Below are 128,101 nucleotides of genomic sequence, written 5' to 3' on the forward strand. Positions count from 1 at the left end.
GACTTAATGCTGAGCGCTCGTCTTTGCCGGTCGATATTATTGTCATCTGACAGCTTACTATTGATGATGTGGCCTAGATACAAATGCCGTTCAGGAAAGCTGGTGAAATTTCGGACCCTGTTATGGTTGTACTGCATGTTGGTTTCTAGTGCAAACTCTTCACAGATTTTTAATAGTATTCGTAGACCCTCATCGTTCGCGTCATCAACACCATGTCGTCTCCATCGTCATTAGCACAGTATCCTCCAATGTAACAGCCTACCCCAGCACTATTTAGTCTGTGAGTGAGATCATCCATATATGCGTTAAATAGTACAGGAGACGTGAGAATGGTTCAGACAGGTCGTCTTTTCATTTTACAATGTTTTCTTGCTGCCGGTGCCAAGTGTCTAGAATGTGTACGAGCTTTGACGGAATTCTCCTTTTCTTCAGTTCAACGTGTAATGAGGGTTGAGAAACTCTGTCGAAGGCCTTGCTGAGGTACAGGAAACAGGCGTACATTGTAGTTCTTCTCTTTTATAGTACTCCAGCGTTCCCTTTTAAATCCCATTTGGTTGCAACTAGTTGTTAGGTGGGGTCCAACCTAATTTATTAACTATTAAAGAAAGAATTTCAATAATTCAAAAACGGATCAATTTCAAATGAAGAAAGGGACAATTGACATTACTTAAAAAGCACCAGATATTCCCATATTTCTGTCAGCTACTTAAATATATGTTATTCGATCGACAAATGAGTAGTACTACATTTAAAACACTCTCAATTGTCACATGCGCGCCATCTGAAAAAAACTTTAATTATCCTGTCACCCAGGGCCGGCTCTATGCTGACGCAATTGGAGCAGTCCGCTCCGGGCGCCGAATTTTCAAGGCGCTAAGGTGCTGATAATACCTAACACATCGCCCTTGAGATTATTTTTCTCAAAAATATCGCTACATGAAAATAGCAAACATCTGAATATAATTGATTACAGCGATCACCTACCTATTACAGAGGGCCGAGGCGTCTACTGGTTTTGACAAGGGGTGTCAAATTTTACTTGCGCCAGGCGCTGTTTTTTTAATATCAGAGTTTGCTGCCATTACTGTCACTGCACCTTATAAGGAAACATTGTATTATTTTAATTTTATTGTGAAGGGCACTTATTTAACTTCATGAATTATAAAAATTATACTATATTATAAGTATTAATATTACAGTAAAACTATAAAATATTTTTGTATTTTTTTTAAACTGTTTTTTGTACAATGAGGGAGAAAAAATCATTTCTCTGAATATAAGTAGATATATTTAAATTTTAAAAACAGCGCCATCTGTTGGCAAAAGCAACATGCGCTATTGTTTCTCTATCTGCAAAAACAGACTGAGTCACAGCAACGTGTGGCGGGGTACAGCTATTTTAATATAATATGTGTAGAATATTTATTGACAAATAATATAGACGGCCGAAGGGTAAGGCTGTCGACTAGCAAGCCGGAGGTTGGGGGTTCAAATCCCGACGTGCTCAAGTAAATTTAAAATAGATTAATTCATAATGTACTCATTTAAATTAATTTAGAGAACATTTAATAATATAAGTACAAAAAGATAACAATATATGTAGATTCTAACGCAGCATCACGTTCATAAGTCAAATGCATTGTACAGTTTTGTATTAGTGATCGACGAACCAGTGAATGCATTCTGTTAGCCATAAGTTGATAATAGTTTGTCTAATCTATAGTTAGTAATAAGATGGCATTGTAGAAATAAATAATATACAGGGTTTTCCAATAAGAGGTGTTATTTTGAATAGCCCGCTATTTCGGTAGATGTTACTTTTGAAGCTGTCATTTTTTGACATTTGACAAGTAGAAACTACGCCATTAATAAAAATGGAACGATACACACTTCAATAACGCATTGAAATTATTAAAATTCACTTGATTGAATCAAATGCAAATCATCTTGAGTGATGAGGCCCATTTCCACCTCGGTGGCTTCGTCAACAAGCAAAATTGTCGCATCTGGGGCTTGGAAAACCAAAGAGTTATTGTTGAAAGCCTCTCTATCCTCAACGTGAATGTTTGGTGCGTTTTATGGTCCGGCGGAGTCATTGGACCTTACTTTTCGAAAATGAGGCTGGAGCAACAGTTATGGTGAATGGATCGCTATCGAGAGATGATTAATGATTTTTTATAGCCGGAATTGGATGGTATTGATCTAGACAATGTTTACTTTAAACAAGACGGCACTACGTGCCACACAAGCAACGAAACCATTGATCTTTTACAATTGAATATCAAAATAACACCTCTTATTGGAAAACCCATTTGTACAGCCCCCTTGAGGTGATTTTTCACAAAAACAGCGCCATACTAATCATCCAAAAATGATTATTATTATTTGTGACACATTCCGGGGTGGAAGGTACTATAAGTATTGCCCTGGTGTCCACTATTCAGAATTAAAACTTTGCCTGAATTGTCTTTGACTGTGTTTGATGATCAGATCTGAATAGCCAGGTATTTCTCCTCCTTCTTCTTCCTTTCCCCCATCCTCTCCCCCTCCCCGCCTTCGTCTACTATCTTCAGCCTCAAAACATACCCCGATTGGGGATTCCTTAGTCTCATTGGGTCCAGACTAAAAAGTTGACTACTTAAGTAGGATAAGGGGAATATAAGCCATATATACTCCAAATTATTTTTATATGTTATACCAGCTACTCCATAGAGTATAATGTAAAAATATGAGGAAAAATTACAATATTTTTAGAAAATTAGAAAAAAATGTTATTTGGTAAATAAAATGATATAGTTATGTTGAGAAATATATATTTATTATCATATAAGATTGTTAATAAAAAATTGCATTTTCTAATCTTTATATTTTTTTAACGTTTGGTATTTTAGAAAGCAGTCGCCTAAATGGATAGGTGGCTTGGACAAGTGTCACAGTCACTGATTTCCCGTCTGCCACCTTTTAATGCCCTTTTCGAGCAGACCACACAATCCTGCTTGAGAGCTTTTCTTAAAATATGGAGTTTTACATTGGACCTTGTCTCTGGTGGAGTGAGAATATTAATTGCCCTGTAAAAAATATTCAAATAAAATGAATGTGTCGTTATTGTTATGTATGAAAAACAGGGCAAAAAGCACAACCGATCGTAAGTGGGTACTGTATACAACTGAATGGAATCGTGTGTATATGTGTGTATCGGAGTTGTTTAAATGTTTCCTATGTCGCTGTGGCGGCGACAACAGAGTACCTCCCTAAAACAAAGAAATTCTACAAAAAAAGGTCTACAACTACTGCGCAAGTGTAATTTTTTTAACAATATACCGCAAGTATATTATTTTAACAATATAGCGCAAGAATGGAAATAATTCAGAAGAGAGGCATGATGTCTATATTGTGCTGTAGCAGTTATACTACGATAATACGAATTTATTTGAGTTTTTAGCATTGAATAGAGAGTTTATTTATTCATTGTTTTTATAGTTATAAATTATAAGCCATTAGAATTCGATTTTAAAAATTTCTTTGTAACTGACAATTATTATTTGAGAGTTTGTACTATGTCATTTGATCATTTTTGGAATAGGGCAACACTGGCTACAGCTGTTGTCAGTTGTCAGTGAGGTATATTTATGTCAGTGAGCATCAGTGAGGATGCAGTGAGGTTATGAACTAAAGCTAATTTTGACATTGTTTTGCTTTTGACGCTCCTAGTTTCGAGATTTCGCGACGTGAATACAGACCCGGCATTACAAATTTCTACCGAACTTTAACACATTTTAATGAACAATTTAAATGTTTATTTCTAAATAATCTAATTATGTTATTTTTGATACAAAAATCTCTGTACATTTGCGACCTAAAAAATAGTTATATGAAATTCCCTCGATAGAATAAAACACATATTGTTCTGTTATTTGAGATATTATAGGAATGAAAAAAATATCACAGTGTTTCTTTAAGTGCTACTTAAGACATTGTAGAGAGATTTTTGCTCTGTTTTAAATAATTCGCGTTTGATTTAATATTTTCACAACAGTCGCTTACGCAAATTGACTATTAGCGCGCTCCCTCTAGCTTTCGGATGTACATATCTGCCTCTCAAACCACGTTCATTGTTCGTGTTGACTTTTCAGTAGTGTAGCCGCAGAGACGTATACCTTCAATTACGTGATTTCTTGTAAAGAATTGAATTATCGTTAAATATCGGTTAAATAGTATTATTTATTAGAACATGGGTAATAAACAAAAAGAAATTCTCGTATTTCTACGACAAAATTAAATGTTCAAAGGTGTGAACGCATTTTAGAAGCTAGACGGTAAGAAAAAAAATACAATTTTGCTTATGGACAGATTATAAAAATTGAATAATTAATACTTTTTATTACGTACTAGTGGGCCCCGCTATACTTCGCCATTGCTAATGTATTTCTCGGTCGTCTCCGACTTTTTCCACCATTCACTACTGTGTCTCATTCCGGTGCAGAGATATTGTGTTAGATACTCCTCGGGCGTCCTCGACTTCTAGCACCATTCAAGATACCTACTCTAAACCAGAGGTTCCCAAACTTTTTTGCCCTGTAGATCACTTGCCAATTTTTTTTAGGTACACTGAATGCCCCTGCCTGCCGAATATTGAATAATCCTAAACCAATTCGATTTGAAACAAGTTTCTCTATAACACTAGGAAGTTTTTAAGTTCCAAAAAAATATATTTTATTTTTTAAGCTAACATCTATAATTTTGTTATGCCGAAACGTTAATTATATGAAATTCCCTCTATAGAAAAAAATCGCAAAGTAAGCTCCGAAAATTATTAAAAACACGTTTTGTTCTGTTATTTAATATGTTATAGGCATGAATCAATTCACAGTGTATCTTTAAATGCAACTAAAGCATTTGTCGAGAGATTTTTTATATATTTCAAACGAGTCGTGTTTTATTAAATATTTTCACCATTTTCGCTTAGCTGTTTTTTAAAATTAGCGCGTTTCCTCTAACATTCGTATTTACATATCTCCCTTTCAAACTATCATTGAACGCTTTCTACGGGGCTTTAAGGTCCGGAATTCCGATTTTCTACTATAACATTTCCATTTATAACATATTTCCCTTGAAAACTTTAAGTTAATAAGTTTAAAAAAAAATATATGTTATTTTTCAAGATAATATCCGAAGATTTGCAAGGCCGAAACGTTAATTACATAAAATTCCCTCGATAGAAAAAAATTGCAAAGTATGCTCCAAAAATTATTATTTACACGTTTGTTTCTGTTATATTACAAGTTACATGTATGAAAAAAATCACATTGCTTCTTTAAATGCTACTTAAGGTGTTTGAAAAAAAAATTTTGCTCTTTTGTAAATAAGTCATGTTTAATTAAATATTTTCACAACTGTCGCTTACGCCTATTGTTTTTAATTCATATTAATCATAGCGCGCTCGCTCCCACTTGAAAATTTACCTATCTTTCTTTGAAAAACTTCATTCGCCAACTCGAGAGCTTCGTGAGCAGACGTGTCGTTCAACGTTCTACGATTTATAGACGTGCGATTACGTGCAAATATTTGAATTTATAAAGATAATTTTACACGTGTCAAGTATACAGTTAATAAATATTATTTTTTCAAAGATGGGGAATAAACGAAAGGCATTACGTATTTCAATGAAAACAATATATCTCCAAAGGGTTAGACGCATGATGCAAGCTAATAGGTGAGAAGAAAAAAAATCATATTTGACTTATAAGCGTATATTTATTATTAAAATAAGTAATTCATCTTTTTATTTATGTAGTAAAAATTAAAGTTATTATTTTATTTTTTCAGAATACGTTCTTTGGGAAATGAAACTAATTCCAATGCCTTAGAAATGACGGGGTAAGTTTTCATTTATTTAGTTTTTCTTGTTAAGGAATACCTATATGATCGTGATTTTTTTTTAATTAACCTGGTGATAATCATGTATTTTTTCGTAAGAAGGTTCCCTTCCCTTGCCTGCCCAACAACGGGGTGGCGGTATAGTTTATCTGTCTTTACATTGTGCAGACAGGGCCGCCCTTGTGAGGTATTACATCAAATGAAATTGAAATAGCACAAGCAACGAGAATTTCTTTATATAGCTCGAACTGCCCCTTAAGTTCTTTGTTAGTTCATATTCTGATCAGTTCTTCTTGTTATATGGTATCCGATTCTTCAACGTTCCATTTCCATAGTCAAAATGTCCTCAAACTTAGTGAAGTCTGTGTGAAGTACATTTAAGGCGATGCACTACGTAGTAATTTAAAATCATATGTTTTTGGTTTGAAAATTTGGTCGCCTAGAAATGTTTCCGATGCTTTTATTAAATACTGCTAGTAGAGTACATCCCGGCCTTTGAAATAATCGAGTATTTTTTAGATAAGTCTTTTTATAAGCCCAGAAAAAAATAGTGAATAGGCCTTTAAAAACAGCTTTAATGTTCAAAATCTCCTACTTACGAACCCATTTTCGGTTATGGTTTTATTGTATAATGTGGCAAATTAAGTTATTTATAAAATGATCGAAAAACATTTAAATATTTGTGCCTGAACATCCACAAAATGAAATAAAATGCACTTTTTGGCCATGCTTTTTTTCTTGCATAAATCAAAACAGGTGGATGGTGTGAAGCGGGAATTTAAGCCTTATCGCCATCTACGTAAGGTGTGTTATTGATAGCGGCTCGATTCAAAATATTACACGACGTAGTGCATCGCCTTAAATGTTGAACGTAGACCAAATAGTTTTTCAAAAACAAGCTGGGGAACTAGGAAAATCCGCGGCTTCCAATGTGCAATGTTTTACTTCCGTATATTAATTCCAATAAGAAAAGGAACTTACACTCTATTTATATACCTCAATAAACAATTTTACGAAATATAAAATTATAAATATCAAGTAAGTAATTTCTCAGTCTATTATTAGTATTACGTTATCCGTGTTATTTTTGTTAGGTGTATTGTGTCATTTACAGAACTCCTGAACGTTGATGACTTGATGTAAACGGGGGTTCGCTCGTATTTACCCCCATTTGAATCTTGTGAACCACCAAATCTTTTGTCGCTGAAACGGACCCCCAGCTATCGACCCCTGGGGGTCCATATAGACCACTTTGGGAACCTCTGCTCTAAAATTAAGAACTTGGATGAATTAAAAGGAAAGATAAGTTTGTTAGGTTCAGGGGTTGAGGGCCCCCAGCGAGGCGGGAGTGTACAGTTGCCGGCAACTAACTCTTTGGGTCGGCAAGGTGGACTACCCTAGTTCAGGCGTGGATCGTCAATTGGACTTATGTTTCTGGACCTACCTTTTGCTAGAAAGGGTTCATGTGGCATTCAGTTACCAAATGAAAGAAGTATTGCGATACACCGGGTTTAATACATCGAGCAGTACATGGCGTCATAATATGGGACAGATTTTAGTAGTATTAAACAACACAAAACATAGGTGATAAACATCTTAGCATTATCCTTTCTAATTCTCTCTAGGCTCCGGGGTACTGAAGTTAATATTACGGCAAGCTGTCACCGGCTGCCACGAACACGTCGCTCTAGCTCGTTTTTTGTAAAATACTTTTACTGTGATTTGGAGATGTGGACAAAACATTCTCGAGTGTACTGGACATCTACGCCAGTGACATCGACTGTAAATGCCGGTTTCCTCTCGGGGGTACGTACCTTGGGTAAGGATTTGCAAAGAAACACAACTTGCGAATGTCGTCGGGCAACTGACTGGTTGTGCCAGTTGTTTGCATATTTATTGAGTTCAAATTCAACACGTGTTAATGTAATTCTTATCTCTAAACAGAATGCATGAGAGCATTAAGGAACCAAGAAAAATAACCAAATTTTAATTACTACGGTTAAATCCCATTTGACACATGATACGTGTCCGGTGATAAGCTTCAAAAAGGGATTCGGCGTCGTAAAATGTATGATAACAGTAAATATTCATTTCCTTGATTATTTTAATAATCATTTATGTACATCCACCTGCTGTTCGGTACATCGAGCTAAAACAAAATCTGATGGAGTTTCTTTCCATTCGCATGTACTCAAATATGACTTATTATTTCCGTAAATACAATTATTCATAATGCTTTTCGAATAAACTAAAGTGAGACAGCGAACGCAGAAACACAAGATTATCAAGGACAACCTAGTGACTGTACGTCGTATTCTACTACTCTGCTCGCTCGTTTGTTCTTCCAGAATTATGGTATAAGCGGCACGTTGACGGACGAGCATGTGCGCGGCGAGCAGTCTGAGCATGACGTAGATACAAAAATGCTCGTCGCTCGCCTGTGACGTCATAAGGTCTATTCACATCTACAGCAGGGTACTCACCTAACCGTGTAACCTGTAACGTATCTGATACTGTATCAAGTGAGTACGTAGGCGCGAGCCTACTGCGAGCCGCTCGCGCGTGGAGCGTAAAGGCGGATCGTAGCTGGCTACGCGGTTACCGTGGACGAGCCGTACCCACTTGCAGATTGATACAGTATCAGATACATTACATGCTACACTCTAGGTGAGTACCCTGCTTACCGGCACGTAATGTGCCAGACACTCAGCGTACCACACGGCTCAATTAGTTTTAAACATTGTGTATGAAGACGTTCACATCATAGCGTAGCGTACCGGCACAGACACGGGCCGGTACCGACATGCTATTTTGATTTTCATGCAGGATATTTTGTCTGCACCGTCGCATATCCGTTCAGTACAAAATGGCGCCACATCCGCAGCTAATCGCGACACTGCATGGGCGAAGCCATGCGAATTCGATTTAAGTTATCCTTAAAGTCATTTAGCGGCACCTCTCTGTCAAGCTATGCTCGGCCAGCACGTCCGTTCTGCCATATGGAATACATAGCAGGTCGTAGAATCGACTAGTTAGCAAATTTATAGCATTTCAGGAGGTATGGGGTGTCAACAAAATAGTTTTTTTAATGCCATTAGTGAAAGGAACCCATTCCTCCTAGATTGGAAACATTCTTAATGCGTCGCAGAGAACCAATCCGTGTGACGCATGATAGCGGGAACTTCTAGTTTAGCGGGTAGTTAATATGGTGCACTCGAATAATTTTCGGAGCTCACTTTGCGATTTTTTTTTCTGTCGTGGGAATTTCATATAATTAAAGTTTCGGCATAACAAATGTATAGATATGCTCTATTTTAAATAAGTCGTGTTTAATTAAATATTTTCACGGCAGTCGCTTACGTCTGATTATTTCAATCGTTTTTAATAATAGCGCAATCTCTCTAACATTCGGATTTACTTAAGTCTCTTTCAAACAATTTCTCCTGTGGGACGGTTTGCTTTGGACCTACGCTCGCGCTTTCGGCACCTAAAATTTCGTGATTTATTGTAAATAATATTTTATTGCAAATATTTGAATGTATTATTTTACTTATATATGGCAATACATCAGTTAAATAAAATTGTTGACAAAAATGGGAAATAAAACAAAAAAATGTCGGAACTCTTTAAAAAAACTTTATCTCCAAAAATCTCGTCACATGTTGAAATCAAAACGGTAAGAAGAAAAAAAAAACATCATACTATTATTATGAAAATAAGTAGTCAATATATTTATTATTATATTATATACTTAAAATGACAGTTATTTTTATTATTTCAGAATACATATTTCTGGAGATATATCTCATTCAAATGTACCTGAAACTGTAATTGCCGGGTAAGTTTTTTTTAATTTCTTTTTTGTTGTTGAGGAATGTTATACAAGCCAAAGTATTTATTTTTTATCGCGTTTTCTTTTTGGGGTAACTTTCTAAATTCAAAAACACACACTTAACCATAATCTATACATCTGCTCTGACGATGGATAGTGTAAAGCTGTTCGAAAGGTTGTCTTAAGCGCAACATGGCACAATACCCCAAAAATATATCCGGTGATATACGCCCTCATAGTAGTAACGGGTCGCAAAATTCTAGCATTTACATAATTTTATGATTAAATTAATACATATATTAAATAGTAATATCATATTATTATGTTTAAATTATGTTACTATACGTTTTTACTCCAAATGAATACTTAAATTTAAAAAATAAACAAAATGAAAGTTTTACTTGCAAACTTTCGGTGTCCGATTGCCAGCACGATGATATGGAATAACCAGCATTTGCATAAGTTTCACTAGATTACATTATGGGACGTTCTACTGTTCTATATCCTGAAAGAGTACCTACCACAAATACGTATTATATGTTGGGATGACACTACACTATAATCTTCCTCAGAAGAGGGGGTCAGATCAATCGATTGACTGCCGCGGAATCTCATTTCTTTGTATGGGATCTGTCACTTTGACAGATGACAGTCGCGTAATTATTGCGCCCCGTAATTACGGCGACCTCCTCTCTTGGCGTAGGTAGTAGAGGGGGTCGCATAATTTTCAAATATTGTCTGGTTAGCAGATCACAGCGCATATCGTCGCAACGCCAACACTTATAACCAGTGGCGGTTCTTCACAAGGGGACCGTGGGGACAGTCCCCACTACAGATATTCCAGAAATCTACCAAGAAAAAAATGATAATTCTTTCAGTTCGCAAAAAATAATGAATGCATTCTTTACATGAAAGTAATTAACAGTTGCAGAAATTTCAACTAAAAATTCATTAGGGTAATTTTTAAGCTCGAAATTTGAAAAGTTTCTTCCGACGAACGTGCGACTAGCCTCCTCCGTTCCTTGCAGCATACTAAATACCAACGGGAGTAACGGGACCGACGAGCCCGAACTAGCTAGCGTCCAGTTATGCGCAGAACGTTCTGCGCAGTTGGGGGACAACCCCAGGGATTTATTCCCACTAAAGTGATTATTCTACTTGGACAGAATACTCTTGTATGAAATGTTATGAATTTGCGCATGCGTATTTGAATCTTCTAACGAAATCTCAGGGGACAGACTTGAAAATCCCCTTGTGATGGTTTGTTTTAGTTCTAATAATTGAAGTAGGTCAGTTATGCACGGGTCAGAATATGCGTTAGTCGTGTTATAATCGTTTGTGACGTTTAAGTAAAATAATAGTATTGATATCGATTGATCGGATCATTTCTTATTTCTATAGCGCCGTTCTCGTGGTAAAAGCGCTTTAAACTGAAGTATCTACGATTAACTTGTGTTATTTTTTATTAAACGTAATATTTATGAATATTTGGTGTTTCTGGTTAGGTGCGTGACTTATCTTCTTATCTAATAATAATTTTTGTTAGAAATTATTCGAAAAAATGAATGAAGTCGACTTTTTACTGAAAAATAAATTCAGTACGTTAACATTTGACGAAAAAGTAGAAGTGAAACGCCTAGGTGCTCACCAACCTAGAGACATTGTAATCGAGTTTCATGTTGTTAAAACTCGTAAAAAGTTAAATTTTAATCCAGAGTGGTTTTCTAAAAAATCTTGGTTATGTGCTAGTGTTTTTGTTGCAGTAAAAAACCTATTCGTGTATATATTTATATTGGATCTCGTACTCCCATTTTCTGGCAGTGAAATGTCAGTATCTACACATAAAAAATGACGGTCCCCACCACCGAAAATGTGCTCGAGCCGCCACTGCTTATAACAGTTAGGCTAAGGTGAAGCTATAAGTGAAATCACTATTTAAATTAATCCTTACTACGAATTGGTATAAGTTATAAATACCGAAAATATGCTATGGATACATTAAAGCTTGTTCTATCGTTTCCCTTGATCAGAATTAAAATGAAATTGTTAATAACGTCATGAAAAATATAAGTGTAAACTACTAAATAGTTTTCTTTTTCACCAGTTTACTGTGAACTCGTATAAGAAACAACTTAAATGAATAAGAAAGGTATTTATAAAACACCTTGTGGGGCATGTGAAAAGGTGTATATTGGACGGTGTAATTGAAAAATATCATGTATAATTGCAGAATGTAAGGTGGATGTCGCTAATAAACGCTTAACTTCATCCATATTTCAACACGTCCTTAATTAAGGTCATAATATAGACTTTAATAATACCACAACAATAGCTCAGTGGCGGCCGGTGGTCAAAATATGTGGGGGTTCACCGGATTACAACATTAAGTCATAAAATAAATTAAATAAAGGTACATACCTATTTATAAAGAAGTTCTATTCTCTGCTCCTTTTGTTTAGCGAAGACCTCCATCAATGCTTAACACTGATAGTGCGTTCAGTCTGTCCTGGCTCAACGTGTTTAAAAAAGATTTTATTCCTTTTAAAGTTATGAATGGTACACAAAAGTTTAAGTAATTTCACTCGGGAAAGTCTTCTAATAAACAAGTACTATAAAAAAGTTGTAAAATTGATAAAGCGCCGTTAGCTTTTGAAAAATCGTCGCGGGCGTAAATTGCACAGAGTTCACCTTTTACTGAACTTTATTTAGGAAGTCATACGTTTTAAGCGTCACATTGAAATCATGTTCTGGGAAATTTGACCATCACTCATCTCTTAAGGACCTACTATTCGAATTTCATCCAATTTCCGACATATTTTCCTTAAAAGTTTGAAGTTTTTAAGCTCTTAAAAAAATATATGTTATTCTTTAAGATAGTATCTATTTGTTCCAAAAGCCGAAACGGTAATTATTTGAAATTCCCTCGATAGAAATAAATCGCAAAGTATGCTCCGAAAAATATTATTAACACGTTTATTTCTGTTATTTTACAAGTTATATGTATGAAAAAAATCACAATGCTTCTTTTAATGCTACTCAATAGACCCCAAAAGTGATTTTTGCTATTTTTGAAATACGCCGTGATTTATTAAACATTTTCACAACAGTCGCTTACGTCTTATGATTCTAAGCATGATTATTGCAGCCCCTCTCACTTCCTCACGCGCGTACGCTATCTGCCTTTCAGTCACTGCTTAGAGAGCTTCGCGGACGGTCGTGTTGTTCTCCGTTTCGTGATTTCTCCTAAATAATAATATTGTATTCCGAAAATGGGAAATAAGCGAAAAAGTGCTCGTATTTCTAAGAAAAGACTATTTCGTTCGAAACAAAAACGCATGGTGGACATTGTAAGGTAAGAAGAAAAATATAAATTTTGATTTGATGAATATATTATTATTTACTATTACGTAGGTAATATTTATTATAAAAATAAATTATTTATATATTGTGTAACAAAGGTGACAGGTATTGTTTTATTTTTCAGAATGCGTACTTTGGGAGATAAATCTATTGCCAAGGCCTCTGAAACTGAAATTGCCGGGTAAGTTTTTTTTAAAAATTTACATTTTTTTTTCAAAAATGACCCTTGAATGTAAAACTATATATTTTAGTTAGTAGGTAGGGAATGTACCCATACTACGTGACCCACTCCTCCCCCCTCAGTGACCACGTGTAGTATATAAACCTAACCCATTGTGACCAAGCGCGTGGTATGTTGAAGATCCCCTCCCCCTCTCTGAACGGGTCACGTAGTATGGGTACTGTATATATTGCGCGAAGAAATTCTAAAATCAAGCCGCACTTAATTTACAACGTTCTAACAGCATTACGTTTGTTTTTTTTTGTCCTATTGTATTTGTCTGTTTCTGAGGCGTTTTGTAGTTGTTCATTTTGATTGGATATAGTTTTAACTTCGCTTTTCCATGTTCTGAGGAGAGAAAGTTTGCAAAGACAAGTTTTCGTAATCCATTTAACAATTTTTGAATTTGAGGTTCAATCTTGTGCAAATTATTTTAGTTCGTCATATTTTAATGAAAAATATTTATAAAGTACGTTGCCAGAGCACAGAATTGCATTCGTTAGAATCTTGTACAATAAATAATTATGCCCTAGCTAATTGCATAATATTCCATATGCATATTTAGGTATGTTCTAAAATGGTAATTATATGTCCTATTTAAATATTTTTCATTTTAAAAATATTAAACTAAAAAACTTTACAAAAAACTCAAATCAGAAATTGGTAAATATATAAATCGTCTTTGCAAACTTTGACATCTCATATCATAGAACTGTATATCTGGTGTTAGAACGCGTTCCAACTAAGGCTTGATACAAATTCTAAGCTTTCTGGATCGAGGCAAGTAATATGTATAATAACACTGTAGGTACCTGGAATATGTAGAAAGCGACCCGGTCAGATTTGCATCTCTGCCAATGATTTCGTACAATAATAAGACACTTTTACGGTGGAAGCAAACTACCGGCATTTTGGATAATGTATCCAAGAGCATAAAGATCTTCATACTAGTTCTCAAACTTTAGGGAATTTAATTTGAGGAAGTTTTTTTTTTTTTTTTTTTTAATTATTGTACGACAGACAGGTAAGTCCAATTATGGTACAATTTTATTAAAACTAACAATACATGTACATATATTTTTTAAAACATGGTATAGTGATATTAAACACATCTATATCCGCTGGTAGGGCATTTAGTAAGGTCATACCTCTTGTCATGCTATGTCGGGCAATGACATCTGTCCGACCCTGCGGTATACAGAATAGGTCGTGGCTACGATTTCGACAGTATTTATCAGGAACGAATAATCCACAGCATGACAGGAGATATGGGCAATCGATAAGGTTTTTTAGTAACTTTAATTCAAATACCATGAGTCCGGCATTACGCCTAGTCTCCAGGCTTTGGTAATTTGTCTCCTTTAGCAGTTCCACGTGATGCATGAATTTCGGATATATTCCGTATGATCGCATGTAAACATACCTTAGGAATTTTTTTTTGAATTTGTTCAATCATATTTATGTATTTAAGTTGATAAGGTATCCAGACAGTACTGGCGTACTCCAGCTTGCTTCTGACCACTCCGTTGAACATGGAGGTCATTGCTTCTTTGTAGTTAATTATTGATTGGATATATAATAAATAATTATTTTGTTTTTCTTCCAATAAAAATTAGGTTTTCTATTATTTTATAGTTACATACTTATTTATTCCAGAATTCGTCCATTTGAAGATACGTCTAATTTTTTAGGCGATCTGTTTTAAATAACTAACTAACTAACCATCAGGCCGTTTTATCCTGTACGCTTGTATCGAAGAAGCGGAACATTCGCTGAAAAATAGCAGATGGTAAATTGAAACCACGATATCGACAATAATATCAAACATACGCGTTTTAGTTTAACTTTCTACTGAATAAACCGTTCCTTCTGATGTGGTGGTAAAACCCCGAACGCCGTCCTTGATATGGTATTATTTGCAAAGAATAGTATGAACTGGTATGTACCCACCATTGATGTATAATACTAGATTAGCCCTGTCTAGTTAAATTCATTTAAAAAATAACCCCTCGTAGCAGTAATTTCACAATTAAACTCTCCATCGAATTCCGCCGCCTCGCTTAGAAAGCCTAGATAATATAAACAAGTGTTCCATACAATATAAAACACAGCATAACGTTATTCCTAAAATCTCATCATGTAGTTTGTTCATTTGTCAGCCAATAGAGACAGCGTACGTCACAAATATGGAGATGAACTTAACAACCCAACTCTGTTTAAACTCCTTGTACAAGCGTTCAAACTCGTAAACAAAACCACGGAGAATTTGTTCTCAGAGGTGTTGTAATATGGACATAAAGCCAAAAAGAAACTAATACTTCAGCAAATTTTATGTGCTGAATAAGGGCTGAATCAGGAAAATAATTAATAAAATATACAAAATGGTTTTAATTTATTTTATTTGTGTTTTTGAATTCTGTACAGGTCCTATAGAACCAAAAACGTTTACATTTATAATATTGTGCATAGGATTTTTTTCTAATTTTTAATTTTATTTATATATTATGAATGGTATATAATTATTGAAGAAACCAATCACTTCGTGACATGACATCATTTTATTTTATTTGGTTTTATCCCCAGCCGGGATTTTGCATGCATTTTAAAACAGAATATATCTAGTAAGCCAAAGAAAATTATTCAAAAAAAATTGAGAGTAATGCCTATTCGGTTTATTTTTGTAGTGCCGTTTATGTGAAATATATAGATGGTGTTTAATCAAAGCTAGACAATAACGACCAGTAATTAAAATAACCTTTCTCAGATTAAGCAGCAAAACCTAATTTGTGGGTATATTACATTATCTCCTCCACACAGCATGCTCAAAGATAATAAAGGACCTGAAGGAAATTGCAGTCTAAGCGTTTGGGATGAAAATGATTTGAGCACACATGGTTTCCTGATGATGGTACGGTCAACGTGTTCCGATATCGTGATAATTAATGTATTCGAAATATACTAACAATTTAACAGGAAACCTTTTAATTCATTCGTTAAGGGCCTGCAATCCCTTTTTTAAATAAAATAGAAAAACTCTGTTCCGACATCGTGATAATTAATGTATTCGAAATTGACTAAAATTTCAACCAGAAACCTGTTAATTCGTTCGTTAAAGGCCTGCAATCCGCTTTTTAAAAATAAATTCAAATACTCTTTTTTTCCGTATTTTTAAATAGATAATAAATATTACCCAGTTATTTACACAAAATTGAATCCGGATTGCTTATATCCATTTCTCAATTTTTTCTCGGTTTGTGGGGAAACCTAAGCGAAAATAAGACATTTTAAGAATAATTATCGGAAAGTATACAGAAAATATTTATTCCTGTACCTAAGATTTTAAGCCTACATGAACGTTCCTTTTCATGTAACATATCTTCCACCACCTTCATCACCTCTACAGCAATAGTTATAATAAAAAAGGTAAATTAATAAATAAAAGGTAAAAAAATATAAATACTTTGTAATATATATTTTTTTCAATGAAAAGAAAAATGTAATTAAAATAGTAAACACAAAATAAATTACTCAACGACGCGATTTTTTCATATAATTTAAGATGCAAATAATTGTGGACTTAATACAACCCTGAATAGAGACAAGACTAAAAAATAACCCATACTTCTGAAGTTTTTTGCGCGTATCAAGTAAAAACGCTTGATTTTAACCAACACATCAATAATTATCATGTGGCATGCTCGTGCCATGTAGTATTGTTTATATGTATTCGTTAAAAGCGTATAACACACTGCATGACGTCATGATAGTGACTAGTTTGAAAGATGACGTCAGAAAATTTACTTGTCGTTGGTGAAATTCTATTAATTTCTGATATTTGTTAATGCGCTGCCTTCAATCTATCGGTAAGGTATTTATATTTTTTTGTATTCAGATAGCTGATTACATTTTCTAAAATAAAGTCCGTGATAGGTACAATCTAAAATATTTGGAACTGGGTTATTTTTGTGATTGAAAAAATGAACTTGCCCAGCATAGCTGACAAGCAAAATAGCTTAACTCTAGACCAACAAAAGGTAAAACGCAATGCACAGTTGCAATTTCGCATTGCGACACCATGCGTGCGCCTTTTCATAAATGTGCACGTGAACTAAAACAAAATTGTGTTGGGGTTATTTTTCAATGGTTACGGCTAGTCTAGTTGTATTTAGTCTATGGTACCCACGCTTTCGACTGTTCCACAGAATATGCGACAAAGCAGTTAAATTTTGGATCGCAATCGAAAACGAACTGCTACGAACATAGGCACAAGTCAAAGTCGGTCTGCAAGTTAAGCGCGCTTAATAAGTAGGTACCTTTTGTATGAGATATTATAACCGAACTGAGTTTTGAATTGTGATTAGCCATGTCGGAAATCTTGTTGGTTGTTCGGCGCACGGGAGCACATATTAGCTGGCCGCCACTGCAATAGCTAGCATATACAATGAATCAAAAATGGTTTGAAAGCTATCTTACGGGAAGACAACAAATCGAATAAAATCCTCCCTGTCGGAAAAAAATTATGCAACAAGTGGAGTTCCACAGGGTTCACACCTTGGCCCAATCTTATTTATAAATGATATTACAAAAATATTTCATGATGTATCTATCTTACTTTTTGCTGATGACCTCAAAATTTATAGAACTATTCAAAATAGGCTAACCTATTAGGGAAAATGTTTGCGGAAAACTCGACCCTCGACGACGGAGGTGCTGTTCCGCCGTCGGTTCCTCACTGCGGCTTCTATATGAAAAAGCTGAGGATCCGGCATCGAGATGTACTCCACGTCATACGGGGGCTCGATGTTAACAAAGCTAGTGGACCTGATGGAATACCTGCCCTGGTATTGCAGAGGTGTGCTGCGGAAATAGTTCCAGTTTTGACAAAGCTCTTCAAAATGTCCCTGAAATGTGGCACTGTGCCCTCTGGTTGGAAAAAAGCGGTCATTCACCTTATTCCCAAGAAAGGTGACCGCTCCAACCCGGCCAACTACCGCCCTATAGCGATCACATCAGTTCTGTCCAAAGTGATGGAACGTGTGATCAACGACAAACTGCTCATATACCTCGAGAAGAACAAAATTATCAACGACCGTCAATACGGATTCCGGCGGAACCGCTCGTGCGGTGATCTTCTCGCGTATGTGTCGCATGTTTGGGGGCGGTGCCTGGAACGTCACGGTGAGACCCAAACGGTCGAACTAGACATATCCAAGGCCTTTGACCGGGTCTGGCACCGAGGACTTGTCAACAAATTGCCTTCTTACGGACTTCCCGCATCCCTGTGTACGTGGATTGCTGACTTTTTAAGGGATAGGTCGATTCAGGCGGTTGCTGACGGTTTCACCTCTTCCTCACACTCCATAAATGCTGGCGTCCCACAGGGATCGGTTCTGTCTCCGACTTTGTTTTTGTTGCACATCAATGACCTTTTGACATGTGCACCGATTCATTGTTACGTGGATGACAGTACAGTTCATGACAGCTTTTTGTTTGACAAGCCCCCAAAGGGCACACAAACTCCAACGTCTCGGAGGGCTTTGAAGCAGAGAATGGACGGTTATCTCGAGAGTATTTCCTCCTGGGGTAAAAATAATCTCGTCAAATTTAATGTTTCAAAGACCCAATCCTGTCTGATTACGTCCAAAAGGGATCCAAATGATAATCTAGTCTCCTTCAACGGAAGCAATCTTCCGAACAGGCCTTCCATTGATATGCTTGGTATAACTATAAGTGACCAGCTCAGGTACGGGGGCTCCATCGAAGCCAGAGTAAAGTTGGCCTCTCAGAAGCTGGGCGTACTGTACATGGCCCGCAGATACTTTAATAATACACAACTGCTGACCCTGTACAAATCGCAAGTGCGCCCTATTGTCGAATTTGGCAGCCATCTCTGGTCCGGAGCCCCTAAATACCTGAAAAAACCCTTGACTCTGTGCAAAAACGGGCGGTCCGTTTGATAGATTCCCCAATCTTAACAAACGGACTGCAATCCTTAGAGCACAGGCGTCTGGTAGGTATGCTGTCCTTGTTCTATCGGTATTACAATGGAAGATGCTCTGAGGAACTAGCGTCATTGATCCCTTCGGCACCGGTGCGTAGTCGGGAAACACGCCAAACGCGCGCCCAACATTTGTAGACGGTTGACATTTGTCACATGAGAACGGGTCGCGTCTACGATTCGTTCTTAAGTTCAACAGCTCGGCTGTGGAACGAACTGCCGGCCTCTGTGTTTCCTCCCTCCTACAACATGGGACTCTTCAAGACCCATGTTCACTCCTTTCTCTCCACAAAAAGACCCTCCACACAGCATCCCCAAAGATGACATAGGCCCTGCGGGAAATTATTTTCTTCAGGTCCTCCTGTGTGGAGTTAATATAAAAATAATAAAAAAATTACCATTGCAACATTCTTCAAGACAATATCAACAAATTATTAATTTGGTGTAATGAAAATAGACTTAAATATCTCAAAATGTCAAATAGTTACATTTTATCGAATAAATAATCTAGTGAATTTTGATTAGAACGTTGATAACAATGCTCTTGAGACATAAACACAAATCAAAGACTTAGGCATCACTTTTCAATCAAATCTTTCATTTGTAACCTCATAACAAAAATCTCTAATAAGAGCTTAAAAATGTTAGGATTTATAACTAGACTAACCAGAAGTTTTTACAATGTAAAGTGTATTAAATTGTTATATTTTGCCTATGTAAGAAGTCCACTTGAGTTCAATTCTCCTGTTTTTAACCCACATTATAATACACATGTACAAACTGTTGAAAGAAAACAAAACAAATTCTTACGTTTTATAAATTTTAAAATGGATTAAAATGCCAGCAATTATGTTGAACTACAACACTCTGTTAAATTATATGAATATGCTCAAATTTTCATACAGAAGAATTTTCACTGACTTGGTATTTCTATATAAAATTATTACAAAGTGTCTTAACTAACTAACTAACCCTTACGCCGTTTCCCCGCAGGGGAGGCAGAGAGGACGGACCGCCAAACAACTCGGTCTTGGCACACACTCCTTGCCTCATTCACATTCATACATCGTCTATTGTTCTGACTCTTGATATGGCCCGACTCAAGTATCTGATTCACTTGGTCGTGCCATGTCTTCCTCGGGCGTCCCTGGCTTCTGCTACCATTCACATTTGCATCGTATATTCTCCTTACACTCCTTTCTTCGCTCATTCGCTCTACATGCCCAAACCATCGAAGCGTCCCTTTCTTGATCTTACTCATTACGCTTACATCAGCCTTGCACTCTTTGCGGATCTCCACATTCCTCACACGATCATACATGGTTTTACCACACATACGCCCCAGGGATCTCATTTCAACAGCATTCAATCAACTTTCACCCTTTCTTTGCCAGTTCCATGCCATACATCAGGGTAGGTACCAGCACTCCATTGTGGACTGCCAACTTCCCTTCTTTGGACCATTTTTATGTTATATTTCTATTTAATCTCTCGTAAACATGCTTCCTAAATACATAAACTCATCCACCTGCTCCAAGTATTCCTCATTCACAGCTATATTGCACACTGTTTTCGTATTCTCTCTTTCAAACACCATTACTTTAGACTTACTTACATTCATCATTAACTCATTATTCATGCATACTTCGTTCATCCTGGACACGAGAGACTGCAGATCATCCATACTATTAGCAATCAGCACCGCATCATCAGCATACAACAGGCAACATGCTTTCAGATTACTCAATTTCGCGCCCAATCCCACCTCTTTCAATTCTTGCATACAATTATCCATGTATAGATTGAATAACCACGGTGACATTACGCAGCCTTGTTTAACACCTTTTGTGATATCAAACCACCCCATTGTGTCATATTATACATTATTAATATATACACATACATTATTGGCACGTACCCGACAAACTCTAACCAGCTATTCCTTAGCACATTTGTAGTAAAAAATGTTAACGACACTTTGCTGTCCGGTAACATTTTTTTCAATAAAAAAACAATCCGTCCGTGTCCACAGTTTAGTGGTGAAATAAGCGACATCGCCGCGCTACACCCTCCCTACTGTCATCTCTTTCACACATATTCTGTCTCGAGTCCCATGTCGATCCAGCATGCCCCTCAATTATCAATCTGCCGACCATGCAGTATTGTGTTTGTTTAAGGTCTTCTCTTTCCTACACACTAAATAATAATATTTAAAAATGAAACAAATGCTGCCATACCAATTCGCCAAAGTAGGTACGTACGTTCATTATTCAACGAAAGTCGAATAAAATATTGCCAGATGGGTTTTTTAATCGCTTTAATCTGACTTCAAACAATAATTAATTAAGTTAAAATATTTATGGCGATGAACTACGTGGCAATTCAAAATCATGTGTTTTTGGTTTGAAAATTTGGTCGCCTAGAAATGTTTCAGATGCTTTAAATAAATGCAGCGAGTAGAATATATCTTGGCCTTTGAAATAATCGAGTATTTTTTACATACGTCTTTTTATAAAGCCAATAAAAAAATAATTTATAAGGCCTATGAAACTGCTTTAAAGTTCAAAATATCCTACTTACGAACCCATTTTCGGTTATGGTTTTATTGTATAATGTGGCAAATTAAGTTATTTAAAAAATGATCGGAAAAAATTTAAATATTTATGCCTGAAAATCCACAAAATAAAATAAAAGGCACTTTTTACGCGTAAATCAAAACAGCTGGATGGTGTTAAGCGGGAATTTAAGCCTTATCGCCATCTACGTAACGAGTGGTATTGATATTAGTGCATCGCCTTAAATATTATTGAATATAATATTACAGTACAGTACTTTGAACCTTCGCAAAAAAAATATTTTTATATTGATTTTAAGTTTAGTTTGTAGAACTCCATTTCGATTTTTAGAAATTTATTATTTAACAGTATTATTATTAAATTTATAAAAACAGTTAATTTATAAACAAGTTCTGCTATTGCACTTCGATTATAAAGTCAGGAAACCTACTAATTAGTTTCTTAGTTTCAAAATTAGACTATTTAATACTATGCAAAACGCGGAAGGAAAATGACCGGTCGTCCATTCTTTTGCATTCCAGAGGTGAAACCATTCAATACAAAAATAAAATTGATGGGTAAAATATAAGAATGCGTGATTCGCATACGAAAATTGTAAATAATTATTATTGTTAAATAAAATATTTATTATCTGGTACTGGATTGTGTAAGATGGGCTTCGTTCGCAGCGATGTACGTTAGGAATCGGTATTTTTAATAGAAATGTGCGTTGAGTTGCGACATTGCTTTCAAACTTTGACAAATGATAAAACAGTGGTGAAAATATGAATAGTATTTTTTTTTATTAAAAAAAACGTTACCGGACAGCAAAGTAGTTCAAAGATTGGTAATCAAAGTAATTTTGAAAAAACCGTCAAAATTTTCTACCGAAATTCTTTTTACAATTTTCAAAGTACCTACAGTAGACAAAATGTATAAAAAATATTCAATACTTCAAATTTATAAAGAAATACAGTCAAATACTCATAACTTGCAATTCAATACATCAACAAGATACCAGAAAACTATTAAAATCCCATAATTTAACACTAAGCTCATTCAAAATACCTATCTAGGCATAATTTATTTTAATAACCTTCCATTAAATTTAAAAAATATCGAAAACATTCAGGAATTTCACCTTAAATTAAAAAATTACCTTATATAACTATTATATATATTGTTTATATGCGTGAGGATGCGTCATATGGGTGTATGTATACATGTGCTGTTATATGTATATAGGTATGTCTGCTGCTATATACACATGTGTGCTTGCATGCACACATATTAAAAATTATATATATAATTATGTACATTTTTACAATCTAATGCTAATTTACTTATTTCTCCTTTCTAATTTCTATCTTCTACTTTTTATTACAATTTTTCCAAAATTTTAGCTTCATCTATAGTTACTAATTTCATATGTTTACACTAGATTTCATATTTCATACAAATTAATTACACTCAATTGGTCACCATGAAACAGGCAGCCGCCTAGTATGGTGATTCATTATATCTACTTTATGTAAATTTCATAATAATGTAACATGTATTAAATAAATAAATAAGTCCAAAATACGTTCACTACTTACATCTAGAAGTAATATTGTTTAAATCTTGTGTTGTTTCTTAATAATTTATTTACTATAACTAACATGTACATAATTGAACTAGCATTCCCTCACCAAACACAAGAGCATTGTCTCTTTATGGTGAGGAAAGGCTACTTTAATTTCTATTGTTTTATATCTTGTTAATATCCTGTATTTATCTATATAAAAAAATATATTTTTTCAAATATTAAATAAAAAAAATAAAAAAGTGCCCATAACATTTTTTACTCCAAATGTGCTAAGGAATAGCTGGTTAGAGTTTGTCGGGTACGTGCCGATACTGTATGTTTATATATTAATAATTTATAATAAAACACTATGTAATAATTTTACATAAAACGTAACATAATAATCAAGAGTTGCTTGATTATTATTTTATTTATTATTATTATTACACGCCCTAATGGGCTTTTACACACTACAAAGTTTAATAGTAGAGTATCACAGTTATTATAGATTCTACAAAATTAAAACAATAAAGGAAACATAATGCAACGAAAAAAGAAAAAAATATTAAATGTTACAACAAAAGCATATAATAAAATAAGATACATTAGTAAAAATGATAAGAAGTCTCACATAAATAGATATTAAAAATAAAAATAAAAATATATATATTGCGGAAATTATAGATGCCTATTTGTGTCTCGATCTATAAAAGAATTGAAATAAACAATATTTATATTGATTATTTTTATATTTAGGAAGTTGTAAGAATAATTATTTTTTGCCTTCATATTCCTCTAAAGCAAGGCTGCCCAACCCCAGGCCCGCGGGCCACAATGTGGCCCGCGAACGAATTATAAGTGGCCCGCGTGAAACATTTTCAAAAAACCCGCCAATCCGCCAATTTGAAAAAGTGTCGCGGGCCCGCGGTAAAACAAACAATGCAGCTTGCGCGCGGTCACCAGTGTTGCCAACGACGGCGATTTATCGCTATTTAGGCTACTCAGAACGAGAATCAGCGACGAAAAAATCTAACCTGTTGAACTTACTTTTGAAACAAAATACACCGGTTTTCGACATAATATTTTTTGCGTCGAAATGGAATCCTGTAGCCACCCCCCCCCCCCCCCATGGAATTCGAAAAATTGCTGTGGGGTATCACATATGATGTTCGGGTGTGCGGAATTTTTTCTCAGCGAAGTTCCGTAACAACCCCCCCCCCCATGGATTTCAAATATTTTGCGCGGAGCACTTTTATAGATTTCTTTTTTGTGGGGAACTATGTTTTATAGAAATTCTCTAACAACCCCCCCCCCCCATGGAAATAGGAACCGTAAGGTATTCAGTGGCCCGCCAGTGATTCAAAATCGTCAATTTCGCCCAACTGCTAAAAAGGTTGGGCAGCCTTGCTCTAAAGCACGGTACTCATCTAGCCGTGTATAGCAGGGTACTCACCAAGAGTGTAGCACCGTGTAACGTGTAACCAAAGAGTATGGATACTAGAGAGACAGCATGTGAAGTGTGCCCGCGCGCTCCAAGTGTGAATTTTGTGGAATTTTACGGAGACGGCTGACATTAGCTTTTACACCTCGGTCGCGTATTGAGCTCCTAGTAAAACGTTGATAAAACATAGAAAAATGGTCAACTGCGCCGTAAAATTGTGTAAAAGCAATTCTGTGAAGAAAATTAAGAAGAAAGACGGCCTTACCTTTCACATATAAGTATTTAAACACCGCTCAATTAGACATTTTATAGTTAATTTTTTGACGAGTTCATTTCAACCGCCATCAGCCAGCATGGCCATCCCGGAATCACGCGGCGGACGAATGTCAATGGGCCGAATCAGTCAACTTATTTTATAATAATTAAAAATTACCAACAAACCTTTATTTTTTATTAATTATAACACACGTTTATAATGATTTGTCTTGTATGGTGACCTGATAAATCAACATATCGACGATTCAACACGAATTTTAAAAGTGGTATAAAGTCATGGAAAGTGATGAAACAAAAACTTTATTAATTGGGTTAAGTATGTTAGGTTAGGTTTTTTTTCCTTCGTTTTTAATGACTTTATAATGTACTTTTAAAATGTGTGTTGAATTGTCGATGTGTTGATCAGGGAACCGTCTGTATATATATATACCTGGGTCGTACTTTAAATCCTAGTTTTGTGAACAATCGCGCATGTGCGCGCGTCGGTACGACGAGATGTGTGTCACTATTTTAGGTTTTCGATAAATAACTCTTAAAAGTTCACTTGTATCACATTTTATTTTTTTCCGGTGTAGATAAATATTCTAAGATATTCCGTGTTTTTTATCGTATTTTTGGAACCATGGCTTGATGTTTATATTTATTCATTTTGTATCATGCCTATAAATTGTGTTTATAACATAATGTTTTATTAATTATTTAAAATTGTTATTCATGTCTCCTGTACTTATCTTTAATTTGATTTTTTTTCTTCTTTTTTTTGTTATCACTGTAAAACTGTAGAGTTTTTTTCTTATATTATTTACGACCACTCCTTTTCTTAAAGTCAAGCACCAGCTTCCATAGGGAAATAATAATGCACAAAATTGTACTATGCAAATCTGTTGATTAAATAAAATAATACTACCTAACTCTATATTATCAAGTTATTCGTAATCCGGAAATTTTTGTCTTTCTTTGAAAATAAATCTTTATATATGTATATATAAGAAATCTCGTGTCATGGTGTTTGTGGTCGCACTCCTCCGAAACGGCTCGACCGATTTTTATGAAATTTTGTATGTATATTTTTTAGGTATGAGAATAGGTCGTAAAGTATATTTCTTACCAATAGGTGATTATGTGTCCCTCCGGGTCAGCTAGTATATATATAGTTGATACACTGTAACACTGTAAAGTTATTTAATTTGACTTTTATGTCGTTTTTAGTGTTTTTATTAGAGTTTTTTCATCGAACTCTTTCAGCCAGATTTTTATTTTTGATTTGTATTCATGAAACTTTTCCAATATTTTTTTTTATCTGGAGGAAGGATGTTGTCAATTTTTGTTACAAAATAAATTAAGTTTCTTCATCGCAATATGGGTTTATAACTTGCAATGTTTTCTGTCTTTTTGATTCGTCTAGTGTGATGGATAAGTTTTAAGTTTTTTCCTATATTATTAACGACAACTCCTTTCCTAAAAGTCAAGCACCAGTTTACATTAGAAAAGAATATAATAATGCACAAAATTGTACTCTGCAAATCTGTTGATTATTTAAAATAATTCTACCTAATACAAAAAAAAATCTATTCAAACTGATGAATTGCGCAATATTAGCACCAAGGAATGGCGCTGCGAGTTTCAGCAAGTTCATAACATTAGTTTTTCACCCAATTGCACTTGCTAAACATTCCCTGGAGATTGATACCGATTTATTTGGACGCGCACTACACGATTCGATCATAATCTTGATTTAGCAAAAAAAGAGTTACGTGAAATCAGATTTAGGTAATTAACAATAAAATGTATGGTACAATAAATAAATAAACAATCTGTATATCTTTTTTTACTTCCCTTTCTGCACTAGTTAATTTTATATTTTTACCACCATTCTTTGTTTGGCAAATAATGCGTAATGCGCTGTATGCCCAAAATGTGATAAAAAATTAAGGATGTTTTTTTAATAAAAAATAAATAAAATAATCTGCAGCCCGTTCACAGTTCGGCCCTTAACTCTGACCCACGGCCCCCTCCGCGCTCGCTTACCGCTCTTCCCCGTCTCTATCCCCCCCCCACAAGGGCGTTGACAATTATGGGAGCTTCATTGGTTTTGCGTATTATTTAATACATCTCGACAAATTATGCCGCTTCCATTGATCCTAGTTCCATGCGTGTAACGTAACTGATACTGTATCAATCTGCAAGTGGGTACGGCTCGTACACGGTAACCGCGTATCCAGCTACGACCTCCCGGATCCGCCTTTAGTGCTCGCAGTATGGCTCGCAGTGTGATCGCAGTGAATCCGCCGTCGGCGGCTCGCTGCGATCACACTGCGCTCCACCCGCGAGCGGCTCGCAGTAGGCTCGCGCCAACGTACTCACTTGATACATTATCAGTTACGTTACACGTTACACGGCTAGATGAGTACCCTGCTTAACGTGTAACGTAACTGATACTGTATCAAGTGAGTACGTAGGCGCGAGCCTACTGCGAGCCGCTCGCGGGTGGAGCGCAGTGTGATCGCAGCGAGCCGCCAACGGCGGATTCACTGCGATCACACTGCGAGCACTAAAGGCGGATCCGGGAGGTCGTAGCTGGATACGCGGTTACCGTGTACGAGCCGTACCCACTTGCAGATTGATACAGTATCAGTTACGTTACACGTTACACGGTGCTACACTCTTGGTGAGTACCCTGCTTAAGAGGAACGGCTGCGCGGACCTTTCCATATAAATTTTAATTTGAATTTACAATAGAATTTACTAAAATACCAAACTAAACAGATTTATCTTTTTTTAATCAAAAAGTTTAGCATGTAGCAAGTTCGGATTAGAGTCCAATGTTCGATTTTTGCTATTATAAAATATAGCCCCGAAAAGATGACGATTTTTTCATGATTTTTGGAGTCTACTTTGATAATTTTTTGTGACTAAATGGAAGCCACTTTTGAAAAAAATCTTACACATCCTGTCTCAAGAATATGATGAATTATTTAAAAATAATAATTTTTCTTCAAAAAAGATTTTTTTTAACATAGAAACCCAAGTTTAGTCCGACGAAAAATTACATTCAATTTTGTCTTATTCGCACTACGCGGGCATGAGGTAAGCCGTAGCGGGCGGGGGAATGGTCGCTAGCCGACCAAATAAATATTTTCACGCTTTAAGAGGAACGGCTGCGGTGCCTGTTTCATACAAAATTTTAATTTGGATTTACGGCTAAAATACTAGAGTAAACTGTTTTTTTTTTTTAGTTAAAAGTCATGGTATATATAAAGTACGGATATGGATCAGATTTTCGATTTTTGCCTTAAATTATAGAATATAGGCCCCAGAAGATGACGATTTTACATGATTTTACGAGGCATCTTTGGCAATTTTTTGTGACCAAATGAAAGATATTTTTTGAAAAAATCTCACATATCCCGTCTCAGGCATATAATGAACTGTACAATAAAATTTGAATCTTCACTGAAAAAAGTTTTATTTGCTTCAAAAGCCGAATTTGGTGGCCACAAATTCAACGTATATTTAACTAGCTTTTTTGTTATTGTCTCATTCGCACTTTCTTGAGTCGGGCTGGCTAGGGTAGGTAAGGGGGGCCGGGGGGCAGGGGCTCGAGTGAGATCGCCCGCCTAACAAATACATGCATACGTCAATCGTCCTTCATTTTTTTATTATTATTGCTAGTGTATGTATATGTGTTAGTCGGACATTCGCAGTCAGCCCGCGCGGACATATAATTGACGAATTTGTTACTTTGTTTACGAATAATATTATTTTTAAACTCCACAGTTTTTAACCGAAGCATCTCCAAATAATTTATTTCATTCAACATGGGTAAGTAATCATTATTTGAGCATTTTTAACAATGATAATTAGGTTATGAATTAGGGTACTTACGTTATTGATTTTTATAAAATGTTATTTGTGTTTTAGGTCGAAAGTGGATACGTGGTAAGCCACCCAGTATGCACCGGAAAAAGAGAAAGTGCAATGTCAAAAAGACAGAAAGAACTCGGAACAGGTGAAAATTAAATGCAATATTTAAATCAAAATTTATTATAAGTATTTATTTTTTACGGTAAAAATGTAATGTTTTTTTGTTGTTTTCAGTTCCGTAAATGATGTTGAAGATTGTCAGGCTAAATTTGCCAACAAGGATTTTTTCGATGCTAACATCGATGTGAAATGTGGGATTTTGAGCAAACGGTAAGCAAATAATTTTATTTTCACAAGAACAAACTCTCGAGAATGTACACAATAACATCAAGATACCATCTTTTGGTTAGTAGTGAGAGTTTCATTTTATTGCCGTTCAGCTTTTAGTTTTGATGACAGTGTTTTTACACATTGGTACAATTCAATATTATGTAATTATTTATTTGCTTATTTATATTGGAGTCTGTTCTTACTATACAACTACTACCTGTCCGACTTTTTTTTATTTTTCACCTTGTGCACATGTATTGTGTAGATTATAAAATAGGATTTTTTTCAGTATAAAAAATCTGGGACTAACTACCATAAATATATTCCTCACTGCCTAGAATGGGCGGAAATAATTATACCGATTCATTGAACATTTTTAATAAAATATGCTTGTTGCTATTATTCTTGCTGTTATTGTTTTATTATTGTGCTGCTATTTTTATGGTTAATTTTATTTATAGTTGTATTACTTAATTTTGTTGTTCATATAATATTCTTCTTACACAACACTTAAAAATAATCTCGACCAAAATCCCAGTGATAAAGTCAGTGCGTGTTCGGAATTATATACACAGCGACACGACTTTATAACATTCTTCCAGATAAAATAAAAAAATGTGATTCACAAAAAAATTTCAAAGGTAATGTAAAAATTAAAAGATTATGTCAACAGTAACGGTAAGGCCTTTACCGGTGCACTTACACAAATTTTAAGTAAGTGTATATTTCTATTCTCTACAATTATATTACTTACTGTTCATATATTATTTACTGCTGTTAATTCTATGTACCTACTTATCTAATTTATAAACTTATACACCTATTATTACTATTATTATAATTTCGTCTGTGGCCAGCTGCTACATGTACAATGCACGTGTACAATTTCCGTATCTCCTACAATAATACACGTATCTGCTAATTTAAATGAACTAAACAAAAGGGTGATTCCCCGTTTTGATGCAAATATATTCACGCACAACAGAAAAAAAGCATTTCTCTTTTACTGGCCTTCAGTGCGTGATATTGTCAGTGCCTAACGTGTACATGCGCATAATATACCAATACTATTAAAGAATAGGTCGGAAGCCCTTGTATGTCTGTGTCTGATAATGGAATGAACTAAACGAAAGGGTTCAAGCATTGAACTTAATTTCTTTTTTATTTAATATCATATTATCTAACTTTTTTTGATCGCTTGCAACGTCAGCCGTACTAAAAGCCAGGTACTCCCTCTCCGTTCCCCGCTGCACGCTCCGTTAGAGAGGGACACAGGACAATAATTATTTTTGCGGGAGTCGAAATTTCGTCCGCGAAAACAACGCTCTTATAAACAATGATAATTAATAATATTATGAATTAATCAAACGTTTATTAGGGTACAAACGTTAATGATTGTTATAAAATGTCAATTGTGTTTTAGGTCGAAAGTGGACACATGGTAAGCCACCCAGCATGCACCGAAAAAAGAAGAGGTTCAATTTCAAAAAGTCAAAAATAACACAGGATAGGTCATATAAAATACATTACTATACAACGAAATTAAATTATACCTGATTGTATTTGTATCATACGTATCCAGAATATCCAGAATTTTTCAATGAAATTCATATTTACCTAAAAACTATTTTTTTTGTTGATTTTATGGATTCTTTCGTAATTCTCTTACTAGCTAGGACTTATAACAATACCCTTTCATATTTCTAACTAACTAGTACTGCGGCTGATTAGCCTTATTACTATCACCATCTGATGGTTGTATTTAATTGACTGATTTTATGTTACATTAATAAGTTTTATGAGAAAAAATTCTTAACTGGATAAAAAACCTCATACAAATGACATGGAAAAGAAAAAACCTTTGTGATTGACTGAATTTAAGTATTTCATTTTTTCATAATTCCTGGACTTTCAGAGAGCTTTTGAAACGATAGATAGAGATATAATTATTAAAAAACTATCTAAAATGGAATAAAAGGAAAGGCATTGAAATGGTTCAAGGATTATTTAAGTAATAGATATCAAACCACAATTATGTGATTAATCAAGAGAATTACATAGTGATATAGCAGCAGAACCTGAAACACATCTGAAAATAACCATCCCCCACCTCACTCGGAGCCACCAGTCAACGAAATGACCACCGCTAAGGAACCGAATCAGTATTTATGTTAATCCCCCTCCACTTTTCACCAGAAGGAATTCCATGATGGACACCGCCTCCAACCAATCACAGCACAGCATATTCCATTGAGATTTTAATCAAACAATGATTACAAATTCAAAAGTGACTATTTGTGATAACATCAGACTCAATTTACGGGAAAATGATCAAAAATATAACCACGGAATAAATATCAACATCAAGAAATGATTATATGCTAACATAATAACATGAAAAATCACACCTAAATATATTTGTTACTCTTTGGGAAATGTTCAAACCGGTAACCGGATAAATCATCATATCTTTAAAAAGTTATATAAAGTCATGGAAAGTGATGAAACAAAAACTTTATTAACTGGGTTATGTAGGTTAGGTTAGGTTTGGTTAAAAAAAAAATTAATCGTTTCTAATGACTTTATATCACTTTTTAAAATTGTGTTGAATTGTCACTGTGTTGAGTTATCATGGAACCGTTCAAACCAAAGATATCTAACTTTACACCCAATATGAAAATTTGTATATTTTATTATAAAATAAATAAACGAGACTTGGGGTGATGGTTTTGGTAAATTGAACTGACTTGGTTAAAGGTATCACATCAAAATATTACTTTAATCTCAGCAAACTAACTACGGAGAGGAAAAATACCTAACCAATTTACTCCTCACTAAAGAGGAAAATCTCCTCCGAGAGGGTCAGATTTGATTTTTTTCTATAAATAGAGAACCGAATTCCATACAAAGTCAGTTCAACAACTACCTCTGAAAGAGAATCCTCTCTCCTGAAGAACCATCACCAAGTCTCCAAGAAATATTTTCAAGCGTTTTACTCAGTAGGTACTAAATTCAGTTTTGCCAGTAATAAATTCTTAACGTCAACTCAGATTTGGAAATAAATTCCTTTCTGAACTTGGCTTTAAGCTTCACTAAAGCCTTCACCACACTCACCAAGACTGAAACGTTGACAAGTGTACCCAGCCTCCTACAGTAATTGTACGGACGGTTAATTGTCTCGTACGGTATTTATTTTTTTACAGTAGAAATATAATATTATTTTTTACTTTCAGTTCCTCCGTAAACGATGTTGAAGATAGGCACGTTAAATTTCTCAAAAAGGATTTATTCACTGACGACATCGATGTGGATGAAGAGATTTTAAGCAAACGGTAAGCAAATAATTTAATTTTGACAAGAACAAACTCTCGAGAATTTACCTCATAACGTCAAGATGCCTTGTGTTTAGTAGTAAAAGTTACATTTTATTGCAGTTCAGCCTTTATTTCTGATGACTGTGTTTTCACACATTGGTGACGCCGGCGGCGAAAAATGGCAATAAACGTACGTTCCGTATCACAATAATGCGTCATCTCTTTCTTATACATAATGGTGAGCCAAAGGATGAGACACTCAATCAACGTATATGTCGGTTATTACTTGTGTAAGAAAGAGATGCAGGATTATTGTGATATGGAACGTACGTTTTTCGCCGCCGCCATCGCCGTAATCCAGCAATAATAAAAGCGACCATTGGTACAGTTCAATATCGAAAGTGACGAGATGCAGACATTTTACAATGATTTCTTCAATTTAAAGCGGTTATATTTGAGAATAAGAACCGTCCATTTTCGCCTACAATTTCTAGACAGACTTGTAGGTACTATTTTGTTGAATTTGTATGTGTAGTCACTATATGACTAGGTATACCCATTGGACCCTTACATCATAATCCGGTCTTTTGTTTTACAGGCATAGTTTTGTTTAGCTCAGTCATTCCCAAAGTGGTCTATGAGATGTAATGTAAATGGGGGTCCACGAGAGTTTCTGGGAAAATTTTGAGGGGGATCATTCTCCTCCAAATTCTCTAGCCACTTTCCAAAATGTTGTGATCCATGGGGGGTCAAAATTGTCTAGGGTTCTACTGGACAAAAAGTGAGGGGACCTCTGGGTTAGATATTAGCAACATATACACAACTACTAACTGTCCTACTGTTTTTATAGTTTTAAACATGTGAGGCCCCTAGAAACAAAAACGGAAGTGTCCACCAAACGTCAAAAATGAGTTGAATATGCAGTTTTATAGAGAAAGGTTCATTCTATCTCGAGAATATATCTGTTTTTAATATAATTGTCATTAAACCATAGTATTTTGGCTTTAAAGTTTTGTTGTTGTAACAAATACGGCAGTGTCCACCTCCTTCCGAAACAAAAGCGGCAGTTTTTCAAATAGCCAATCAGGAGCCTTTATTCATAATGGCGGCCGTACTTGAATTCATACAAACTCGTGCGGAAGCGTCAGTGAATCGTGTAGTGAAAAGTTGTTATTTTTTGTGGAAATAACCATTTATTGTTAGTGGACGTCAAATATTCCAAGAATGGAAACTTTCCCCGATATATTGCCATCGGAATCAGTGAGAAAACGTGTCAAACAACCGCATAAATGGAAGGAAAACATCGCCAAGAAAAAAAGGTAAACCGCCATCATGTTGTAGGCAAATGTCAAAATATGACATTTTTAGATTTATCTGAATTTGTTCACAATTTTTTTTGCAAGGAACTGGATCGAATCGGCTAGGCCAGGGGTTCCCAATCTTTTTCAGCCCGCGGCGCACTTACATATTAAGTATTTTGTCACGGCGCCCTACTTTAGTAAGCTATTTGAAATAGATACAGTGACTATATATATATTATAGTCGAAAGAAATAGGTACCTACAATAATAGTAGTTAGGTAGACAGGCACAAAAATTAAAACATCCACAATTTGAAATTTACTTTAGTTATATTTATACGAATTCAGAATTGGAATAGAGAACAACAAAAAAGACTTATGAAAAAAATAAAATTCGATAGTCAAAATCAATGTGACGATTTCCGCACAGTTTTTCAAAGCGGGGAATAAGACTTGAGACTGCTAAGATCATTCTTTTGCTCCACATTGATCTTTGAGCGATATTTGTTCTTTATTACAGCTACAGCTGAAAATACAGCTTCATCTTAATATGATGTGGTAAACAGAATGAAAATTTTGAAAGCTTTCGAAGTTAAATTTGGATATTCATTTTGAATCGATAACCAAAAGTCCACCAAATCGAAACTAGTGAATATAGTTTTGAGACTGTTGTAGCAAGAGAGTTCAATGAGATTCTCTTGCTCTTGTGTTGTGAATCCTGGCCGGACTTGTGCGGATCGACTCACGGTTTCTCACCTCTTCACTTTCTACGGCGCACACTTTGGGAACCCCTGGGCTAGGCCATGTATTTTGACAACTAGACCTAAATAAATAATTTAACAATAATTAATATAATATTTTAAATTAAAAACTACTGATTATATTTTAAATTTTATTTGGTAGAGATTCATTTCAAATTTAAATTATGTTTTATAATAATAAATGCTGTCACATAACTTTTGCATATTAGACACAACTTATCACTATAAGATCTTAACATATTATAGCGATAAATTTTATTAAAATAAATTGTTTTTTTTAATTACAATATTATGTTATTATTTCCTTATTATATATTTTTAATTTTAAAATTTTTATGTTACGTAAAATATTACCTGGTGTATCTTTTTGGTGTGAGAAATACAAAATTTAATGTTGATTTTTTTTCTTATACCATTAGTAATCACTAAACATGATCCCCTTACTTATAATCATATCGTCACTAATACGCGTCGTATTATGTCGTAACAGTGAAAAACTTGACTTATTATCACTGCGTGTGTATGGATAAAACGGCTTTAAACTTTACGAAACGAAGGATGAGTCGGCGAATACCGCAATTATAAGTAAGGGGAGATGTCTACTAAATAATAGTAACTAATCGTTTTAATATTATTCACAGATATTCTCCAACGTGTTTACCATCTGCTCCCGCTTGCAACCACAAAACTTCTAAAAGTTTTCAATGCAGTAGCATTAAAATGACAGATTTGATACGTTTTCACAAGATTTTTTACTCACGTAAGGACAAAAAATATCAAGATGCACTAATTTTAAAATTTTGTAAGCCAGTATCCATTAAACGTCAGCGACCTAGGAAAGGCACTTACAAAACAAAACAATTTCAAACAAAATTTTCATTTAGATTGTCCGACGGCTCCATAATTCCAGTGTGTCAACAAACATTTCTAAAGAGCATAAATATTTCAAAACAAAGGGTGCAACACATAATGGAATGTTTTTATAAAACTGGCAAAATTGCTACGGAAAATCGTGGTGGCGATCATCGGAGTCGTCATTTCGTGGAAAGGTTAGAATTCACCATGAATTAGTTAATTTAATTTTTGTATTATTTTATAATTTAGTTAACTTTTCTTTAAATCTATTTTTACCTTTTATTAAATCTATTTTACCTTTTTTTAAATCTATTTTCTGTTATCCAGAATTTATGAAAATTTCTAAGATAGAAGTGACCTATCAACTTTCAATAATATCTTCAAGAGGAACTCAACTGCAACTTTTTCAATAAAAAAAATCTTCCTAAAAATATTGTTTTCTTACATTGACTGCAACATCTTTGAAATTGTCATTTACATCAAAACCGTCAGTTTCCAACTGTTTGTGAAACAAAACAGCAAGTGTCCAAGCAAGATGGTCAAAATGATTGAAACAAAAACAAGTGTCCATCAAAAAAAATCATTTTTTAAAGAAACTGTGGCATTCAGATACATTGATGATTTAAAATAGTATTCTTAAACCGGTTTACTATCATATTATTAAAATTTCCTTGCATATTGATGAATAACGGACTGATTAAACGTTTTTTTTAGATTGCCAACAATTTAACAAAGTGGACACTTCCGTCTTTGTTTCTAGGGGCCTCATGTGTACGTACATTCGGATTACATAGATTATAATATAATATGCTTGTAGCTATATATTTTTTATCTTTCCGATTTTATGTCCGGGTTAAATCTTCCCCATAGGAAAAACTAAACCCTTCCACACACTTTTCCACAAATGATCATCTAGTCAATCAACATTATGCAAGTGCATTATATAAGTAAAATAAATACAAAACAATACAAAAACAACACGTCAACTCACCAGAGATCAAATGGGAAAATAATTCACCGACTCCAGATATTTTCATATCAGAGGGTTCGGCTCGGTAGAACTTCTAACAGGGCCTATAAATTCTACTGATCCCTCAATATAAATATTTAAAAAATCTTTCGTTATCCTACATGTATTTAAAATGACTGATTTTTGCATTTTTAAATATAAATTTTGTCAATCTCGTAATAAAACTATGGATTTGTATAAAAATCAAATCCACTCCGCACGCTCGCATAAAAACCACATCATAATATCGACTTTAAGGCCAAGTTTAATGCCAAATCACTATTTTGATTAATCTTTATAACGATTTGGTGAACATTATGAAAACCAAAAGACATGCTTTAGATAAATTGAAAGTTTTCCTATCGCTTCGCTTGAGTAGAATTCAAATAAAAAATAAATTACTCTATAAAAAATATAAATGCAAACTACAAAAAAAAAATTTTTTTCAATAGAAATGTGTGAACGCATAAAGGAAACAACCTTAAAAAAATACAGTATTATAGGTAAGATTATCTGTAACAGTTTCACTTAAGGCGATGCCATACGTAGTAATGCAAAATCATGTGTTTTTGGTTTGAAAATTTGGTCGCCTAGAAATGCTTTAATTAAATACTGCGAGTAGAATACATCTTGGCCTTTAAAACAATCGAGTATTTTTTAGATAAGTCTTTTTATAAGCCCAGAAAAAAATAATGTATAAGGCCTATGAAAACTGCTTTAAAGTTGAAAATCTCCTACTTAGGAACCCATTTTCGGTTATGATTTTATTGTATAATGTGTCAAATTAAGTTATTTATAAAATGATCGAAAAAAAATTAAATATTTATGCCTGAACATCCACAAAATAAAATAAAAGGCACTTTTTGGCCATGTTTTTTTCTTGCATAAATCAAAACAGGCGGATGGTGTTAAGCGGGAATTTAAACCTTATCGCCATCTACATAAGGGTTGTTATTGATAGCGACTCAATTAAAAATACTACACGACGTAGTGCATCGCCTTAATTAACTTTTTTGCTTTCTTATAAAATTATTTACAAAATAAATAAAAACCAGTTTTTTGCTTGAAATCAAACGTTTCTAGACTCCGTTTTTCAAGCGATTTTAATGCCTATTACCTACGATATAAGTTATACCAAGAATATACACACTTTTGGCTTGTAGCTTCCTCTTAATTCGACTCCGTATCTATTTCCAGTGCAGAGTTACCCATATTTCTTGTCCTCTCTCGGATTTACGTAATATCTCCCTTTCAAATCATATGTCTTCAGAATTTATTTTACTTGTCTTACAGGTTAAATAATATATTTTTTGAATCATGGGAAATAACCGAACAAATTCTCGTATTTCTAAAAGAAGGATACATACATATATCAATATATAAAAATTATAAAAGGATGATGGAAAACAAACCGAACGAAAAAAATATCATGTAAATTGCATATAAATAATTAATATTTTTTATTTATTTATTTGGTAAAAATTATAGTTATTTATTTCAGAATGCTCACTTTGGGAGACACAATATCATTGGATGCGTCTAATTCCAGTGCGTTGAAAACTGAAATTGCCGAGTAAGTTTTTTCATCTTTGTTTTTAATGTGGAGGAATAATTATACTAACAATATTATTTTGGCTAGATGAGCAATGGGAATAATACTGAATAGATTTTCAAAAGTTACAAAAATATTAAAAGCACTAAATATGTTGACGGTGAAACAGGTGCTGACCTTTAAATCGATGATATTTATACATAAAATAATAAATAATAAGTCGATACACAAAACGGTTAACTGTATAAATTAATGCAAAAATATAATGCGCTGCCCGAAAATACAAGTCTGGAGCTATATTAATAAAATATAATAAAAGTGTAATAAATTAGACATTATGAACTTGGATGTACATATGGTTGGAATAAAAATAATAAATGAAAATGCTTACGAGAGCGCAGACGGTGGAACTGCAGGTAGTAAAATCTTCAATCTGAATACGTAATTATAAATAATTATATAATTTACATATTTTTTAAAGATCCATCTCTATAAAAATCATAAAAGTATATTATACAGGGTGTATCGGCACGTTCCCGACAAACTTTAACCAGCTATTCCTTAGCACATTTGGAGTAAAAATAATTATGGGCTCTTTGCTGTCCGGTAACATATTTTTCCAATTAAAAACAAAAAAGTAAAAAATCCACAGTCCGTCACTGTCATTGGCATTGTTTCTCGTGTTCAACAGCTCTTATTAGCAAGTGTGTCAAAAAGCCTCCTCGCTCTTTCATACACACTAAATAATAATAATAGTTAAAAATGAGACGAATGGTGCCATGCCATTTCGTTGTGATCGTAAAAGCGCGCTAATGTAGGTACGTACGTATATTATTCAACGAAACTCGAATAAAATATTGCCAGGTGGGTTTTCAAACTTTGACAAAGGATAAAACAGTGGTGACATGCGGTCAAAATATGAATGGTAATTTTTTTATTAAAAAAAATGTTACCGGACAGCAAAGTGCCCATAACATTTTTTACTCTAAATGTGCTAAGGAATAAATAGCTGGTTAAAGTTTGTCGGGTACGTGCCGATACACCCTGTATAATTAATATTTTTTTATTTATGTATTTGGTACAAATTATAGTTATTTATTTCAGAATGCCTACTTCGGGAGACATAATATCATTGGATGCATCTAATTCCAGTGTACTGGAAACTGAAATTGCCGGGTAAGTTTTTTCATCTTTGTTTTTAATGTGGAGGAATAATAATTATACTAACAATATTATTTTGGCAAGATAAGCAATGAAAATAAAACTGAATATATTTTCAAAAGTTACAAAAATATTGAAACCTTGAAAGCGATGATATTTATACATTAAATAATAAAAAATCTATTAAGTCGATACACAAAACAGTTAGCTGCATAAAGGAATGCAAAATTATAATGCGCCGCCCGAAAATATAAGTCTGGAGCAATATCAATTAAAAGAAAATATAATAAAAGTGTAATAAATTAGTCATTCAACCTTGGTACAAGTGGCTAAAATAAAAACAATAAACGAAACTGTTCCTAATACTTACCTTTGTTCCTAATACTTGATCTTCATTGTTGTTATTATTTAAATTTAAATTTGCGAATCTTTTGCGCGGTTTTATTTCGATTACTGTATAATAATGACTAGCCATTTAATAAATAAAGATTCGAAATTCATATGTCATACGGCATATATTCTGGTCTAGTAATGTGTAATTTCTATCACCTAAGAAATTCTAAAAATATAGTACTATAGGATTCATATGTCTTATACTGATTTATAAATGTGGAAATTCTAACTATACAATTGTAAATGTTCTCCAAAATGCCCTGGAAAGAATCTCAGACTTGTGATGTCCCGAAAGAAACCATTCATCTGTTCTGAATGCAATTACTAATGTTATCCAAATTGACCCTGGTAATAAATTACATCTTTGCGATTCTTTCAAGGATAAAGAAACCATCCTGTCACTTCGAATGCAATCAACAATGTTCTCAAAATTTGTTTTGACAGCATCGCCATTCCATTGTAAGAATATTATGTACTAAATACACAATTTGGCTGTCCTGAAACGGGAATCCTTCCCAGTTGGACAGACAAAGGTTCACTTTGTTTTGTATTGTTTGTAATTTATATATATATATATATATAAAATAAAACCCTCACGAAAGCGTGTGAAATGCCGATAGTAAAATCTCAAATCTATGGAAATATTATTGATTTCATAAATAACGCCATTAATATCAATAATATTATGTCATATTAAAATAATACTTTTACGTAATACTCGTACATATTAATAATAATTTCATATTATGTAATTATAATCAATTATGTAATTTACATATTTTTTAAAGATACATCTGTATAAAATTAAAAAAAGCATATTATTCAGGGTGTATCGGTACGTACCCGACAAACTTTAACCAGCTTTTCCTTAGCACATTTGGAGTAAAAAATGTTATGGGCACTTTGCTGTCCGGTAACATTTTTTTTTCAAATAAAAACAAAAAAGTAATAAGTCCACACTCCGTCACTGTCATTGGCATTGTTTCTCGTGTTATTAGCAAGTGTGTCAAAAAGCGTCCTCGCTCCTTCATACACACTAAATAAAAATAGTTAAAAATGAGACGAATGGTGCCATTCCATTTCGTTGTAATTGTAAAAGCGCGCCAATGTAGGTACGTACGTACGTACATTATTCAACGAAACTCGAATAAAATATTGCCAGGTGGGTTTTCAAACTTTGACAAAGGATAAAACATTGATGACATGTGGTAAAATATGAATACTAAATTTTTTATTAAAAAAAATTTTTACTGGACAGCAGAGTGCCCATAACATTTTTTTACTCCAAATGTGCTAAGGAATTGCTGGTTAAAGTTTGTCGGGTACGTGCCGATACACCCTGTATAAGGTTTTAAGTGGAAGTCCGTCGAAGGAAAATTGTCAATGGATGTGGCGTTCAAAAATGCCCCTAAACATTTATTTAAATATCGTTTATTTTCTGGCAGCACTTGGATTGATTGTCAAAATATATGCCAAAACACAAGCGTTGTGTTTTTAACATTTTTTGTGTCAACATTATTTAGTATTTTAGGAGTTTGTGAGGCAAATGTGAGTTTAAAATGTAATTTTCTGCAATCTTTATTAGTTTATGATTGTTTTTGTTTTGTTTGAACCTTTAGTGAGCGGTGAATTGTAGAGAATATTCTGCAATAACACATAGGGTTAGAAGGAAGTCTTACACATCCAAACAAGTTAAGACGGGTTTGTTATGATGCAGCACCTTATTTTTCATTCTTCGCAATGTGACGCTTACCTAGACACTTCTATTTAGCAGGTTGTTTCATAGAATTTGAACAATTTATCACATTTTAAAGTTAATGTTTAAGCTCTGAAAGTTCTGTTCGAGCTCTGTTATTATTTTAGGTAAACTTGTTGAATTCCGCTGCGTGCAAAAGCTTTTAAAAAAACAACACTCGATTTCAACTTAATATCGAATGGAGACCACTATTAAGTCAAGTAAACATAAGTTTTTAGGGTTTAGTTTGGATTATTTAAATAATTTGTGCGTATCTCCTAACCTGAGAACATAACTCTGAGACAAAAAATGGAAAATTAATTTTACCATCTTCAAACACATAAATAGTTATTTCTTGTAGTAATTAATTAAGTTTAAACCAAGTGCTATTTAAATATTTTTTTTGTGTATTAAGCTTGCAGCGGAATTCAACGAGATTATCTTATTTTACTGTGGCCGGACTTTACGTTGCGTACTTCACAGAACTGAAATAAAACGGACACAGAATTTGAAAATTTGAAAATTAGAATTCAAATTCTAATTCTGTGAAAAAATCTGTCCGATTTCGATTTCAATTGAATCTTACAGTTCAATTCTTTAGGCAAATTAAATAATTTAATGAATTAGTTTTTAAGAACCAATAGGTATAGATTTTCCTGTACTAGTTTGATTAAATCTCACTAACGTTATTCGAGATCAATCGTTATTCAATCGGAGAGTTAGGCTTCTTTTTCTTGAATTCAAATAAATAATGGTTTTGTGCGTTGTGATGTTGTGTTGAAACATAACATAACATTCCACACACGTACAGCATAACCGTTTTTGTGTTACAGTCAATTCTGCTTAACTGATACACCAGTTTATCAGAACAGCCGGTTATTATACAGAAACCAAATAAATAAACTAATACTAATTTACTTCTGTTATTTGGGACAAATTCCGATCTGAAGTCGGTGCAAAACGTATCTCGGTCAACGAATTTTACTTAATGAGCAGACGTGCGCCGAGTCCATGCGGAAGTAATTTAGTAGACCTCATCCACGCCGGTTGTTCGTTGTCCGCCGATATTTGTTAATATAAAGTTGTTCAAGTGCGCAGTTCAGTGCCACGCATGTAAATAGTCAATTGTATTTACGATTACGATACGATTTTGTACAATCACAACTTTACAAAATCCCTACATAAATTTTGCATGTCAATTTTTTGGATTACTGTTAATTAAAATGTAATTTATAGTTTGTTTATTATATATATTTTTTTTAATAGTATAAATCACATTCGAATAAATGCAATATTCTTACCTACTTTCGGAAATTTAAGATTTTGAACAAACGAACATTAACATTTTAGTCTGATAGCATCGATTCAGCTCCTTCTTCACCGGCCCCCGTCCAATGCAGGCTCAACCTCTCCTCGCACAGCCTCTGGAGTTATTTCTCCTAACTATATCCGGCGTGGATGCCGTTTAGTAACGTCTCAAAAATCTCATTTCTACAGTTCTGACCTCGAATATTTTATATTTGACAGGGACCCGTTAAAGTCGAAGCCCGGCCCCGCTAGTGCCAAGAAGAAGCGCCGGAATGCCTTTGTGGACACGGAAGATGACTCGGATGCCACGTCCGAGGAGGAGAAACACCCCGTCCGGGTGCGGAAACACTGGGGAAAGAAGGCAGATACAACCGGAACTTCGCCACCTTCCAACACATCTATTCCTGCAGTAACTACCGTTAGTACATGAAATCTCCATTAATGTAGACAAATAGCTCTCATTACTTACCTAAAAGGCTCAAATAATAATGCATATTATTCAATGTCTTAAAGCTAATTTCGATCTAAAAATAACACCACCTAAAAGTAATTTTTATAATACTCCATTTCATAACTTCCTTTTTATAACTCCCCATCCAATTCCGATGCCTGCTTCGAAAACCTAGACACAAATGCAAGTTCCCTACAATATAAAACAGACCAAAAACTTATCGCTCAATCCCGTGTTGTAATTTTTTAATTTTATCTGCCAATCGAGCCTGAAAGTCATTATCACTAGATATAGAGATAAACTTAACAACTCAACTTTACGTAAACTTGTTGCTCATGCTTCTAAAAACGTATGCGAAACCAGCGAAGACCTTTGATTTTGTGGCAAAAGTGTTGTCGTAATTTGTTGCATGACGTGTAAGATTTTTATCAATTGTTACATTTATCTGTACGCCGCCTCGAAGCCATTTATAATTGTTGTGTTCCCACAAACAGTTCTCCAACTCGTCGTGGAAGGAGATTTTAACAAGTTCTTTATATTAAATCAGGGATTTATTAATACTTCGCGTATTATAATGGTGACTCGATAGTCAACCTAACTAGAAGCTGGCTAATTGAGATCTGAGAACAGTAAGTTTGTCTGGAAGCACTCTAACTGACCCTAGCGACTACTGACTACTAGCTGCCATCTTGCGGACTTCGAAGCAAGCTCTTTGCACTGCCCTCTATGAGTGCATCCGTGAAGCTTTTAGCTAACTCACTTCCCAACAATAATAATAATAATATTTGGCTAATTTATATAGCGCCGTTTTTGTGAAGTACCGTACAAATATATTTATTAAATAATAAATACAACTGGCTTACAACTAGGATTCGTAATAACTAGTGACTTACATCTAAGAGTTATATCTAGTGACTTATGACCAAGGCTCATAACTACTGTCATATTGACATATCGTCGCATTAATTCGTAGAATGCGTAACTCCCAAATGTAAAATTTTACAGGAGGCACAAAAAACCTCGTAGTGAAAAAAAATGAAAGACGGCTTATTCTTTTTATTTATGTTTCGAACATATAATATATTTGGAAATTTATTTTCAATCATTAAACTTTTGTAAGTTAAGGCTTTCTATTTCAAATCGGAGTTAGTAAGTTTACGTAAAAACCGAGAATGGAGATACGCATTTTACAAAAGATACATACTTTTCTGCGAACAGTTTTATGAACAACCTAGCGGAAAATTTGGGAGATAGGAACTTTACATTTACAAAATAAAACACAACAATGTATGTGTATGTCGAGGCAGTCTATTTAGATGCATTTTAATGATGCGGAAGGTTATCGTTAAAGGAGTGGTAATCCTTTTCTAATGTCTGTTTTAAGTCTTGTAAATGCTGGTACTTTTCCTTCCTTAAGGGATTAAATCTGACTCTCAAGTGAAATCTTCAAACTCTGGAGATCATTACAGATTCGGCGACGGTTTTGTGCTGGTTAAGTGATGATCGTTAAGTGACGCTTGGAGTTGATGAAGGAGATTGTAGAAGAATTTGATCTGACATTGTCGATCACCCTTGTTGTCCTGTAGAAATAAAACTGATGTACTTACTAGGGTTTGCAAGACCCGGGCAAAGAGTAGCCATGACAGGAAACGTTGTGAAAGAGACTCCTCAGAGTGTGAAGATAAGTGGGAGAGACTTGAAAGTGGAACTGGTGAGCAAACATGTGCTTTAAGCGTAGAAACTCTTCATGCTCAGCATCACTTTGGAGTAAAGTGAACGCTTCATCTTGCCCGGCTGGTCGATCCCGAGGCGAGAAGAAAGGACGTCGATAGATGCGTGCGTTCCTGCGTACAATGCAGGACAATTGACCCTCCACCATCATCCCATGAAGCGGGTAATCTTAATGTTGTGACAACCTGGAGTCGCTTGGCAGTTGATGTTACTCATTTCGGTAGGAAATGTTTACTCACATTTATCGATTGCGGTCCAAGTAGATTTGCCGTGTGGCGGGAAATCGAGTCAGATAATGCAGCTTCGATTATCAGACATTTGGAAGAAGTGTTTCGGGAAAGAGGCCCGCCCAAAGTAGTTCTCATGGACAATGGTACTGCATTTTGTTCCTACAGTGTTACAGATAAGCGTAAGAGATGGAATGTTCGTCAAAGATTTTGCGCGGCATACCGACCAGCTGGAAACGGTATAGTTGAACGACGTCATCAAACAATAAAGAGAACTGCAGCCAGAAGTGGAAGCGATCCCCTGCAGGCAGTGTTTCGGTACAATCTTTGGCTGCAAAAAGTCAGGATGATCGAGGTATTGCGCTGTCTAGTATAGTTCACACTTCACACTCGTGGAGACACCCTTCTGCGCAAGTGAATATAGAAGAGGAAGTATTGACTGAGCTCTAAGTGGGCGATCTTCTTGCGGTTAAACCAGTAGATGGGAGATGCACATCGTTCATGGAAGGGTGACAGGACTTACTTCAGTCAACAACATCGAAGTAGATGGCATACCAAGACATGTGCTTGACCCGCGGAAGATGCCTGACAGAGAACGGACTGTGTCTGAGGAGAGACGAGATGGAATTGCCACACGTTCCACCGTAAATATTTTGGGTTTGTTTGAAGAGGACAGTGAAGAACCGGATCCGGATATGCATCAGGAGGAGATCCACTTGCAAAGAGATGGTGACCTTGAAGAAGAGATAATCACAGAACAAGGACCTATTAGGTATTTACGAAACCGCAGAGGCACATAAAACAATAGAGCTACGGCAGAGCGTCACATGGTGCAGAAGACGTCAGTTTAGACTACAGATACAAAACACTATTCGTGACTTCACAATTAAAATTAAGGTTATAAAATGTTCAAAATTGATTAATCAACTTATCTCAGTTAATTTCACGGTAAAACTATTACACCGTAAATAAATTTCCTCAGTCAAAAACACAACAAGCGTGCACGGCTCACCGGCCAATACTGAATTAAGGAGTTACGAAGTATTCGCGAGTAAAAATGGCACCATAATTTTACGCAGTTTTCTAATTTGTGTTTATCTAAAAGGTTAATTTTTTTTTAAATTTTCGAGTTTTACTAGTCGATGCGGGTCTGATTTTAACACCAGATGGCATTAAAAACGTATTTTCGAAAAATTTGGAGTTACGCAGTCTACGAATTAATGCGACTATATATATTTACATTTGTAGAGACTTACAACTAACATACAGGGTTTTCCAATAAGAGGTGTTATTATGATATTCAATGGTAAAAGATCAATGGTTTCGTTGCTTGTGTGGCACATAGCGCCGTCTTGTTGAAAGTAAAACGTGTTCCAGATCAATACCATCCAATTTCGGCCATAAAAAATCATTAATCATCTCTCGATAGCGCAATCCATTTACCGTAACTGTTGCTCCAGCCTCATTTTCGAAAAAGTAAGGTCCAATGATTCCGCCGGACCATAATCCGCACCAAACAGTCACACTTTGAGGATAGAGAGGCTTTTCAGGAATAACTCTTGGGTTTTCCGAGCCCTAGGTGCGACAATTTTGCTTGTTGACGAAGCCACCGAGGTGGAAATGGGCCTCATCACTCAAGATGATTTGCATTTGATTCACTCAAGTGAATTTTAATAATTTCAATGCGTTGTTGAAGCGTGTATCGTTCCATTTTTATTAATGGCGTAGTTTCTACTTGTCAAATGTCAAAAAATGACAGCTTCAAAAGTAACATCTACCGAAATAGCGGGCTATTCAAAAAAACACCTCTTATTGGAAAACCCTATACTTACATTAAAAAATACATCAATAAATACTTTTTCTAATTTTACTAGCTCCATAAGAAGAAGAGTTCTATAATATTAGTGTGTTTCATAATATTCAGATAGCTGATTAAATTGTCAATGATAAAGTCCACAAGACCCCTTACTAAATATATTTTGCTATCTGCATCAAATTCGTGTTTGAAAAATTTTCTGTTTGATAATGAAACAATATTTTTGTTTCAGTATTAGATTCAGACTGTCTTGATACTAGGTCGATGTATGTCTAGTTATCAGGTTTGGAATGCTTTAGTGTTATTTTACGCTTTCCGTCCTTTTTGTTAATTAGTTTGTTTCCAGGTCCAGGGTGCGTTCACACCGATCCCGGTAGAGGAGGTGAATTTCCCCGAGGAAGTGCCGAGAATCATGGTATACAATAGTCATACGGGAAATGTGGAGAGAATCGATCATACTTACTCCCAAAAATTTTTACCGATTACTTCAAAGACTCAAGGACCCAGCGATAAAGGAATTAGACTTAAAAACAGCCGAGGTTCGTGTATTTAAATTTTTTTAAATTCACATATAAATTTGTCGAGTGACATAATATCAATTTGTTAAGTGATATATAAAATATAAATTTTTTCACTAAAGATGTGTGAAAAAATAATTATTGGGAATATTTCAGATTTCTTGAATTCTTCAATTGCTCTTGAGTTTTTTTTTGTAGTGAAAACGTTAAGACCTGTCGTATTTGACATTGTTTATTTATTGTTATTATTACAGAATTATTACAGCCGCCTGCCGTGAAGCAGATGAAGGACAGAATAAATGAAATCAGCAGTCAGTTCCAGGTGAAGGGTCCTCTGCTAGACACGTCCCATTTCAGGGTGGTCATGGAGAAGATAGAGAACACCCTATACAGTATGTCCCACGATGAGATCATCTCTTTCTGCAAGATGAAGATAGAAGAAGAAGTTATGTGGAAAGCCGAGAAGATCGAACGGGAAAAGCAAATCAGCCAGCTGGAGACTTCTCTTCTCGCATATAAGAAGGAGCTGACGGCATTACAAAGCAAAAATGCTGAATTAAAATATGCAGTCACGACCATCTACGAAGAATATAAGAAGGAAACAAGCCACAGATTTCCTCCACCACCTTCTGTACTTGATAATATCATGGCTAAAGTACCCGAAAAACTTCACGTTGTGCCGGTCCAGCTAAACAAGCGTCCTCTCAGCTTCATCCTTCCAGATAATCCGCCCCAAGATAATTCCGAATTTATTACCGGCGATGTTAAAACAGAATTCCCCGAGGTGCCGATCATGACGTTGTCTTCAGATAGAGTGCCAGAAATCAGTACAGGGTTCAAGCAGGAAGAGCTCACCTGCGCTATGAATGGGGTCCCCCCTCCGAGTATGAATCCCACCCATTACCTGGTTATTTCCCCTCCAAACTGCCACAACCCTCCCTCCCTTGCAACTAACAACTGGAACAACAACCAACAACAACAATTTCCTACCACCACAACAACACCCTACAACAATCCCCCTAAAGAAATAACTACAATCCAGAATGACAGTTTGGATATCGAAGACAGAATACCCCACGCCCTGATCACTTGTAAATCTGTTCTAAACACTCCCATTGTTATGACGTCCACATGTTCAAAAAATAAAATAACCAAATCAACACCTCCGTCAAATAACGTCGAAGTATTCAAAGTCTTGCAGTCGATCGACCTGACACACGAACAGAGGATCTCGAAACAGAAAGCAATGCCTAAAACTACAAGTGACGACATGAATAATTGTTTTCCGAGGATCGTGTCCACTCAGTCACTCGCTCCGCAGCTTAAAGTCGGCGGCGAATCTGCTAAAATTCTCAATAATCCGACGGCTAGTCCGCCAGTATCAAATAGTACAGAGATCCAGGCGATACAAAGTTCATCCCAATTATTAATCCCGAGTTCCTATTCCTCCAATCTATTGAACAGCAATGGTCAAACCATCTTAAATGGCGCTAACCCGATGCAGATTGCTTATATCGTGAACGGTGCGCCCGGCTCTCAGGGCCCACAGCAAATGTACTTTACTTTCCAACCGCAAAATCCTCTAGGCAGCGCCATGCTGCACCCGCAAAACAACGGGCCTGGATTTTTTTCTCCAACTAATTCCTCAGTCACCTCAGAGACTGGGCCCATGATATCCGGCGTCACGTCTTTAGGTAAGTCTGTTCACGGAGCCGTCAAATACTCAAACTCAGTGGGGACTCAAATATTGCAAGAGGTATTTGATCTTACCAATGACGCGCCTAATAATAAATCAGAGAATATTCCTCGTTTGACTTACAATGTTTCGGGCCCCGAAAGGACTGACGCTAATGACTGGAACAGTAACCGCGACGAAAAGCTCTTGGAGGTCAAGAGAAGAATTTATCATAAGAAAGTCCATCAGATGGAGAAGGTTCCGCGTGTGAAGATATCACGGCAGGAGAAGAAAGCCGCCGACTCGAAGATCCAGTTCTTCTTAGCGAAAAAGCTGCCAAAGTTCTCAGGAAGCGCTCCGGCCACGCTTGTCAGGAAATTTACATGATATAATTTACCTTTCGTAACATTGTCGAATTGAAATAATAATCGAGGTTAATCTCGTCGATCTGTGTAGATTGACTGCTATAATAATGCGCGTAAGGTATGTGCACTTTCCGCTGGGGGCACGAATTAATCCTGCACTTTGTTATTCAGCGGCAAAATGCTAAAAGTATCCAATTTTTTAAGTAAATTTTTTACAGTATTTACATAAGACCACTAAAGTCTTTAAAACTTCTACGAGAACTTAACACAGCTAAAACACCACAACTCTGGTCCAAACAAAAGGTGCAACAATTGCCTTGCGAAGCTGAACTGAAATTCCCTAGAAGTGTGATCGAATACAGATATGAATGTAAACTAATTTCGCCAATTAGTAAAAGAAAATTATTCGGTATTTGAACAACTTTGATCAATTTCAACTGAAAGTTTCTCCCTGTGTTCGACCTCGGCCAGCCGTAACAGACGTAAGACAATGTTTGCTCCGTTAACCATATTATCCTCGTGTAATCCATAACCTTCCACTTGGACTTGGGACCAACCCTTCGTTATCATATTTGCAGAATACATAAATAGACGTGCCATTTTCATTCTGACTGGGTCATCACAAACAATAGATAAACAAAAGCAAATTAAGATCTTTGCCTAAATGGTGCATTTACCGTATTATGTTTAAATATATTATAAGTTTACTGTTAGAATTTTGTATATAAATAAGTTTCGTAAATAATTTTAACAACGTTTTTATTGTTACCGCGTATGGTTGAACCTACGGAAGTCTTAAGAATAATACTCTGCCAAAATTTGGTCCGTTACTTTGTTGTCTCGAAAATTTAAACAGGATGGTTTCCACAGATTTTATTATATTTGATTTTATTTTGAATATAGATATTGTTTAAGATAATGAAAGATATTGTTTATAATTTTCTGATAATAAAAAAAAAATGTTTTCTTGTTTTTAGCATTATGTAATATATTATATCTTGTATGAATCGCGAGATTGTAATTTTGTTTAGTAATACACATTGTGATGCAGTGATTTTAACTTTAACCCTTAGAGTCAGCTAATTTTGTAAATATCTCGAAGCCAAATATAAATTTGAAAATTACACACGAAATATTTGACAAGCTACAATGTCAACGTTTTACTTATGAATTTTCATGGACAATATTGAAATGCGTTCAAAACATATAAAACCTAGCTCTATTCACTGCACATCGCAGTGCACCTGAAGGTGGTCACGATTTTACTGAACTGGTATTGTAGTTGGTCATATTCTAAGGGTTAATGGTACAATAGTTTTAAAGCGGTGTTTTCAAATGTTTTTCTTCGATTACTCTAATTAAAATTGTAGCACTATAACTGGGCGTGCACTGCATGCTTATTTATTTTTAACTATCCCATAACAACGCCATCTATTATCTGCACGTTGGTACCGCCTTAAACCCTCAGGCCTCTGGCATATTGACCGTATAATTTCGTAAAGACGCTATCAGAATGTCGGAGTAATTTTGTAAAAAACTAAAAACTGTTTTGAAAGGTGATGAAATATGCTTTCCAGTTGTATTATTATAATTTGTTACAATTTTTGAAATATTAATAATTTCTAAATGGCTCACTTTAAGTTTTTTATCTCTACCTCACGTTTATGTCTGTTTTGCTGTTTCGTATAAAAATAATGACTGAAAAATTTCCCCAAAATTTCATAATTTTGTCTCAAATTGTGGTTGGAACCTTTAGCTTTCATAGAGGTATACATTTAAATTCTTCTGTGATTATGTTCTGGATTTGAATATAAAGCATGGTGTTTTCAAATTAGCCTGAGGGGTTGACAGAAGTAGGTACTCAAAGGGACTTCTGTTGCCCTGTAGAATGATGGAGTCGGGCGTCATTTCCACGTACATGAGAATCCCATGAGCCATTGAAACGCTTGGCGGGGTACAGCTAGTTAAATAATAATAATAAAATCGTAAACACGTTAAGTTTGAATGCGGGTGGGGTGGCATAGTAAGTTTTGTAAGCTGATGTTCAGGCGGCCAAGCGGCTAGGCAGGCCTGTGCAGATATGCAACAAAAAATTAATGTTACTATTCTGAATGGTGGGCTATCGCTATCACCAGGGTGAAACTGAAACTATTTACTACTCTGAAATGAGGTGCAAATATACCAGTTGCGGTCCGTGTCTTTTCGGTGAGCTAGAGTGGTAAGATCGGTTTTGAAAGTAAACCATGTAACATTCAATAATAGATTTATTACAGCAAGGATTATTTAAGTAATCGCGGCACGAAACGAGTAAGTTATTTGGATTAGCGTGTTAAAACGTAGCGCGTAGTAGACTGACTGACTACCTTCTCGCTGTCGCTTATATAAGGTGCCAATACGATTCAAGTTGCACCTAAAAATGTTCCCAAACATTCTAGTTGCTATGGCTACAAACATTGCCACCCGTAACGCTGAACAACGGCCAAAATTTCCAGTATGTTCCATGACGGCCTAGGTGCCTTAGCGCTTGGCACTGTGTACTAAGTAGTACTTGACACCGTCCTACTCGAGTAGTGACGTACCACTACATAAGATATATATGTTTTTTCAACTACATCAATAATGTCATATTTTTCAATCTCACCGCTCTAGCCCACGGATTGCCATTGAAATATACCAGTTATATTATATTAATTGAAAAATAATTAAATGAGGTTTCTCGATTTTGAAATTTTTGGTAGAACACCACATTAAAACTGTTGTATCCCTAAAAAGAATAGGGAACTTATAGTATATCATACCATATTACTATTTTAAATGGTAACTCATGTTTTTTTATTTTTTATTGTGCCGCCATGTCCTTTTTTAAAATTTTAATGAAAGTGCAAAAGAAAGAAAGAATGAGTTAAATTCGTTCCTTAGATACATATCTCACTCTGCCATAGGTCACCCCAAGTGGTTTACTACTTATGGTGGCATTGTTATTTGGTGAGGTTTGTCCTGGTCTTGGCATTTAAATTACAATGCATCAATGCGAGTTGCCTGTATACTGTCAGATTCATGTATTGACAAATCACAGAAAGGGAGACAAGTCACACCGCCTCCCACGCTCCGCGAAACTTGATTTGTTTCCCTTTCCCTGATTGGCCGATCTATCAATTTAAATATCTACACATATCTACATACAATCCAGTAATGCTACTTATACATACGCGAGACGAACTGCCGAACTGAACCTCAACTTATGAGAAAGGAACAAAGCAACCGCAAATGGCGCGAAACGCCACTTGCAGTTGCTTCGTTCCTTTCTCGTAATTCGTGGATCGGTTCGCGTTTAAGTTCGCAAATGTATACGTACCATTAGATATTTTATAGTGAATACCTCACAAGAGTCCCAACTGCTCCCGTCTGGAGCCAGTGAGACTATGGCATCCCCAATTGGGGGATGTTGTGAGGCTGAAGGTAAGTGGGGAAGGGAAAGAGGAAGGTGGGGAAGTACCTGGCTATTCAGATCTAGTCACTAAACACGGCTAAAGCCATTTGGAACAACGTTTCAATTCTGAATGGTGGTCTTACACCAGGGCGATACTGGTAGTATCTTCCACTCTGGAACGTGCCGCAAATATACTATATATTATTTTAATTAATTAACTGTGAAATAACACAAATTAATCAAATAAAATTTATTTGCGCACGCCGGGTTCGAACCCGCGACCTTCGGAATGGCAGTCCAATGCGTTACCACTGGACTATGCCGGCCGTCAAAATAAACACAGCACCTCGAAAAGCATGAGATACTCCTATTTAGATGCATCTATTTTGACTCATTCCCGTCTTCCTTTTGCACTTATGAATAATTTCATAACATGGAATATATTGTATTGTTTGTTGGTCTTAAAATAAATGTTTGAACTTTGGATGGAAAGTTATGTTTTAAAAATTTTGTATTATGTACCTACATTTTTCGTTATAAAATTTGCAGGAAAATTTTAAAATGTTGATTGTATCATTATTATTTGAAATTGTGCTTGTATTAATCTCCTTTCTTGGCAATGGTCTCTCCAAGTCGTGGATTCATTGTCTTTAAAACCACAGTAAGCAGTTCATATGTTTCCATATTAATATTTTGAGGAATTATATTAAATAATATCAACGGTAAAAAGGCTAAATGACTGATGGCAATCAAGTTTTTTTTTTTTAAATTAAAAATGAGTATATTTTTTTTTATTATTAATGAAAATCAAAACTTCTTGGTCAGAATGTTAAAAAACTATTTGGTCAGAATGTTAAAAAAAACTGTTTGCTCAGAATTTTAAAAAACTATTTGGTCAGAAAGTTAAAAAAAATTGGTCAGAATGTTAAAAAACTATTTGGTCAGAGTGTTAATAAACTATTTGGTCAGAATGTTAAAAAACTATTCGGTCAGAATGTTGAAAAAAAAAATTTGGACAGAATGTTAAAACTTTTTGGTCAGAATGTTAAAAAACTATTTGGTCAGAATGTTAAAAAACTATTTGGTCAGAAAGTTAAAAAAAAAATTGGTCAGAATGTTAAAAAACTATTTGGTCAGAGTGTTAATAAACTATTTGGTCAGAATGTTAAAAAACTATTTGGTCAGAATGTTGAAAAAAAAAATTTGGACAGAATGTTAAAACTTTTTGGTCAGAATGTTAAAAAAACTATTTGGTCAGAATGTTAAAAAAAAATGTGGTCAGAATATTAAAACTATTTGGTCAAAATGTTAAAAAAAACTTTTTTTAGTATTTTTAAAGATATTTGGATAACTTGTAGATTTTTAATTTTTATAAAACTTATACCTTTGTAAGTTGGTTTGGTTGATTAGTCTTTTTGTATTTTTAATTGGCTTGGAAAAAAATCATTCAAAAAAAATTTCTACTGGGATTGCAGAAATGCTACAATTTATTTTCGGTGGTATTAAAGAGTACTCTTTCAGTAATCCAAAACTACTATAATCCGCCGTTAGTTTTACTAGTTGGAAGCACAAAATCCAGCTCTATAATTCTTACGACAAATTCAGTAGTAAGCCTCGTGCCTAGACTCGAGCGCCAAACTTTGTACGCCCACGGGTTGGGTTATATTTTTACACACTTGGTGACTATACCGCTGTCTAGCTTGCTAGAGCTGACCATTTCACCCAGGGTTCGTTATTATTATTGTTTTAGAACATTTTTGTTAGTTCTAGTACTTTCACATGTGTTTCTGGTTGTTTCGTTCTCCCACGTTTTGTGTTTAAATAAGTTTATAAAATGGAAGATCGATAGTTTGTTTGTTTTTACAAATTATCTGTTTTTATTTTAATCATATTTTGTATATACAAAACATATATATGCACCGTAATCCGCCACTTTAATAATTGGACAATGGCTCAGTTTTTGGGGTGGCGAATTACTAAAAGATTATTTTTCAAAAAATAATTAAAAGTGTTTGATTGCCTTAGAGATGAACTGTAAAAAATCTTGAAGTAAGAGGCTATAACAATACACATTTGTACATATTGTATTAAATTTTAAACTTATTTTGGTGTTTTTAATTCCATCTTCCACAATCAACGGTGAAATTAAGCGTAGTTTTGCAGAAAGCAGGATCGAAGAATTACGACTGTGTGTTGGGTAGCGTAGGGAGTGTGGCGAACGCATTACTTAGGGATTGGAAACACGATCTGCAATAACCATCCCAAGCCAAGGTGTAAGGTTTCTAAGGCCGATTGACACTGGGGGTGTCTCCGAGAAACAGGGTCGTATCTCCCAGTACTTACACAGAACTTATCTCAGCACTGAAGTTTTCTAGATTCTCGTGGGACAAAAACTTTGACTATTCAAACAAACTAGGGGCCTTTGGGGAACCTAGGGGGGAGCGTAGAGGAGAGCTGAGGCCATCTCCGCGGACTGTGCCCTCAAGGGGTCTTCGCAGTAGGTGGACATACGCATCTGCCGCCGAGACCTAGACAAACCCCATCCCATGCTGAACCACTTGCAGTAACCCATGGCAGGGGTGTTGGTTATCCAATAAATGCTCGTGGCGGTACCCATACCCGCCTCCCTGTTGTATTGGCACCATTGCAAAATTTTAAGTCGGAGTGGTTCTCAAACCTGTAATGATAGTTCAAAATATCGGTAGCGCGATATTCATTTTACAACAGCCCAGAGCTGTCGGTACGCTCTTGGCTGCCGAATGACGAATCCAATTGCCAATCTTGCCGTTATTTTAATCTGGATCCTTATAGTATTTGTAATTGGAGTACATCTGCTCATCCTACACCCAGACAGGCTTTTTGACTTGGAGATACTGCCGACTGAGATGGCACCACTTTGGTTTGCCTAAGGATAATTCCAGCAGGTGTGCAAATAAGTCCGGACCAGTCTGGCTTCAAAATTGCTCTAGAATTCTGTACCTTGCTTGACGTGGGGCATATACTAAAAATGTTTTTTAGCTTAGCTCAAGCTGCCATTACTCCACACGATATGGATGATCAGTACAAGCTTCTAATTCCCCCTGAAATTGGAGAATATGTAATTGAAAAAACAAAAAAAAAAAATTGTTGTGAAGAGTCTTAACTATTACCAACCGTTTGGATTTAGCGAGACTATGGCATCACCAATTGGGGTATGCTGTGATGCTGAAGGGAGTGGAAGGAGATGGGAAAGAGGAAGGTGGGGAAGTACCTGGCTATTCAGATCTGCTCACATTTCTGAAAACTATGTAAATCTTAAGTTGTATCTCAAGGTACAGGTAATAATGTAAAATGAACATATACACGGTGTCCGGAAACTCGTAGTACAAGCGGGAAACTGGAGAATCTAAACCACACGGGGAACCCAAATAAACATAAAGTTTTTTGATTTGAGCATTTTCACAAAAAAAAAAAAACCAAAAAAAAATATTTTTTGGCTATTTTAGGGTTAAAGTTTTTTCTGGTGTTTAGGGTTGAACAACAGATGTTTTAACCCTGCAGAGCAGAAATATTTTATGATTACACCGGATTAAATGAAGGGTGATTTCAAAATAATGCTTCAAATCCGAGTTTCTTCATTTGTTTTACTTTCAAATAGTTTTAATTAGTTGGGTACTTTGATCTTCAGTAATAATTTATAAGAGATTGATTAAAAAAAAAAATCAACTTCTAACTCGATTTACTCAATAACGAAAGCTCATATCAAAAAAAAATACTAAATCGACTCCAAATGTGATGTAGATTCACCAGTTTCCCGCTTGTACTACGAGTTTCCGGACACCCTGTATAGATAATAACAGATTTTGAGAAAAAAAATCGATTCTTTCGTTGTAAGATTCGAATATTTCGATTTATAAAATAATTTGGATTCCAATAACCGGTTCCGAAAATAACAGGTTCCTCATAAAAATAGTGCCGTTATTTCATGTATGATAACCAATCTAAAATAGTCTGGTAATACCTTGTCAGACATGGCGATTTTAGTTGATCAACTCTCTACTGAATGACACTTGAACAAACTAATCGACAAGTGTGAACACCCTTTCAACAGGTTGATCAACTCGAACGATGACTCACACTTGAACAGCAAAAGTATACAATCATTCAACTTTAGTCACTCAACTAAAAACTTGATCAACTCTGTTGAAAAGGTGTTCACACTTGTCGGTTTGCCTTCACGTGTCATTCAACAGAGAGTTGATCAACTAAAACCGCCATGTCGAACGGGGTAATAGTTCCAGTGATAGCAAAGAAGCAGTAACCAGTAACCGGCATAAGAATATCTGTCATCTCGAAAAGTCATAGAAATTTAACAAAATATGTTTGTTTTTGTTGTCAATATGTCAGATGTCAATTTGATTCTCGCTACTGCAAATATTTTCTTGTATTTGGCCTTTACTCGTATTATATTTTAATATAATTGTTTTTAACCGACAGGCTAAGCTTTTGACTTCGTCTGACAATTGTTAATTACTATCATTACACGAAACCGTGAGAATTTCCTACGAATCAATTCTCAAGTAAGTACGAAGTAATATGTTAACTGACATTTTATAATGTAAAATATACAAATATTATGTAAGCGTCCTTACAGATTACGCAGTACGTGGCATTGTTGTTGTTTTACTGCGAAGTATCAGTAGGTACCCCTGAGGCTCTTATCCACATTAACCTCAAATGTGGTATTCTCAAAATTGTTTTATTTCACAATATTACATACTAACTTCAATCATAGTTTTCTTGTTTTATTTAGGGTCACCCCAAGTGGTTTAAAACGTTTGATGACTTAGCAGGGCTGCCTGGGTGGGTGTTTTAATTTTAATAATTGATTTAATTTTAATAATTTCAGATTAAATAATAAAAAAAATGGCTGATACCAGTGGAGAGAAAAACGAAAATCCTAGTTTCAAAATTTTAAACTGTTTTTCGTTGGCAACACAAGAGGATGACAATGTTGATACTGAAATAGATTCCTCAGCAGGAGTTGAAAGTCCTGGTTCTGGTCCATGGGCAAAAAGAGGTATTTGATTCGATTGTTATTGGGGTAGTCGCACCGACCAAGTATTTTTAGACACCAGACAGGGCTTGTGAACCTTAAAATTAATTTCACACTGATTTGTTCGGCACATGATTAACACCAAAGAAGTCACGTAATTTGCTTCACGTATTCCCAATCAAACAATTATTTAAATTACAAAATGTAATTATTTCAACGCGTTTTTGCGGCGTTAGATGGTCCTTAATAAATTGTTATCGACCACTCTCTACGACTGTCAAATACCAACTGACAAATGTCATCCAAACCAAAATGGCGGCCAAACAAAATCGACCTCGAAAATAAATCGCACTCTATATAAAAAGTCACAAAGACCCCTGACAATTGTTAAAATATTATATTACAAGTAGGTTCCTACTTTATTGATTGTCTGAATTCTTGACACAATCAGTTCCACTTTTGAAAACATTCACAGATAGACCCATAGCCAAAGTTAGTATTATTATTATTATTGAATGAGCAGGCAGCATTCTGCATTATTACAATAAGTGAAACTTAATACATTATTATATCATTTTTGTTTCAGGTCAGCACTCACCTGATGTCGAGGTGCAAAAAATTTGTCGAAAGATTTACGGAGACATCTTGAAATTATCATACAAAAGTATTCACTCTGCGACATACAAACGGAGGATTGACAGCTATTTGGAAAAGACGCTCGCCAAAATGTCTAAGGCACAGTTAATCCAATTTGGTAAAATGAAAATGCAAAAAGAATTGAAAAATAGAGTAGAAATGAAGAGCATGATAAGTAGGCAGGCAAAACTACGCCAGACTCTGAAAGCTTACAAACAGACTTTGTGGAATAGAAGTAGAAATAGTCCCCAAAACAAGACTAGTCCATTTAAACTTTTAGATACGGATGTGGTAAATGGTAGTGACAAATTACAAGTCAAAGATGAGACAGATATTAACACAGTGTTCCTACCAGATGACCTCTTGAGTATAACCGAGTTTAATAAAGCAAAGATTTCAAAATATCCCGATGATTCAAATTCTGACAGCAAAATACTTTCAGAACAGTTTTGCTTTACCGAACTCTGTCAGATAGTTACACAAACAAGCGCAAATATTCCAAAACGAAATAACACAGAAGGCAGAGGAAATGATATATGTTTAAATCCTAGAGTCGTACTGACCGATATTAATAAATTACTCGAGAAGAAAAATAAAACTTTCACTATAAAACGCATGTTTGAGAAAAAGTGGACGGCACTCAACACCGAAGTGTCGACGAAAGACAACTTCTTTCATCAAATACAAGGAATTAAATCTCTGAAAATGAAGTTATGGCAGCGCTATTTAAAAAACAGCGGCAACGTTTACTATTACGAGAAGTTGAAAATTCCCGTCTTGGAAAGTGTCAGAGCTACAACCGAAGTGACCATACCTAAAGATTTTCTAACTGGAAGGTGCGGTTATTTCGAACATTGCAACCGTGTTTACGCTTTTAAGTTGTTTTACGGATGCGCAATAGAGGAGACGAGTCTAGATACGGGGTCAGGACGGATAAAAGAAGAGCTTGAAAGTAATTTCGCCGCTTGCAAACGTAAGTTTGAGAAACAATGGACGGCTCGAATTCCCGGCGTGGCACCAAAAGACAATTATTTCCACCGAATTCAAAAGTTGGAATCGATGAAATTAAACACGTGCGAGCGTTACTTAAAGATTGACGGGAAATTGTATTATTTTGAGAAGTTGCAAGACCCTCTTCAGGAAACAGTTAGACTTTCGACCATCGTGGCTCCAGCTAAAGATACACTCGACGGGAGATGCGGCTATCTCCGACACGGTAGAAAGGGATTGTACTTGTTCAAGTTGATTGACGAGAATTTGACCGATGACTGTATTACTAGTGTTGTGAACACGTCAAAAGATGCCATTAATACTAATGTCAACCAAACGAAGACATCCGGTAATAGGGACAACAGCACTTCAAGAAAAAACCGTGGAAAACTGAAACAGCGAGATGTTAAACCGGCTGCATTGCCGTGTGAATCACTTTTCGATATTTTTGGAACAGACGATTCCGAATATGTCGATATTGTATTTAAAAACAATGGAAAAAGAAAATATTCAGACCCGGAATATAGCACAAAAAAGATTTTTGATATAGATTTATCAACTTTAAAAGATCGTGAAGAACTATGCTGGGAAATTCCTACCATTGGCGGTGAGGCAGTGAAAATCAAAGCTAGAAAGAAATGCACTAATCAAATTATTAGTGGTAAAATGAGATTGCCAAAACTTTTAGACTGGACTCCCTCGAGCGTCCATTCGCCGCTAAATGTTCTGTTCGATAATGCAAATAATGTTGTTTCACCAACGAGCCTGCCTCAGAATGCCAACAATGTCATTTTACCAAGAAAACCTCCGCTTCACAATGTTAATGATGTTATTTCATCAAGAAAAATAACACCACATAAAGCTAACAGTGTTATTTCACCAAGACATACTCTGCCTCACAACGTTACCGATGTTGTTTCACCAATAAAACCTCTGCCTCGTGTCGCAAACAATGTTGTATCATCAAAAAAAATGAGTGGAACGAATGTACTTAAAAGAGTTTTTATTGTAAAATCGAAAGAACACTCGTTAAAAGACAAATTGTCAGATTCTTCTAGAAAAAATTGTAATAATGTTAATAGTAATGCTCCTAAGAGACAAGTTTATTCTCGGACGATCATCGACACCTTCGATAAAGATGTTATGGCGGAAAGATCGCCTCGTCCTTCTGTAGGAAAAGTCGGTACAATCACCACTGGTAGCGTCATAAAGTCTGTGGATAAAGATGTTTTGGTAGTTCCGCCTTTAGTGGAAGGACCAATTTGTCATTCTTTAGTGAAAGTCAACAAAACAGGACAACAATGTATAGTAAAAGGGCGACCATTGGATTTATAATGTTAGTTTAGAGCAGAGGTTCTCAACCTTATATAGCTCACCAGCCAATTTACAAGTTATTTTTCTTGGTAAACGCACAATTCAACACACCTTTAATAAGTGATATAAAGTCATGAAAAGCAATAAAACAAACACTAGGTTACATTTTTTTCATCACTTTTAATGATTTTTTAAATGTGTGTTGAATTGTCATTGCGTTGAGTTATCATGGAATCATTTTTCTTCAACGCCTCTGACGCTACATAAAAAAAATTATGACAAAATAAAGAAAAAGCGCCGCAGACAAAAAAAATTGGAAATTGTTGGAAACCATACTACTAATTTAGTCCTCCATCATAGCACAAGCCACATTTTCCACTTATAATGATGAAAGTGAATTGATTTTCAACATTCTGAGATTACCTGTAACCTGGAAATATTGCTTTCTAAATTAAAAAAATAAAGGTTCTCTATGAAAAAATTTTTCGGAATTTCAAAAAATATTTTTTTCTTTTTTAATTCTACCATCATGTAGAATCACTTTCCCAAGTAAGTGCATTTTACCCCCGAACACCCTGTATAACAGTGGCTTAGCGCACAAATGTGTTAACTGCAATTAAAAATTTAATTTATATTATAAGACGTAAAGCAACAAAATGAATGTAAATATCTGCTTTTTATCCATTCTAGATTAAATAAGTTATGTAAATTTCCCTTGAAACATCTATTTACAAGAAGTAAGTAATCTTGATAAATGCTTTAAAAAAATGCATTTGTTTTTACTTGCAATTGCACTTAACACATTTGTGCGCTTGGCCATCGATATACAAAATTGAATGTTTCTTTATATATTCAAAAACTATTGGACCTATGTCAGGAAAATTTCAAATTTTGTTCTTATTAGTGCCTGGAGTGTTTAGAGATTGATTTTAATGATAGAAGAGTTCTGGGACGCCTGACGAAGATTTAACGCATTATCTCTGCACTGCAATGAGATATGGAGTTGGATTAAAGACTTTGTAATGAAGTCTTCTTCTTTCGTATGGTGGGGGAGTCAGAGGGGGACTTCTAGGTCTGCGAGCAAGTCTAGGGCCTCAGGCGTCGCCATGTGGACCTCATCAATCCCGCCGGGGAATGAATGGAGCGGGCATTCATTGACCACATGTTCGGTGGTCTGCACCGCTCCACATTCACACATCGCCGACTCTTTAAGGCCTAATCTGTGTATCAAGTGGGCACAGCGGCTATGGGACCACCTTAACCTATTGATGGCGGACCAGGTTTTGCGAGGCAATGAGAACCCAGGCTGTCTCTCGGTGGGGTCCTGTATGAGATGGGCATTTCCCACGTTGGCCGTTTGCCACTCAAGTTTCCACCTATCTTCTGGGGTGAGAGGTAATCGGAAGGACCTCTCTCCTTCCGCCCAGAAGGGCTGTAATGAAGTAACTATATGATATACAGTAACAATATAACCTACAAATTAGAGTAGCATTGGTAATGTAGTTTTAGTGATTTGTCTTATCTGTAGTAATTTTATTTTTTTAATTCCTTTATTTTTCCCAATTTTTACATTAATTACAAACAATATTATATAAATCAATACGAATAATGGGAACCCACTAAGGCGCAGCCTGTGCGTGGGTAATATATTTAAGTTATTATTTTATTGTACCTAGAAATAAACAATTGTAATAAAAACAAGATTACATTTTGTCTAAGGGGTTTGTATAAAAAGTGTTTATAATAGTGTATAGTGAAGTTATAAGTGTTTAGTGTAATAATATGGTGAATATTTTATGAGAAACATAAATTGATACAAATTAAATAAAAAAAGTTTCAACTGCTGTATCGAAAAGCCATAATTTTAATTCTTTTAAATATTGAGGAAGTTTAGTAATCACTTGAATATTTTTCGGTAAAAGATTGAAAGTACGAGGTCCAATGAAACTGCAGTGTGTTTGCATTTGTTTTGTGTTCGTTTGGGGGGTATAAAATACATTATTATTTCTAATGTTGGTTCTGTTTTCATTTATTTCGAATTTATTTTTGTTTTTAAAGATGTATTTCATAGTTTGCAAAATAAATAGTTTACGGAGACAGAATAGTTTAGATTCTTTGTATAACTCATCTGTTGAAAATGTTCTTTTCCGACTATACATAACTTTGATGATATAATTTTGAATTATTTGTAAAGGTTTGATATGTGCATTAAGCGCACCGTCCCATCCTATTATTCCGTATATGAGTGAAGATTGCACCAAAGAAAAATAAATAATTTTCAGTTTTTCAACATTGAGCAGCACTTCTTTTAGTCTGTAAAATGTGTATGTAAGATATCTTAATTTACAGACGGTATTATTAATTTGTGACTGCCAATTTAATTTTGTATCAATAACAATACCTAAATATTTAATCTTTTCAACTTTTCCGAGTTCAAAGCAAGATGAGCATATTTCTTGATTACAGTATTTGTCTAGTTTCTATATTATTTTATGTTACTGTTACATAATAAATTATTATAAGCATTAATTACTCGCCTGAAGTAGCCATACAAATTGAAAATATCTCCCGAGTAAAATTAAATGCCGCCGAAGGGAATTGAACCCGCACCTTCTGATGTCCGATCAGGTGCCCTGGACCATTGAGCTTCGTCGGCTTATTCATAACCCTCCATATAATTCAATATGTACAAGTACTTCAATCGACAATTACTGCTTATTATATTTTTTCACCTGTAAACAACCAAATTCATTTTTGTAGGAAAGGCTTTGTTAGTGCTAAATTTCTCACTAGATGGCGTCGAGACATATTATATCTACATTTGTTGGTGAAATATTTTGACTTGTCAAATATTATTATTTTTTAAATGATAAACTACTAATGTTTATAAGACAAGGTATGGCTATTTCAGGCGAGTAATTAATTCTTATAATAATTTGTTGCCCTTTGTGCTATGCATAAAAACCTTGCCTCATAAACATAAGTTTATATTTAAAAAATAATTACTTTTACATGATTTACTAATATTGTTTTATAATCATTTTAACAGTTTACTGTTATATCATGCTTTAAATTTTTTTTGTATAATTTTCGATAGCTCACTATGTATATTCTGTTTTTAAAATCTACGTAAAAGCCTGTCTGGGCGTAAAATGATTTTTTTTACTCCAAATAATTTCAGGAATCATTGGTTGAAGTAAGTCAAGTACGTCTTTTACCACATATACATGATTTTCCAATAAGAGGTGTTATTTTGAATAGCCCGCTATTTCGGTAGATGTTACTTTTGAAGCTGTCATTTTTTAACATTTGACAAGTAGAAACTACGCCATTAATAAAAATGGAACGATACACGCTTCAAAAACGCATTGAAATTATTAAAATTCACTTGAGTGAATCAAATGCAAATCATCTTGAGTGATGAGGCTCATTTCCACCTCGGTGGCTTCGTCAACAAGCAAAATTGTCGCATCTGGGGCTCGGAAAACCCAAGAGTTATTGTTGAAAAGCCTCTCTATCCTCAACGTGTGACTGTTTGGTGCGGTTTATGGTCCGGCGGAGTCATTGGACCTTACTTTTTCGAAAATGAGGCTGGAGCAACAGTTACGGTGAATGGATTACGCTATCGAGAGATGATTAATGATTTTTTATGGCCGGAATTGGATGCTATTGATCTGGACAACGTTTACTTTCACGTGCCACAAAAGCAACGAAACCATTGATCTTTTGCGATTGAATATCAAAATAACACCTCTTATTGGAAAACCCTGTATAAGCAATATTCAATGACTACAAATTTTAGACAGTATTATTTATTTATTATTTATTCACGACTTGATGGCTTTTACATATATACATTGTTAAAGGTAAGTTGTTCAGAAGTACAATAATAAGTGTATAGTACATAACATAATACGCTGAGTATGATCCATATAAGCAGGTACAATACAAGTTATCATAGATAGATCTGTTGTACAAGGGGGTGACCAGATAACTCATCAAAATGTTAATTCAAGACACCTTTAAAAAGATATATGAATATTGTCGTTCGGCCGAAATTCGGCCGAGGAGAACCTTGTGGTCTACGCGATTATTCGAGCGAAAAATACCTTTCTTCTAGCGACATTTTTAAATTACCCGCGTAGACCACAAGGTTCTCCTTAATATAATTTTGGCCGAACGATATATTCGTAAACAGGGAATTTTTATCTAAATTCTGACATCGATTTCATTCTTGTGGCCGATGAGATATTTTGCCGCATCTGGAGGATACCTACAATGTCATTTGTTAGGTACTTCTCCCCACACAAAAGTTGGCCGAACGATTTTTTTTTCATAACAAATTTGCTATCAACTTTTGCCGTTAGTTTTGGTAATGTGGCACGTTGGATATTTTCATCCCAAAAATGACATCGGAAGTCGTCGCTTTCCAGGACTCCTCCCAGGCCAAAATCTGGAAGAATGCGTTTTTTTAACTAATCTTATTTGGGGTAAACCAGTACTGATTTGGTTCATGTGGCCTATGGGATGGAATTTTTACGGTCATCGCTTGGACTATAAGGTCCGTGTAAACAGGACAAAATTTCCGCTAGTCGAGCCGCGAATTTTTAAAATTTTTTATTTATTTTTTTTCATTTAAAAATTTATTTCTTTTATATAAAAACATAAATATGTTATACCAAAAAAACTAATTACAATAAAAATGTTTTCTTTTTAACGTAACTACCCAATTCAATAGAGAAAAACGTTTCTCATGTTTGATTTGGGGAGTAGTTTTTTTTTTTTTTTTTTAATGTATATTTTATTTAGTTATAAGAGTTTACATCTTATACCTAATATATTATTTTCTATGACTACTACAATATTATTTACTTCTTACATACTAAAATTTAGATTTCACAACATTGAGACATAATCCACGAAAAACTGCAAGACTTTTAGCTTCCTTAACAATTACCGGAAGTTCATTGAACATTTTAAAACCTTTATAATAAATATTGTTTTGTGTTTCTGATAAGTGTGTTTTAGGAAGCCTAAAATCGTTGCAGTTTCTCGTAGGATATAAATGAACTGCACTATTAATTCTAACATTCTTTGACATATAGTCAGGTAACATTTTATTTTTTAGCTTATAAATAAACACTAAGGTATTATAAACTAATCGTTGCCACACACTTAAAATATTGAGTTGACGTTGCATGGTTTTTATTCTGGTGTACCTGCTACAACACAGTATTGACCTCATGCCTCTGTTCTGGATTACTTCCATTCTCTTAATTTGGGTTTTGTTACTTAGAGATATTACACTTGTACAATAATTTAGATGGGATGCTACAGTGGTATTGTAGACCAATATCCTTGTTTTAATGTCCAATTTTCCTTTTATCCTACTTAAGAAATTAACCTTTTTCGCCATTTTTTTATTTAAAATTTCAAAGTTAGTGTTAAATTTTAACTTGTTATCTATTATGATTTGTGCCATTACAATATACATAGAATACAGTAACGGAATACAGTACGGAAAGGAAAAGAAGCAACCCATAAATAAACCACTTATAAGGACACAATTTCCGCTAGCTGAGCCGCAAATTATATGAAAGGAGCAACCGCAAACGACGCGAAACGCCGCTTGCGGTTGCTCCTTTCATATAATTTGCGGCTCAGCTAGCGGAAATTGTGTCGTGTAAACGTAGCATTAGGTATTATCAGCGCCTTGGCAAGTTGGCGCCCGGAACGGACTGCTCTAATAAGGAAGATGAGTCCATTTTTTAAATTTTTTTATCAATGTTCGCATTCAAACTTAAATACTGGTATTTTTTTTTTTAAAGTTTGTTTTCATAATTAAATTAATTCTCAAAGTTTAAATTTTATAAACGAGCGGAATCCGAGCGGTAAGAGGCGGGGTGTGGGTGTGACGTCATTCGAACTGTGAAAACCACGTCGCTTAAGCATTTTGTACGGAAAATTTTTTAATTCTTCAACAAGGAATTCCAGTTATTTTTTTACCAATGTTAACCGTCTATTAGAATTGATGTTATTAAAAAAAAAAAAAATTGATTAAGATTTCATAGTTAAATTAATATTTTAAGTTGGAATATTTGCTTTTCCCGCCCGGTACGGTATTCCCGTCGCTATTTGTTGAGGTGCCCCGCGCGAATTCAGGACCACCGCGCAGAAAAGTAAAGACCAAAAGTAAAATAACGGTTTACAGCAGGGGCGTATAACTCCCGCATGACCTTGTAACCCTGATGGGAGGAGTTATTCAATACCCAAATTCTTATAGACAAAGCTGTTGTGGCTGAAAGCTCAGATCTCATTGGCTTAGAGCAAAAATTGTAGTTTGATCTCTCGCTCTCTACCATAGCGACTTGTGTAACAGAAAGAGAAGCTAAGCATGCTTTATGCTCCGATAAAAATTAACGGTAATTTCCAAGACGCCATTTCGTAAGTCGTAAGTTGAAAAGTCAGTTGAAGTTTTTAGCGTAAATATTTTGAATTTTCTTTCACCCATCTAAAAATAATGTTACGTGCTAGAATTCTTCAAGGTGATAAATTAATGCCGTGTTGTGTTAAAGTGTGTTATCCGGTCTATCTCCACCAATTGAAAGAAGGACCCGAACCCGTTGTAAAATACAGGTACTAACCTTTCGTTATTTGATACAATGTTCCTGATTTCTGAATGTACTTCATTGGCTAATAATTTAATTAATTTTCCTTTTCAGACCTATCCGTATTCCGACGCGATACAATACCACGTATTAGGATGCTAAAACTGCTAAAAAAATCCACGATTACATCATACAAGGTCATTTAAACCTCTCCGGAATTGCATCATGTAAGTATTCAGATTTAACCAGCATTTTCCATGATGTTTGCTGACGACAAAGCTGTGGAAATTATATGAAACCCTTGCAGGAGAATTTGAATAACTTCTAGTGCTGTGGCAATAATAATTAACACTTAAATTTGTTGAATATGTATTTTGTGTATATATTCTTGTATTTTTGTGCAAGGTCAAATTAAATCCTATTAAGTTGTTGCAGTAAGACTGGGTTCGATTCCTAGTTGAGACCGTTACTTTTTATTTTTCTGTGTCTTGTTCTGTTTCATGTTTTGTTTAGATATATTAGTTTTATCTTCTACTTCAATGATAAATCAATGCTCAATACATCGGTTGTACTGACCCTGTTTTGTATTACTGTCCATTGTCTTTTTGAAAATAAAAAGTATTTTTATGTGTGCATAGCTGTGGGTTTTTTTATTTTCCTTTTCCTGCATTCCAATATTTTTATTTTTAAATATAATTTTTGTGGGCTAATGAATGAACGATGTTAGCTGGGTGCAGTTATATTGTCTATGTTGGCACTTTTTTAAATGGCCTTGAGATTTATTTATGGTCCACAATAACTGTCACTATCTATATCACTATCCACCTGTCTGGACCAAACGACCGTTTTATCTGTGGTTAAGGGGGTGACAAAATGGGGCCATACAAAAAGCCCGAAGATATCGATCTAGAGAGTGGTTTATTTATGGTTTACAGCCCAGTTCACTGTGAGACTTTTCTGGGCGGCCGGCGGCCTGAAGTGTATCAAATGTTATGTGACATGTATAATAATAAAAACTTCTAAGTTATGCAATAAACAACATATTATTATAAAGCACTATACGAATATGTATCTTTAGAAATCCATTTCATATAATAATAACAACAAATACGTACATATATTTGACAAACCCAAATAAACGTTTGGCCTATACACCTCTCTCATCTAAACCGTCCATCTCTCATGTAATAGAAAGAGATGCACCATAGGTGATCCGTTGTACGTACAAGTCACGACACATGTGACGTCAGAATTCTTTCGACCAATCGTGGAGCGTATACAGTCCATTGCTATTGAATGCTTTTTCAAGAACGTTTAACTAATTCTAAGAATAATAATATAGAAATATATTTATATATTTAGAATCGATATTTTTTGATCTACATGAACATATTTTTTATAAGTCAAAATATTTTTCACTCAACTTCCTTATTGCACCTGCGTAGGACCGGCCCTGCGTATATGAATTGAAATTAAGATTGTTTTACGTAGGTCGATGTCAGTTGTTACGGACTACGGAGCAATAGCTACAGTCATAGGAGCTTGAAGTTCTCAGTGACATTAGCTTTAGTATATCGGGCAACACCAGCACGTTCCACCAGCTGATCTTTCCCAGCTGATTTTCGCCCTTGAATGTCGCGGGTCGCGCTGAAGGTTTTTCATTATGACGAAATTAACTCTTAATGTAAATAAAAGTACTGCAGAACACGGACTGAACGCTATCTAAAAAGTCCGAGCTTCCTAATCAAACTATGTCTTAGAAAAACCGAAAGCGTAGGCTAGCAAATTTTTAAAATTTGTCGTGTAATATAAATATAAATCGCGCGGTTATTCCATAATTCCGGGTTTCTTGATGTTATATTTTTGTATCTGGTTACCGCCCTTGCGCAAAATTTTGCGTCACAGGCTGAATTCTATTTCTAAGTTTGTATGTTAACGTATCCATCGCACGGTTTAGTCGATAATTCGTAATTCGCTAGAGTGACGTATTTTGCGCGCGTGTCCTTTTATAAAAATCCAAAATGCCTAACATCGTTAATGAGGTGAAGTTGGACTTTAAAGACGTCCTGCTGCGTCCAAAGAGGAGCACACTTCGAAGCCGAAACGATGTGAGTTTCGTTTATTTATTGTTTTTCAATAATACATACATAATTCAAACGTACTTCGTATCCAAGACGTTGTATCTCCACTTCTTGACGAAACCGTTTACACTTTACTAAGGATAATTTGTAAAAAATATGACTTCTCTTAACTCCATCATCCCAAAGTTATTTACAAATTTCAACATGTCAAAATGAAATTTTACGAAAGATTAAAATTTTCAACATCTGGAAATAATGGTTTACGGAGATACAATATTTATTTATTTATTTTATTTATTTTATTTATTTGCAAAAACAGTACAAAAACCAATACATTGCAAAAGCGGTAAACAAATTATTGAAGAAAATTTTATACATAAGTATACAGTTAAAACATATGCAAAAGCGGTAAACAAAATATGGAAAAAAAATTATACATAAGTATACAGTTAAAACAAATACAATATTTCGCGCTTAAAGTCGTTGTAGGACATATGGAAAATATGTAGGCTTTAAGACATCGATATCATTTGACTTCGTAAAATCCACAAATATTCCACAGCATAAGTTATTTTGGTAATTTTTGGATAGGGCCTGACACGCTTATTACGAACTGTAACTGTATACTTATGTATAAAAAAATTATACATAAGTATACAGTTAAAACAAATACAATATTTCGCGCTTAAAGTCGTTGTAGGACATATGGAAAATATCTAGGCTTTAAGACATCGATATCATTTGACTTCGTAAAATCCACAAATATTCCACAGCATAAGTTATTTTGGTAATTTTTGGATAGGGCCTGACACGCTTATTACGAATATTTTTTAGAAAAAAACTTTATTTTCGCCTTAATTACTATAAAAGAAAACTTTTTGCATTTCGGGCGGCGGAAAATTATGAATTTAAATTTTCAATTGCGTTAACCAAAATTCACTCCGCGAATCGATGCGGCGGCAATCAGCTGCCATTAGGTACGTCACTGTTATGTTGGTATCCCTGATACATTGCGTAGATACGACTATGGCTAACTTCGTGGAATACAAATGGATTTGTATCACAAACCATGTTACACAAACCTAGCGTAGCCGGTAAACTACTTGAAAACTGGGATGTTTTTCTTGTAAAACATAGAATAATATAGAAACTAGAACAACACTGCATATAAGACAAATCATTAGAACTACATTACCAACGCTACTCTAATTTGTAGGATTCAACAAAGTGCTGGTATAGATTACACTTAATTCTATAAATGTCAATAAATATATCAATAGTACTCCCAAACTTGTTGCCCAGATCAAGCATCATAATGGTTAGTGAGTGTGTCTGATAGTTCGTTGTTGGATCTTCCAGAATGCGACTTTTACATATTTTTCGTGACATTTTATGATCACCCTAGTTAAACCATTATGCCTAAAACTATTTGCCAATACCTTTCCCACCCCTGTCCCATAGTAATAAAAGCCCCAAATAAAGTTTAATCTCCCTTAAAATAATCCCTTTAAAATATTTGTATTGTTTAAGTCACGTCTGTATTATTTAGGATAGTTAAGTGCATTATCTTTTATGTTTAAGAATGTTGTTTGCCGACGAGCGGGTGGAACAACTTAAATTTTGTAATATGTCCTTCAAGAATTTAGTTTAAATACAGATACCTCCAAGAAAAAAGGCAGTATTGCTATAACTGGTAGGTACAGGCGTACCTACGCAGGAGCCAGTATTGATATAACTGGTAGGTACAGGCGTACCTACGCAGGAGCTAGTATTGAAGTAACTGATAGGTACATGCGTACCTACGCAGTCAGTCGTGAGATAATTACTAGGTTTATGTAAACCTAGAGAAAACTGAAGAATAAAGGAATCTAGACCTTTATTTCTTTCAGTTTAAGTTTGAGCAGAGGAAAATAAGATCCTCTGCAATTATATTGTGAATGAATAAATTTATATGTCAAGAAGAAGAAGAAGTGTTTTCCTGCATTCCATCTGACGGCGTGTTCTCGTACCATGATAGCAGAAACAGTTGTGTATGTATTGCAGAAGAATGTTGCATTTTGTCTTATGTTCCTAGTCAGTATTATTATTTATTAATTATATTTTAAACTAGTTGCTGAGGGATATCCTTAGGAGATAGACATATACCATCACAGACTTTTCTGTAGGCCTTTTTAAGATATACAATTCCGTAGTACATTATTTTGATGTATCTCATAAGGTTTAGCCAGCGTTAACAATGTAGTGCCCGAAAATATAATTTTTCGACTTGATTATAAAACATTGACTTTTCTCAACTTTATATAAATATAATATGCATATATTATATGTGTAAACCTTCCGGAAGAAATTCTCTAAATGATAGTGAAAACTTTACTAAAATCGGTTGCGTAGTTTAGAAGAACTAAGCGCACAAACAGACAGACGCGGATAGCGACTTTATTTTATACTATTTAGATATGTACATTTATAGATGTATATTTTCGGGTTCTGTGAAAGTCCTATTCAAGTTCTGTTATTATATCATTATAGGCTAGTTGCTTGACAGAACTAAGATAAAAACAGAACTTGAAAATGAATGTTGAAATTTGATTTTAATTGTTAAAATTCTCCGAAACAACCTGTCCTAAGTGTTCTTAATTTATTCAACGTGAACTGTTGTTTGTATGTTGGCGATCTGCAGTCGTGCTTGGGAACATGACAAGTTATGGACATTATCGATCTACCGTGCTAGACACCTTGGTAGTGAGTAAGGCTTATAGTAGACTGAGTACTGTAGAAATGAGGTTTTCTTGTGGTAAAACCATGCATGACCGTGTTACAATTGTGGAGATCCGAAAAGAATTAACAAAATTAAAAAGGGGATGCTTGAATGCTTTAGACATGTAGTGTAGTAAAAGATTATCAGGTGAATATAATATGATGCGAAGCATTGACAAACTTTGATAAAGTTCTCGAAATCCGCTGCAATACTATATGTCGGGGGAAACAGTAAAAGATTCTTTAAAGTTCCATTTTTTCTAAATTAAAGTTAAGTTTGAAGGTTATGAAATATGCATACATAATTTAAATAACTCAAACTATGAACCTAATAACGTATTTTGTGCGTGTTTGTCCATCTCTCTCCCATCTCTTGGTGTGCCACGCTGTGAATCCGCATGAGTAGGCAGAGAGGACGGACCGCTAAACAACTCGGTATTGGCACACACTTCTTGCCTCATTCACATTCATACATCGTCTCATACATACTCTTCTATTATTCTGACTCTTAATGTAAGCAATTGAACTGAACGGAATTCCTTCAATTCTAAGAGCTTCGTTTCTGACTCTTGACATGGCCCGACTCAAGTATCTATTTCACTTGATTGTGCCTTGTCTTCCTTGGGTGTCCCCGACTTCTGCTACCATTCCTCAAAATATTGATAAATGGAAACTTATGAAATTGCTTACTGCGGTAAGTCAATAAATCCAGCTAGATTTCACCGTTTATCCCATATTTTTAAGTTCTATAAATTTGGTACATTATGGTAAGCAATCGCTCAAAACGTTTTTGCAAACTTGCCGTAAAATGCCAAAAATCGTTTGACTGGATAACTTACTTTCCCAACTTGTTTTTTGCAAAATTATGTTTTTGTAAATTGATAATAATAATATTTGGATAATTTATAAAGCGCCGTTTTTGAGAAAAAACACCTCAAGGGCACTGTACAAATATAATTCTTAAGGCGATGCACTACGTCGTGTAATATTTTAAATTGAGCCGCTATCAATAACAACCCTTATGTAGATGGCGATAAGGTTTAAATTCCCGCTTAACACCATCCGCCTGTTTTGATTTATGCAAGAAAAAAACATGGCCAAAAAGTGCCTTTTATTTTATTTTGTGGATGTTCAGGCATAAATATTTAATTTTTTTCCGATCATTTTATAAATAACTTAATTTGCCACATTATACAATAAAATCATATAAAATGGGTTCGTAAGTAGGAGATTTTGAACTTTAAAGCAGTTTTCATAGGCCTTTACATTATTTTTTTCTGAGCTTATAAAAAGTTTATCTAAAAAATACTCGATTATTGACAAGGCCAAGATGTATTCTACTCGCAGTATTTAATTAAAGCATCTGAAACATTTCTAGGTGACCAAATTTTCAAACCAAAAACACATGATTTTGCATTACTACGTATGGCATCGCCTTAAATAGTTAATACTAGAACTACTGATTTAAAACTAGTGACTTACATCCAAGACTTATATCTAGTGACTTACGTCTAAGTCCTATAACTACTATCTTAATGACATATAATATTTACATATGTAGAAACTTACAACTAACATAAACAATCTAATTTTACGAGCGCCAGAAGACGAATGAAGTTCTATTATATTAGGGTGTTTATATAATTAATTTTAGAACAAGGACACAAAATGTGCCCAATGAATTAGCTTGTACAGTCTTACCAGGAAATGTGGTTATATATTTATAAAAATAGTATGCAATCTACCATATCTTTTTTCCCCAGATTAGATAATTATATACGGAGAAATGGTTTTTTAAACTTTTCCTTAACCTTTCCTTATCTGTGATGTGTATTTACTACACATTGCTTCTAATAACTTTAATAACTCTATAAATATGATAAATTCTGAGTTCAGATTTTAGGTATTCCTCCGTTATACATTTATGCACTGAATTAAAAAATAAAATTTTACATAGTTTTCAAATTCAATTAAAAATCAGAAATTTTTGTTAAAAATCAGAAACAAATACACCAATACAATCAACCGTGTGACGCGAAGAGTGTGCGAGGAAATGACACGCTATTGATGTCCCGCTTTAGTTCGCTATGTGGGAACATGAGAAATCCACATGTCCGCAGTTGTATTTTGATTTAGACCATCGATACCTACGACCGCATAGCTGTGTGTGTGCTAGCTGCCAGCCAGTCGGTCGCGGACCGTAGTTAGATGTGGACCCCTCGCACGTTTTTTTAGCATCTGCCGATGGTTTTTTCATGTTTTCAGCAATTAAATTACAATTATTATCTCTTTTGATATAAAATATAATAAACGTAAGCGATTAGCTATGAATATTCATATTTTTTCGATATTAAGGCGATGCCATACGTAGTAATGCAAAATCATGTGTTTTTGGTTTGAAAATTTGGTCGCCTAGAAATGTTTCAGATGCTTTAATTAAATACTGCGAGTAGAATACATCTTGGCCTTTGAAATAATCGAGTATTTTTTAGATAAGTCTTTTTATAAGCCCAGAAAAATATAATGTATAAGTCCTATGAAAACTGCTTTAAAGTTCAAAATCTCCTACTTACGAACCCATTTTCGGTTATGATTTTATTGTATAATGTGGCAAATTAAGTTATTTATAAAATGATTGAAAAAAATTTTAGTATTTATGCCTGAACATCCACAAAATAAAATAAAAGGCACGGCCATGTTTTTTTCTTGCATAAATCAAAACAGGCGGATGGTGTTAAGCGGGAATTTAAACCTTATCGCCATCTACGTAAGGGTTATTATTGATAGCGGCTCAATTTAAAATATTACACGACGTAGTGCATCGCCTTAAATCGCTTGTTTTGAGATGTGTATTGACTACACAGCACCGGAAAGCATGGATTTTTTTAGCACCGTAAGGGAAAGGTTAATAATAATAATAATAAATGTTTTATTATCTTCAAATAGAAATGATAATATCTTCACTGGGATTTTCCGTGCTTAGGTTTTCATTTACATCTGATTAAAATTTTGTAGTATGGATAATATGAAGTAATTATAAATTACATGGTGTTCTTTTGTTCAGTTGAATGGTTTTAGTTTCAGTCTGTAATTGGTGTCAGTATATTTTCTATTTCTGATCTCACTATGTTTCGTGTCCAGCTTTTTATTTGAGATTTAAATGAATGTGAGTTTTGAATGAGAGTGGGATTTTGTTGTATAGTTTAGTATCACAGTACAGGGCCTCGATTCTCGACGAAGTCATTCTACTCGTGTGGAATGACTTTTGTCGTTTGGCATATGTAATTATGTACCTTTGAGGAGACTCAAGAATAAGATCGTCGACCAATGTATGTACTTTCGACGGCGATTGCAAGCGGTCTGGATTGGAGAATCGATACCCTGGAAGCTTTTTGTCCAAATGTTGTATGGTGTAGTTGCTTTTTACCAGAGATGTGCTTTATTTCAAATAAATCCATTTCAAATGGAAATGCAAAATGCAAAATGGGTATTTTCCATTTTGCATTTTAAATGCTTTTCTAAAAACCATTTTGCCTTTTTGCATTTTAAATGCTTTTCTCAATGCATTTTCCATTTTAAATGCTTTTTTGCAACATTCTTCCTACTATCTCCACTCATCTTTTTTTCATAAGCCCCAAATATCAGTCGGTCCTCAACCTCGCTATGAGAGATAATTTACATTTGTCAAGTTGGTCCCTGGTAGAAGCCCTGGCAATTGAGTGATACCATTACAAAAAATACTAATTCAAATACTGAACATGGGGCCATGAAGTTGTAATATTAAATGTTAGATAGCAGTTTCCATATTTTTACGTTGGCAACATTAGTCCCGCGCAATTTTTTTGTGGTTTCATAATCTGTAGTTGTGGTGTTTTTGGATTTAACATCATGTAAATGATTTACCATCATAATATGTTTGTTCTACATTGATGTCCATTATTAAATGACAAAATTGTTTAAAAATTCTATAATTATTTTAATTGTTTGACCTGAGAAACCATTTTGCATTTTCAATGCATTTTGAAAATAGGTATTTTGCATTTGAAATGCTTTTCTAAAAACCATTTTGCATTTTCAACTGGAAAAGATTTGACCCATTTCCATTTTGCATTTCAAATGGTTTTGGGTACCCATTTTGCACATCTCTGCTTGTTGGACATGTTTTTGAATCTGAGATGTAGTGTTTCTAATATATGTGATAGTATAAGGATATAAGTTAGGTTACTCTGGCGCTTAAGAGGTTAAAAGTTGTTTCCAATAGTAATTGACTTAAAATAAATTATTATTTAAAAAAAAAATTGATTGCATGTAGTGGAATTTGGCAATTTTCTCAAACTTTTAGTAAGTAGTTTATATATCGATTTGTGGAAGTGAACAGTAAAATCTTTATGAGAAACCTGAGGAAGAAATCACATCATCAGGTTAATTAAATGTCAGAGTCAAAATAACAGAGTGTATGAATGTGAATGAAGAATTCCAATAAGAGGTGTTATTTTTATATTCAATCGTAAAAGATCAATGGTTTCGTTGCTTGTGTGGCACGTAGCCCCGTCTTGTTGAAAGTAAACATTGTCCAGATAAATACCAGTCAATTCCGGCCATAAAAAATCATTAATCATCTCTCGATAGCGCAATCCATTCACCGTAACTGTTGCTCCAGCCTCATTTTCTAAAAAGTAAGGTCCAATGACTCCGCCGGACCATAAACCGCACCAAGGAGTCACACGTTGAGGATAGAGAGGCTTTTCAACAATATCTCTTGGGTTTTCCGAGCTCCAGATGCGACAATTTTGCTTGTTGACGAAGCCACCGAGGTGGAAATGGGCCTCATCACTCAAGATGATTTGCATTTGATTCACTCAAGTGAATTTTAATAATTTAAATACGTTGTCGAAGCGTGTATCGTTCCATTTTTATTAATGGCGTAGTTTCTACTTGTCAAATGTCAAAAAATGACAGCCTAAAAAGTAACATCTACCGAAATAGCGGGCGATTCAAAATAACACCTCTTATTGGAAAACCCTGTATTAAATTCGTCACATTTAATATTACAGTCAAACTTGGTTATAACGATCACGGCTATAGCGAGTTCACGGCTATAATGAGGAATTACAAAATGATATTTTAGTACAGCCTTATCTTTATATAATTGTTGATTGATATAACGAGGTTGATTCACTGATATAACGAGCAAATAATTTTGTCAACACAATTTCTGAATACGTGAATGGATAATTACTAGTACCTACATCCCAGCACGGAGTAAATTTATGATAGTGATGCACAACTTTTCAGCAGAGGGACCGCTTTGCCTATTTTTCAAACAGGCCGCGACCTATAAGCGTTTTTTTTTTGTTTTCGTTGAGGGGAGGGGGTTGACAGCGATATTTTGATATTTATTTTGTTTTTTTATTAATTATTTATTTAACGCCCAGAGGGCTTTTACATGGTTGGTAGTATAATTTTAATTTGACAGATACTTTGAAATATAAAAAATAAGAATAAAATTACATTTGATAAAAGCTATGCAACAAGTCATACAAACACAAGAAAAAAAAACAGAAAATTACAGCTATTTGTAGGTTTACATGATGAGTTTAGGAGTATTGTTGAAATAAATGTTTTAAATCAAGGCTGCCCAACCCCAGGCCCGCGAACGAATTATAAGTGGCCCGCGTGAACCATTTTCAAAAAACCCGCCAATCCGCCAATTTGAAAAAGTGTCGCGGGCCCGCGGTAAAACAAACAATGCAGCTTGCGCGCGGTCACCAGTGTTGCCAACGAAGGCGATTTATCGCTATTTAGGCTACTCAGAACGAGAATCAGCGACGAAAAAATCTAACCTGTTGAACTTACTTTTTAAACAAATACATACAATACAATACACCGGTTTTTGATACAATATTTTTTGCGTCCGAAATGGAATCTTGTAGCCACCCCCCACCCCATGGAATTCGAAAAATTGTTGTGGGGAATCACATATGATGTTCTTGGGTGCGCGGAATTTTTTCTCAAGTTCCGCGAAGTTCCGTAACAACCCCCCCCCCCCCATGGATTTCAAATATTGTGGGGAATTATGTTTTATAGAAATTCTCTAACAACCCCCCCCCCCCTATGGAAATAGGAACCACCGTCAGGTATTCAGTGGCCCGCCAGTGATTCAAAATCGTAAATTTCGCCCAACTGTTAAAAAGGTTGGGCAGCCTTGTTTTAAATGATCCACAAAACTTGCTAAGTTGGTATTGAATATGTCAACATCGATATTCAAGAGTTAAGGTTTCTGTTGATTTTTTTGTATTTCGTGTTATGCGAACCGGTTTTAAAATTTGGTTCCATTTAGGAAATACGGCGTAATTTAACCAAAACTCTATAAATATCTGTTCTAAGCCAGGGTTTTCAAGAATTACCCCAAACATTTAGATTTTTCTCTATAGCCAAGTGGGCCGTACGAAATTGACATGCGGGCCGCAAGAATGGGGCCGCGGGTTGTGCATCCCTGGTTTGTGTTCATACTCGTTGTGAACGCAAGTGCTGCCATCTAGCCAGAGATGTGCAAAATGGGTACCCAAAACCATTTGAAATGCAAAATGGAAATGGGTCAAAACTTTTCCATTTGAAAATGCAAAATACAAAATGGTTTTTAGAAAAGCATTTCAAATGCAAAATGCAAAATACCTATTTTCAAAATGCATTGAAAATGCAAAATGGTTTCTCGGGTCAAACAATTAAATTAATTATAGAATTTTTAAACCATTTTGTCATTTAATAATGGACATCAATGTAGAACAAATACATATATAACATGATGGTAAATCCAAAAACACCACGACTAATGACTAATGTTGCCAACGTAAAAACATAGAAACTGCTATCTAACATTTAATATTATGGCGTTATGGCCCCATGTTCAGTATTCTTGTAATGTCAGTATTCAATATTTTTTTCTTGTAAATCAGTATTTTTTGTAATGGTATCACTCAATTGCCAGGGCTTCCTACCAGGGAACAACTTGACAAATGGAAATTATTTCTCATAGCGAGGTTGAGGACCGACTGATATTTGGGGCTTATGAAAAAAAGATGAGTGGAGAAAGTAGGAAGAATGTTGCAAAAAAGCATTTAAAATGGAAAATGCATTGAGAAAAGCATTTAAAATGGAAAATGCAAAATGGTATTTAGAAAAGCATTTAAAATGCAAAATGGAAAATACCCATTTTGCATTTCCATTTGAAATAAAGCACATCTCTGCATCTAGCCATCATTTATGCAACTCAATCAAATTACTGTGAGGTTTGAATAATCCTGCATAATTAGATAAACCTGCATTAAATTAGGGTTTTCATCATTTCTCAGAGCATTTGTAACGAGCTCGCTGAGCACCAATGATCCTCAGAGCACCGGTTAAGAACCACTTGTCTAAAGAATAGTCTTTTGTTTTTTTAGGTGGACCTTTACCGGGAGATCACATTCGTTAACTCTAAGCAGAGCTACCGAGGAGTGCCCGTCATGGCCAGCAACATGGACACCGTAGGCACCTTCCAGATGGCCAAGGCACTGGCCAAGGTATGTGTCACACCGAACAACCCATAGACATATGAATATTAATAGACGAGAACTTAAAGGCGAGGGGTTAAACCAACAATTGCGGGACGCAGATTGTAAAGCTGACTGTGATTCGTCAATAAATCAATCTGACAGTATAAAGGCATCTCGCATTATAATATCACCATTTACAGTAGAACCCCGTTAATTCGAACCCCGATAATTCGAAAAAACGCGTAATTCGAAATTTTCGTAAAAAAAATTTCCGCTGAAAATTTTTTTCATACAAAATTTTTTTTAATTCGAAATTCGTTAATTCGTAATTCGAAATTTATTTTTGTCCGCGCACGAAAATTTGTTCGTGTAATTCGAAAAAATTTGATTTTTGCGAAAATAAATCATAATATTTCGTAAATCTGAATCTAAAAGTCAGCCGTGGCGGTAAAACGCCGAAAAATGTATTTTTACGTGGTTATACATCGTCCTAATTAGTATTATTATTTTGTAAATCTGAATCGATTTACACTGGAATGTCCTATTTTTTCAAATTTATTTCGAATATCCGAGTTTAAAGTGCCGAGAAAATACATTTTACGTGGATATATGTCGTAGTTTTACGAGTTTACGCCAAATATCTGCATTTAAAGGGTCGGCCGCGACGAAACTCGGCCGCGTAATTTCGATTTACGCGTAAATATATCGTATTTTTACTAACTTTACTTCGAATATCCGCGTTGAAAAAATACGGCGCGACGGAAATCGGCCGAAAATTTTCGATCCATGCCGAAATATGACATATTTTTACGAATTTACTTCAAATATCTGAACTTAAAAGGCCGACCGCGACGAAAAACTGCCGACAAAATTCGATTTACGCGGAAATATATCATATTTTTACGAATTTATTTCGAATATCTGAATTTGAAGAGCCGGCCGCGACGGAATACGGCCGCGAATTCTCGTTTTACGCGGAAATATATCGTATTTTTACGAATTCAAATTCAGATATTTGAAATAAAGGGCCGGCCGCGACAGAAAATTACCGCGAAATCTCGATTTACGCGGAAATATATCGTATTTTTACGAATATCTCAATTTAAATGGTAGGCCGCGACCGAAATCGGCAGCGAAATCTCGATTTACGCGTAAATATATAGCATTTTTATGAATTTATTTCGAATATCTGAATTTGAAGAGCCGGCCGCGACGGAATACGGCCGCGAATCCTCGTTTTACGCGGAAATATATCGTATTTTTACGAATTCAAATTCAGATATTTGAAATAAAGGGCCGGCCGCGACGGAAAATTACCGCGAAATCTCGATTTACGCGGAAATATATCGTATTTTTACGAATTCAAATTCAGATATTTGAAATAAAGGGACGGCCGCGACGGAAAATTACCGCGAAATCTCGATTTACGCGGAAATATATCGTATTTTTACGAATATCTCAATTTAAAGGGTAGGGCGCGACCGAAATCGGCAGCAAAATCTCGATTTACGCGTAAATATATAGCATTTTTACGAATTTATTGCGAATATCTGAATTTACAGGGCCGGCCGCTACGGTAATCGACCGCGAAAATAAAGAAATAATTGGTATTAATACGAATTTACAACTAAAATACCACCCGGATTTGAAGAGGCGGCTGAGAAAATCGATTTTCGGCGTTTTTTTTTTTTTTTTTACATAAAATTTCGAATTACGTGGGAATTCGTTAATTCGAAATTTGATTTTTGATGTCCGCTGGATTTCGAATTAACGAGGTTCTACTGTAGTTCTTAAAAGTAAAATCTAATGAATAGACATTTTTACATGGAAGCGCAAATTACTCGCCACGTTATGAACAAATTTGCAAAGTCCAAATTCGGCAAAGTAAATTTCTTCTATTTTCAGAGTCGTACTTAGTTTTAGAGTATTTAGTTAAGACACTTTTACAAATGTTACATAATTTACTTACCCCAGTAAACAACGATGAGCACACTTGAGAATCGCTAAATTGTGATGCGATAGTATAGGTATGTTTCTAAAACTGATCCATATTATACGATGTAAATAAGCTTAAAATAAAGTAAAATAATGCTTACCTATAGAATGTAATACGCCAATTGGGTTTATTCTTTTTTTTATTTTTTTTTTTTTATTGTGTTTATTTCTTGCTAGAGCAATCCCGACGAGTTACAGAACTCATTCTCTTTTTCACATCTATTTTTACAAGTTTTCATAGCCCAAGCCACCATTTTGCCGTGTTATTTCGTAAAATGAACCTATGGAGCTCGACCATAGCTCGACGCTAGTTCGCACAAGAATGATGACGTCCCATTTTCTAGATTCACGGAAGGCCATATGCGAGCCCAGCCGGCTCCAATGGAACCGGTGTGGGGAGTGGGGAATAATACGCTTTTATCACTTAGGGCAGGTCTACTAATATTCATATGTCTATGGAACAACCCTATCTTACCATAATATAATCTATCATATATCCATTTCCTGCATATGCAACAAACAAGCAACCTAACTAAACATTCTTTTTATCATGTTCTCCATTGTCACTGTTTTGTTTTATCGGTTGTTTCCTCTACACATGTCATATTTGGAGATGCTATAAGGGGTGTTTTTTTGAGGAGAGGAAGAAGTGAACATGGCTTTTAAGGACATCCAGTAGTGTGCCAACTGCCACACTCAAAGGTTGTGTCCTCCTCGCTGTTTGCGATATCACCGGCACGTTATTGTTACCGCGCGTGCAGGTAGTGCAGTGAGTGAAGCAGATACCAAATTAAGTGGGCATCCAACCACAAACTATGCCGCTATTTAAGGGGCCGAAGATCAATAGGTCTCCCGGCAAAGGGGAATCAATAAATATCAGAGAACAATTAAAAATATTGTCCCTGAAAAAATTTTTTTATCACCATACGAAAGAAGAAGGACACCCTTGTTGTGGGAGGGAAGAAACACAGAAACTGGCAAATCGTTTCACTGCCGAGCTGTTGAATTCTAGAACAAGTCGTAGCATGTGACAAGATTGTCAACTGTGTACAGATATTGGGCGAGCGTTTGGCGTGTTTTGCACCGGTGCTAAAGGGATTAACGACGCTAGTTCTTCGGAGTATCTTCCATTGAAATATTGGTAAAACAAGAACAGCATTGCTACCTGACTTATGTGCTCCAAAGAAGACAATCCGTTTGTTAAGATAGGGAATCTTTCAAATGGACCAGATGTTTCGGTACAGAATTAAAAGTATTTTAGGAGGCTGTGTGATGCTGAGATTATTCAGCCAATCGACAGCATCAGGAATCATTTGACTCAACTCAGATGTGACATAGGAAAACTGACCAAGCGACAGTTTTCAACAATGTCTACTATGGTTTGATTTGTCTACATTCAGAGAATTCAGAGTCCTTTAGACCCCAGTGTTAGACCCCAGTGTTTCTGTTTTGCAGAAATTCACACGTGACAAAGTCATCAAATGGCCATTCAACGCCATTTTGAAAGGTTCTCGTTAAAAGCCAATTCTAAATCCATTTCAGCTTTTGAACAAATTGTGATCAGCAAAAGAGGACAAATATCATGTTGTTAAGCTTGTTAGCTTATTACAATTTGATAGAAAGCTGAAACGAACCTGGAATCTGCATTTAACGGGGAACTTTCAAATGTCAAAAAAACAAAATGGTGATGAATATTTGGGTCGTGTAATTTCTATATCCGCTATATCAACTTTCATTGATTTGGAGAAAACCGCAAAAAACTGTCACATGTCTAGCGTACATAAGTAATTGCATTACAATTTTTTATATAATGAATTGGAGTAATAAAATTTCGAAAAGCATTTATTTTTCTATATATGTCTAGCAATAATTAAGTAATTTCGATAAATAAAATGGATAAAGCGGATTTTGATACTCACTTCGTGATATAGAGGCTTTTGAAAGTCAACTGTGCCGACATGGCGGGTTTAGAAACACACGCGTAGATCATTTTGACACAGAAGCGTGGCGTCAGAGCGGCGGCCATATTGTATTTTGGCAAAATAACTGCTTGTGATTGGTTGAATCCGATATAACGCGTTTTGATAGTAACTTTCTGTGTGATATAGCGGATTTGGTTTCTCACTCGCAGTTTTAACATGGTTTTTGGTCGTGATAAGGAGGGTTTTGAAACTCAATTTTAGGCTCCTCTTGTTGCTCGCAAAAATGTGAACAAGATGTCATACTCAGATCATTTTGTCAAAAAATCGGATATAGCGGGTATAGAAATTATAGGATTCATTTGATGACAATGTTACATTTGAATTTCTGCAAGAAAACTGGGCCGTAGTGTTGGATACTTCATCCGTGAAGCACAATCATTACAGCAGCCGGCAATTGTATGAAAATGCAGAGTAAATTAAATGATTGGGACGTTTTGCTTATTAGACTCAAGATATTGTTATTATTAACAGCCGGATGTAAGCTATAAAATAAATCTCAAATAAATAATCTGTAGCTTTGAAACCCTAACATAAAACAACGTGTTAAATGGATTATTATTACATGTAATGTGTATATATATTTATTTATAATTTATTTTATCTGTTAACTCTTCAGGGCGTTTAAACATTTATGAAACTTGAAACTTGTGAATTTTTTATTTATTATTTTTATACGAAACGACCAAAAATTGAGGTGGGAGTAATGTTTATAATACATCTGTCTATTAAAATTGTGTTTTTTTTTCTTCGTTATGAGTAATTTTAGTTAGTGTTTAACCTTTCCTTATCTGTGGTGTGTATTTACTACGCATTGCTTCTAATAACTTTAATAACTCCATAAATATAATAAATGCTGGGTTCAGATTTTAGGTATTCCTCTGTTATTATACATTTATGCACTGAATTAAAAAATAATATTTTACATAGTTTTCAAATTCAATTAAAAATCAGAGTGTTTTGTTAAAAATCGGGAACAAATACACCAATACAATCAACCGTGTGACAATGCTACTCGAAGAGTGTGCGAGGAAATGACACGCTATTGATGTCCCGCTTTAGTTTGCTATGCGGGAACATGAGAAATCCACATGAAAAAGACAAAAAAATATATTGTACAAACTATCTCTGGGACTACTGCAAATGGTGACCGGGTATCTCATCAAAATGACAGTTCAACACACCTACAAAAAGTGATATAAAGTCATAAAAAGTGATGAAAAACTAGGTTAAATAGTTACCTTTGTAACCTAGTTTTTGTTTCATCTCTTTTAATGACTCTATATCACTTTTTAAAAGTGTGTTTAATTGTCATTTTGATGAAATATCATGGAAACCATTTTAGTTGATAAAAATCACCAGTACTCAAATTTAGGAAGCTATCGTTCGAGTGGAAGAGACATTTCGACTTCTACGCCCTAAACAGGCCGATGCAATAGTTTATCTGCCCAAGAAAGAGTTTCGATATTTTAAAATGTTTGATGAGTTTAATCAGAAGTAAGGAAAAGTTGAGCTTACTTCAAACACGCTTGTATCTCTTCAGTGCCTACTGTAGAGTGTTTGGAAGCAACGGGAAGAGTATGGGAGTAACGTGTTTTGTTGTGTGTTGCAGTACGGACTATTTACCACCATGCACAAGTACCTGACGCTGGATGAATGGAAAAAGTTTGCTGAAGAGTCGCCAGAGTGCCTGCAGCATATGGGTGAGCCAACTTCTCTTCTCATTCTTCTTCTTGAACCTTCCGGCGTCCGTGAAGATATTCGTAAAATAAATGATTTACTTTTTTTTTTTAACCCCTCCAAGAATTGTGGGAGATATTCTTCACGGACAACAAGCATCCATACAATCATTTTGTGGGATATATCTTGCAGCCAGACACGGTTACATAAAAGTTATGCTATCTCATTTTAAATTACGGTGAGAAATATGATTTAACTCTTTGCATGCGGCCGTATCAACTGTTGTTACGGCAAAAAGTCCATACTCACACGCGGCTGTATCAACAGTTGATACGGAAACTTTGAATGCCGATATTCCAGCGGTCTTTCTACATAAATTTATTTCCCGCTCGCTTGAACATTCGTAGAACTACCACGATGCTGACATCTACAAGAATTTCTCGAAAATAAAATTGTATTTCATTAAAAAACATCGATAATCAAGTGAGCCTCTTTGCGCCTTCGAGTGCTATAGTTTACAATTTTGTCAACGGATGGCGTTAGTCCAATTTTGTTATTATATTAAGTGACATTAAATTTAAGTGTTCAGTTTTAGAAAAAGTTTTCATAACTAAAAATGATAAGTGCTCATGGTGTCCCACTTGTGTCTATCAACGCAATGGCCTAAGTACACAAATGCCGAGTGAATGGCGGGACCACATTCAAAAGATACGGTACGTCTTTGTATCAAATTTTATGTTTTTGTTTTTATAAACATCTAAGAGTGTTGACACATGAGGATTTGTTTTCATATTGTGGAGAATAATCTGTTCTGTCTATACAGGGTGTATCGGCACGTACCCGACAAACTTTAACCAGCTATTCCTTATCATATTTGGAGTAAAAAATCTTATGTGCACTTTGCTGTCCGGTAACGTTTTTTTTTAATAAAAAATTTATTATTCATATTTTCACCACATGTCACCACTGTTTTATCCTTTGATAAAGTTTGAAAACCCATCTGGCAAATATTTTATTCGAATTCCGTTGAATAATGCACGTGTGTACCTATATTGGCGCACGTTTACAGTCACAACGAAATAGCACGGCACCATTCGTCTCATTTTTAACTATTATTATTTAGTGTGTGCGAAAGAGCGAAGACGCTTTTTTGACACACTTGCTTATAACAGCTGTTTAACACGAAACGCAATGCCAATGACAGTGATGTAGTGCGGAAATTTTAAAAATTTTTGTTTTTAATTGAAAAAAAAATGCTACCGGACAGCAAAGTGCCCATAACATTTTTTACTCCAAATGTGCTAAGGAATAGCTGGTTAAAGTTTGTCGGGTTAGTGCCGATACACCCTGTATAGTCCAATAAATCATGCCAGAATGCTATAATTTGACATTTAATTGCGTGCATAGGTATTTGAAAATATGTACTGCGTACGGGTATAGATAAAACAGAGCAAATTAACGCATTCAAAAGGTTAAACAGTGTTAGAAATGGAGAATACCACGCTTTTAGTTTACACTAGCTGACGTGTACCCGGTGTTGCTCAACTTTTCTCTGCTTTCTATAAATTTAATATTCATGTTTTATATATATGTTACAGTCATAGTGATTAAATAGCTATTATACATAATGACTGGTCATTATATACAATAACAAAATGGTTTAGACAATGTGATAAATTAATGAGTAAGATCAAGAAAGGGACGCTTAGATGGTTTGGGCATGTAGAGCGAATGAGCGAAGAAAGGAGTGTAAGTAGAATATCAGGTTCGCTGCCGGCGACTCCGGTCGGAGCCATTCGGCGTCTGGCACTGGGTGCCGGCGGCTCCAGCCGGAGCCATGAGTAGTATGTCTGCACAAACATCATTTTCCTGCCGGCACTCGCGGTGAATGGTTGTTTCTGTAGCTGGCGTTGTTGTTGACAATTGTACCAACATTTTATAGCAATTGGTTTTCAAGAAAAAATTAGGTTATTGTTGTAAAGGGCCATTTAAAAAAGTAAACGATAAGTTTGTGTTTTTTAATTTTTTTGTGTAAAAATCTTCTTATTGTCATAATGAGTGATGATGCTGGACCATCTCCTCCTAAAAAGTCTCGGCCCTTACGTAAATCTCTGCAAGTTGAAGACATTGAGAGGGAGTTAGAAAATGAACTTGAGAGCGTCAATGAGTACCACCAAATTTTATAAATATTTTTTCTTCATGAGATGTGTATTACTTTCGTTATCTTATTTGATTTGCTACTTTTATTTTAGTTATTATTAACAAAAGACAAAAAAAAATTGTCTATTTTTGTTTTATCAAAATAATAAGAAGAGAGTAAAAAGAGTGCGACTAAACGGACGAAACCGCCGGCACCTGCTAAGTGATTTTCAACCGTGGTGCCGCTTGGCACCAAGGATCAGTTATATTGTGCATAGGCGGCAGCGAACCTGATATACGATGCAAATGTGACTGGTAGCAGAAGTCGGGGACGCCCGAGGAAGACATGGCACGACCAAGTGAATCAGAAACTTGAGTTGAGCCATGTCAAGAGTCAGAACAATAGAAGAGTATGTATGAGACATTGTATGTATGAATGTGAATGAGGCAAGGAGTGTGTGCCAAGACCGAGTTGTTTGGCGGTCCGTCCTCTCTGCCTACCCCTGTGGAAAAACGGCGTGATTGTTAGTTAGTTAGATAAATTAATCACTTTATCCGGATATTATTCATAATATCGGGTCAAAGTTAGCCAAAGTAATAAATACGGTCCAACTGACTTGTTACCTCATCACTCAAGATGATTTGCATTTGATTCACTCAAGTTAATTTTAATAATTTAAATGCATTGTTGAAGCGTGTATCGTTCCATTTTTATTAATGGCGTAGTTTCTACTTGTCAAATGTCAAAAAATGACAGCTTCAAAATAACATCTACCGAAATAGCGGGTTATTTAAAATAACACCTCTTATTGGAAAACCCTGTATATATAATATCTGGATTTATTACTTTGGCTGTAACATATACAGGGTGTCCGGAAACTCGTAGTACAAGCGGGAAACTGGTGAATCTACATCACATTTGGAGTCGATTTTGTAGTATATTTTTTTTTTTATTTGAGCTTTCGTTATCGAGTAAATCGAGTTTGAAGTTGATTTTTTTTTTTTTTTTTTTAATCAAATTCTTATAAATTATTACTGAAGATCAAAGTACCCAACTAATTAAAACTATTTGAAAGTAAAACAAATGAACAAACTCGGATTTGAAGCATTATTTTGAAATCACCCTTCATTTAACCCGGTGTAATCATAAAATATTTCTGCTCTGCAGGGTTAAAACATCTGTTATTCAACCCTAAACACCAGAAAAAACTTTAACCCTAAAATAGCCGAAAAATATTTTTTTTTGGTTTTTTTTTTTTTTTTTTGAAAATGCTCAAATCAAAAAACTTTATGTTTTTTTGGGTTCCCCATGTGGTGTAGATTCTCCAGTTTCCCGCTTGTACTACGAGTTTCCGGACACCGTGTATATAAACCTTCCGGAAGAAATTCTCTAAATGATAGTGAAAATCCGTTGTGTCGTTTAGAAGAACTATAGAACTAAGAAATATATCATAAAACCTCCCGAAAAGTATTTTACGATATTTGTGAAGGTTTGTAAATTTTTTAATAAATATTTTTATATGAACAAAAAAAAGTGAAATGATAAACACTTTAATTATACCTTTGTCTAATTAAATATGGTTTTAGATTCTTATAAAATGGTAATTATAGTTTACGCGATAAAAACCATCAGTAAGCGACTTTAAAATTTGAAAATTATTAATTTCTTATGTCGATTTGTAATATTAACATCTTCAAGTGTCTTTCTTCTGCTTTCAAAAACAGTATTTTGTTTCGAATTGCGTTAAAAAATAATGAATTTATCAGATATTGAATTTAATTCAAAAATATAATCTGCATTCTGACACTTCACATATGAAAAGTACATAGCAAAATACCTTAAATTCAACTATTTCCGACTCCTGCAACTGATTCCAGAGTTAGGAGCATTTGGCTTTAGCCGTGTTTGGTGACCAGATCTGAATAGCCAGGTACTTCCCCACCTTCCGCTTCCCCATCTCCCTCCCCTCCCCAATACCCTCAGCCTCACAACATACCCCAATTGGGGATGCCATAGTCTCACTGGCTCCAGACGGGAGCAGTTGGGACTCTTGTGCGGTAATACTGTAAAAAAAAAAAAAAAAATTTGGACTTTTGTGCAGTATTCATATGAAAATAAATAAGCAATATAGGGTGCCCTCCAATCACTGAACGGTGTTACGTACAGTTGACTAATTATGATGATATTTCAGCGGCCAGTAGTGGTACGGGCCAGGGGGACTTTGAGCGCCTGTCGGACATCCTGCTGGCGGTGAAGGGGCTCTCGTTCATCTGCCTGGACGTGGCCAACGGGTATTCGCAGCACTTTGTGGAATACGTGCGCAAGGTCCGGCAGGCCTTCCCCCAGCACACCATCATTGTGAGTAACTCACTGTTGCTTGAAATGGCATTCCCGCCTAGATCTGCCAGAATAGCCAGGTGCCTTTCCAACCTTCCTCTTCACCATTTCCTTCTCCACACCCCGATTGGGGATACCGTAGTCCCCCCATGTATCTAGGTATCTGTGATTCCATCGGTCATCAGTCTTCTGGACCTATTTCTCTTTATGTAGTCTCCCCCTGTATTGAGTCTCTTTATATAGTCTCCCCCTGTATTTAATCTCTTTATGTAGTCTACCCCTGTATTGATTCTCTTTATGTAGTCTTCCCCTGTATTGAATCTCTTTATGAAGTCTCCCCCTGTTTTGAATCTCTTCATATTGATTTTAATCAAGTTTCTCTCTGTACTGAAGTTTCTTCTGTATTGAATCTCTATCTGTATTGAGTTTTCCCCTGTTTAAAATTTGCCTCTAAATTCTGTACCAAGTTTACCTCTATATGTATTACAGACTTTCCCCTCTATATTAAATTTCCCTCTGTATTGAGTTTCCTTCTATTGAGTGTTACACTGGATGATTTTCTTTATGTATTGAGTTTCCCTCTGTTAGTTAAATTACTGTATTGAGTTTTCCCCTGTATTGAGTTTTCCCCTGTATTGAGTTTTCCCCTGTATTGAGTTTTCCCACTGTATAAAGTTTACCTCTACATCAAATTTCATTCTGTGTCAGTTTATCTCTATATTATGTTCAGGGTCGGTTCTATTCAGACTCAATTGGAGCAGTCCGCTCCGAGCGCTGACTTGCTAAGGCACCAAGGAGCCAAGTAGCTAAGGTGTTGATAATAACCTACCCAACACAGCACTATTAGGCCGGGTGCCGTTTGGTTCAGGGCCGGCCCTGATTATGTTCTCTCAATAGGTTCCTTCTATTGAGTGTTCCACTGTATTGATTTTATTTATGTATCGAGTTTCCCTCTGTTAGTTAAATTACTGTATTGATTTTTCTCCTGTATTGAGTTTACCTCTATAGAGTTTCCCTCTGTATGTAGTTTCCCCTTATATTAATTTTCCCCCTGTGTGCAGGCTGGCAACGTGGTGACCGGGGAGATGGTGGAGGAGCTAATCCTATCGGGGGCAGACATCATCAAGGTTGGGATCGGGCCGGGGTCAGTGTGCACGACGCGCATCAAGACCGGCGTGGGCTATCCTCAGCTGTCGGCCGTCATCGAGTGTGCCGACGCGGCGCACGGACTCAAGGGGCACATCATCTCAGTAAGTCATGTCCTATTCAAAGTCTTGTAGCATTCAAAGACATGTCCCATTTAAAGTCGTGTCCTATTCAGAGTCAAATTTCATTCAAAGTCATGTCACATTCAAAGTCATGTCATAATCAAATTTATGTCATGTTCAAATTCATGTCTTACTTGTTCATTATTGTCCTTTAAACTTTCTCCCGTTAAACCACAATTAAGCAGGTAAGTTTTTAGATTTTCACGGCCAAAAGCATTTTTGTTGTTCGTTTTTGGGGTGTTATGCCGTGTTGCGCTAACTCCTTCTTTAGCCGACGTTTCGGACAGCGTTGCAGTGTCCATCATCAGGGCAGATCCGGTAGATCCGAAGATGTGTCGATCTTCGGATCTACCGGATCTGCCCTGATGATGGACACTGCAACGCTGTCCGAAACGTCGGCTAAAGAAGGAGTTAGCGCAACACGGCATAACACCCCAAAAACAAACAACAAAAACACAATTAAGCAGTTTGTCAACAGGATGTACATGTTCAATTACAATGTAAATATGTATACATAATATTATTACTAATTAAAAATATTACCATTTGTTATTTCGGCTACTGGCATTATACCTAGCTCTCTCATTCAACATTTAGGCGTATTAGATCTGTCAAAGAATTTATATATAAAAATGCAAAAATTTGTCATTTTAAATACATGTAGGATTACGAAAGATTTTTTTTAATACTTATATTGAGGGATCAGTAGGATTTATAGGTCCTGTTAGGAGTTCTACCGAGCCGAACCCTCTGATATGAAAATATCTAGAGTCGGTGAATTATTTTCCCATTTGATCTCTGGTGAGTTGACGTGTTGTTCTTGTATTGTTTTGTATTATGCTTATATAATGCACTTGCATAAAGTTGATTGACTAGATGATCATTTGTGGAAAAGTGTGTGGAAGGGTTTAGTTTTTCCTGTGGGGAAGATTTAACCTGGACATAAAGTCGGAAAAATATGCATAATTTTGTTGCTACTTATTAGATATTCATTAATATTATTAAATATTGGCACACAGTCTAAATTAACACTCAATCTACATGTTAATAAATAACAGCTATTGATTTATAATTAAATTTTTAGATTAAATTCATATCTTATTCAAAGAATTTAGGTTAAATTCATATCTTATTCAAAGAATTTAGGTTAAATTCATATCTTATTCAAAGAATTTAGATTAAATTCATATCCTATTCAAAGTCACGCCATATTAAAAGTCATGGACCTGTTCAATCTTAAATGAATTGCAAAAAAATTATTGCTTGATAAGATCATGTTATCAAACTCACTAATTTCGGTTGTTTGCATTAGTTTTGCGTCAATTCTAGTTCAATGAACTCAAATTTGCTTTGAATATAAAGTGTTTTTTTGAAAATTGGAACTGATTGCGTGATGAATTAAAGCAAGTGATTAAGTACTTACCCATGAATTGTAATTAATTTGTCAAGAATCCAGACTATTACGTGATTTTTCATGGGTCTGTGACAGAAATTACAACAAGATGCCATCTAATGTGGACATTTTTAAATGCCACCGGAATAAAGAAATTCATCAAATACTGCTTTCTGAAATGTCATCAATTTCTAATAAACTTCTCATGAATTTCTAATAACCTTTTTAAGAATTTCTAATAAATTTCTCATGAATTTCTAATAACCCTTTTAAGAATTTCTAATAAACTTCTCATGAATTTCTAATAACCTTTTTAAGAATTTCTGATAAACTTCTCATGAATTTCTAATAACCTTTTTAAGAATTTCTCAATATTTTTTTACAACTATCTTTTATGTCTTGTCTAAAAGGTTAGGGTAAAGTACGCTAACTTTGGCAGGTGATTCTACATGATGGTAGAAGTAAAAAAGATAAATAACTTTTTTCGATATTCCAATGTTGTTTATTTTCCAATGTAAAAATATTTTTCCATAGAAGAATATTTATTTTCTCATACAAACAAAAAAAATTTTAACCTAAAAACATTGCAATTTCGAAAAAAGTTATTTATCTTTTTTACTTCAACCATGTTGGACAGTCCCTTTGCCTCTGGTATATCGGTTGTGTCTAGGCTAATGTGTGCCGTATAATTACAGTTATACATAATAATAATGATTATTATTATTCACTGAGCAGGCAGCATTCTGCTGATACGCTCATATCTGATTTCAAAATAAATTTAACAGTAATTGAGTGGTTTTAAATTAAAGATAAGTTAATCCTTTCTTCTCTATTTGCAAGGAAGGTTTCCTAGGATTGGATGACATGTTGTGGAAGTTTGTTCCATGCATCCACTACTCTATTTGCAAGGAAGTGTTTCCTAGGATTGGATGACATGTTGTGGAAGTTTGTTCCATGCAATTTAGGTTTGGGTTCCTTTAGTTACAAACTATCAAAGAGAAGTGAAGCACCCTAATCAAAAATGAGACTTAAATAATAAAATTTGGCTGCCTTTAAAGAAGGTGTAAACTAGCGCCATCTGTATTCTAAATCAGCTAAATTATAATTGGTTTGAAACTCGGAGCAAATTCGAACATACTCCGGGCCAAAAAGAGCAGATATTTTTCAAAACAATAAAAAATATCGAATTCTATTTTCCAATTAAACAACCAAAGAATTATACAAAACCAATTATGAAATAATAAATTAGAAAATTACTGCAACTAAATCTCAACAGAAATCTTATGTAAAAAAAAACAAAAAGAGAAAAGAAAAAAGCACATTACAATAATCATATATAAAAACATGTAGTATGGACAACACAACAAAGGTTAATAGATTCCAGGTCATCCTTCTTCTTCATATTGCTCATTACTGCATTTTGAAAAGTTTTTAGTTTTCAATTAATTAAGTTCAAAATGATTGTGTTATAGATAAAGTGTTTTTATACATTTTCATGAATTTTTAACTACTTTTTTTTATTTCACGTTCTATTCACATGTTTTTATTGCTTTTCACCATTTTAAATTCATAATGTTTTCTTTATTTTTATTTTTATTTTAAAAACAAAAAAATATTTTTCTTTTACTTTTTAAAACTTTAAAAGACTCTTTCAAGCCTTGTGTTTAATTTTTCTGTCGTGTTTGGAACTTAGACTGTGCCTGCTCCGTTGGGTGGGTATGTTGTCATCCTCAGTTCATCGTTGTCGTCTATTGGTAATAGACATAGCTTCGAAATTGCCCTCTGCGTAGTTCCATGAGCTGTTTTCAGAGTAGCCACACGGATCCTTCCGTCGGCTCCAGGATGTACTGCTGTTACACGCCCGAGTTTCCATACACAGGGTGGTAGGTTGTCCTCCTTCAGGACCACCATGTCACCAGGCTTCAGCTGCTTGTAAAGTCCTCTGGTCCACTTCGTTCTGCCTTGGAGTTGAGCCAGGTATTCCTTGCTCCACCTCGACCAAAATGATTGTATTAGCAAAGACAGTTTTTGATAATTATTCAGTCTGTTGAATGATATATTTTTCAGATTTTGCTCTGGAATAGCTGCCAAGTTTTCACCAACGAGAAAATGACCAGGACTGAGGGGATTAAGGTCATTTGGATCAGTGGATAGAGGAGTGAGAGGTCTAGAATTTAGAACTGATTCAATCTGGCATAAAACGGTATTAAATTCCTCATATGTTAGTGAGGAGCTACTTGCTATTCGTTTCAAATGATATTTGACAGATTTTATTCCGGCTTCCCAAAGTCCTCCAAAATGAGGCGCTCTTGGGGGAATGAACTGCCATTGTATTGCAAGTTTCGATAATGAATTTTTGATTTCATCGCTAGAGCTAGATAAAAAATTATAAATTTCTTTCAACTCATTGTTCGCGCCCTTGAAGTTAGTAGCGTTGTCAGAAAATAATTTACTTGGCCTTCCACGACGTGCTATAAAGCGTTTTAGAGCGTTTAAAAAACTTTCTGTGTTCAAAGACAGTACAAGTTCTAAGTGTATGGCCTTTGATACCATGCATACAAATAAACATATATAAGCTTTAACGTTACTAGTTTTCCTGTGAATACCTGACTTTATCATAAATGGTCCACAATAGTCTATACCAGTCATCTTAAAGGGTTTACATTCGGTAACCCTTTCCGCTGGAAGGTCTGCCATTATTTGCTGCATCGTCCTGGGATTTGATCTATAACGTATTACACAATTTTTGATTATCTTTTTTACAATATTTTTTTCCATTTATTGGCCAGAATTTCAATCTGACTATTGCCCATAAAGTCTGAGTACCTGCGTGCAAATGCAAATAATGATAATATTTTATAATTAGCTCAGTTAAACAGTGATGTGATGGTAACAAGATGGGGTGTTGTTGATTTATTGATAACAATTTTCCTTTCGAAAGCCTGCCGCCCACGCGAAGTAAATCATTATGCAAATAAGGATTTAGTGAACGTAGATTACTACCCCTCCAAACATCTCTGCTCGCTTGCAAGGCTCGTATCTCTTCTCTGAAGGAATATGCTTGTGCTCGGGATATTAAAACATTCAAAGAGTCTTCGAATTCACTTACTGTCAATTGACCATAACGCTTGCGCGATGCGTTCCTACAATTAAATAAAAATCTAAGTAAATAATCTGTTACTCTTTGCAATTGGTTTAGACTTGAGTACCTCTTAAAAATGTCCCAATCTTGTGTTACTGTTGCCAACAGTGCAGTTTTTGTTTTCACTTCAGGTGGATCTAAACACGTAAATTCACCGCATGGCCAACTGGATTCTTCTAGCGTTAGCCAAGTAGGCCCGTGCCACCAAATTTTGGATATCAATAATTGAGAAGGTCTAATACCTCTAGATAATATATCCGCGGCATTATCTTCCGATTTCACATGCTTCCATTGTGCAGGTTGGCTTGATTCTTGAATTTCAGCTACCCTATTGGCAACAAAAGTGTTCCATCTCGCAGGTTGTCCCTTGATCCAACATAAGTATTTAAATTCACATTAATAACATTGAGCGAATACAAAAAAAATTTCTGCGTTTTATAAATTTTAAATTAAATATCCCACTAGAAGACTTACAATATCATTTCTTATTAAACACTCTAAAAATACACACATTGGAAGACAGGCGTAAAATAAACGATTTAACTTTTTTATTCAAGATTCTAAACTCTAAATTCGACTGTTGCGAACTTCTGCAACTCATAAACTTACGAATACCTACAATAACAACACGACAAAATACACTATTCCACTGCAACACACATAAGCGAAATTACATTGCGAACTCCCCAATACAACGGTTTCACACTATGGGAAACCAATACTTAGGTGATGTCGATATATTTAACATTAACTTTGCGAATTTTGTGGATTATGTAAAAGACCTATTTCAATACTATTCCTAAATGGAAGTTATATTTTTGTAAACCAGTCAAATCGCTGTATTTTTTAATTTATGTTCTTGATATTTTTAATTTTGTTTCTCGCATATACTTATGTAATTTTATTTTTATTATTTCTTTCTTTTCTTTCTTATGTTTCAAAACTGTCATTAAATTTGTACCACCCACATGTAAAAGCCCTCTGGGCGTTAAATAAATAAATAAAATAAAATAAGGTTATTTGAGAATCACACCAGTAAGTTGTAACTATATCAGGTATACATATAGCCACCTTAAGATAATTCATTAATCTTGATAGTAAAACAGCTCCACAGAGTTCCAATTTGGGAAGAGATATGGTTTTCAGAGGCGCTACTCGCGACTTTGATATTACTAAATTGGAATATTTTTTACCCAAATCATCAGTAGATATCATATAAATGCAAGCCGAGTATGCCTTTTCTGAAGAATCACAAAATCCATGCAATTGCAAGTTTACTTGATTCTGACAAATTATTTTTCTAGAAATTTGCAAGTTATTTAATAGCGGTAATTCGTTTGTATAAGATTCCCATGCATTCATCATGTCAATTGGAATATTTTCGTCCCATTGTATATTTGTCTGCCACAGTCTCTGCATTATTAATTTTGCGACCAACATAACTGGTCCTATTAATCCTAAAGGATCAAATACAGATGCTATGGCTGACAGCATTTCACGCTTGCTTTTAATTTGCTTATTTATTGGATTCACTGTGTATAAAAAATTGTCCTGTTGATTATTCCATGACAGACCTAATATTTTTCCGTCATTCGATTCGTCACTAATAATCATACTTGACATATCCTCTTGTTTTGAACATAATGAGGGTATATTTGATCGCCATTTCCGCAAATTCATTCCAGCGGATGCCAAAATGGATATTAATTGTTCTTTAATTAATAGGCAATTTTGTCCACTTTCATCGCCAGTTATCGAGTCATCCATATAAAAGTTATGTTTTATAATTTGACTGACCTTATGATTTGTTTCGAGATTTTCATTTGCCAACTGCTCCAGACATTTGGTTGCCAAAAATGATGAAGGCCCCAAACCATAAGTGACGGTATTGAGATGATAATGTTGAATTTCTTCATCGGGAGAGTTTCTCCATACTATGCGTTGCAGATCCCTATCTTCAGGTTGCACCAATATCTGCCTGTACATTTTCTCGATATCAGCTGTTAATGCGTACTGGTGCTTTCTGAAAAATAGTAATTGCACGCATAAATCCTTTTGTAAGATTGGTCCTACCATGAGGGCATCATTTAAAGATACTCCAGTAGATGATTTTGATGATCCATCAAATACTACCCGAGTATTGGTGGTTGTACTGGACTCCTTCAACACCGCATGATGCGGTAAATAACAATAATTTTTATCCAGAGACGGCGCTTCACACCGTGTCATGTGACCTAAATCATGATATTCTTGCATAAATTCTTTGTACTTTTCCATCATATTAGGGTTTATAGAAAACTTCCTCTGCAGATTACAGAGTCTTTTTTCTGCCATAGGCAGTGTTTCGCCCAACTGTTTAATACAGGGGCGCTGCGGTAATCTTATCGTAAAACGACCCTCGTCATTTCTTTTATGCGTGTCCTTGAAATTTTCTTCACATGCGCGCTCCTCGTGACTTCTATGCTTAGTAGGACTTAGTTCCTCTAATTTCCAAAAATTTTCAATTTGCTTGTGTATTAAGCTGAGTGAAAGATTACATGTTTTTACTGGCCTTTTTTCTGGAGTGAAGATTGGTCCGGATACTAGCCATCCGAATTCAGTTCGTTGCAGTATTGGTCCGGAATCCTGAATCTTCATCCGGTCAGAATGTAAAATCTCCCAGAAGGTGTCAGCCCCGATCAGCATGTCTATCGGGCCGGTTTCATTAAATGTAGGATTTGCCATCTGCAATCCTTCGGGAATGCTGGCATCCTTTTTCTGAAATGAGATTTGTGGTAGGTTACTGGTCACTTCCTCCAATACTAGGCGTTCAATCCTCTTTGTGAAAGATGAATAATTGGAAGATATTTCTAAATCTGTAATGTTTTTGATATGTAGAACTTTCTTATGAATACCTGTTATAGGTATATCCGCCTTCCTAATTTTTAATTGTAATTTAGTGGCAAACTCTTTGCTAACAAAATTAGATTGCGCACCTGAATCCAACAGAATTCTAGCCTTAGTTAAATTTCCCTTTTTATTTCGTACATTAATTACCGCTGTGGATAATAAAATAAAATTGTTGGAGGCTTTCGATGCATGATTACTAACTAAAGGCTCCTTAAATGAAGTGCTGCTTTCTGGATGATTTGACATTTTATCCTCATTCTGCAAATGTAACAAAGTATTGTGTGAATTCATACCACACTTGCGACAGTTATATTTGCTTTTACAATCAGTAAATCTATGACCTACCGATAAGCATTTTAAGCAAGCTTTTAACCGGCGTATTGTAGTAATTCTGTCTGTTGTTTCTAAATTTAAAAATTTTTGGCAGTTATAAATTTTATGATTTTGATTACAATTTATACATTTTAATTTTTGCGAGGATATAGAAACCATGGCTTCCTTTTTAAAATTATGAGATAATCCTTTGACTTGTGTATGTCGCTTATCAATTGGCGTTGAAAATTCTAAAACCTGTACTCTGTCGTACAAACATTTCAGAAACTCTTCGTAGGTAGGAATTTTATTTTTTATCGGATATTGTTCCCAGTGCATTCTGGTTTCACTATCCAATTTGTTTGATAAGATATACAGGTGTCCGGAAACTCGTAGTACAAGCGGGAAACTGGTGAATCTACATCACATTTGGAGTCGATTTTGTAGTATATTTTTTTTTGATTTGAGCTTTCGTTATAGAGTAAATCGAGTTGGAAGTACAAGTTGGAAGAAGACTTATAAATTATTACTGAAGATCAAAGTACCCAACTAATTAAAACTATTTGAAAGTAAAACAAATGAAGAAACTCGGATTTGAAGCATTATTTTGAAATCACCCTTCATTTAATCCGGTGTAATCATAAAATATTTCTGCTCTGCAGGGTTAAAACATCTGTTGTTCAACCCTAAACACCAGAAAAAACTTTAACCCTAAAATAGCCGAAAAATATTTTTTTTTGTGAAAATGCTCAAATCAAAAAACTTTATGTTTTTTTGGGTTCCCCATGTGGTGTAGATTCTCCAGTTTCCCGCTTGTACTACGAGTTTCCGGACACCGTGTATATTAACAATATGTCCCAACTTTCAGTGGGTAGATTTAGATTATTCAAAGCCTTTAAATGTAACTGTGCTTCATCTAACAATTTTCTCAATGCTACATGATTCTCAGTTTTTATTCCTTGCAATTGAAATAATGAATTAATATGATTATTTATTATTATTCTCTCATTTTGGAAACGATCTGTCAACATTTCCCACGCTATAAAGTAATTATCCCGATTTGTAGGCAAAGACGATATTAATTTTGCTGCATTATTGAGTAAACATGATTTTAAATAATAAAACTTCTGAATGACATCTAATTCTTCATTGCTGTCGATTAACGAAACAAAAGCATCTCTGAAAGTTAACCATTCTGCATAATTACCGTCGAATTTAGGTAATTCTATGATTGGAAGTTTAACGCCCTTAGAATTGACGGTTTTATTTTCATTAAATTTATCTTTTGCTATAGCTAACAGGTTGTAGTAGGTATTTTCAAATGTTTCTCTTTCGATGTCTTTTTCAAGTTCATCGGGAGATAGTGACTCTATTTTTTCCTGTAATGCTTCAAATGTATCTAATAATGGCTCTATCCTTTTTATACGCAATTCGACTTCAGTAATTAATAGCTGATCACTATCCAGGTAGTCTTTAAATCTAGTTAATTTTGCTTTGCAAACTCCGCGCTGAGTTATTAAAGTTTTTAATTCCATTTTTATAAAATTGAATTAACAATAATTTGATGAGTACTTACAGGAATTATGTAGATTATAATCACTACACTTGTATTGCCTTTTAAGGTCACCTTTTAAACACAGTAACTAATAGAATTCACTAACAGAATCAAATATTTAAACAAAAATTAATTAATAATACAATGTTCTAGTAATGCCTAATGCCAACCATAATGCCAACTGTCATTTAGTTTATTGTTTTTGCGATCTATGATCTATGGTATGTTTCCTACTTTACCGACGGTGTTGGTATTTACGTGGGTTTTGGATTTATCTATACAGCAATACTTCGTACCTACTGTATATTTTATCGACTTCTATTCAAAACAATGTAACAATTTTTCGAATATAATTAACATAAATGTTTATTGCGGTACTATAATCATATAGTTCGTCACAACAAAACTTTTTTAATAATTAATGTTTTGACTTAACTCCGAATATCATTTGCAACAATTAGCCCGTTTTTTCAGAACAATAAAATACCACAATATGATTTGATTGAATTCGTTCTTTCTAAAAGGATAATAAGGTGTAAAGGGATGGTCAACTTGCCCGTGGTTTACTTGTTTTTTTGATGAATCCTCTGTGGTCCTCTTGTTCCTGGATGCTGGTTCTTGATATGGCTTCGACGCGATTCCGTCGAATGATTTTTCTTTAAAAATCGCGCACTCCGGTTGTATTTTGCCATTCGGCTCGACGGATCAAATGTTTAAATTTAGGTTTGGGTTCCTTTAGTTACAAACTATCGAAGAGAAGTGAAGCTCCCTAATCAAAAATGAGACTTAAATAATAAAATTTGGCTGCCTTTAAAGAAGGTGTAAACTAGCGCCATCTGTATTCTAAATCAGCTAAATTATAATTGGTTTGAAACTCGGAGCAAATTCGAACAACTACTCTACTTGCAAGGAAGTGTTTCCTAGGATTGGATGACATGTTGTGGAAGTTTGTTCCATGCATCCACTACTCTATTTGCAAGGAAGTGTTTCCTAGGATTGGATGCAAAAGACGTTTTATTAACCCTTGAGACGTTGTTGATTTGCACAGATCGAACCTTCTACAAGCTTCCATTTTTTCAAAGACAATACCAAGCACTATTTCGTTCTCTTTCTGACATAAAAGAAATAATTAATTTTTAGATGAGAGGAAGAGAGATAAATGCATTTTAATAATGTGCGGTCGTTCTGGGACAAATATGGTCTTAGGAGAGTATAATGCGCGCACGGCATTTGGGACTGTTTGGGTCTTAGAAGGTCCCAAGGGTTAATTTGAGTGGCTACGGAGATTTGTATTTTTGTTGGTGGTGAAGATTTCCTGCACCTACGTGGGTTACAGGGCAACTATAATGTCAAGATAAAATTTTGAAAGTCTCAATCATTTCCCCCCTTTTTCTTCTTTCTTTTAATGTTGGTAATCTTATTTACTTGATTCTATCTATCTTTGCTGGTCTTTCAAAGTTCTTAGTATTTATGTAAATCTCAGTACTATCTCGCAAAATATGGACTCCATATTTCAATTAGTAAATTATATAATGTATTGGTATTGTTTTAGGACGGTGGTTGTACGTGTCCAGGAGACGTAGCTAAAGCATTCGGGGCGGGAGCTGACTTCGTCATGGCCGGAGGAATGTTTGCAGGTAACTTCAATTTAAAACATACTATTAAAATATATTGCAGCGCCCTCAATTTTTATCTACATTATTTTACCGGCCTGTACCATCCTGCATAGTAATCATGGTGTGCCTACTCCGGCGGTCATCGTAAATCTGTTGCATTGCCTTCTGCAGATGTGTGAAGTGATGATTAATGGCTCTAATGATTAGTGACTTATCATTTCTCAGTCCCTACATTAATACTGTCATAAAATCTAGAATTACAAGGCCTTCTAGTGACTGATGAATAAGCGTCATTAATCCGTCAGTGGTTAAAGTTATTTTTGACAGGTTGACTTTATATCTTTTTACGATGAAGAGATTAATGTATATTTTTTAATGCGAATACTGCTATGAGTACTAACTACTCCCAAATGTCTTTAGTCAATGGGACTACGGAGTAGCATTTACATTAGATCACATCATTATCAGAGATGTGCTTTATTTCAAATAAATCCATTTTAAATGCTTTTCTAAAAACCATTTTGCATTTTCAATGCTTTTCTCAATGCATTTTCCATTTTAAATGCTATTTTGCAACATTCTTCCTACTATCTCCACTCATCTTTTTTCATAAGCCCCAAATATCAGTCGGTCCTCAACCTCGCTATGAGAGATAATTTACATTTGTCAAGTTGCTCCCTGGTAGAAGCCCTGGCAAATGAGTGATACCATTACAAAAAATACTGATTCAAATACTGAACATGGGGCCATGACGCTGTAATATTAAATGTTAGATAGCAGTTTCTATGTTTTTACGTTGGCAACATTAGTCCCGCGCAAATTTTTTGTGGTTTCATAATCTGTAGTCGTGGTGTTTTTGGATTTACCATCAAGTAATATGTTTGTTCTACATTGATGTCCATTATTAAGTGACAAAATTATTTTGATTGTTTGACCTGAGAAACTATTTTGCATTTTCAATGCATTTTGAAAATAGGTATTTTGCATTTGAAATGCTTTTCTAAAAACCATTTTGCATTTTCAAATGGAAAAGTTTTGACCCATTTCCATTTTGCATTTCAAATGGTTTTGGGTACCCATTTTGCACATCTCTGATCATTATGTATTTGTATATATTGTTATTATGTACATGATATTCAATCTCGCTTACAATAGTCAAACGAATAATTATTTTTACTTTCAATGAAGTTGAATTCATAATAACAATAGCCTATAAATATCAGAGCATTTCGAATAAAAATTCTGTAAGTGACGCATTACTTTACGCTACATTAAAACAAGTTTATGTAAGAAATTAATGAACAGTGCTATTTAATTAATTTTTTTTATTACAAGTCAACGCATAACAACCGTATTATAAGTGCCAATCTCTTGACATGAATTTTTTATAAGTAGTTTAACCTGTAAACTGTGGCTTGAGTTTGCTGTCAAGATTATGTAAAAGCAGAAATAATTGTATTTTACTGGTGTTGCAGGACATGACCAGTGCGCTGGCGAGTACATAGAGCGCGACGGCAAGAAGTTCAAGCTGTTCTACGGCATGGCCAGCACGGAGGCCATGCAGAAGCACTCGGGTGGTGTGGCCCAGTACCGCTCCCCCGAGGGCAAGGCCGTGGAGGTGGCGTACCGCGGCGACGTGGAGGACACGGTGCGCGACATGCTCGGCGGCCTGCGCTCCGCCTGCACCTACGTGGGAGCCTCGCGACTGCGCGAACTGCCGCGTAGAGCCACCTTCATCCGCTGCACTCAGCAGGTCAACACCTTCTACAGCTCCTAGATCAATACCTTCTACAACTCCCGGGCGTCACCTACTTCTAGGATCACAAATTATACAGCTCCTAGGCGCCACCTACTTCTAGGTCTACAACTTATACAGCTCCTAGGCGACACCTATTTCTAGGTCCACAAATTATACAGCTCCTAGGCGCCACCTAATTCTAGGTCTACAACTTATACAGCTCCTAGGCGACACCCACTTCTAGGTCTACAACTTACACAGCACCCACTTATAGGTCAACACCTTTAAATGCTCCTATGCGCCACGTGCTGCTGCTTTCTGACCGTGTAACCTTCTTACTCTATATGCAGCAGGCCAATACCTTCCTGCTTCTAAGCGTGACCTTCTTTTAGGTCAACATCTTCTACAGCTCTTAGGCGCCAATTTTTTTCAGGTGCTATGAGTCTCGATATACACACAGTTGCGTGGCCGTCTCTCGCCGCCCTCAATACCTCTTGTAGCTCCTAGGCGCCAATTTTTTCTAGGTTAATCTTCTACAATTCTTAGGCGCTACGTACCGTGATATACGTGGCTCTCGCCTCGCTATTTTCATTCTGGTCACCACCGTCTCTTTCAGCAGCATATTCCAGCAGGTCGACTTCTACTACAGTTCCTAGTGGCTGGAATATACCGTTATCCACTTCAACCGGTGGACGAAATCGCCCTCATTTTGCTCAAGCACAAACACGCATTTCGTTAAAACATTTAACACACTTTAAAAGCACAAAAACTATTATTACTAATTTATTATTGACATACAGTTAACAGCAGATATCCAAACCGTCTGAGTCGGAGTGACGTCTCCTTCCTATGTCCTCGGTTAAGTTCCGGTCAAGTTCTATATCGTCGATAGTTTGTACAAATATATGTACATATTAAGTCTGACTCAAAATCTCTTCACATTTCATTATCATCAAATCGTAATTCGCAGATCGGTTGTCGGGAAGTGGCAATTAACCCACTCCCCCACATCCGATCGAGCTGAAACTCGGCAGATGGACTCGTTATCGATGACAATGCAATCTATCAACTTTTGGTGTCACTCACGCGTACACTCGCGGAAATATACGCATTTCTCTGACATTGAATGACGTTTTCGCAGTTAATGTACAAAATAAATGTCAGTCCTACCCAGTTGGGATTTGGCTCAGTTGTTAGTGCGGTTGACTTCAGTCCCTGGGGAGGAAGGTTAAATCCTCAGTGGAAGTGGAAGATACTCTCAGTATCGACCACCATTCAGAATTGAAAAATTCTACAAAAATGTAATAACGTTGCATGATTCGGTGAGGTTTGGATATTTGGTGATTTTCTGTTCTTCCGACGTGATAACTGGCTACAGCTTGACATAGTTAACTTAACAGGCAAGGCCCCAACGAATTTACACACTATTTTTGAATCCGCTAAAAGTATTAACAGGTATATACCGATTTGAAAGAAAACTGATGTAGCTAATAATTTACGTAAAACATTTCGACTTGCAGCCGACTGCAAAGTTAACTATGTCAAGGTGTGCCGTGTATATTTTTAGCTACCAAAGATTTATTGATATTTATAATATTAATGCCGGGACATACCGAAAGTATTAACTTAGAATTAAACATGTTATATTTTCATTGGTTAGTCTAGTCTGATGTGATAATTCTAGCCTACGCTCTCCAGTTGTAGAAAAAACAACCTCGGTACTCCGATACAAATCCATTTTAAAGTAATATATATCCACACATGTTCCCTCAATATTCAAGGACAATACTTGGCCAGGAGACCTGTCAGTCTGAAATATGGAATGCCCATCTCGTGCACGACTCCACTGAGAGACAGCCTGTGTACTCACTGCGTCATAAACTCTTGTTCTCCATCAATAGGATAGGGTGCTCCCATCATTTGGCTAGACGATGCATAGATGGGGTCTTAAAGAGTCAGCGATGTGTGAATGCGGTGCGGCGCAGACCACCGAACATGGGGTCAACGAATGCCCGGTCCCGCCCGCTGTGGTTTAAAGCTAATTAAGCCACTTATATATCACAATTTATCTCATCTTTTTAGGTTTTATAAAAAATAATAAATTTATTTTTAATTATTAATAAATAAATAAAAATCACTTTCCTACACCTGCCCAAATTTGGGTTGCAATCGCTTAAGGGTATTTATTAGCATTGCTACCCAAATTTGGGTGGTTATTGCCTAAACCTGCCCAAATTTGGGTAGCAATCACTCAAGCGTATTTATTAGCATTGCTACCCAAATTTGGGTGGTTATCGCCTAAACCTGTCCAAATTTGGGTAGCAATCACTCAAGGGTATTTATTAGCAGTGCTACCCAAATTTGGGTAGTTATCACTCGAGTGGATAACAGCAATGTATCGGAAACAGACAAGACCGGTTAGTAGCTGGTTGGTCCAAAGCTATGGGTTCCTACCCAGGCACCGTGGGTTCAATCCTTTGCTAGCTAAGTTCTCCATCATTGCACAATTTCCGCTGATAATGGTTATAGTAGGAGGAATTCAAATATTGTAAGGTTATTCGTAACTTGGTAATGTTTGTCTCTTTTTAACCTTCGACATGCCAAGATGCAAAACAAAACTTTTGTTACTAGGGGTCGCTGAGATACCCCACGCATTTTATCACTATAAAGTTACATTTATAGGTTTTGTAGGAATACAAAAAAATAATTGTAGATTTGAGGTTGTCTTCTCTACAGCTGGGCTAGTTATGTTTTTTTTCAATATCGGGCAGTATTAAGTTTTTTAATATGGTGAATTTATAATATATTTGTATAATATATTGGAATATTTGCTGGGTTTGTGTTGTTATATATATATAACCTACAACTGCCTATTGGGTGTAGAATTTAGGTCAATTTTTAAATATATAATGTATTTATTTAAAATAAATAATCCAGTGGTCAGTGCGAATTGTGAAAGCTTTGCGATTGGCCTTATTAATAAATAAATAAAATTGTTTGGTAAATATGTTGATTTTCATTTCATATTTATTGCATGTTCTATATTAAAATATCAGGAATTCCACAAGGCTCACATGTTGGACTTCTATTATTTTTTTTGTTATTATATACTAGCTGTGCCTCGCCGCTCATTGCTGTGGCTCAGTCTGTCGGTGCAGATAGAGAAAAAAGCTGTTTTAAAAAAAAACATGTTTTTACCTGTCACAGGTAACACCTATATAATACAGTTATATATAAACACACTCGTATTCGAATGCAATGTTGTTTCAAAATTTCAAAGCAAAATCGGTGAAGATTTCAGAGCTTTCAGAGATTTAAGATTTTGAACAAACATTTTTATTTATATAGAAGATATATTTTTTGACCAATCTGGGGCCAGTGGGCCTATAACATCCCAAATAGGGGTATTTTGTGAGACTGGAGGTAGTGGGGAGAAGGAGAGGAAGATGAGAAAGTATCATTCTATTCAGATCTGGGTCACCAAACATATCTAAACCCATTTCAATCAATGATGGTCTTTCACCAGGGAAAAACTGAGAATATTGTATGTATTATGAATCTTCACATTACCATCGCAGTACCTCCATAATAAATTGCGTACATTAACCTCTCAGACAAAGACTTTTATCTATTATGTGTTCCTTTGAGAACTGTGTTATTTACGAGTTTTGCTAAAAGCTTCATAACTCACGTTTTGGGAAACGTAGCCTCATTCTAAAAAATGTTTTGGAAAGATTATGAAATCCACTATCGCATTGTGTTGTAATACGTAAATATTTGCATTTCTAAATATACATTTTATGAAAACGTCAAAAATATGTAAAAATCCCTTACAATTATTTCAAAGCTTTGAAAAATGAACTTTTTTCTGAGTATCATAAAGAAATAACACTTTATATATTGAAGAAATATAATTAAAAACTATTAGTCACCTCAAAATATTAACCGTTCAAACTAAAATATTTTTAATAAATTATTTAGAAACGCAATAAATTATGAACGAACAAGATGACAGATTCAATCGGCTTACATAATGCAACTCTACGTTCCATAGATATTCTTGAATACAGACGCGTAGCGTTATTCATTATCGATACTCTGTTTTTTAAATCATGGCAATCCGTATACTAGTGATGGAAATAAATCGATTTTTGTAAAATCTCGCGCGTTTACGTGAAAAGACGTTCTAATGTCTTGACCGCTATTATCATATTTACGTCTTTCGACGTTCTAATGTGTAACATAAGTGGTAACATAAATTCATCTGTAATGAATTACACTCTTGTCTTTATTATCATGCTCGACATTTTTACACATCATAATTACATGTGACAATCTGCAGTTGAGGATCATCATTAGGTGAAAAGGGTTGTCGGATAATAACAATAAAACATCCAGCTTCAATCAACAACTTTAATGATAGAATACAAAGATTAACATCAAGACCTGAATTACCCTCTAAATACTATCAAAATTAATAAAGACATCAATCAAATGAACCCTTATGCGGAAAAACAGCGTCATGTGAAAAAGTGAGTTCTGAGCTATTGTCTGTTAACCTGTATTAAATAATACAGGGTTTTCCAATAAGAGGTGTTATTTTGATATTCAATCATAAAAGATCAATGATTTCGTTGCTTGTGTGGCACGTAGCGCCGTCTTGTTGAAAGTAAACGTTGTCCAAATCAATACCATCCAATTCCGGCCATAAAAAATCATTAATCATCTCTCGATAGCGCAATCCATTCACCGTAACTGTTGCTCCAGCCTCATTTTCGAAAAAGGAAGGTCCAATGACTCCGCCGGACCATAAACCGCACAAAACAGTCACACGTTGAGGATAAGGAGGCTTTTCAACAATAACTCTTGGGTTTTCCGAGCCCCAGATGCGACAATTTTGCTTGTTGACGAAGCCACCGAGGTGGAAATGGGCCTCATCATTCAAGATGATTTGCATTTGATTCACTCAAGTGAATTTTAATAATTTCAATGCGTTGTTGAAGCGTGTATCGTTCCATTTTTATTAATGGCGTAGTTTCTACTTGTCAAATGTTAAAAAATGACAGCTTCAAAAGTAACATCTACCGAAATAGCGGGCTATTTAAAATAACACCTCTTATTGGAAAACCCTGTAAATGGGATGTTTATATAACGTATCCTAAACTGTGTTTTGAAAGGTCATGAAATATGCCTTCAAATTTTATTAAATAAACATATAATTTTTAAAATATTAAAATTTTGAAATCAAACATAAAAAGTTTTAAAAATGGCTCGCCTCACGTTTTTTCATCTGAGCACTGAAATAAAATTACTGATAACGAAAAAAAAACACATATTTTATTAGACAAATGTATTTTATAAACATTACTGCCATCTCACTTTTTTGAGGTTTCATATAAAAATAATTAATAAAAATTTCATAAATTTGTCTCAAATTTGCAGTCGGAACCTTTGGTTTCGTTTACATTATAATTATTCTGTGGTTAACTTCTATATTTGACAACTAATAATGACAAATATGCCAACAACTGTCTGTTTCAATTAAGTAATGGCTGACTTGTTTAGTTTGACCTTACCATTGTACGGAAAAAGATACACACTACCGGCTGTCACTACAGGCTTTTTACTGCCATCTGTGGTTCAAATTTTAAAACTATTTTTGTTGTGAACAAAGATGGACATATGGCAGTAATTTGAATGGAACCGTCGCACATTTCGATAATGCTTTTTTCCGCATGAGGGCTCCATTATAATACAATATAACAAGTTTGTTTTAACTAGGACTTGAACATTTGGGATTGTAGCAAATAATTGATGGGGCCTCTTTGGCATAGTGGAATGTGCATTTGAGATTGTCGGAAACCCAAAATTATTTTGATATTTTTAATACATATTTTATGGGTGCTTAAAGCGTGGGAGTTTGTTGGAATGTTGATCAGTCACAGAAAAAGAGACTTTAAGGCTGGGTTGTTTAGCAAAAACTCAATGACACATTGTCATTAAATGGCTAATCAGTGCCATTTTGTTATATTCTTAGGTTACAAATAACCTGACAATATTTGAAAATCTCCTACTATCACCACAGTAAGCGGAAAATGTTGCTTGTGATGGAGGACTTAGCCAGCCAAGGAAATGAACACACTACGCCTGGGTGGGATCCAAACGCGATGCCAACTCAGCCACCGACCTGTCATTTGACAATTGAAATGTCCCTGTTAAACGCCAATTCTAAGTCTGTTTCAGTTTTCCACCAAATTGTGATCAGTTGACTTTTAACAACATAAAAGTTGTGCTTTTTTTGCTTTTCAAAAGTTGGCTGGACCTTTCAAATGTCAAAAACAATCAATCAGTAAAAAAACAAAGTTTTTCAAATATCAATCAAATGTGTATTACTATCTCTTGGGCTCGCTAGTAGCCAATTTAAATGATTTTTTTTTGGTTTGACTGGGGATTGAACCTTCCTCCCCAGGGACTGGAGTCATCCGCGCTAACAACTGCGCCAAATCTCGATTGGGTAGGACCGAGATTTATTTCAAATATTAACTACTGTAAAGTCATCAATTTTCAGAGAAATGCTTATAAGTCCGCGTGTGTATGCGTGATTGCCACCAAAAGTTGACAGATTGCATTGTCATCGATGACGAGTCTATTTGCTGAGTTTCAGCTCGATCGGATGTCGGGGAGTGGGTTAATAGGCAATATTTGCATACATTCATTGACCAAAAATTTATTTAAAAACAAAATTGCACCTGACTGGTTAATTAATGACAATGTCACATTTGCATTTCTGTGGAACAACATAACCTGAATATTCCACACATTTTTAACAGTAAACATTTGCAAAAATTCCCCGTTCTGCAAAATAATTTTTACACAAGGGTTAGTCATTTTTCTCAGGAACATTGAATTCTTTATTCCGGGATATCAAACCCCTAATTATTCATAGAAATATATCCCAGTATGTATTTTCTAAAATTAAAATACCATTTTTATACAGAATAAGATTTCCGCAGCAAAGACATATCTAATAAAGTAAACATCATTGTGTTGGCTTTCACCTGGTAAGTTTTTCAATGACGTCATCTGTGTTTGAAAGGAAAAACAGGATAACTCAAAATAAGCTCTAAGGAGATGTTGGGTACACTTACCTTATATTGATTTGTATCATGTAACTAATTTGACTTCGCATACTAAACTCAAAACAAGATTTTTTATTCTCGTCCGTTTTTCCTTTCGCTCACAGAAATAGTAAAAATAGTACATTGCGGCAACCCGCAGACGAGAGACTTTAGTTGCGGCAACTATTTCGTCTAAGTATTAATCGGAGGATTGGCGCACAATAAGATTTGAAAAATGAACAATGGTTCTATTAGATAAGATTTGAAAAATGAACAGTGGTTCTATTAGACAAGAAGATTTGAAAAATGAACAATGGTTCTATTAGACAAGAAGATTTGAAAAATGAACAATGGTTCTATTAGACGAGAAGATTTGAAAAATGAACAATGGTTCGATTAGACGAGAAGATTTGAAAAATGAACAACGGTTCTATTAGACGAGAAGATTTGACGGAGAAAGTTGCGGTTGCCGCAGCTAAAAAGTCTTGTGTGCACACCTCCATGGCAACTCCATACACCGTAGATTTTAATTCCCGCAACTGTTGCAATGCAACTGTCTCCGCAACTGAAGTTTCTCGTCTGCGGGCGCCCCATGTTATAAGTAATAACTATTATTGTTTGTCACAAACACTTAACGATTAGATAACATTGAAAAGTTATAAATAAAAGCATTACAAACTAAATAAGAACATTGTAAAAACATCAATAATATATTCAAGGTAAATTATATCAAAATCGTAGGTAGGTACTTATAAAATATTAATTAAATGTTCTATAAAACAAATTAATTAAATAATAAATTATTATTGGCTTTGATTTCTCTTCAAGAGTACAAAATAATACATGCTTAGTTAATAAAATATCACAAAGTAAAAAAGCTAGTTTTCTTCAGTTTACAGATAAAAATTCAAAAGTTTTCAGCTATATTGTATACAAAATGGTTAAATTTTAAAAATTAATAAAATATATACAACACCTTAAAAGAAGTAAAGCATAAGTACAAAACACTGGAACATACATACATACTTATCGTAATAACATTTATATCTTTAAAAAACTAGATTCTATTGAAATACTGTAAATTGCACACTGGAATCCGAAGAAATACTGAATAATATACACTGGATTCCGAATAAATACTGAATAATATAAACTGGATTCCAAAAAAATACTGAATAATATATACTGGATTCCATAGAAATACCGAATAATATATAGTAGATTCCGAAGACACATTGAATAATATATACTGGATTCCGAAGAGATACTGAGGATTATTTTTTGGATAAAATTTTAATTTTTATTGTGATAACATAATAATAATAATATTTGGATGATTTGCATAGTGGCGTTTTTGTGAAAAATCACCTAAGAAATACTGAATAGAAGAAAATTAGAAGTGCCTTCCATACAAATTTGAATGGAAACAAATGTTTCCACTGACTTAGTACCTTTTGGTTCTAGACCATTTAACACGCGTTCTGTCTCTCTTAAACTTCTCATTTGTATTTCGTAATCATGGTGAATTAAAGTTTTGAATGGAAATATAAGCCCAAATGGAAATATAAGCCCGAATTGGGCGTAAACTTGGCGCACAAGGTATTTCTAGTGTTATTCTTTATTCTATGGACGCAATAGAACATCTGCGGATTACATAATACTATATCGGAATCAATAGAAAACTGTAGATTATAAATATAATTCCAATGGGAACTAACCACGTACAATTAAATAATTGGATAAAAAAATGCTGAAGATAAATAATATTATATATCGGATTCAAATCTATGAATACGTTGAATTTTGGATTTCAAATAAATTCTGAAGATTATGTTAAGTATAATAAATTCAATAGAAAAAAACTGTAGATTATAAATAAGATTCCAAAGAAATACTGAAGATAACGCGAAGAGTGAATTCAACACAAATACTGTGGATTGGAAATTAGATTCCATATGAATGATATAAATAAATAGGTAATTAAAGTAGATTACATATTATTGAATTCATTACAAATACATATAAGCTGTTAATTACAAATTGATGAATTATATAATATAAAATAAATTGGACACCGAAGAATAACTTTACCGAAGTTAAAATGGTTTACATATTGGAAAAAAGGTGGAATACTTTGTATCCGCATATGGATGTAGAACAGAACAGCCACACTTTCCGGAGATCAGTGGGGGCACGGGGGGCCCCAGAGAAGTCCTAGAGCTGCGCAGGGTGCAGCTTGCGTTCCTCCTCGGCGTCTTGGCGTGCCTGGTCGATGGCCGAGGCTGTAGGAACCCCGCACGGGGGCTCCAACAGCTCCCCTTCAAATTGCATGATGTTTTCTGCTTCTTCTGCAAAATGCAATTAAATTTATTTATTTGGACATTAGTTTTTATTATAAGCTATATAGTTGTGTGACAAACATTTCCAGGATACAAATAACCTGAGACTATTTGGATTATTCTTTATTATAAGCTTGTTAGTTATTTGCCAAACATTTCCGGGTTACAAATAACCTGACAGTATTTGAATTATTCTTTATTATAAGCTTGTTAGTTATTTACCAAACATTTCCGGGTTACAAATAACCTGACAGTATTTGAATTATTCTTTATATAATTAGCTTGTTATATAATTAGCTTGTTAGTTATTTGCCAAACATTTCCAGGTTACCAATAACCTGACAGTATTTGAATTATTCTTTATTATAAGCTTGTTAGTTATTTGCCAAACATTTCTGGGTTACAAATAACCTGACAGTATTTGAATTATTCTTTATTATAAGCTTGTTAGTTATTTGCCAAACATTTCTGGGTTACAAATAACCTGACAGTATTTGAATTATTCTTTATTATAAGCTTGTTAGTTATTTGCCAAACATTTCCGGGTTACAAATAACCTGACAGTATTTGAATTATTCTTTATTATAAGCTTGTTAGTTATTTACCAAACATTTCCGGGTTACAAATAACCTGACAGTATTTGAATTATTCTTTATTATAAGCTTGTTAGTTATTTGCCAAACATTTCCGGGTTACAAATAACCTGACAGTATTTGAATTATTCTTTATTATAAGCTTGTTAGTTATTTGCCAAACATTTCCAGGTTACCAATAACCTGACAGTATTTGAATTATTCTTTATTATAAGCTTGTTAGTTATTTGCCAAACATTTCTGGGTTACAAATAACCTGACAGTATTTGAATTATTCTTTATTATAAGCTTGTTAGTTATTTGCCAAACATTTCCGGGTTACAAATAACCTGACAGTATTTGAATTATTCTTTATTATAAGCTTGTTAGTTATTTGCCAAACATTTCCGGGTTACAAATAACCTGACAGTATTTGAATTATTCTTTATTATAAGCTTGTTAGTTATTTGCCAAACATTTCCAGGTTACCAATAACCTGACAGTATTTGAATTATTCTTTATTATAAGCTTGTTAGTTATTTGCCAAACATTTCCAGGTTACCAATAACCTGACAGTATTTGAATTATTCTTTATTATAAGCTTGTTAATTGTACAAACATTTCCAGGTTACAAATAACCTGACAGTATTTGAATTATTCTTTATTATAAGCTTGTTAATTGTGTGACAAACATTTCCAGGTTACAAATAATCTAACAGTATTTGAATTACTCTTTATTATAAGCCAGTTGAGGATTGAAGACATTAGATAGATTAGTGCTTGGGAAGTGCAGTAACAAAACCAGATATATTTGAAAGGATTGAACCTTCACGGAGTAGTTCTGTATTAAAACAATTATTGAATCATACACGACACTACTTTTGTTACCACTAATCTGTACAAGAGTCATTCGCAGTAGAAGTTGAGGAATATGAAAGGATATTTACGTATGATTCTCTGCATTTTGTTGCCGTACGCATAGTCCACCTGGTATCCGACACAGAAGAAGAGCGGCAACAGTGGCGCCACCACATACGCCCGCTTGGTACGGCGGAACCTGCACACAACACCGCTGAAGTTAGGTTAGTTCCACTGTCACCAGTGCAATTTACATAGGTAAGATTAGTTAGTTCTCGTTTCCAGTTGCAATGCAGTTATGTTGTTAGGTTAGGTTAGGTAATAAACTGTATCTTTTAATTTTATTAAAGACATTTAAAAAGGATAATATCAAATTATAGTTTATAGGGCGGGCCTGCGCCAAACCCAGGCACTTGATGTGAGCAAGCACCTCCTTGTGAAAACCAGTAGACGCCAAGGTATATTTACAGAACTTGAACATCTTTTATCAGAATAATATTATTTATTTATTTATTATACTTTACGCCCAGAGAGCTTTTACATATGTACATAAAGACAGTACAACTAAACATGAGAAAGAAATATTCATACATACATGAATTAAAAATAAAAGCAACAAAAATTTAAAGTACAGTGAAAAATAATAACAATAAAGTTAAGATAAAAAAATACATACAAGATATAAAATTACAGCAACAAAAATTTAAAGTACCGTGATCAGAAAATTACAACATTATTGTTTCGGTATTGGTTTCGCATAGTACGAAATCGCTGTACCGGGGAATTAGCTAGTTGCAGGAGTTCGGAACTGTGCGATTTGGATTTTAATAATTTATATTAAAGTTAATTTGTATTAACTAAATAATACTACAGATTATGATGGTTTTTAATACTTCTATGAATCATACATTTAATTTCTAAAATTTAGGTAGAGATATGTTTAGTAAATTTGCCGATGTACTTTGATAAATTTAACAAAGAACTTCTTTAGTGAGAACTTGTATCATGGATAAATGATTTGATTATTTCATGTTTATATTGTATCAGTGACATATTCCATACATCTATGTGCGAATACATATTTCCCAAGTTTTGAATTCTGTGTAGTGGTATATTGAACTGCGCCCTGGTCGTAGTATTACCACAATAAAACGGTATTACTGACCTTGTGTTTCTGGCTGGCACATTCAAATTTATGAGCGCCAATAATTCAGGGCTGTCAATTGTACTATGCAAGATTTTAAATAGAAATACTAGATCGAAAACAGTTCTACTGTCACTCAAATTTAATACATTAGATAACTGTAGTAGATAAGTGTAGTTTATTTGTAATTGTATTATATTTGCAAGTGATCAAAGAACAAGCTAAAATAATATATATTTAAAAGTGATCAAACGATATTAAAAAAGGTGCTAGTTATTGTAGATTCAGTACGTAGACCTAGCCCTATTAATTAAGTACGTAGACCTTGCCCTATTAATTAAGTACGTAACCTTGCCCTATTAATTAAGTACGTAGACCTAGCCCTATTAATTAAGTTAGTAGACCTAGCCCTATTAATTAAGTACATAGACCTAGCCCTATTAATTAAGTTAGTAGACCTAGCCCTATTAATTAAGTACATAGACCTAGCCCTATTAATTAAGTACATAGACCTAGCCCTATTAATTAAGTACATAGACCTAGCCCTATTAATTAAGTTAGTAGACCTAGCCCTATTAATTAAGTACATAGACCTAGCCCTATTAATTAAGTACATAGACCTAGCCCTATTAATTAAGTATGTAGATCTAGCCCTATTAATTAAGTTAGTAGACCTAGCCCTATTAATTAAGTTAGTAGACCTAGCCCTATTAATTAAGTACGTAGACCTAGCCCTATTAATTAAGTTAGTAGACCTAGCCCTATTAATTAAGTACATAGACCTAGCCCTATTAATTAAGTTAGTAGACCTAGCCCTATTAATTAAGTATGTAGATCTAGCCCTATTAATTAAGTTAGTAGACCTAGCCCTATTAATTAAGTACGTAGACCTAGCCCTATTAATTAAGTTAGTAGACCTAGCCCTATTAATTATTAATAACAAATTCAATATTAATATAATTCTAATGATTAGTAATATTTTGATACAGTGCTAGTGTTAATGATGTAGTACAATGTAAGTGGTGTATGATGCAGTATTGTACTGACCCGGTGAGCAGGCCGGCAGTGGCCAGCACGGAGAACACCAGCAACCAGTTGGTGCGATCGCGCTCCCTCGCGATGTCCAGAGCCACCTCGCGCTCACGCATCTGCTCCAGCATCTGCAAGTGGCGCTCCATCTGCAAACGAAATACGGCTCCATAACAGAACATTGAAGGAAAAACAAACAAACAACCAACCTAACGTATTATTTTATCAATAAAATAATTAAAACACTTTGTTTTTACCACAATAATCTTTATTTTTTATATAAAGTCAACATGTTTCGAGAACGATGTCCTCTTCATCAGGACAATTAATGTACTAAAAACTAAATTGTCAAGTATATAGAGACAGGTGTGGGTAGATTAATTAAGTAGGTAAAATAATTGCATCTAATAATGGTTATAACTCCAAATTAATAGACGACATACTAAACAAAAAATATAAGAAAAAATTTCATTTGTTACATTTACCCATTGCTTAGTGATAATATTAAAAAGCAATGGAGAAAAATATTGTTTGTAAATCAAACCTCTAATTTAATAGGGAAAAAAATTCCTAATACAATACAGCCAGCTTTTTATACGAATAATAAATTGAAAAATTATATTCTAAATAACAAGGACAAAGACTTAAAAATGAAAAAATTCGGAGTTTACCAATTGAATTGCAATGATTGTAACCATTTTTACATAGGTAAAACTTGCAGAAATTTTGAAACAAGGATTAAGGCGAAATAGGTAGACTTGACCTGAAATTTGGCATTTTTGAGGCCACTTTTAGACGTATGGACACTTTTCTTGAAAAAAACACAAATTGATTTCGAAAGATCGTTATTTTATCTTGTAAAGTAAGATGTAAAATTTTGAAAAATAATATTATTTACATTTCATAATAAAGTGTTACCGTTGGACGATGCGCAGATTTGTTGCATTTTCAAAGGTGAAGTTGTATTATACAACAAATATTTCAAATCATTGAATAATAATGTATAAACAATCAATAAATTATCTATCATATGTATGTATAAGAATTTTGTTTTTATTTCAAATAAAATTACTAATAAATAAATCCGAGCACGCGTTTTGTGACGAAAATCCCTCAATTGGACTATTTATTTATGGTCTTACAAATTGGTATAGTTCAGATTTTTTTAGAAAAATAATTTACCAAGACATAATTGAAACATTAGAAATAATTTATGACCAAAAAATATATTCTTAAAGTATATAATAATAATTAATTTCGATTCGCGTTTGTTGTTTGTGATTACCCCGGCGCAAGCCGAAATTTTATCATTCCCCGCTGCGACAGGGCGGCGAGCAGACGTCTATTCCACGCCAGTCTACTTGATAACATTTTATCATTCCCCGCTGCGACAGGGCGGCGAGCGGACGTCTATTCCACGCCAGTCTACTTGATAACATTTTATCATTCCCCGCTGCGACAGGGCGGCGAGCGGACGTCTATTCCACGCCAGTCTACTTGATAACATTTTAAAGAAATTCCTCGCTTAAAAATGAGGAGGAAAATACCCTCGAAAAAAAGTTTTATTAGATAGCACAAATTACGACATCAAAAACGTACGTGGGAGATATATTTTCAGAAAAAACAAAGGTTAGTGATATTTAATTATCCGTGTACATTGTTCGTACTTATATGCTACAGGGTCGTTCGAAAGAATCAGTCAGAATAAGCACATATTTTTTATAACATTTGGCGATAATTTTGTGTTGTTTAATTTCCAGGGAAAAGAATCAACTATGGACAGGAGTTTATGTCTGTTATCGTTTTTTCATGTATAAATGTTAAAACTTATGCCAAAGTACGTGAAACTGTTTGTGATTGGTAGTCAAAAAGTGACACGAACCAAATGAATTTCGATTCGTGATGTGCGATTCAAATCATTTTTTTGTTCATAATTTCTCTTTTATTGTCCAATTCACTATTACATTGGTATAATTCAACATATTTAATATTTTTTGTGTTACTTTTTGTCAGTTTCATAATGTCATATTGTAAATTGAGCTTCTTGTTTTAGGAAAAAAAAACAAGGTTATTTTTGACATACTAACCTATAATTTTTCAATCGAAATTTACTCGTGAATTTAATTATATTTCGAAAATTAGACGAGTCAGGTCGCTCCGTTAATCATGAAAACAAATACATGAAAGCGATACAATTTTATGCAATCACATAACTACATATGCAGGTAGGTACCGTAGAATATAGTTGGAAATAAAACCTAGTTTTAATATATATATTACTTCAGTTGTAAGGAATAAACCCTCTTTTCAATGTCATACATATCAAATCAAGTAATACTTTAAAGATAAGTATTAGAAATAAAACTTACCGGTAATACCTTTCGGACAAACGAATAAATAAGTAAAACAAAAGATTTTTACTCACCTTTGGAAAACTCGTGTAAAATATTTAAAAAACACAAATAAAACAAATATTTGAAATTTTTTTTAAATGTATATTCATATACCTACATATTTTATATCTACCATGTCAACAAACTGCATTTGTATTTATTTATGTTTACGCACTCCGACGTATAATTTACAAATATGTAACTACTTATTAGGAAGAAAGCTACAACCAAGAATTTAACAACAATAATTGTTATTTCATCGGAACCATGCTGTAGTTTAAACAGCCGCGCGAGTGTACGGCTCGCAGCGGAATGAATTCGGTATTTCTGTCTCGGTCTAAAAAAACGTCCGATCGCGAGACCATCTTTTAACGAAATTTGAATTCTCGTCCGCTGGTTAAACCATCTTAAGGAACATTTGAGATGTCTAAATAGCAATAATTATTCGGAATTTGCTAACCATCTAATTGAATTCAACCATTCATTTGACATAAATACTGCTTTTAAAATTTTACACTAATGTTAGTGGTTTTCAGTTAGACCTTTTAGAAATTAGGAAAAATGTCAATAGAAATTTAAATATTATTAATAATCAAACTAATTTTGTGAATAACCCTGTCTTAAACATATTTCCATTGTAATTTTTTGTCTTTGATCTTCTAAGCACCTCCCCTTTCCACCTCTCACCCCTCCCCTTAACCCCCCTATGTCTCCATATACTTGACAATTTAGTTTTTAGTACATTAATTGTCCTGATGAAGAGAACATCGTTCTCGAAACATGTTGACTTTATATAAAAAATAAAGATTATTGTGGTAAAAACAAAGTGTTTTAATTATTTTATTAATAAAATGGTGCCACAAAGTGAATGTGCAAAATTTGAAGAAGGTATTATTTTATCTTTTTTATATGTTAGCGAGGCAGCACCCCAATGACCATTTATTGGATAACCAACCACCACCCCAGGGACCATTTATTGGATAACCAACACCTCTGCCATAGGTCACCCCAAGAGACAAGCTATAACCGTACTATGAATTTTAGCAGGGGTGCTTGGGTTCATAGGGTGAGGATTGTTTAGGTCTTGGCGGGGGATGCGTTTGCACCCCTACTGCAAACACTGGTTGAGAGAGATACTTTTTCCTCTCGGGTGAAGAAAAAATGTCAATTATCAAAATAGTTACAAAAATGCATTTTATCCATTTCCGGAAACTGACATACTTACTTCTCATTATTATCTAACTAACTGCAGAGTGTTTTTTTCTAGTGCGTATTAAGCGTCTCCTTATTTACTCTAAAACAGAGGTTCCCAAACTTTTTTGCCCCGTAGACCATGTGCCAAATTTTTTTTTCCGTAGACCCCCTGCCTGCCGAATATTGAATTTTCCTAAAACTATTAAACGTCCCATGTGATAATCATTTATTTTTTTTCGTAAAAAGATTCCATTCCCTTGAATGCCCTACAACCGGGTGACAATATAGTTCCTCTGTTTTTGCATTGTGCAGACAGGGGCGCCCTTGTGAGGTATTACACCAAATGAAAGTAAAGCAGGGTAAGCAACGGGAATTTCTTTCTGTAGCTGGCTCTACAGAACTGCCCCTCAAGTTCTTTATCAGTGCTTATTCCGGTCAGTTCTTCTTGTCACATGATATCCGATTCTTCAACGTTCCATTTCCATAGTCAAAATGTCCTCAAACTTAGTTTTGAAGTCTGTGTGAAGTGCATTTAAATGTTGAACATCATTATTACCCTGGACGTTTTTCAAAAACAAGTTGGGGAACTAGGAAAATTCGCAGCTTCCAATGTGCAATGTTTTGGTTCAATATATGAATTCTGATGAGAAAAGGAACGTAGACTCTATTTATATACCTCAATAAACAACTTTATGATATATAAACATACAAATATCAAATAAGTAATTTCTTAGTTTATTATTAGTGTTACGTAAACTGTGTTATTTGTGTTAGGTGTATTGTGTCATTTACGGAACTCCTAAATATTGAGTTGAGGTAAATGGGGGTCCGCTCGTTTGTACCCCCATTTGAATCTCATGGACCCCCAAATTTTTTTCTCGCTGACATAGACCCCGAGCAAGCCGATATCGACCCCTGGAGGTCCATATAGATCACTTTAGGAACCTCTGCTCTAAAATATAGCATTATATAATTATTCAAAAAAAAAATTATCATGTGTAGAAAAGAATTGAGCAGTTGGTACATAATAATTGTTTATTTGATAAATTTTTACCTACGATTACCGGTTTCAAAACACATAAAAAAAAAGAATCCTGTGATTTAATGACAATAAACAACAGCTTTTTGCATTTACGATTATGGAAAATAGTACTATTTTATATTAACCCCAAGGAGACGCCCAACTACAATCGTAGTGGAAGAAAAGTTCTCCTAGAGAACGGCTCACTACAAGTGTAGTTTTGTTCTGGGGGACTTCAATGTTCATAACGAACCATGGTTGAAGTTCTCAGGCCCAACGGACTCGGCTGGCCGACAGGCGGAATCCTTTGCCATTTGCTACGGATTAGAGCAACTGGTTCAGGAGCCTACAAGGGTTCCTGATGTCCAGACTCACCGCTCCAATCTGTTAGACCTATTCTTAACCCCAAGGAGACGGCCAACTACAATCGTAGTGGAAGAAAAGTTCTCCTAGAGAACGGCTCACTACAAGTGTAGTTTTGAGCATTTGTCATGTTCATCGCTAAATATTTAGTAAATTTAACAGTAAAACTTCGAGGTTAAAAATGTTTTGCATTGAGTTGTTTATTTTCTACTACATCCTTTTAACAGATTCTCCTTTTTACGTATAGTTTTTTTTTAACAGAACTTTTAAGTACGTTGTATCCCTCTTCACTTGATTCTTATCTTCAGCGCACGCATACAGTCTTAGTTGTCCTTTCGCCGTGTGAGTGTCGCGTTTCTGGCCGTTCTGCTGGATACTGTTTATTGTTATATTAGGGTGTCCGTTAGTTTATTACTCTTGGAGTGTTTCTGTGTTAATATTTACTTTTATGAAGTGTTTTGTTCGTATTTATTATTATATTGTGCGTATTATTTGTGAATTTAAGATCATTTTATTGTTTTGTATATTTGAGTGTTTGTTGTAACTATTTAAATTTGATTTCTAATCCTTAAAATGAATGAAGACATCATTGAAAACTTTGTGATAGATTGCGATTCTGATTTTTCGATGAGTGATGATGAAGATTATATTCCTGAACATTTGGAGAGCTTAGAGGAAGCTTCAGAACAAAATGGAGATAGTGAAATTGGAGATTTTGAACGCTTAGATGAACTTAACACCATGCTCCTGGGTCAGTAAAAAAGGTAAATCGAGTAGGCGATTATCCGCTGAGGCTAACTGCCAGACATTTTCCTTCGGACGTTCCATCATCTTCAAATTCTAAGAGAAAATCAGTTTATCAGGAGTGTCACGTATGCAAAAATTCGTCGCTAAATCCTAAACGTCGAGTTCAGATACGTTATTGGTGTTACTGTTGTCAAGTTGCCTTGTGCCCCACTACATGTTTTCGTATATATCACACTGTAGAAAAGTTTTAATAATTAAAAGAGTCCGACTCGCTGTACAATCTTGTGGTCACCCTTTCTAATGCCGACAAGTGGCCTTGCGCAAGTGTATGCGTGTTGGCCAAATATTTTTCTGCATTGTACGAAAACATTTATTATAATTACTGTGTAGATAAAACTCATCGTAAAATTTAATAACTTGATTGCCAAAGGTTCATTTTTTGTGTGAAAAAAGGAATTTTTACGACTTGACAATAAAATAAAACAAATCTGTGAGTGTTCCATTCCGGGATTTTGTCATTTGAAGGTAATATTTTTTATTTACATTCCATCTAACACAAAATAACCCAGTAAAAATATAATATTAAGTGAACCAAACTAATTTTACAATATTAAAGAATACCGTAAAATAAATAAAAACATTGTAAAATCTTTATGTACAGCTAAATAATATTTCAAACCTGGAGTGAGTATAAAATGTAATTTACGCAAATCTAGCCGTTTCAGGCGGGAAATTCATACAAAATCTGCTAGTCTTCTAAGGGTTATGGCGATGCCATACGTAGTAATGCAAAATCATGTGTTTTTGGTTTGAAAATTTGGTCGCCTAGAAATGTTTCAGATGCTTTAATTAAATACTGCGAGTAGAATACATCTTGAACATTGAAATAATCGAGTATTTTTTACATAAGTCTTTTTATAAGTCCAGAAAAAAATAGTTTATAAGGCCTATGAAAACTGCTTTAAAGTTCAAAATCTCCTACTTACGAACCCATTTTCGGTTATTATTTTATTGTATAATGTGGCAAATTAAGTTATTTATAAAATGATCGGAAATTTTTTTTATATTTATCCATGAACATCCACAAAATAAAATAAAATGCACTTTTTGGCCATGTTTTTTTCCTGCATAAATCAAAACAGGTGGATGGTGTTATGCGGGAATTTAAATCTTATCGCCATCTACGTAAGGGCTGTTATTGATAGCGGCTCGATTTAAAATATTACACGACGTAGTGCACCGCCTTAATTTCGTAAGTAGTAAGGTACGCGAAAATCTACTGACTGACGCACTATTTTGGAAACGGTAGTTGTAAGTAAAATTTTGCAGTTTATTTTTTATGACAAAATTACAAAAAAATAAATCACAACGGCATAGGATATATGTAAATATTATAACATATTGTGGTAAAGGTTACGAATTCCGCCTCACGGTAAATACGCAATATTTTACTTTCAAATAAATGGATTTAGCTTTATTAATTCAAAACATGATTTATTATGTCGGGGGAGACGGAAAAATACGCACTTTTAATTTTAATTTCGTTTATTAAGTCACTTACGCGATATGTCACACGAGATTTCAAAGAAACAAAATAATGTGACATTTGCCGGAAATACCACAACTAGTTATTTACCTAGCCAGTGCTCGGGTTAGGTTCAGTACCTACCTACGAACTAATTCAGTTAAGAAAATAAAATCTTGAAAATATTAAATTAATGTATAAAACCTAACCTAATCTAACTGTGATTTTCTATAGCAAAAAAATGCCCCTTTAATAACGCCTGCTCGCGTCCCCTTTAGAGTTACATCCCAGTTTTCAAATAGTATGTGGGCTACGCTAGGTTTGTATAGACTTGTTTGTGATTTAATTCTAATACCTATTTTCCATGTTCTAACCTAACCTAACCTAAACTACCTAAACGGAATACGTTTAATAACATTTTATTCTATTTGTTTGTTATTCGGGTTATTTAATTTAATTATATGTTGATTATTTGTTATAAATTATACATTGACTTACATATTAATATTGATTAATTATACACGATAATATTATTTATTTTATATGGCAATACTAATTTTTTTTTGGTTGGCAGCAGCGTCTATGAAATATTTTGTAGGTATGAATTACGATATTATGAATATAATCCAACTCTTGATATGAATATAGTCGCTTTCGGCGGCGCCGCATACTAATTGACATATTGCGTAAGTGACTTAATAAACGAAATTAAAATTAAAAGTGTGTATATTTCCGTCTCCCCCGACATAATAAATCATGTTTTGAATTAATAAGGCTAAATCCATTTATTTGAAAGTGAAATATTGCGTATTAAGAGTGAGGCGGAATAGGAGAAAATTAATCATATTGTCATTGTTAAACTTGTACGAAAAAATGTCCTAAAATATACTGTTCAACAGATATTTTTTTAAATAAATGATTGATTTAGCACGTATCTTACTTGGACGCGGACAAAACAAGCAGGATGTATAATAATATATAGGATAAACAAATGAATACTCATTTATGTAAGGACTTACTTTTATCTTACTGATGGACGTTATGAAATCTTGATTCTTTTTAAAATTCTCCTCCATATTGGTAGATTTGTTGACGTTGCCCATTTTGTTAAAACAATCACTTCAATTTATAAAAATGTATACCTAACTATTTACCTAATTGGAGTCTAATTAGACGGGCCGAGCAAAACCGGTCGCGGTCGAGTGAAATCTGAATTATTCTGACAGCATTGTAGTTTCATTATTTATCTATGGTATTTTTGACAGTTTGGACAAGTGTTGCCAGCTTTGAAAATTCATTAATTTAATCAGTAATTCTTGGAAAGTTATAACCGTAGTAATTGCTCTGTGGGTGATCTTGCGAAATCCTGTGTTTTTTTTTTGGTTTCAAAGTTTATTGGTAGTAACACACTACCCAATTCACACAGGGTGATTTTAGTTGATCAAGTCTGTGCTGAATGACACTTGAAAGCTAATCGACAAGTGCGAACAGCCTTTCAACAGAGTTGATCAAGTTTTTAGTTGAGCGACGAAAGTTGAAAGCCTGTCTACTTTTATTGTTCAAGTATGAGTCATCATTCGATTTTCCTGCCGAATCGAAACGTGTGAACATATGTTTCAAGTCGCTTGCGATTTTTATTCCTAAAGTAGACGTAAGACGTTCCTAGCGAGTGGTTTATTTATGCGTACCTAGTACCTACCATCATGGCATCTACTTCAATGAAGAATATTTTAGGTGGTCGGATGACATGATGTTCAGATTTATGGATCTATACCAAAGCTATCTCTATATTTGGAATCAGAAGCGAGAAGTTTATAAAAATAAGAATGCCCGTGACACTGCAATTAATAATATTATTTTTGAAATGTTACTGTAACTTTTTAGTTAAGTTAAAGTTAAATAACACGTCTCTGAATGTTTCAAAAAGTAATTATTGTTTTCCTTCATGAAAAATTTTAGGGCATCAACTATTGCAACGAACACTTCTTTCATAAACAATGAAATCGTATGTTTTGGAACTCTGTGCATATAAGCTAGACTTAAAAAAGAATCCCCCGTTGCCTGGTATCTTAGATGTATAGATTGCGATGACCTTCGGTATTTTCTAACGCCATCTCTCTCAATATAGTGTTAAAAGCACCCAATCTGAACGGGGCATCCCGGAGGGAAATGAATTCTACCTAACGAATGGAGGAACTGATAGCGGAGGTACCTAACGAATGAGGAACTGCAGTCCATTTTTTTTAAATCTCAAATTACCTGGTATTTTATTTTTTATAGTTAGTTTTAATAGTTAAAATAATTATAAAAAATTCAATTTTCTAATGTCCGCTAGAACGCCTGTGACGTCACAAGGAGCCATGTTTTGTCTTCACAAGAAGCTATTTTAATTTTTTTTAAATTTTTTTTATTATATATTACACATTTTAAAAATATAAGGCAAAAAACGTCCCGCAAAACTGCTTTTAAGCAGTCTACACGGAAAAGCTGTATCCTTCAACATTTCAATCTCACTGAACAACCACACTCGAACTTTAAGAACCGGCTGATCTCGCGCAGGAGTCAAAAACGTCTCTTTTGTGTTTTGTAAATTTACACGGAAAGTCTTCAAAGGATCGGTTCATGGTATCCGCGTGATCTTTTTTTATTATTTTCAATCTCCATTTTTTCTCGTCAAACGCAACGCGCACCGCGGAATCTTAGTCTCCCGTATTGTCCCGATCTACCTACCCGCGTTATTTTTGCTCGCCCGTCCAACCGATCGCAGGGCAGCCACTCGAAAAAACTCTCAACAAAACAATAATCGGGCACTACCCTGGCAATCCAAACTTGCACAATTCTTTGACGTTACAGCCCGCAAAAAACTTCTTTTTAAACTTTTATTTTTTGTTTAGAGTTTAAGGCTTTTAATTTCATGCATCGGTTATTTAAGGCGATGCCATACGTAGTAATGCAAAATCATGTGTTTTTGGTTTGAAAATTTGGTCGCCTAGAAATATTTCAGATGCTTTAATTAAATACTGCGAGTAGAATACATCTTGGCCTTTGAAATAATCGGCTATTTTTTAAATAAGTCTTTTTATAAGCCCAGAAAAAAAAATGTATAAGGCCTATGAAAACTACTTTAAAGTTCAAAATCTCCTACTTACGAACCCATTTTCTATGATTTTATTGTATAATGTGGCAAATTAAGTTATTTATAAAATGATCGGAAAAAATTAAATATTTATCTCTGAACATCCACAAAATAAAATAAAGGCACTTTTTGGCCATGTTTTTTCTTGCATAAATCAAAACAGGCGGATGGTGTTAAGCGGGAATTTAAACCTTATCGCCATCTACGTAAGGGTTGTTATTGATAGCAGCTCGATTTAAAATATTACACGACGTAATGCATCGCCTTAAGTAATTTTCAAAAAGTTTTAGTAGTTTTCCTCTTATTCCTATAATTTCTAGTATTTTAAGTAATTTACCATTGATAAATAGTATCAAATGCTTTTTAGTAATCTATAAATAAGACAAATGTATGTTTTTTACAGTTTAATTCATTATTTATCATGTTGGCAAATTTTTGAAGCAGTGATTCTGTACTCCTTTTTTTTGGAAACCGTATTCATTAGTATCTATTATAGAAAAATCTTCTAAAAATCTTCTAAATTTTATTTGAATATATTTTTCAATCATTTTTTCTAGTGATGGTCTAATTGACTAATTGGTTTGTAGTTACCCAATAAGCTTACTTTTTGTATCAACAGGGTCAACTCCGTACTAAACTGAGACCAGTACAAGGTCTAGACACAGCCAATTTAGTGATGCCAACCCGCGTTGTCTAGAGTCTAGACACAGCCGGTTCAGTGATGCAAACCCGCGTAGATCTG

General features: G+C 34.8%; 3 protein-coding genes and 1 long non-coding RNA gene across 7 annotated transcripts; 3 read left to right on the forward strand and 1 right to left on the reverse strand.

Annotated features, from left to right (window-relative positions):
• The first annotated feature begins 11,644 nt into the window (after nucleotides 1-11,644).
• LOC149410132 (uncharacterized) lies at nucleotides 11,645-52,682 on the forward strand. 4 transcript variants are annotated; one of them, XM_089648473.1, is made up of 9 exons: nucleotides 28,679-28,948; nucleotides 29,048-29,135; nucleotides 29,225-29,320; nucleotides 32,554-32,652; nucleotides 38,060-38,131; nucleotides 39,215-39,286; nucleotides 42,927-43,125; nucleotides 47,279-47,471; nucleotides 47,705-52,682. In XM_089648473.1, exons 1-9 carry the CDS (start codon nucleotides 28,945-28,947, stop codon nucleotides 49,510-49,512), a joined length of 2,631 nt encoding a protein of 876 aa, XP_089504599.1. In that variant the 5' UTR covers nucleotides 28,679-28,944; the 3' UTR covers nucleotides 49,513-52,682. The 4 variants fall into 4 exon arrangements, with proteins under 4 accessions (XP_089504600.1, XP_089504599.1, XP_089504602.1 ...); XM_089648474.1 differs by lacking the exons at nucleotides 28,679-28,948; nucleotides 29,048-29,135; nucleotides 29,225-29,320 and adding exons at nucleotides 11,645-13,061; nucleotides 13,194-13,250 and having other exon boundaries at nucleotides 47,705-52,681; XM_089648476.1 differs by lacking the exons at nucleotides 28,679-28,948; nucleotides 29,048-29,135; nucleotides 29,225-29,320; ... (1 more) ...; nucleotides 38,060-38,131; nucleotides 39,215-39,286 and adding an exon at nucleotides 41,113-41,212 and having other exon boundaries at nucleotides 47,705-52,679.
• A 4,619-nt stretch (nucleotides 52,683-57,301) lies between these two features.
• On the forward strand, nucleotides 57,302-61,513 carry LOC149410133 (uncharacterized). Its single transcript, XR_016305031.1, has 3 exons — nucleotides 57,302-57,479; nucleotides 57,809-57,979; nucleotides 58,542-61,513. It is a non-coding gene; the product is annotated as an uncharacterized LOC149410133 (long non-coding RNA).
• Nucleotides 61,514-69,129: 7,616 nt separating this feature from the next.
• Nucleotides 69,130-106,037, forward strand: LOC149410134 (GMP reductase 2-like). The gene is made up of 7 exons (XM_089648775.1): nucleotides 69,130-69,611; nucleotides 79,784-79,903; nucleotides 85,463-85,553; nucleotides 89,862-90,028; nucleotides 91,069-91,257; nucleotides 102,119-102,203; nucleotides 103,658-106,037. Exons 1-7 carry the CDS (start codon nucleotides 69,525-69,527, stop codon nucleotides 103,957-103,959), a joined length of 1,041 nt encoding a protein of 346 aa, XP_089504901.1. The 5' UTR covers nucleotides 69,130-69,524; the 3' UTR covers nucleotides 103,960-106,037.
• Nucleotides 106,038-112,981: 6,944 nt separating this feature from the next.
• Nucleotides 112,982-125,431, reverse strand: LOC149410135 (plasminogen receptor (KT)). Its single transcript, XM_089648569.1, has 4 exons — nucleotides 125,243-125,431; nucleotides 116,999-117,129; nucleotides 114,897-115,006; nucleotides 112,982-113,386 (listed from the first exon to the last, which is right to left on the reverse strand). The coding sequence occupies exons 1-4, from the start codon at nucleotides 125,324-125,326 to the stop codon at nucleotides 113,253-113,255; spliced, it is 459 nt and encodes a 152-aa protein (XP_089504695.1). The 5' UTR covers nucleotides 125,327-125,431; the 3' UTR covers nucleotides 112,982-113,252.
• Nucleotides 125,432-128,101: the final 2,670 nt, after the last annotated feature.

This window comes from Hesperophylax consimilis, chromosome 28 (assembly GCF_061612785.1).
Source record: "Hesperophylax consimilis isolate HC1 chromosome 28, BYU_Hcon_1.0, whole genome shotgun sequence".
Taxonomy (NCBI): Eukaryota; Metazoa; Arthropoda; class Insecta; order Trichoptera; family Limnephilidae; genus Hesperophylax; species Hesperophylax consimilis.

Bases quoted from the DNA above. Each gene is read 5' to 3' on its own strand.
- LOC149410132 (XM_089648473.1), top strand. The intron at 38,132-39,214 runs GTAAGTTTTTTC...TATTTATTTCAG, and splicing joins TTGAAAACTGAAATTGCCGA to AATGCCTACTTCGGGAGACA. The intron at 47,472-47,704 runs GTTCGTGTATTT...TTATTATTACAG, and splicing joins TAGACTTAAAAACAGCCGAG to AATTATTACAGCCGCCTGCC.
- LOC149410134 (XM_089648775.1), top strand. From the start codon at position 69,525: ATGCCTAACATCGTTAATGAGGTGAAGTTGGACTTTAAAGACGTCCTG. The intron at 90,029-91,068 runs GTGAGTAACTCA...CCCTGTGTGCAG, and splicing joins TCCCCCAGCACACCATCATT to GCTGGCAACGTGGTGACCGG. The intron at 102,204-103,657 runs GTAACTTCAATT...CTGGTGTTGCAG, and splicing joins GGCCGGAGGAATGTTTGCAG to GACATGACCAGTGCGCTGGC.
- LOC149410135 (XM_089648569.1), bottom strand. From the start codon at position 125,326: ATGGGCAACGTCAACAAATCTACCAATATGGAGGAGAATTTTAAAAAG. The intron at 117,130-125,242 runs GTAAGTCCTTAC...TTTCGTTTGCAG, and splicing joins CGTCCATCAGTAAGATAAAA to ATGGAGCGCCACTTGCAGAT. The intron at 113,387-114,896 runs GTAAATATCCTT...TGCATTTTGCAG, and splicing joins CAAAATGCAGAGAATCATAC to AAGAAGCAGAAAACATCATG.